The sequence below is a fragment of the Mauremys reevesii genome, linkage group 3 (genome assembly GCF_016161935.1).
Source record: "Mauremys reevesii isolate NIE-2019 linkage group 3, ASM1616193v1, whole genome shotgun sequence".
Lineage (NCBI taxonomy): Eukaryota > Metazoa > Chordata > Testudines > Geoemydidae > Mauremys > Mauremys reevesii.
The window spans coordinates 195,231,381-195,373,328 of NC_052625.1; the positions used below are offsets into that span (position 1 = coordinate 195,231,381).

General features: G+C 45.7%; 6 protein-coding genes, 1 long non-coding RNA gene and 1 other non-coding gene across 16 annotated transcripts in view; 6 read left to right on the forward strand and 2 right to left on the reverse strand.

The window, feature by feature from the left end:
* Positions 1-955: 955 nt before the first annotated feature.
* LOC120401496 (opsin-5-like) lies at positions 956-15,497 on the forward strand. Its single transcript, XM_039531578.1, has 4 exons — positions 956-1,291; positions 5,325-5,618; positions 7,941-8,272; positions 13,981-15,497. The coding sequence occupies exons 1-4, from the start codon at positions 1,219-1,221 to the stop codon at positions 14,323-14,325; spliced, it is 1,044 nt and encodes a 347-aa protein (XP_039387512.1). The 5' UTR covers positions 956-1,218; the 3' UTR covers positions 14,326-15,497.
* Positions 15,498-23,854: 8,357 nt separating this feature from the next.
* On the reverse strand, positions 23,855-59,203 carry MMUT (methylmalonyl-CoA mutase). 4 transcript variants are annotated; one of them, XM_039532011.1, is made up of 13 exons: positions 58,267-58,342; positions 57,274-57,667; positions 53,572-53,939; positions 52,017-52,174; positions 49,037-49,208; positions 45,880-46,128; positions 43,924-44,035; positions 40,782-40,897; positions 38,294-38,409; positions 27,665-27,796; positions 26,597-26,744; positions 26,308-26,475; positions 23,855-24,379 (listed from the first exon to the last, which is right to left on the reverse strand). In XM_039532011.1, the coding sequence occupies exons 2-13, from the start codon at positions 57,623-57,625 to the stop codon at positions 24,251-24,253; spliced, it is 2,220 nt and encodes a 739-aa protein (XP_039387945.1). In that variant the 5' UTR covers positions 57,626-57,667; positions 58,267-58,342; the 3' UTR covers positions 23,855-24,250. The 4 variants fall into 4 exon arrangements, with proteins under 4 accessions (XP_039387945.1, XP_039387944.1, XP_039387942.1 ...); XM_039532010.1 differs by lacking the exon at positions 58,267-58,342 and adding an exon at positions 59,064-59,203 and having other exon boundaries at positions 23,856-24,379; XM_039532008.1 differs by lacking the exon at positions 58,267-58,342 and adding an exon at positions 59,060-59,195 and having other exon boundaries at positions 23,856-24,379.
* On the forward strand, positions 58,412-72,658 carry CENPQ (centromere protein Q). 5 transcript variants are annotated; one of them, XM_039532017.1, is made up of 9 exons: positions 58,412-58,544; positions 59,709-59,855; positions 60,931-60,985; positions 62,398-62,509; positions 63,000-63,068; positions 65,447-65,576; positions 71,291-71,410; positions 71,654-71,731; positions 72,222-72,658. In XM_039532017.1, exons 2-9 carry the CDS (start codon positions 59,712-59,714, stop codon positions 72,348-72,350), a joined length of 837 nt encoding a protein of 278 aa, XP_039387951.1. In that variant the 5' UTR covers positions 58,412-58,544; positions 59,709-59,711; the 3' UTR covers positions 72,351-72,658. The 5 variants fall into 5 exon arrangements, with proteins under 5 accessions (XP_039387951.1, XP_039387948.1, XP_039387949.1 ...); XM_039532014.1 differs by lacking the exon at positions 58,412-58,544 and adding an exon at positions 58,563-58,625; XM_039532015.1 differs by lacking the exon at positions 58,412-58,544 and adding an exon at positions 59,266-59,405.
* Positions 72,659-77,363: 4,705 nt separating this feature from the next.
* On the forward strand, positions 77,364-80,665 carry LOC120401780. Its single transcript, XR_005596721.1, has 3 exons — positions 77,364-77,422; positions 77,865-78,022; positions 78,590-80,665. It is a non-coding gene; the product is annotated as an uncharacterized LOC120401780 (long non-coding RNA).
* Positions 80,666-91,886: 11,221 nt separating this feature from the next.
* On the forward strand, positions 91,887-97,987 carry GLYATL3 (glycine-N-acyltransferase like 3). The gene is made up of 5 exons (XM_039532020.1): positions 91,887-91,964; positions 93,497-93,604; positions 94,293-94,419; positions 95,564-95,690; positions 97,375-97,987. Exons 1-5 carry the CDS (start codon positions 91,887-91,889, stop codon positions 97,799-97,801), a joined length of 867 nt encoding a protein of 288 aa, XP_039387954.1. The 3' UTR covers positions 97,802-97,987.
* A 16,740-nt stretch (positions 97,988-114,727) lies between these two features.
* LOC120402479 lies at positions 114,728-114,891 on the forward strand. The gene has a single exon (XR_005597260.1). It is a non-coding gene; the product is annotated as a U1 spliceosomal RNA (small nuclear RNA).
* A 6,111-nt stretch (positions 114,892-121,002) lies between these two features.
* LOC120401775 (cytochrome P450 2K1-like) lies at positions 121,003-134,586 on the forward strand. The gene is made up of 9 exons (XM_039532012.1): positions 121,003-121,278; positions 125,637-125,799; positions 127,324-127,473; positions 128,001-128,161; positions 129,127-129,300; positions 129,409-129,550; positions 131,415-131,599; positions 133,413-133,554; positions 134,332-134,586. The coding sequence occupies exons 1-9, from the start codon at positions 121,093-121,095 to the stop codon at positions 134,517-134,519; spliced, it is 1,491 nt and encodes a 496-aa protein (XP_039387946.1). The 5' UTR covers positions 121,003-121,092; the 3' UTR covers positions 134,520-134,586.
* A 6,942-nt stretch (positions 134,587-141,528) lies between these two features.
* The window catches only part of LOC120401779 (cytochrome P450 2K1-like), a 16,359-nt gene continuing 15,939 nt past the window's right edge, over positions 141,529-141,948 (reverse strand). Inside the window, exon 5 of one of the 2 annotated variants that reach the window (XM_039532022.1) lies at positions 141,529-141,571. In XM_039532022.1, the coding sequence (XP_039387956.1) occupies positions 141,557-141,571 (15 nt within the window). In that variant the 3' untranslated portion in view covers positions 141,529-141,556. Of the gene's footprint in view, positions 141,572-141,628 lie in introns of those variants that run through there. The other variant, XM_039532021.1, reaches the window with a different exon arrangement.

Sequence of the window (141,948 nt, forward strand, 5' to 3'; positions counted from 1 at the left end):
TTCATTCTCCAATTTTACACCCACAAATACCCAGGCTCTTTTATAGCACCTCTTATTTGATGTCCATCTACCTGGCTACCCTCACATATCTGGTAGTCAGACACCTAAGAAGTGCTATAAAATGTACCTGCCAGATTGATATTTAAAATGCATGTACAAAATCAGAGGGTGCTTCTGAAAAATAAGGACCTTCATATATGAGTTACTAGGCAGGAATCCATGCTACAAGTTTCGGATCTGGAGCCAAACTTCCGCAACATTTATTCTGATTTGGGAATCTGGAGTCGAGGTGCAGACTATTCTAAAGAGGAGCCAGCTGCACAATCTGGAGCTGCTGCTAAATCCCTTGTAGTCTGAGAGTTTGGGATCTGGGATTTTAGTTTGGGCCCATCCCTAGTAATTACACACCAATCCAGAGTGACTGAGAACAGTTAGTTCTGTCCTGGATCTCTGCTGCTACAAGCACTGCACAATCCTTGAACTGTGCTCACACATTCTATAACCAGCCCCCGGAAGCCCTGCCTGCTGGAGTGGGACTGCGACCCCCATACGCTGCAGCCGTAAACATCCTGCCTATTGTAACTAGGGTGACCAGACAGCAAGTGTGAAAAATCGGGATGGGGGTGGGGGGTAATAGGAGCCTATATAAGAAAAAGACCCAAAAATTGGGACTGTCCCTATAAAATCGGGACATCTGGTCACCCTAATTGTAACAGGGCAGAGCAAAGAGAAACCTCCTCAGCCCTCTCATCTCCATGCCTCAGAAATAAAGCAATAAAAATACTCCTGCTGCATAGCGTCTATTTCCCTAGAGATGCTGTTGGATGAGCTGCAATTTCTTTTGCCCACTGCAGTGCACTGAGAGGGGATTTGCACGGAGAGGTGGCTTGACAAGCAGAGAGCAGAGCGGGAGTGGGTGGAGGGAGGCTCTGGTAGCCAGTCAGGCTGTGAGTGTGTAACCCTGGCTGTGCCGAGCTCTGACACTCCCCACGGAGGAGTGCTTTCCCCAGCAACACTCTCCTCATCTCCTGCCAGGGAGCACAAGGGAAATGGAGAGATGAGACTGCACAGGGGGGACCCTTAAATTGACTGCACCCCACCTCTCTGCCTGCACCTGCGGACAAACTCCACACAAACCATGAGGAAGAGCCTCTTCACGGTCCCGCCTAGCATTGCTGTGCCTTTGATTTAAATCTTTACCCACTTCCACAAGGGGCCATGGAGCAGCAATATCTCTCCAAACTCCACCCCACAGTGGATTACGGAGCAGGAGTGTTTCTTCTGATCATAGGTGAGTTCTCCCTCCTCAGTCACTGATGCTTGTTTAGGGAACAGGAACTGCCAGATTGAAGCAGACCCATGGTCCGTTTGGTCCAGTCTCTGCCAGTGCCCAGTACCAGAAGCTTCAGAGGAAGGTGCAAGAATAGGCAGATGGGATAATCTGCCCCTGTCTCCCACCCCCGGTCTCATCCTAGTCTCTAATAGTTAGAGATTGGCTTGAGCCCTGACGCGCAATGTTTACTATCCCTTCCAGAATTTGTTGCCCATAATTTTGAGAATTAACTTTTGCCAGCAGACGTTCTCCTCTGCAGAACCGAGATTGTAAATCACCTGCCTCCATTTCAGCATCCCGGTGCTGGAGTTCTATGGGTCACTTTGACGCTCAAAAACAGAGAGGCAGTTTTGTGGGGGTCTGTACAGGACAGCATCTTTGGTCTGATCCTAGAGTTGCTTCTTAGGAACAGCTCTGCTTTAATAGGACAAGCTTGTACAAAAGGGTGAGAGGCTTTTCAAATAGCATGTGAGTTTTTTGTATAGGCTGTTTGTATATTGTATATTGGCTATTTGTGGTTTTGAAGGTAGATTTACAATGAAGTACAGTACAGGGGTACATATATACCACGCAGAGTGTGGCTTCAGCTCAGGATCCTTATTACTTGTGGGCTTCTTGCATGCTTCCGAATAGCATCGTAGTGATCTGTTTGTTAAGGCTGGGATTTTCCAAAAAGCCTAAGGATGGAAAGCACCCAACTGTCACTGAATTTCAATAGGATTTGAGTGCTTAGCTCCATTAGGCTCCTTGGAAAATCCCAGTCTAAATTCCTAGCCGCACAATAGGTGAGAGAGGTAACTAGTTAGTCAAGGTGTATTTTGGAAATGATGCTGCGAAGTGTTATAGAGGAGGGGGAAATATGTTCCCCAGCTAGGGATCTATGGAAAACAAGGAACACTGTTTATTTTTCAGAGGTTGGACATTTCTCTGACTTCTTCCCCTACAAATACATCACTGCATCTTATTCATGAACACACTGCTACAGTCTTGCTTTTACAGCTAAAGGGAAGGCATTGTATAGCATGAGAATCTGTTGTTTCCTCTTTTCATTGCTGACGGTAGAGAGCGGGTTCACCGTAAAACTTTAGATCAACCTCGCTGCTGCAGAGCCGTACTTGCTTGAAAAGAAAACAGACCCAATTGTTTGCTCTGGGTATTTTGGACAGGCTTTAGTAATATTTTGGCAAGAAAAATGACACTAGAGTGTAGCGCAGGGGTCAGCAACCTTTCAGACATGCTGTGCCGAGTCTTCATTTATTCACTCTAATGTAAGGTTTCACGTGCCAGTCATACATTGTAACGTTTTTAGAAGGGCTCTTTCTCTAAGTCTATAATATATAACTAAACAATTGTTGTATGTAAAGTAAATAAGGTTTTTTACATGTTTAAGGAGATTCATTTAAAATTAAATTAAAATGCAGAGCCCCCCGGACTGGTGGCCAGGACCCGGGCAGTGTGAGTGCCACTGAAAATCAGCTCGCGTGCCATAGGTTGCCTATCCCTGGTGTAGCGGTTTGCTAGGTGAAAGCATCCTCCGAGAAAGAGGGGACGACATTTGGTTACTTCTGTGCGCCTCTTAGGTCGGCTAGCCTGCTTTTACAGGAATTTGCACCTTGTGGCTATTTTCATCATTTAAAACAGCCTATCCCTTAACAATAGACTCTTAGTTCAGCCTAGGATTTAACTGAGTGAGGTGCTCAGATTCTACACTCATATGGGTGGTATAAGGACCGATATAGGATCGAATACAATGTTAGTTAGCTCAGTCTAAAGCCTTGTGAAACTCCAGTCAAAACAAGGTTAGTTTGCAAGTGCTAAGCTGATCCAGTTAAAGCCTGTGCTTCCCTAACAGTTTAGCACACGTTTAGACATTTTATTAAGATGATGATATTAAAAAAACAAAAGTGAACGGTACAGAGTTTAAGCATAGAAGTTTCTGGTTATAAAGTACAATTACTTTGTCTTGGCTAGAGTTTTAAGTGTTATCTAGATAACTAACACCGCACCCTTAGCTCTTAGTCTAGCCATAGTCATAGTGCAAAGGAACAGACTCTGATGTTAAACCATTATTAGGGGCTTGGGAGAAGTATGAAGCATGCCATGTGGACATAATGGCTAGCATGCTACACGGTGTTGAGTAGCATCCAGTCCCCGGGGGGTGTTGAATGCACTCTGAAAAACCCAGGTGGCACTGAGCTTAATGACCAATCAGACCAGCTAGAGTTACCATATTTCAGGTTCCCAAAAAGAGGACACTTCTGAAGGGAGAGGAGCTAAAGGAGGTGCCTGTGGTGGGGATACTCACTGGGGGTGAGGGGTAGTGTCACTCCCTTTCACGGTGGCAGGGTGGCTGGTGCAAGCCAAGGATGCAATGACAGCCATCAGTCAGCACCTCCCTGCGGGACCCACTCCTGAGGGCTGAGAGCAACTGGGTGGGTGGGTAGGATCCGGCAGCTGTGGCTTGCAGGGGAATGGACCAATGAGGGGAGGGGAGGGCAGAGGACAGGAGGGCAGATGCAGGGGAGGGACCAATTGGGAAATGGACCAATCAGGGCTTTTTTGGAGCAGCAGATTGTCTGCTCTGCAAAAACTCGGGATATTTCCTGTTATTTTAAAAATACCACTGGAGAAAGAAAGCTCAAAAAGGAGAAGTATGGTAACCTTAACTCAGAGTCCAGTCCTGCAGCTCTGCATGTAGAGGCCTGGGAAGGTTGGGTCCTGAGGTCAGGAGAGAGAACTTTGTGATGAATTCAGCAAAGCTAATAGAGCTTCAGAAAGGAAGTTTATTCAGCAGAGATTTTCACTAAAAGAAACATTACAAAAACTGAAGAGTCTTATTAGGTGAAGGGTCAAATTCTGTTCTTTCCTCAGCAAAGTCACAGAATAAAGCAAAGGTCTGACCCCAAAATCATTGTGTTTTGAACATCACAGGCCCGATTCATTGGTATGTCTTGGCAAGGACCAGTTAAGCCAGGTTTGTGGCTGCTTTGCATTGCAAGAGCTGTGCAAATAAGCCAGACCATATCAGGGAATCTGGCCCTGTATGTTTTAAGCCAGGTGCATTTCTGTGCACTAGTTGTTTAGTTTTTAAGATCTCACACAAATCATATACAGATGGATCAGCACAGATCCTCTAGGCTAAAACAGTGCTTCTAGGTCCCACAGAAAGGTCTGGGTTTGACTCTTACCTCACCCTCACTGCTTTTACACTAGTATGATCCCACTGACTCCAACGGACTGACACCATCCTAAAGAAGAGGCGCAGCTGCAGGCAGGTCCCAGTAAGGACAGGGGGCAAAACAAAATGTCAGGTGCCTGGCTGCAGCAAAACAACGAATGCTGTGATTAATTCTGCAGCATCCTGTCACTAACAATGTCTGTTCAAGTCAGCTGCAGGGACTGACCCTGGGACCGCCTGCTCAATTGTGAGGATACATGCATTCAAGACTGTGAAGGGGTTTGATGAAAAACCCTATGTAAGAGCCAAGTATTATTATTACTACCACAGAAACTTGATGACCAGGCCTGGCAACTTACAGTAGCAGATGCAAACCTCTGTGTTGTCTAGTCACTAGAGGGAGCCAAAGAGCCACATCGTTAGCCAAATGCCTCCGAGTGTCCCAGCGCACCTTAGCTCTGTGTCTGCAGGGACGTCCTTTCAGAAAAGTTTTTGTGGGGGAGGTGGGGAAAGCACAGTCATGTCAGCATCTAGAACATTACAAGTGTTTATTTCATATCCTGCAAAGTCTGTGGGGGAGGGAGGGGTGAAAAGCGGAAAGACATAATGGAGAATATGAAAAGTCAGGGGGGAGCAAACCAAGGTTTTGGGGGAGGGCAAGTGCCCTCCTTACAAATGGCACCTCTACGTGTCTATCTTTTAGATAGGCCAGCGACTGGCACTGGTTGTCTTTCACAGCGTCAAGCACATCACTGGCATGTCAACAAATACATCGATCATTATTACTATCTACACTTGTTTCTCCCCTCTCAGGCATCCTAACGATTCTGGGGAATTCAGCAGTCCTTGCTACCGCAGTGAAGCGCTCTTCCCATCTCAAGTCACCCGAGCTGCTTATAATAAATTTAGCCGTAACGGATCTTGGAATGGCCATCAGCATGTACCCGCTGGCCATCGCCTCAGCATGGAACCATGCCTGGCTCGGAGGAGATGCATCCTGTATATATTATGCCCTGATGGGTTTCCTCTTCGGTGTCTCCAGCATGATGACCTTGTGTATGATGGCTGTGATCCGGTTCCTTGTAACCAACTCATCCACATCTAACAGTAAGTAATAAAATACAACACTGAAGAGTGTCGAGGCCGGGTCGTGGGCAGCCAGACCTAGTGGTCAGAGTTGGAGTCCACAGTCAAGAGTTGAGAGTCAGCTGGGTCAGGATACTGGGAGAGCACAAGCAGGAGACAAACTTGGGATCAGAACCATGAGTCAGTAACCAGGGTCAGGCCGGGTCAGGATACTCGGGGGGTCAGAGATGGGAGTCAAACTGGAGATCAGAGGTAAGGGGCCAACCCAGGTCGGGCTGTCAGAAAGTCAGGCTGGGGGAGACGCAGGAGGAGGAGGAGGCACCATGTACACATTCCAGGACAGGGTGGATCCCGGTTGTTCCTGTTCCTGGCTTAAATAGGGCAGGCAGGCCAATTGGCTGCTTTGGGACTTCGCCAATAGGACCCATGGGGCGGAGCTTCAAACTGTGGCTGGACTTCATAGGTCCTGGGGTCAGCAGTTGTCAGCAGGCTGCCCAGTGGAGGGCTGATGTATGGCTGCTCCTGTGGACCTGAGTCATGACAATGAGTCATCCGGGGTCCACAATAGTAGAGCACTGGGCTGTTATGTTGAGAGAGCGAGTTTCAGGTCATAGGTGGCTCCCAGTTCATCTTGCTGGCTTCTGAGGATCCTTTCCTTAGGCGCCTAATGCAGGACTGTGGATTACATTAGGCAGCTTGGTACATAAGCTAGGAACTGCAGCACCCCAGTACCTTTGTGGATATGGCCCTAAGTCTCTGTTCCTCAGTTCTCTTTATGTCAATGCAGGTGATTCCTTCCTCCCACCCTTTTTCTGTCTCGTCTATTTAGGCTGTAATTTCAGGGAAGGCAGTGTCTCTCACTAAGTACATGTACAGCACCTAGCACAACGGGGCCTCTAGGTGCTGCTGTAATACACATAATGCCACAATGATGGATTTCAGACTAGAATTTGGTGCTTACCTGTCCTGAAACTCAGACTCTTTTAAGGTTTGTCTATCGCTGTTCCTTGGTGACCTGTTAGGATCCCCACTCCTTGTGTGGGTGGAAGCTGGGCATTTCATTAAAGTGATATCTCTGAGGTCCCCTGAAGGAAGAGTGCAGTAGAAGCCACTCAGAGCTATAAGCAATTTGATAGCCCCTCTTCAGCAGGCTACTGACAGCTGTTTCCAAGTAGGCTGCGCTTCATTATCTTCAATGTGTTGTCAGCTGCTCTTAGGGGGAAATGAGTAAAGAAACCATATGGTAGAGGAGGAGATTTGGCTTCAGAACAGAAGAGACAGACAAGAGCCTCTGGGGTGGGGGGAAGCAGCGTGAATCCACCATGACATGTGACCTATTAACTAGAATGAGTTGGTTCTACAAGGCATCACTTAACAGGTAACATTACCAAAGCACCAATGAGAGACAAAGGCCTAGTTCCTGGCATTGAAAAGGTACTTTGCATTGGCCTGGATTTCCTGGCTCCAGGGAAATTGGGCTGGTCAGAACCCGCTTCCTGACTCATGCACCCCCTACCTGCAAGGAGCTGGCTGGGAGAAAGGGGCCTAACCAGACCGCTACATGCTGGCAATCCTGGCCTGCTGGCATGGCCCCTGTAGGCTGGTACGATTCTAGAGTAGAAGCCTTGCAGCTGCTCTTAGTTGTTCCAGGGACTAGATTGGCATTCGGAGTACGTCTACACTGTGATAAAAAACCTGAGGCATCACTGCAGCTGGCCCGGGTCAGCTGATTTGGGGTCACAGGGCTCTAAAATTGCAGCATAGATGTTTGGGCTCTGGCTGGAGCCTGGGCTCTGAGACGCTCCCCATGACATTGCAATGTTTAGCTCTGTGGCCTGAGCCAGGGCTCAGAGACTTGGTGCTGCGAATATTTTATCAGAGCATCGATTTCCCCGCAGTGACCCAACGATCAGGGAGCTGCAGTGATAGCTCAGCCACCTTTGCAGCACCATTCCCCGGCTGCATGGGATGGGAAAAGGCCAGTTTGAGGATCTGGCGCAGAGGGCACCTCCTTGACTTCAGCTGTGCTTGGCATGGTACAACAACATTGATACATCAGAGGGCACTGCCTGGTGGGCAGGGCCGGCTCCAGGCACCAGCTTATCAAGCAGGTGCTTGGGGCGGTAACTCCGGAGTGGGGCGGCACTTTCAGGTATTCGGCGGCAATTCAGCGGAGGGTCCCTCACTCCTGCTCGGAGCAAAGGACCTCCCGCTGAATTGCCGCAGATCGCGATCGCCCTGCTGGTGGGTCCCATGGGGCAAATCTTTTATTCCTTTAAACTAGCCCTGAAATCATGGGGTTAATGTGAGATTCATATGGACTTGCTGTTCCTTTCCTTCCAGGCAATACAATCAACAAGAAAGCCGTTCGCATTTTGATTGCGTTCATCTGGCTGTGCTCGCTGCTCTGGGCCATTCTGCCTTTGCTGGGTTGGGGTTATTATGGCCCCGAACCATTCGGCATCTCCTGCACGATAGCGTGGAGCGAATTCCACAACTCCGCCAACGGCTTCTCTTTCATCCTGAGCATGTTCATTCTGTGCACGCTCCTGCCTGCGCTGACCATCCTCACCTGTTACTTGGGCATAGCGTGGAAGGTTCACAAAGCATATCAGGAGATACAGAACTTTGACAGGATCCCTAACGCAGCTAAGCTGGAAAGGAGGCTGACACTGGTGAGTGACCTGAAGAGCCAGAACAGGTCAAAGCAAGCAGGGGCCCTGTGTGACGAGACCCTTGCAGGAACCCCTCTAGCTCCCTTCACACTCAGTGAGTGGGAATCTCTTGCCCACCTTATGTTGCACCTCTCTGAGGATCTGTGGCATTTCGCCAATCTGATCCAGCCAGACTGTTTTACGTGGGTGGCACATGAACCCCCCATTCGGGGAGGCTAGCCCCCAGCCCCGCCCCTTCTGCCTGAGGCCCCTCCCATTCCACCCCCCTTTCCTGCCAGAACCCCAAGCCTCCCACAGCAGCCAAAGGAGCCCCGCCCCAATCCCCAGCCCGCTGGCCGGCCTGAGTCCCAGCCCTCCAGCCCTAGCCACCTCAGCCCACCCGCTTGAGGCCCTGCCTGCTTCGAGGGAGAGACTGAGGGAGGATGGGAAGAGGAGCAGCATGGGCTGGACCACAGGAGAAGATTGGGACGGGGCGGAATAGGGGCCTCAGGACGGACCCATAACTTGGCTGTTTGGGAAGGTTCAGACTCCCCTGACCTACTATACCCGTCACCCATGCTGTTTTTATAAGTGACTCAGACTATCTGAGAGCTTCTGATGATTCCTTTCTGTGGCCTAAGAAGCCAGAAAGAACTGAGTGCAACTTTCCAAGCACCTAAGGACTCCTCCCCCATCAGCTCCAAACAAGCTGACAGGTGCACAGCTCGTACCTTTTATCCAGTGCTTAGAGATGTGGGAGATCCAGGTTCAACTCTCACCTCTGTCTGACACGGAGAAAGGATTTGTGCTTGGGTCTCCCACATGCCAGGAGAGTGCTGTAGGCACTGGGCTGCGAGTTAATGTATACTGCCAAAAAGCTGCTCTCCTCCAGAGGGAAGGTGGGCAAAGTGATATTTTTGCCTACTACACAAGCATATGGTGTGGGTTAACTATTGTAGCTATGCCATGTCTTGAATAGAACATATGGGTTGGATACAGAATTTGGGTGAAGTACTTTAGCTTGTGCTGTGCAGCAGGTCAGACTATGTGATCATAGTGGCCCCTTCTGGCCTTGAAATCCATGAATTCATGTTGGAAAGTGCCTTGAAAACCTCAGATGAACCCTAGCCTGGAAGGGCTGAATGTTATTTTGTAAGAATAGGGAACAAAACATTAATTTTTCCTTGATGAACAACATAAAGGACTCTCCAGTTCAAAGAACTTTTATTTCCTCAACTTCCACCTGCTGGCGCAGAGTGTAATTTGTCATTATTTTATTCCCTTCTATGCTACAGTAAACAGAAGGGCCTAGCCCAGATTCTGGGTACCCTTTGAGAAAATACATATCATAAAATAAGGAGGCTCTAGCAATTACCCTAGGATAATGCTACCCCAGAACATATGGCCAAGATTAATTTAAGGCCCAGATCCTAAAAGGCACCTAATTTCCATTGGTTGGGAGTTAGGTGCTTAAATACCTTTGAGGATCTGGGCCTAAGAGAGCTACAAGGTTAGAAGTGTCAGTGTTGCCAACTTTTGCAATTTAATTGCAAGTCTCACAGAATTTGGTGTTTTTCTTAAAGCCCCAGCTCCTGGAGTCACATGATTACCTGAGACTCAGCTTTTATTTAAAAGAAAAGTTTCTAGCCTCATGGTTGCAGAGAAAAGCTGGAAAAGGTGACCCACAAAGGCTTAAGCCATTATAAGACAAATAGAGAACCCAGAATGGTGTGGGTTTTTTTTTTTTATTTTCAAGATTGTAAAGCTGTTCTACTGATTTTAGGGGCCTGACTCTTGAATTTTGAAAACTCTAGGCTCCTACAGTTGCCAGCCTCGAGTTAATGAGCAGAGATGAGAGCTCATCACTTTTGAAAAAATCAAGCCACTTATTAGGAGCCTCAAAAAAAGCAACAAATCAGGTTCTTATTTATTTAAAATCTTGGCCAAATTTAATAAACACCACTACGCGAATCACCTCCAGAACTGCCCCGCCTTCTAACCATCCTTCAGCCTCACCCATCTCCTAAGTCCCTAGAGACCAGGGAGCCAGCTGGGTCTAGCAGCACAGCTGGATATGGAGCAATGGGAAAAGCAAATTCTAAAGGTTCAGGGCCCTAATGGGGCATATCTCATACCCTCTGCTGACTGCAGCTGTGGCAGCCTCTCCTGGGGAGAGAGGCAGTCTTCTAGCTAGTAATTATTGTATTAGAAAGAAGGAATAAAAGCATTGATGCCTAATTACTCTTCAGAGAAAGTCATTACTGTGTGATTCCACCCCATAGTTCTACAAATTTACATAATTTGTTCTCCCCATCCATTGGGCAGCAAGGGTTGTTCAGTCTCCAGTTGCATTCATTCCTTTCTGTGGCCTAAGAAGCCAGAAAGAATTGAGTGCAACTTTCCAAGCACCTAAGGACTCCTCCCCATCAGCTCCAAACAAGCTGACAGGTGCACAGCTCATACCTTTATCCAGTGCTTAGAGATGTGGGAGATCCAGGTTCAACTCTCACCTCTGTCTGACACGGAGAAAGGATTTGTGCTTGGGTCTCCCACATGCCAGGAGAGTGCTGTAGGCACTGGGCTGCGAGTTAATGTATACTGCCAAAAAGCTGCTCTCCTCCAGAGGGAAGGTGGGCAAAGTGATATTTTTGCCTACTACACAAGCATATGGTGTGGGTTAACTATTGTAGCTATGCCATGTCTTGAATAGAACATATGGGTTGGATACAGAATTTGGGTGAAGTACTTTAGCTTGTGCTGTGCAGCAGGTCAGACTATGTGATCATAGTGGCCCCTTCTGGCCTTGAAATCCATGAATTCATGTTGGAAAGTGCCTTGAAAACCTCAGATGAACCCTAGCCTGGAAGGGCTGAATGTTATTTTGTAAGAATAGGGAACAAAACATTAATTTTTCCTTGATGAACAACATAAAGGACTCTCCAGTTCAAAGAACTTTTATTTCCTCAACTTCCACCTGCTGGCGCATAGTGTAATTTGTCATTATTTTATTCCCTTGTATGCTACAGTAAACGGAAGGGCCTAGCCCAGATTCTGGGTACCCTTTGAGAAAATACATATCATAAAATAAGGAGGCTCTAGCAATTACCCTAGGATAATGCTACCCCAGAACATATGGCCAAGATTAATTTAAGGCCCAGATCCTAAAAGGCACCTAATTTCCATTGATTGGGAGTTAGGTGCTTAAATACCTTTGAGGATCTGGGCCTAAGAGAGCTACAAGGTTAGAAGTGTCAGTGTTGCCAACTTTGTCAATTTAATTGCAAGTCTCACAGAATTTGGTGTTTTTCTTAAAGCCCCAGCTCCTGGAGTCACATGATTACCTGAGACTCAGCTTTTATTTAAAAGAAAAGTTTCTAGCCTCATGGTTGCAGAGAAAAGCTGGAAAAGGTGACCCATAAAGGCTTAAGCATTATAAGACAAATAGAGAACCCAGAATGGTGCGGGTTTTTTTTTTAATTTTCAAGATTGTAAAGTTGTTCTACTGATTTTAGGGGCCTGACTCTTGAATTTTGAAAACTCTAGGCTCCTACAATTGCCAGCCTCGAGTTAATGAGCAGAGATGAGAGCTCATCACTTTTGAAAAAATCAAGCCACTTATTAGGAGCCTCAAAAAAAGCAACAAATCAGGTTCCTATTTATTTAAAATCTTGTCCAAATTTAATAAACACCACTACGCGAATCACCTCCAGAACTGCCCCGCCTTCTAACCATCCTTCAGCCTCACCCATCTCCTAAGTCCCTAGAGACCAAGGAGCCAGCTGGGTCTAGCAGCACAACTGGATATGGAGCAATGGGAAAAGCAAATTCTAAAGGTTCAGGGCCCTAATGGGGCATATCTCATACCCTCTGCTGACTGCAGCTGTGGCAGCCTCTCCTGGGGAGAGAGGCAGTCTTCTAGCTAGTAATTATTGTATTAGAAAGAAGGGATAAAAGCACTGGTGCCTAATTACTCTTCAGAGAAAGTCATTACTGTGTGATTCCACCCCATAGTTCTACAAATTTACATAATTTGTTCTCCCCATCCATTGGGCAGCAAGGGTTGTTCAGTCTCCAGTTGCATTCATTTCTTGGCCTCAGCTGAGACGGCTACCAAGGCAAACCAATTAGTGCCCTTCCAAAGTGCTAGGTTTTGTGTTGTGGACGCTTGTCAGCATTCATCAATTCAGAAAGGAGACCTAGTAGTGACGGTCACAGGGGGTTGATTTATGCTCTGATAAATGACAATGCTTTGATCATGCCCTACCGCTGGTAAGACCCAGCTGGCTCCCATCCCAGGGGTAGATGGTGCATGTTAGACACACTCATGCATTGGTGTGACTCACCGATCAGTGCATTCCCCCACCCCAGCAGGGCAGGCTCTGTTCCTTTGGTGCCCGCTGCTGACAGTCAGTCTGGCTTTGCAGGCGTCTGCTGCTTCTTGTGGCTCGGCCCTCCAGCCAGGTCAAGTTCAGTCCCCTTCTGGGGGAACAGAGTCCCACAAACAATGGTTGATGATGACCTCAGGCCAGGTCTTCAGCCCCCGACTATGAGCTCAGTGGACCTTCCATCCCTTATCTCTGGGCTTTTAATAGTCCTTACACTTTGTATCGGGGCTTTCACACCATTCTCCTTGGAGGCCAGAAGAGAAACCCAGGCCCTCCCTCCTCTCTGGGTTCCAGTTCAGGGGCCCCGTAGCAAGCAGCTAAGATTTGCTCCCTCAAGCTCCTTGCTGCTTCCCTGTACCATTTCCTGCCTTGCCCTGTCCCTCAGCCCTTTTCCCCGCTCCCTTCTGAGCTCTTCAGAGTCTGTTCAGACTCTTGTAACAAGCAACTTCTCCAAGGCCTTTCTCCCCGCAGGGCCACTTCCTGTCCTTCTATCAAGGCTCTCCACCGGGCCTTGCGCCATCCCACTCAGTATCTCTCCTGGCCTTTTGCCAAAATTCACCCAAACCTTCTCCCCTCAGGGCTGCCAGCCTCTCTTACTCCCCTGAAGCCCTTCCTCTCTATTAGCCACCCAGCTCCTTTCCCGCTGGGCCAAATCCTAAATTAGGCCTGGCCCACCCTGCAGGTGCCACTAACACACTCTTTGCCAGAGTGGTGTACACACCCCATCACAGAAGTGCAATGATTACCAGGAGGTGTCCTGCCTCAGGATCAGAGCCATGATTCATTAATGTGTTCATGTAACTACCACGGTGGACAGACATCCAGAGAGCACTTGGATCCACACTGCTTTCAACAGCATGACTACACTGCCATGAATTATGTGCCTCATGTACTATGCTGCCCGTTAGACCTACTTATACAGCCGTGCCCCTGATTTATGCTTGTATAAAAGTATCTCCAATCATGCTGAAATAGGTGTAAAACACGTTAAGGTATCATTTTGAGTGGGGTTCTGCCTTGTAGCCGTACAGTATTTTTCATGGACATGGAGAAAGGATGGTGCTGAGTAAGGCCGGTCAAAATTTTTCCATCACAGCTTTTTTTTGGGGTGGAGGTGGGATAAAAAAATGGGGTTTTGACTCAACAAAGCTGTTCATTAAAAGTGTCTTCTCTGTATGAAAAATGGAAATATTTTGAGTCAGCAGTGCCTCACGAGAGGTGTAGTTCAGGGCCCTTATGCTTCCATTCACCGCCATGGCCATACTACACCACCCGTGACGTACCAGAGCCAGGGAAGGAAAAAGCAGTGTTAGCTGAAGACTGAACACACTGTGCCTTTTTCAGATGGCTGCGCTTGTCAGCGTCGGATTCCTCAGTGCCTGGACACCCTACGCAGCCGTCAGCTTCTGGTCAATCTTTAACTCCAGCAATTCTCTACATCCTGTCATTACGCTACTGCCGTGTCTGTTTGCCAAGTCTTCAACAGCTTATAACCCTTTCATCTACTACGTCTTCAGCAAAACTTTCCGGCGTGAAATTAAGCAAATGAAGTGTTGCTGTGGCTGGCGACTTCCCTTTAACACAGAGAACTCAATCGAAAACCACATGTCGATGATGTGGATGGGTAGAGAAAACATACGTGCTTGTCCAACTGCAAAGGCGAACAACGGGGAGGCCTCAACCCAATGAGCAGCAGAGCTGGCTTTACAAACACAGCAGAAAAGCTTACTTCATCCTGTATTATAGGGAATCAGTCCAGGAGGGCCGTCATGATGTATGTTATGATAAATTGCTGTCGTAAATTGAGTGAAATGTTGTAAAGAACCATGATTTTTTTTTTAAAAGTTAAGCAGCAAGGAAAGATGTTTTGAAGGACTTTCACTTTATGAAAATTAAAATATCGGTGGATTCCCCTCTGCCCTAAACCAAACGAAACCAGCTTTAGCTTAACTACTGTGGAGGAATAAGTACGATGCTTGAAAGAGGATTTACTGGGTTTTATTTTTTTCCCTATGCTTCTGACTTTATGCTGGAGTCTCATGACTATGCCTCAAGAGAAAACAACTGATAATACTGGAAGTTGAACCTCCCACCTCAAATTAGATGCCTTTAAACAAAGAAGGAGAATATGCCACTTCCCCAGCAATAAGAAAGGACAAACATAGCAGAATCAAGAACACTCACCAGCTGGAAGAGACAGAGCTACGGGATGCAGCAACCACTTGCAAAATGGCCATTTTAGGGCTACAGTTGTTTGCCTCTCCCAAATTTAAAGGGCCAGCCACCAGAAAGGCATGTCAGGGCAAGGATCTATAAGAGGGCGGGTCTATGCTGAGGCAGCTCAGAAGGACTGAGGCAGTCTTAGAGAAAGGGTCTGCTGCTGCAGAACACAAAAAGATGTGAGCAGTGAAATAATCTTTTAGAATAAGGAAGCTTCCTCTGCCTTTCCCCAGCCCTGCTCCAGTCAGGTACGCTGTGTCTAGCTCCCTGCAGCCATGCCTATCTCCCTCTACAAACAGAGAGAGACTGTGTCTGCTCCTGGCTTCTCTGCCTTTATAGGGCCAGCTGAGTCTGTTTGGAGAGTGGCTCCAGCTGCAGTCCCTTCCCCCAATCAGCCCAGCCTAAAAGCTGCTTTCTCCAGCCACAGCCCCCTCCCAGGGCTGTTTTTAACCCTTCAGGGCAGGAGTGGGGTAAACACCCTGCTACAAACTCTTTGTTGGAAAATGCTGATCTGTCAAAACTGAGCCCATTCGTGGGAAAGGGTCAGTTTTGACAAATTTCCTGGTTCAAAAAACCCCCCCAAAAACAAACAAACAAACAAAAACTTGAACCCCCCCCCTAAGTTTTGAAATTGTTGAAAACTCCCACTTCAACATTTTCTAAATGAAAAGTTCCAGTTTTTGGTTTGAAATGACTTTTCATTCCAAAATGTCAGTTAATTTGTAGTAAAAAAAAAAAAAAAAAAGAAAGAAAGAAAGTGAAAGAAAGCTATCAAAATAAAATGTTTTGATTGAGGGCATCCATTTTTTTAATGATTTTTGGATCCTAGAGCTTGGGCTCCAGCCCAATACCAGAAGTCTACACAGCAATTTAACAGAGGAAATGTGGGGACAGGTGCATCTAGGGGATACGCTAAGGACTGGGGAGTGAAGGGAGAAGACTGGTTGGGCTAAGGAGGGAGAGGAGGGAGGCAGGATAGTTATTATGACAGCTATGGCAATTTCCTGTAATATCCTTAAAAGTCTTTATTCTATTAGTTTATATATTATTGCAGGCTGACACTGTAAGTAACCTCCCAAGGGGTGGAGATGTGATTAGATGTAAGACTGAGGAGTTCAAAAGACTATATTGAAAATGTATGGACTTTTGGGTCAATGGGTATTAAGAGGATTTCCTGGGGAATCCCTAGGGCAAGGTTAATGCAAGTTCCCACCCCTGGTTATGCAAAATCCCAGCCTTTCAAAGCTATGCACTGAGCAGGGGGTCAATGCCTGCTGATTACCTGTAACAGAAGACCAAGCTCAAAAGCCCACACTGTACAAAGAAATGGCTGATCTGCCCAGTTGGGCATTCTCATTCTGGAGCTAATACGGATGATCTTGTAACCATGAGGAAAACCCAGTTCTGGATTTGAAGGACTAAAACCTTCCAGAGCCCTAAGCTGGAATGGGTGAGACTTCTGATAAGCTTTCTAGCATGCGTGTGGGTTCTTTTATTTTTTAAATACATTTTCTCTGTAATGCTTTTATCTTAAGAATAAATGTGCTTGCTTAGAAAGAGTGATGTGGTCATTTATAATGGCAGGCGATACACTGGTCATAGCCTTCAGAGGTGCTGGCCTGTTTAGGCTGTCTGGCTTGCTGGGGATATCACACTGTAAAGCAGGGAGTTGTGCAGCCTTAAAATCACTGTTCAGGAGGGAACGACACTCAAGTCTCCACCCAACATAGGTGATCGCTGGGAGCCAGAAGCCTAAAGTGGGTGCCTTTAGTGGACCATGAAGGGGGAATACAGGTGTACTTACCCTGAAACTGTGGCACACATCATTATCTCTGAACATGGACCAAGAAAGCAATGAGCTAGGTTTTAGAGTGAAATTCACCCCTTCCTGCTCAAAGCCCGTGTAAGCAGGCCTGGAGCAGGGAACTGAAGAGTAGTGTGTATGGTGAAATTAATCTCACTAGTTCAAATAAATTGGATGCAGCAGCCAGTTACAAAACAGCCACTTGAGAAGCATAGCTGATGCTCTCTGCCAGATTTAAAGGGCCAGCCCCCAGAAATGCATGCTGGGGGGAAAAATCTCATAAACTGGCCAATGTGCAGTGAGGAAGTGCAGACAGTCCCCAGATAAAGTGCTCTGGCTGAGTTGTAGCCTTAGGTCTACTCAGGGTGTGTCAAGGTAAATGTATGCATAAGGATCAGGGCTTAAGTGACTTGGGAGGACTTGGGCTCCTAAATCACATAGGTGCTTTTGAAAATCCCACCCTCTATTTTTAAGGGGTTAGGGGAACCCTTTGCCCTAACAGGAAAGTGAAGAGCACTCAGCCGCACATATGAGTAAGTTACGGTTTACTTGAATGATCAACGTTAAAAAATATTCACAGTAACTGTGGGTGGTTAATACGATCCTATTGGGGGATAAGTAAAGGGCAGATTATAAAGCCATGATGGTCTAAATTCTTGAGAGCCATAAATAGGTGCAGGTCAATCATTTGTACGGCTGTAGCTAGAGCCTGTCAATAGCTGTAGCCAAGATGCCTGTCAAAAGCGCTCTCTGCCCAGGAGACGGTGTGAAGGATGGATGAACAAGCTCAAGGACTATTTCAAAGGTGATTTTGCAGTGTGGATGTGTTCTTCTCCCTCCCCCGTTAAACACTCCAACAACAAACTGCTCCTTGAGTGTGCTAAGCCACCATTGCAGTGTAAGGGATTTCAGTGGAGTTACACCAGGGATGAATCTGGCCCACTGTGTTTGCAGTAACTAGAACAATTAAGTCTGCGGCCCTATACAATCTACTTAGGGCCAGATTTTTATAGGTATTTAGGCACCTATAGATGCAGGCAGGCATCCAGTGAGATTTTCAGTAGCACCTAAGCAGGTTAAGTGCATAAATCCCACTGAAATCCACGGGCATTAGGTTCCTAACTTATTTAGGAAATGTTGACAGTCCCATTAAATCTGTCTAGCTGCCTGGGTAGGCACCTAAGTACATTTAAAAATCTGACCCTTTACTTCTCTGGTGCAGTTTCCCCCTCTGTAAAATGGGAATGATACTTGCTTCCCTTACCTCCCTGAGGCAGATCAATTTATTTAAGAGAAACCAGGTGGTTGAGTAGTTAGAGTAGGAGCCTGTGCTAAGGAAATCTGGGTTCCTTTTCCCACCCTCCTACCAATTCACTGTCTGACCGGAGGCACATCATTTAAACTTCCTCAGTTTCTTCCCCCTCCCTCCACCACCTGTGAGATGATGCTGATGAACACCCCACTTTGCAAAGCACTGAGACTCCATACAGGCGTAAAGTGCCATTATTAATGGTAGGAAAGCACTTTGAATGTGAGAAGTCATGTTCTTAGCCTGGAATTCTCAGTGTGCGTGTGTGTGTGGAGGGAGATTGCATGGCACCAGCGCCTAGCGCATCATGGGAGCTACTCACGCACAAATAATGAATGAAAAGTGCTGCAGGAGCAGAAGAGAGGTTGAGCATGTGGTTTAAGAGCTGGATGTGACGCAGGCTCTGGGCTCAGTTCCTAGTTCAGTCACAGACTTCCTTTGTGACCTTGGGCAAGTCACTTCACCTCTCTGTACCTCCGTTCCATATCTGCAGAACAGGAATCATCCTTTCTCCAGCTGGCTATCTGGTCTATTCAGCTTGTAACTTTTCAGTGTCCAGCATAACAGCTCTTAGCTCGAAGAATGAAATGATTCTATAGTCACTTTTTAAATAATGGAAAGGTCCTACAACTAAGAGCCAAGCTCTGCAATTTTAAGAAGTCCAAAATCGTATATTAAAGGAACAAGCTGGAAGTCAGAAGTGACATTTTCAGTTTCCTATTTCTGGTTCTAAATCAGGACATTTTCACTATTAAAATTCAAAAGCTAAATGGCTAAGAGTCAGATGATGAGACTCTGACTCACACTGGTGAACAATTTCTCACATGTTAACAGGTCTACTCCTGAAAGTAACTGCTCATCGGCTTGAATAAGTGGCTCATAATCTGAGTGTCTTACATACAGCAGTAGAGAGCTAAGGGTTACCAGGTTCAGACACATGCGCTGATCGTCAGAACCCTGGGCACAGAACCCGGGAAGCGGCGCGGGCCGAGGGATGTGCTGGCTGCCGCTTCCTGCCGTCCCCATTGGCCTGGAGCAGTGAGCCGTGGCCAGTGGGAGCCACAATCGGCCAAACCTGCGGACACGGCAGGTAAACAAACCGGCCTGGAAGGGTGCTTACCCTGGTGGGCCACGTGCCAAAGGTTGCTGATCCCTGGTCTAGAGGCAATGTTTTTGATTGGGATCAATATTGTTAACTTTATTTAAGAAGATAAAGAAAAGAATGAAGCAGTTTTTCTGAGCAGTGGTGAGATTGCATGTGCACACGCTCCATCAGACAGCCTATTCTAATTAAAGATTTCATCAGTTTCAATCCTCAAAGCAAGCAGGAGAGGCTATTGATGGGATTTGTAAATTCAGCAGGTACATCCAGGTGCAGGAGACTTCACTTTACACAAAGGACAGTGCTGTCAAGCCTCTCACAGAATAATTAAAAAAAAAAAGAGAAAGTACTAGCTCTTGTACCAAAGAGCTTGTAAGTGCCTGGTAAGATGTGACGCAGTGTGTACAGGTGTCAAACAACAGAATGAAATGGGGTGAGGTTGGACATGGGTTAGAACAATAGGATCTCTGCAACAAATGTGGGAATTGTCTGATATTTTTAGGGTACTCATCACCTTGGCATGGTTACCCTGTGGGTTCAGAAGGGTTAAAATGCTGCTCTCCTGGGGTAGAGCAGGAGACCAAAGGGTTTGTTATGTAACTGTCTGGGATTATATGAATGAGTTGTTAAGGACTGGCTGAAACTAATCCATATCAATGGAGAATCCTGAAGACAAAGTGACCCTCAATGACTGCACAATTAACACAATGGGACCCTCTGAACAAGGGAACTCAGCAGGAGGAAAATGGACCAGAACGTGACAGGAGGCTGCGAGCCCAGTTCTTATCACAGAGGGCAAGTCTACACGACTGAATTGTCGACGTACAGCCAACGCAGTAATTACTGCAGTGGTCCATGTCCACACTCTGCCCTCTGTTGGCGGTGCGCATCCTTACCGGGAGCGCCTCCACCAACTTAACTGTGTGGGAAGGGCCGTCCTTAGGGAGGTCAGGGGCCCAGAACATCAGAAACTCAGCGTCTATTTGCCAGGGGGTGCTCCCCCTGCCCTGGCCCCACCCCAGCCTCGCCTCCTCCTCTTCCTACTCCCATCCCACCTGGGGGGGAAGGGTGGTTCTGGTAGGGGGGCTCCTTGCCCCCCCATCTGCCACTCCCTTCCCCATTCACCTCACCCTGCTCACCCATGAGGTCCCCCAAAGCACGGGGCATGAGGTGGGGTATTGTGGGGCACTGATAGTTGGAGTCCCCTGTGAGCCCTGCCACCCCTTACATTTACATAACTCTAGTGTAGATCAGGCCTGAGGCACAGCAGCTCTCACCTGGGACTGACAAAGAGACAAAGCCAAGATAGATTCTACAGCAGCTTGGCATGGTGGAGCCTTGGCACTGGCCAGGATGAACCAGGTCTTCATGGGGGACTTCAAATCACTCTGACATCTGCCGGGAGAGCAATACAGCAGTGCACAGATAATCCAGGAAGTTTTTGGAGAATACTAGGGACAACTTCCTGGTGCAAGTGCTGGAGGAACCAACTAGAGGCCTTGCTCCTCTTGACCCACTGCTCACAAATAGGGAAGAAGTGGTAGGGGAAGTAGAAGTGGGTGGTACCCAGGCAGCAGTGACCATGAGATGGTTGAGTTCAGGATATTGACACAAGGAAGAAAGGAGAGCAGCAGAATACGGACCCTGGACTTCAGAAAAGCAGACTTTGACTCCCTCAGGGAACTGATGGGTAGGATTCCCTGGGAGGCTAATGTGAGGGGGAAAGGAGTCCAGGAGAGCTGGCTGTATTTTAAAGAAGCCTTATTGTGGGCAAAGGAACAAACTATCCAGATGTAGAGAAAGAATAGCAAATATGGCAGGCAACCAGCTTGGCTTAACAGAGAAATCTTCGGTGAGCTTAAACACAAAAAGGAAGCTTACAAGAAGTGGAAACTTGGATAGAAGGATGAGGGAGGAGTATAAAAATATTGCCGGAGGATGCAGGGGTGCAACCAAGAAGGCCAAAGCACAATTGGAGTTGCAGCTAGCAAGGAATGTGAAGGATAACAAGAAGGGTTTCTACAGGTATGTTAGCAACAAGAAGGTAGTCAGGGAAAGTGTGGGACCCTTGCTGAATGGGGGAGACAGCCTAGACACAGATGATGTGGAAAAAGCTGAAGTACTCAATGCTTTTTTTGCCTTGGTCTTCACAAAGGTCAGCTCCCAGACTGTTGCACTGGGCAGCACAGTATGGGGAGGTGGTAATCAGCCCTTCGTAGTGAAAGAACAGGTTAAGGACTATTTAGAAAAGCTGGACATGCACAAGTCCATGGGGCCGGATGCAATGCATCTAAGGGTGTTGAGGGAGTTGGCTGATGTGATTGCAGAGCCATTGGCCATTATCTCTGAAAACTCGTGGCGATTGGGGGAGGTCCTAGACGATTGGAAAAAGGCAAATATAGTGCCTATCTTTAAAAAAGGGAAGAAGGAGAATCTGGGGAACTACAGACCAGTCAGCCTCACTTCAGTCACTTGAAAAATCATGGAGCAGGTCCTCAAGGAATCCATTTTGAAGCACCTGGAGGAGAGGAAGGTGATCAGGAACAGTCAACATGGATTTCCAAGGGCAAGTCATGCCTGACCAACCTGATGAGGTAACTGGCTCTGTGGATATGGGGAAAGCAGTGGACGTGATATACCTTGACTTTATCAAAAGCTTTTGATAAGGTCTCCCACAGTATTCTTGCTAGCAAGTTAAAAAAGCATGGATTGAATGGACTATACGGTGGATAGAAAGCTGGCTAGATCATCAGGCTCAATGGATAGTGATCAATGGCTTGATGTCTAGTTGGCAGCCGGTATTAAGCGGAGTGCCCTAGGGATCGGTCCAGGGGGCTGGTTTTGTTCAACATCTTCATTATCTGGATGATGGGATAGATTGCACCCTCAGCAAGTTCGCAGAGGACACTAAGCTTGGGGGGAGGTAGGTATGCTAGAGGATATGGAGAGGGCCCAGAGTGACCGAGACAAATTGGAGGATTGGGCCAAAAGAAATCTGATGAGGTTCAACAAGGACAAATGCAGTGTCCTGCCCTTAGGATGGAAGAATCCCATGCACTGCTACAGGCTGGGGACTGACTGACTAAGCAGCAGCTCTGCAGGAAAGGACCTGGGGATTACAGTGGATGAAAAGCTTGCTATGAGTCAACAGTGTTACCTTGTTGCCAAGAAGGCTAACAGCATATTGGGCTGCATTAGTAGGAACATTGCCAGCAGATCAAAGGAAGTGATTATTCCCCTCTATTCGGCACTGGTGAGGCCACATCTGGACTACTGTGTCTAGTTTCCCCCCCGCCCCCGCCCCCCACTGCAGAAAGGATATGGACAAAGTGGAGAGTGTCCAGAGGAGGGCAACAAAAAGTATTAGGAGGCTGGGGCACATGACTTATGAGAAGAGGCTGAGGGAACTGGGCTTATTTAGTCTGCAGAAAAGAAGAGTGAGGGGGGATTTGATAGCAGCCTTCAACTACCTGAAGTGGGGTTCCAAAGAGGATAGAGCTAGGCTGTTCTCAGTGATGGCAGATGACAGAACAAGGAGCAATGGTCTCTAGTCACAGTGAGAGAGGTCCAGGTTGGATATTAGGAAACACTATTTCACTAGGAGGGTGGTGAAGCACTGAAATGGGTTACCTAAGAAGGTGGTGGATTCTCCATCCTTAGAGGTTTATAAGACCCGGTTTGACAAATCCCCAGCTGGGATGATTTAGTTGGAGTTGGTCCTGCTTTGAGCAGGGGGTTGGACTAGATGACCTCCTGAGGTCTCTTCCAACTCTAATCTTCTATGATTCTACAGTAGTAGTTACGAACCCAGAGTTACAACCTGACCCGTCAACCACACACCTCATTTGGAATTGGAAGTATGTGATCAGGCAGCAGCAGAGACAGAAAACCAAAACAAATATAGTACAGTACTGTGTTAGATGTAAATGACTAAAAAAACATAAAGGGGAAGTTTTAAAAAAAGATTTGACAAGGTAAGGAAACTGTTTCTGCGCTTGTTTCATTTAAGTTAAGATGCTTAAAAGCAGCATTTTCCTTCTGCGTAGTGAAGTTTTAACGCTGTATTAAGTCAACATTCATTTGTAAACTTTTAACATATTCTCAAATTAACTCCCTTCTTGCAGAGGAGACAGAAGTGAGGTTTGAGGAGAGATCTGCCTGAGGAGAAGGGGGTGGCTTCACAGGATAGAATCATAGAATATCAGGGTTGGAAGGGACCTCAGGAGGTCATCCCCTGCTCAAAGCAGGACCAATTCCCAACTAAATGATCCCAGCCAGGGCTTTGTCAAGCCTGACCTTAAAAACCTCTAAGGAAGGAGATTCCACCATCTCCCTAGGTAACCCATTCCAGTGCTTCACCACTCTCCGAGTGAAAAAGTTTTTCCTAATATCCAACCTAAACCTCCCCCACTGCAACTTGAGACCATTACTCCTTGTTCTGTTATCTGCTACCACTGAAAACAGTCTAGATAGCATGGGGAAGGCAGGGCAACACTGAAAAAAGGTACCCAGAAATGTATGGGAGAACTGAAAGGACACTGAGGCTGGCATCGGTTTGTGGAGTAGAAGGTGGAACTGGAGGCTGGAGCAGAGCTGTGCAACCCCATCTCCACTCTGGCCTCCCGAAGCACCGTGGGACTGCACTGGTTCTCTGAGGCATTTAGGTGTTTCCATGCCCCTAAAGGAGGCAGTGCAGCATCTGCTCCTTACGACATAGCCACATACTACAGTGTCTGTGTTTTCAGTTTATTTTCTTATACCGTTCCAACTAAAGGAAAATCAGACAAAGATTTGCTCCTTAGACTTTACTGCATTAACATCCAAATATACGACAAAAAAACAAACAAAAAAATACATGTAAAACAGACCAATTAGGGTAAAATCAACCAATCCCAACCTAAAATATTAGAATGGATATTTTATTTAACTAAATTCTTGAAACAATCTGAATAATTTTACTGAACTCCCTTGTACTTTTAGAGATAATTTTTATATACACAGTCAGGTGAAATATTCCTCACAGATAGAACATGACTGAGAAATTACAGCTTTCTTAGAAAGCACACAAGGCACCAAGCATTGTAACCAAAGCTATGTGGCTGGCTCTTCCTAGCTGATGACTGATCGTGTTCTGTACATGGTTATTATATGGCTGATTTTGTGGCGTGATGTTTAAGTGTTACATAGATTGCTGCCTCTTATCCAGGCACTTCTCAATATCGTCAAGCACCTGTTCAGCTGCTTTTGGAATCCGAGTCCCAGGACCAAATACACTGGAGACACCAGAGTCATAGAGGAAATCATAATCCTGTTCAGAGAGAGATTTAAATAGTTAAATACTGGAAAATGAACTATACCCTTCAGCAGGGGTTCTCTAAGTGGGGGTCGGGACCCCTCAGGGGGTCACTAGGTTCTTACATGGGGGGTCACGAGCTGTCAGCCTCCACCCCAAGCCCCACTTTGCCTCCAGCATTTATAATGGTGTTAAATATATAAAGGGTTTTTAATTTATAAGGAGGGGTTGCACTCAGAGGTTTTCTATGTGAAAGGAGTTGCCAGTACAAAAGTTTGAGACTCACTGCCTTACAGCATCTATGAGTAATTCTCCAAGGAGCACTAAGATTGAAGGCTTGCAGAAACAGGAAGCAATGGCAGAATAAAAGCTCAAACATACAAAATAAATTCTGAACAATTTCACTGTAAGGATTCTGTCAATTTAACATCAGATTCCCTGACATTTTCAAAGGGACATGGAAAGCAGCTCTGATATTCTCTCACTTTTCCATCTAAACTGGTGTGTGGTGTAGCTGTGTAAGGTTAACAGAAGCTATGTTTCACCCAAGAGCTCGCTGCATTTAATTATTATTAAATAATCATCATTAATCTTCTGCGGTAGCACCCAATCTATGTTCAGAGTTTCCCAAATGCTTGAGCACAGTCCCTACTCCAATGAGTTCACAATCTAAGAACAAAGGAGTGAGAGAAATCAGGGGAAAGAACAACAATATGTAATTTATATACTGGGCAACTTGATTCATTCCAGGCAGCATAGAAGAGGACCCTAGAACAGGAAAGAGGCTTAGAGGAGCTCAGGCAGGTTATACCAGGCATTAGAGGGCTTTGTGGCAGAAAGCATGGAAGTGATTGTGTGGAAATCTGAAAAATGGTGAACAAGCTTGGGAGCACTGGTGGAGTGGAGGGATGGCCAACACCAACCCTGCCAAGAGAGGATAAGTTGAGAGAGCCACTAAGACTATGGGTTGTGTATCTGTGTTAGTTCAGTGCCTCACACAATGGGGTCCTGGTCTCTGACCGGGGTTCCTAGGTGCTACACACAATTCAAATAATAATGTATTCTAAGGCAGGATCTGGCCTTTAATCTGCAAAGTTCTTTGCATTCCTTTGGGGAGAAAGGCACTATAAATAATAATAATAATAATAATATTATTATTATTATTATTACTCTGAAGATTCCCCTCCACTCTTGAAGTAACAGGCTGAATACATCATTCCTGCTTCTACTTGAAGTACACACAGTTTTGGAAAGAGACTCTTGCTCCTCCACCATGGCTTCTGGCTTATATATGAGTGAAGTACTGCTGCTTAGGAGAGCTAAAGAATAGACCCATCTAGTGGAAACATTTGCACTTGGCAGTACAGCAGCATCTGCTCCTACATGAATCAGTCATGGAAAATGGAAACTACCATACACAGTTCATTTAACACCTGTGTTTGGTACGTGTAATTGTGGTGAACCTTTACTTTTTCTGAGCAGAACTGAGTTGGGAGAATATATCAAATATACAGTAAGCCCAGTTGCCTGATTTACAAAGTGCAACAGCTTTCAGCGCTGAACTGAATAATTCTAATTTTTATAAATTGGGAAACAATTTAAAAGTCCATATGAGAACAACCCCATGCTGCTAGTTTTTTTCTAACGAAAGCAGCTTAATGCTTTATCCTGACAGAAGCTTTGCAAGTTAAGCCAGCACAGTTATGTATGACAACCCAGGGCTTAATTTGCATGAAAATTGACATCAGCAACCTCTTTCTGTGACTAGCATGAAACCAGAAACTGACCCTAACTGACTATTGTGTAGGAAAGGCTTCAGCATTGTAACTCCCCTATGATGTTAAGAGTGCATAGCAAATAGCCAACAAAACAGGGCAGGCTGAAACTGAGTGTTCTTATAACTGTAAGGTATATTTGTTCTGGAAACAGATACTGAGCAATACCTGAGGGGGGATGACACCTCCACACATGACAAGAATGTCAGGACGGCCAAGTGCGTTCAGCTCTTTGATGAGCTCAGGAACAAGAGTTTTATGACCTGCAGCTAATGTGCTCACACCCACACAATGCACATCAGCATCTACAGCCTGCTGGGCCACTTCACGGGGTGTCTAAAGAGAGAAATTTAACAGCAAGCAGCAATTAGTGCTAAAGTGACTGCTGAACAAGAACTGCAGGGACAAAAGCTGCATTCAAAATACATTTTAAGGGACAGGTTCAATTAAATAATACCTGGAAGAGTGGGCCTATGTCCACATCAAAGCCAATGTCTGCAAATCCTGTAGCGATAACCTTAGCTCCTCTATCATGGCCATCTTGACCCATCTTGGCAACAAGAAGACGAGGTCTGCGCCCTTCACGCTCCATGAACTTGTTTACTCTATTTTAAAAATACATTTTATTCTTCTAAGTCACTGTTATTCATTAAGAGTCTGAAAAAGACACACTACTAGTGGCAACTCCTGCACCTGAAGCTACACTAGCAACCAACTCATGGTTGGTTCATGTAGCATGCTCACCATTTTAGTATTTCACTTTGAATGGACAATGACAGGTTCCCTTTATAAAGTGCTTTGAGTAATAAAATGTTGCTTAGTTTGCAGATTTGTTTTTCAATCCCACCCCTGCTTTGCTGCTCTTAATGAAGCAAAAATCTTGTACTATTTGGGGCGCTGATGTATAAAGCATGTCTAAGTTTAAGCACGAGTAGTTTCATTGACTTCAAAAGTGCCTGAGAACCACACACACAATATAGACCTCAGTCCTAGATATTACAAGTGAAATGGCCTATAAACATGACTTTGTCCATCTATTACCACTGCAGTCTCTAAAGCCTAATGATGCTAATCCTTTTACTCTGCTCCAATTATGTTAAATGGGAATCATATTATTTCCACTAATAATGGTGTGACAGATTTAGAGCTGCTCTGTAAAAAATTATAAATACAGCTGGTTTTTAGGCTATTTGCTGCATGAATATATTGGTTTAGCTTCAGTGTGGGCTCCTTGGACAAAAACAAGCAGGAGGGGAAAGAATGGTTCAAGATAAGACATTCATCATCAATCACTTGACTGCAAGGACAACCTATAAAACCTGTTTTTTATGTTTAGTCATAAATAGAAGTTACAGCATTGTTCTGCAAATATGCTCAGAGTCCACTATTATGGAGCCGTCACAACATGCTGGCTCATTACATAGCCTGCACCATCTAGTGATTCTAGAGGATCACACATGCAACACAGATGTCTAAATTAACTATGAGGCCATTCCCTCCTTCTGAGCCAGCAGCAAACTCTCACCTATTGATAGCATGAAGAATTTCATCGCTCTCCCCAAACTCCTGGCGGTAAGCTCCGCTCACCATTCGGTCACTGGCTCTGTGCTCCCCAAACACCTTCTTCATTGCCTCGGTTATTTCTCCAACTGTACATCTAAAATACACAGAGTTAAAACGTTAGTATCATTAGGAGACTGAAATCAAAACTGTGCCGAAATCCCCAGCAACAGCCTGATAATTAGTCAGAAGAGCAAATTCAAACAAACGACTCTTTCCCTTTTTACTTTACCAATGCTGGAAATTATAATTTCATTAGCACCATACAGTAATAGAATATGCAGTAGTACTTTGGAAATACATTTCTGATCTACTGATGAGAAGACTTGACTAAGAACTGTGCATCCCAGTGACATGCAACTAGAATGGTCACAGATCAAAGCCCTTCATCAAGATAACTCAAATGCCGGGAGTATGGATTTCTTTTTATACGATCACTAATGTATTTGTGCTAGTATAGGAATTCTTGTCCTACCCAGCACCAAGAGGCTTCCTTGTAAAATAGCATCAGACTCAAATCCTAAAATAAACTGCATGAGAAATATTGAAGAACAGACACAAAAGTGGACTGGAATAAAAAAGCCTTCACTGCAGTCAGTTGCTAGTGGCCATCTGAGAAAAGAACATTCAGAGGTCTGAGTAAAATATGTTATACCTAATGTGCTCCGATTTTTTCCCTGTACTATATCTTACTTGGCTACTCTGACTTTCACCAGCTGTGTATTTTACTGTCCTATACACTTTCTCCTAGATATTGCTCAATTGAGATGTAAGCCACAAGAAGAGCTGTTCAAATATGCAACTCTCCAATGCCTTTTATTCTTTTTTTACTTTAGTCTCCAAGATTGTGCATCTTTTCCATCATACTTTCCTTCTTGTTTTTCCAAATCTTCTGATTTCTCAGTCAACAGCTGCTTTGCACCAGGACAATTCAGAAACACAGTGCTGGTACAGAACAATGCTATTGTTAGTTTTTCTTCATTATTAACAGCAACATTTATATTTGCTGCAGCATCTAAAAGCCACAATAAAGCTAGGCCCCATTGTGCTAGGTGCAGTATAAACATAATAAAGGACAGTTCTAGCCCAAGGGCTTACAATCTAGTATCTAGTGGATTCCACCTTTCTATGAGAAATTAGTTTCCCAATGCCCAAATTTATAGTACTTAACCTGTGGTGATAGGACAATACTGTGCCCAAATTATCGTGGCACAGAAACCAATAGCAAGGGATTGACAGAAGGAAACAAGCTAATTAACAAGAGAAAGAAGCTCCTCTTCAGAAGTTAAACAGCTCAGCTATAACCACTACCTCAGCAGTACTCTCTGACCCTGCTAGGACAAAGACCGAACACAGGTTTGCATAATAGTGTGAAGTAGGCAAGTGAGCAAGCTAACAATTGTGTATTTCAATAATATATTCAGTGTCATATATTAGTATGCCCTGAGATGATAAAAGATAGAGGGAAATAAGACACACACACAAAGAAATGCACACACATGACTTGTTGCAAACTTAGTCAAAGTACAAAACAGACATCAAGAACGTTTCCAAAGCACATTAATTATACATGCAAAAATAAAGACAATACCCCATTCAATTACACTTTCTTTCTGCCATCTGTGCTGTAATCTTTTCTCAATTCACCAATACATATATACCATTTGGCTGTAGTTAATCACATTTAATCCTTTGGAACTTGCACTTTTTGTACTATTACATTTAGCAATGAGGAATGCTCTTACTCAAAATTGTTTTTGTGACCTAGTTAAAGAGTAAATACCCTCGAAGTCTTAAAACAAAAAATGTCAGAGGACAATCTGGATATCACTGCTTAATAGCAGTTTAGACAGCTGTAACTTCTCGTTCATATGCTTTTACTAGGAGATAGTCAGAGATGGCCAAAGTTCTAATGGGTATTATCTGTAATCCCAGCCCTATGCCTGGTATCCAATATCACCTGAAGATGACTTTATGGTGTATTCACAGGAATCCTATAGTAAATCTCATGTAGACCTCTTGCCTCTAGCAAATCCTTGGCTATCTTTTGCTCTGTCCTTCCCACGTTACTTTTAACTCATCTGTTGTATATTTGGTAGACTTAGCCATGTGGTTATAAATGGTAACTACTGAATACCACAGGCCCAAATTCAACTCTACTGTAAACGGTCACAGGTCCTACTTTGTGGACATAAATAGGACTTGTGTAGGACCTGAGCTGGCCTTCTGGACAAAGCTAAATATCACCCTTTATTGGCCTGTCTTCACTAGACAATTACACCAAGTTGGAACAAAACCTTACCTAGCATGACACTGGCCACAACTTTGCTGTTATTATCTAGAGTGACAAATCATATTCAGCACTGTATCAGCTGGTCATGGGTAAAGCCTGGCTTCAGTAGGCAGCTAATTAATCCCAGTTAAGCATATGTTTTCATGTTAGCCAAGGTGCACGTCTTATCTTATGGATACTGCAGGCAAACCTTTCAAAAGGGCCTAAGTGACTCAGGACCTTTATGCATTTTGGACAATTTTTTCAAGTGCCTAACTGGGACTTCTGAAAGCATGTTTACCCTGAAAACAAGGCTATCCTTATTTTTGTGAATTACATAGCCTATTTATAACCCACCTAAAACTTTAAAATACACTGTAAGAAAGTCAATAGTCTAAACTGTTTCTCTTTGTGCTGTTGTAATCTAGAGGTCCACTTAACCAGGAGATTTTCAATGATCTAAAATTCAAAAAAGAATCTTACAAAAAGTGGAAACTAGGTCAAATTACAAAGGATGAATATAAACAAATAACACAAGTACGTCGGGACAAAATTAGAAAGGGCAAGGCACAAAATGAGATCAAACTAGCTAGAGCAGATGGCCCACGGGCTGCTTTCGGCCCATCAGACATTTTTATCTGGCCCTCGAGCTCCCGCCAGGGAGTTGGATCAGGGACGCTCCCCAGCCCCCGACTCACAATTCCCTTGATAAGCACCATCTTCCGGCACGCATAACCACACAGCACAGGCACGACTTCACTGCGCTGTTTCCAGGACCAAAACTCCACCTCTATGTGGCAGTCCCCCCTGCCCCACGCAGCAGTGCACCCAATCCCTTCCCAGTTTCCTATGGCCCCATCTCAAGAGCCGCGAAACCACCCAGGGGCTGGACCTGTCTCAGCTAGGGTGCCATGGTAGTGCCTGGTACAACCGCCTTGTTGTCACTGCTGACAGGCCCCCTAAGAGTCCCCGGTACTGCCCCTGTACCATCTCCTCCCCCCCCCCACTTTGGTAACATCCTTTATAGACACCCCCCCCCATGCTACACCCCATAGACTCCCCCTACCCCACTGGGCATTCATGGCCCACCATACAATTTCAATACCCAGATGTGGCCCCTCAGGCCAAAAGGTTTGCCCACCCCTGAGCTAGAGACATAAAGAGTAACAAGAAAACATTCTAGAAATACATTAGAAGCAAGAGGAAGACAAAGGACAGGGTATGCCTGTACTCGGGGGGGAAGGGAGGATGAACAACAGAAAATGTGGAAATGGCTGAGGTGTTTAATGACTACTTTGTTTTGGTTTTCATCAGGAAGGTAGGTGGTATTGGACACCTAACATAGTGAATGCCAGTGAAAATGAGGTAGGATCAGAGGCTAAAATAGGAAAAGAACAAGTTAAAAATTAGACAAGTTAGACGTCTTCAGGTCACCAGGGCCTGATGAAATGCATCCTAGAATACTGACTGAGAAGATATCTGAGCCATTAACAATTATCTTTGAAAAGTCATGGAAGACGGAAGAGATTCCAGAAGACTGGAAAATATAGTGCCCATCTATAAAAAGGGAAATAAAGAGAACCCAGGGAATTACAGATCAGTCAGCTTAACTTCTGTAACCAGAAATATAATGGAGCAAATAATTAAGCAATCAATTTGCAAACATCCTGAACATAATGAGGTGATAAGTAACAGTCAGCATGGATTTGTTAAGAAGAAATCGTGTCAAACCAACCTCAACCTGATAGCTTTGACAGGGTAAAAAGTCTTGTGGATAACGGGTGTGGAAGTAGAGAAAGAACTGCCAGGGATTTGTAGGGGATCTTACTGCATGACAGTCTCTGTTAGCAAGAGTTAGGCTAACTGTAACCCTAATAACACGAGATTTGTAGAAGCGAGGATTGTGTGAGGCAAGTGGAAACGAACTGTGTGAGAAGTTGTTTCGACCTTGTGTAGATAATATGAAATGTAGACTGGAGTCTCTTAAGTGAGAAAAACAAGATATCAGGATGACCTATGTATAAAGAAAATGCAGCTGTTGCTTATTACTGTCTGTAACAAAAGTATAAATGCTGCTGTAATTGTTTACCTGTTGAGAGACCTGTCTAGGAAAGGGAGACGCTATGTCCTAGTGCACTCTCTCCCTGCTGTAGTTGCTAAACAAAATAAAGTATCTGACTTTGCTGTACCCAAACAAATAAGTAAGAACTAAGTTTTTCTCCGACAGGGGGAAGCAGTAGACATGGTATATCTTGACTTTAGTAAAGCTTTTGATACTGTCTCACATTACCTTTTCATAAACAAACTAGGGAAATGCAACCTAGATGGAGCTACTATAAAGTGGGTGCATAACTGGTTGAAAAAACATTCCCAAAGAGTAGTTATCAGTGGTTCCCAATCATGCTGGAAGGACATAATGAGTGGGGTCCTGCAGGGATCAGTTCTGGGTCCAGTTCTGTTCAATATCTTCATCAATGATTTAGATAATGGCATAGAGAGTACACTTATAAAGTCTGTGGACGATACCAAGCTGGTAGGGGTTGCAAGTGCTTTGGAGGATAGGATTAAAATTCAAAATGATCTGTACAAACTGGAGAAATGGTCTGAAGTAAATAGGATGAAATTCAATAAGGACAAATGCAAAGGACTCCATTTAGGAAGGAACAATCAGTTGCACACATACAAAATGGGAAATGACTGCCTAGGAAGGAGTACTGCGGAAAGGGATCTGGGGGTCATAGTGGACCACAAGCTAAATGAGAGTCAAGAGTGTAACACTGTTGCAAAAGAAGTGAACATCATTCTGGGCTGTATTAGCAGGAGTGTTGTAAGCAAGACACGAGAAGTCATTCTTCCGCTCTACTCCACACTGATTAGACCTCAACTGGAGTATTGTGTCCGGTTCTGGGTGCCACATTTAAGGAAAGATGTGGACAAATTGGAGAAAGTCCATAGAAGAGCAACAAAAATGATTAAAGGTCTAGAAAACATGACCTATGAGGGAAGATTGAAAAAATTGGGTTTGTTTAGTCTGGAAAAGAGAAGACCAAGAGGGGATGTGATAGCAGTTTTCAAGTACATAAAAGGCTGTAACAAGGAGGAGGGAGAAGAATTGTTCTTCTTAAGCTCTGAGGCTAGGACAAGAAGCAATGGACTTAAATTGAAGCAAGGGAGGTTTAAGCTGGACATTAGGAAAAACTTCCCAACTGTCAGGGTGGTTAAGCACTAGAATAAATTGCCTAGGGAGGTTGTGGACTCTCCATCACTGGAGATTTTTAAGAGCAGGTTAGATAAAACACCTGTCAGGGATGGTCTAGATAATACTTAGTCCTGCCATGAGTGCAGGGGACTGGACTACATGACCTCTCGAGGTCCCTTCCATTCCAATGATTCTATAATCAAAAGAACAAGAAACATAATTCAAGCACACACTTACATGGAAGATGCACCTTGCTGTAAAATGGAGCCAGGAATCTGAAGATAAATGTTACTAGATGGATTTTCATCTAACCTCACAGCTTTCTTGAGAGGAAAGAAAGGTGTTATGCCACTAGCAACCATCGGCCAAGAGAGTGCTTTTAAAGAGAAGTGAAAACACTGATAATTTGTATTCTAAAATGCATTTAAGTCAGGCTGAAATCTACTGAGACTGTCTGGCTCTACAGATCTGGGTTCTGTTTTTTGATTGGTTGCTGACTCATCGCATGACTTTGGGCAAGTCACGTAATTTTTCAATAATGCAGTTACCTTTCAGAAACATTACATCTATTTTACGTCATCAGAGCAATAAAACTGACAGCTTGATTTTCAGAGGGCCTGAGCACCAACAGTTCTTACTGAAATTAATGAGAGAAGTCAGTATGCACCTCTTCTATATATCAGGCTGTTAATGCCTGTATAGCATTTTGCAATCCTAAAAGGTGCTATAAAACTGAAAATTACTATTAAATTAATGAACAGGTCCCTGTGTCTGATCAGGAGCAGTTATTTTCTCTGAGGCATTAGAGACAACATAAAACACAATGGAACCTCCAAGTCAATTTCCCATATGTGCTGATGGATACTATAGATTAAGTATTTGTGACAGTTTGGTAGTCCATTTGCCTCAAATTTAGGTGTGCATTTCTGATCAAACTCTGTGAGGCCAGTGGATATAAACAGAATTGTTTTTAAACAGCTGAATTTTCAAAATAAGTAAGTGAAGGAGTAAATTTCAATATGAAAGGAAGAGCTAGGATACCAGCTAATCAGGATTTCTTTCTGAATGCACTAACAGAACAATTTACCATTAGATTGTCATTCTTAAATAGCTGAATAATTGGCTTAAAGCAGAACTGAGTGTAACAGATAGAAACCTGGGCATCATGGCTTCTGAGTAAGATGCATGGAAAACTAAAGTAGATTGGTGAAATCACAAAGGAACAAGATTATTGTAAACTAGATTTGTTATATCTGGAGAAAGTGTGATTAAGGACATGTGACAGACTACATCTAGCTGGTCTGATATCAGTTCATTTAAATAACTGGTCTTGTAGATTTAATATTTAAATTGGTAAGTTTCTATATCCTGAGTCATACCATACGTAAAGGGTCTTTCTCCCTCTGTATGATAATGAAGTACTGCACAAGTTTAGCTCTGTTAGCTCCAGAAAAGAAAATATTAACCCATAGCATGTAAGAAGTTGGTGTATTCAAGAGTGACTGGAAGAAAGAATGAGCATTTACAAAGAATCTTTTCAAAGATGAGAAGGAAGATGGGGAATAATTAATTCCGTACTAAAGAGGTACATGAAGAGAAAATGGCCTCACATTTGTACATTTCAGAGTTGGAAGAGAAATGTAATCTTTTGACATTGGTCTTATCAAGTGTTGTTATCAGACCCTCAAATATAAAGCTGTTCTTTCGGAGAACAAAAGTATACACCCTGTAAACTGAATGGGGATTGACCAACATGTTGTTCTGGGACATGTTTCACACCTCTGTAGGATACAGAACTAAGCCAACCTTTGAACTGTGTAGCAGACAGATTAATTTTTTTGCTGAGCCATAGGCCTGGGCTACACTAGCCGTGTGGTTCAAACTAAGATATGCAACTTCAGCTACGCTATTCATGTAGCTGAAGTCAAAGTATCTTAGTTCGACTTACCTGGCCATCCTCATGGCGGCGAGTTGACTAACGCGGCTTCCCCGTCGACGCCGCTTACTCCTCCTGCCGAGGTAGAGTACGGGCATCGATTCGTGGATCAATTTATCGCGTCCAGACGAGACGCGATAAATCGATCCCCGATACATCGAACACTACCCGACAATCCAGCAGACAGTATAGATGTACCCATAGATAATATTTTCAATATTCTAACATATGGGTATAGCTTCTAAAGCAATATCTTTGGCTACAGTTTAAAGCAGTTTTTGTCACTACCTTTATATTATTCTTTTCTCTGTTACTGTAGTTTAGCAATAACGTCTGATTATACTTAAGAAATCTTTCCTTGGCTTTGGACTTCTACTAACTGTGTATTTACTAATACATACTTCTGAGAGAAGCGATATCTGACCTCAGAGGAGACCGATGGAAGTAACCAATGTCCTCACTATAAAGTCTGAGCAGGTTATGCTCAACCTCCAATTGTGAGGGCCTAGTTCGTAATGTGGGGAGAATCAAATGACCTGACCTCCACCAGACACTGTTATAACGAACATGGGCTCCAATCCTACAGTCAAGCGGGTGGAACCTCCACTCAGTCTTACACTGTTGAGTTAAAAACTACTGTTGTGTTAGGTTTTGTTGCTCAAACCGTATTCCTAGTAGGTCTAGTTAGTTATTTTCAAACTATTTTTAAATTTCACACTACAAATCTCAGTTTTTACAGAACTTCCCATTACTTTGTAACTAAAATCCATTTAGTTTTGTTACTCTGATTTAAATGCAATATTCAATATTCATTTTATTTTCTATCTTCACAATTTTAAATTCCCCTAAGAGTCAAATCATCCCACATCTCTGTCAAATTTAATCTGAATGTTGAAAGCTAATTTGGACAAATATGTAGGCTCACCTAAAGCCCATCCAAGAACTGAAATCCCAGAGATAATTTTCCATCAGCTGTCACTGACTATTTAAATCATTTTGTTCATTTCACAGAATCAATATGCCATGTTTATAAAGGTCAACAAGAAAATGTCAATATGCATTATTCATCCCCATTTATTGCACTAAACCCATATCAAATAACTACTGGAAAATTAGCAAAATGGAGGAAGAGGGAAGCAAAGTCATTTCAGACTCTGTTTTAGAAATTCAGGTTTCTTTGACAATAATTGCGACTGATATTTGCATCGTACTGGCCTATATTTATAACATGTTTCATTTCAACGGGTTCTAAACTGTTTAGAATCTAATCTGCTGCTTCTGCCAGGGTCAGGGGCTGGCATTTTCCTCCCTCCCCCTCTGCCCATCTCTGCAGGGGTGATCCTTTCCCTGCTGCTCCTGGGAGTGGAGGTAGCTGGGTTCTCACTTCCTCTGCATTCCAACAATCTATTGCTCTGTTAGTTTAAACGTTAAACCGGCCCTTGTGTCCAGAGGCCTCATTGGCTAATAGGAGCAGGATGTGACTCTATTGGACACTGACTGCTGTTTATTGGAAGGGTCTTGCAGTGTACCTAGTGCCTCTAGATGATCCTTAATTGCTCAAGGGTTCCTTCCATAACTTCTCAAAAGGCAGAGGACCCACACGTGAGATTTGTTAATCAAAAGTAAGGCTCTATAGTGATATGTTCACTAGTGGTACATTCATCTATTAGACGTAACATTCCAAAATATTCTTCTGCACAGGCATTAAATAGTGTCAGATTAATAAGAGATCGATAATCAACCTACTTTCCAGTAAACATCTGTCCACATTCCATACAAGTCAGTGCAGTTCTGTTCAACAGCACAGTGCTTAAGGACAAGAAAACTGTAGGTCATAACAGAGATACAGAGAACTAATTGGGGAATTATTATGATGACGACGACATTAACTCTTGTGAGGGCCAATATTACCTTCCAGTGATGTCTCCAACTCCAAGAGTGGTGATGACATGCTCCAGAGGGAGTTGGGACAAGCTCTCCTCTTTTGAAAGGAGATCTGTTGCATATGTGGTTGTTGCAGATGAAGTAGTGGTAGAATCAGAGTGAAGATGGAAGGCTAAAGATCTGCTCTAAGGATGTGGATAGGCAATTAAGTTTGGTTTGCTCATTTTTGACCCATCCACATTATTAAGAGGCATTTTCATTTTGTTGTTTTTTTGGCACTGTGACTGCATTACAAACCTCCATGAGCACATGCAGAGGACAAAAGGGACACAGTCAAAGACCAAAACTCAGTTTGAAATAGCAACTAAAGGTATGTCTACACTGCAATAAAAGACTTACAGCATGGCCGCGACAGGCCTGGGCTCATGAGACTCAGGCTGCTGGGCTATACTACTGCAGTGTAGACATTTGGGTTTGGGCTGAAGCCTGGGCTTTGAGACCCCATGAGGGGGGAGTGTTTTAGAGCCTGGGCTCCAGCCCGAGCGTGAATGTGTGCACTGCTATTTTTAGTCAGCTGACTCAGGCTGAGACTCAGTGTGGTGGGTTTTTAATCGCAGTGTAGACATAGCCTAAACCACTGTTAAGGTGGCTTAGATGATAATGGTGAATGTGTCTCAGGACTACGGAAGATGCTTTACTACTGGAGACAAAGACAGAAAGTACTTTTGACTAAAGTAGATACAAGTTTTCTACATTAGTCAGAAATGTTTTCACACCAATTTGTGGTGCAGGGAAGGAGGAAAAAACAGAGCGTGATAAGATTTTTTTTTTTCCATCCCTTTTCACATCTCAGACACTTTTCAGGCTCGCTGACCTGTGAAGCAGCAGAGCAGTACATCAAAGAAACCTATTCATAGTCTGAAACTGATAAGAACTTGAGCCGTAAACAGAATCTGTGTGAACAGCAACATTTTAGGGCAAATTTTATTCCCAATATTGTCCTTGAAAATAAATTAAACATATTTTTAAGAGACTGAAAAAGTATTTGTATTTGGCTAATACCACCAAACCACAACCAAGGGTAATGCCCATCTGGACCTCTGAAACACACACCTTCATGGTCAAGGATATTTTCCTGCATTAAAAAAATGTATCCTATTTAAAAGCTGAAAGGGTGTATCGATCTGTGACATATTAAATATGGCAACCTACGTATCCAAGAATTACTGGAAAAGTTGAAAGAAATGAAGGGAAACAGTCAACTTTTAATATCGGTTATGTTTTCCAACTTTTCTTACCCTACCTTGCACGTGCTGCTTCCACTGCCAGTGCCAATAGGTTGCCTTGACCTGTGGCAGCACATTCTGTTAGAGCAGTGAGACACTGCTGGGCTGCTGCTTCATTTCTGCTAGCTTTTACCTTAGATGAAGGAGAGAAAAATCCTCAGTTTAAGTAAGCAACTATAAGGCAATCAGGAATTCCAATATGAGCCCGGTAAGGGTCCCTGGTCGAAGATGCCTGTATTGGAATCAAATAAGAATACAGCTATCATCACTATGTTGAAGGTCGCAAGACCAGTACTTGGAAACATCTCCTGGTTCTGAAAGTATTTATTTATACAAGTAAGCCGACTCAGTAACTTTGCAACAGTATTCTTTATGTGATTTTAAATATACTGTACTATAAAAGCAGCTAGAGAATAAGGCTTTTAGTGGTGTCATCTGAAAGCGGGGATCCCAAGATGATTCAAAGCAATGATTCCTAGCTCTAATGTTAGGGGGAGATACCACAGTAATGAGGGAATGCAAGTGGGTGGAAGGCAACATGTTAAGAACATTTCTCTCTGATTCAGGTATTTCCCGGGTGCTATCACTTTTGTATTTAGGCACTGACAATACGGTTTAAAAACACCCAATGTCTTCCTAATTATCTCAGTCAGAAATGAATGCTTGCACTGTATTATAGCTTGACACTCCAGTTTTCACATACATGTTATATATCACAACATTTGCTTCTGATCCCAGCATTCCATGAAATATTGGATCCTACATCAACAAAAGCATAACAGTGTTTCTGGCACTATTCCAGGCATGAATACAATAGATAAATCTCAGAGTAGCATAATTTTCAACCCCTGATAGGTGCTGTAACATGAAAACTTCCAAGAGAAACAATAATACACTCACTTTTGATTACTCCCTTATTATGCAATAACTATAAAGGTTACCCAGCACAGATCAACAGAAGTCAGATATTTCGAAGAGGGGGACAACATATAATTAATTATGCTTTCCGCCTGCCCTTCCTCTCCTTGCCACAATACCACTTTGAGGCTACGTTAAACTTAGTTCTACATTTTCTGGATTTTTCTCCTGTTGGGGTCAGAGATTTACTGTTTATAGTTTATTTTGTAATGTTTAAGTATTAAACAAATTCTGTTAAGGCAAAAGATTTTCATAATCAGGTACATCAAGCTAGGCTCCTAAGTACATATGTAGGCACATATAAATATAGACAAAGGGAGCCTGCCTGGGTTCTCAGCATTTCTGAAAAATCTGGCTACATGTGTAGATACCTCTCTGCGGACTTAGGAGCCTAACATTAGGCACTCACTTAAGAAAATCTTGGCCAAATATTCAGAGTCACATTTTTAGGGGGATCTCCTTAGAAGCGCTTACAAAAAGTTTTCCATGGGAAGAACCTTTGTCTGACTACAATGTGAATAACTATGCAGGTGTGTGTATGTGTAAACTTATGCTCTACTAGATAAGATAGATACAAAGGAAGCTTAATGAAAAATTTGCTCTAAATGTCTAAAGAAAACAATAAAAGGAACAGAAAGTTAAAATTATAAAAAAGAGTTAAGGCTGGCACACTTTGAAAATGTTCCACAAATAAGAGTAAGAAACAAGATTAAGAAAGCATCATTAGCTTTAGAATAATATGCTGAATAGCCCAAAAAGGGAGGGTGAGAAAAATATTCAGAAATAGGAGTCTTTCCTCTGACTTCCATGGGGTTTGGATCAGGCCCATGTTATTTATTTTACTTGGTCTTTTCATTCTCACGAAGTCCAGCACATTTTCCTTAAACCTTTGTTAGTGTTTGTATTGAACTATTGTCTCAAAGCCCAATTGTGCTAGGTGCTGTATACACATCACAAAAAGTAGGTCCCCTCCCCAGAGAGCTTACAATCTAGGTAAAGCTTTGTTCAAATGCTTGATTAATAATGGATCTGGACAAACATAACCTGCTTGCACTATTTGTAGGTTTTCCCACAATTCAGTCTCAATGCACTTCACTAGTCGCCTGCAAAACATCTACTCCTCGGTGCAGAGACTACGAATTACACCAAACTGAATTTTTTCTTTTGTCATCTTGATGAATATCCAGCAGAGATCATGATCAGACTAAACTCATTTTTGTGTGTCTGAAGGAAGATATGAACCCAAGCATCCAGTGGTAAAAGGCTCAAAAATCCATTACTGTACATTGTTTCCTTCTTGCTGGAAAGAGCCATGGTTTAATTTAAATGCAGTTTATTTTTTGTTTAATCTAACTAAATGAGAACAACAACAATAAGCAAATTGCAAAGAATCTAGATTTCAGGAATCAGCCTCAGAGGAGAAATTGAAGTGCTACAGACGGTCTCTAAATTGGTGAATTCAAGAACAGTTCTGGTGCTCTTAAAAATGCATTTTTTTTTGGCAAATAGAAAACTCATGAAGAAAATTTAACACAGAACTACTTAAAATACAACAAGAATTTGCATTTTCAAAAAAGTACCACCTACCTTTTCAAGCTTCTCAATCTGCTTGGTTCGGACGGAACTGTTATCAATAGCCAAAACTTCAACTGTCTCTTCTTTTTCTAACTGGTACTTGTTTACTCCAACAATTACTTCAGAACCTGTTGATTTCCCACACAAAGGTCAAGAATTTAAACTATTTTCAAAACTGCTGAGCTTTTGGAAAGGTTACAGTATTTTATATAGCTAGATAAGTGATTGTTTGATGTTTTAAATGCAACACTGTGTTTTTTAGGCAGTCCTACCTTCCAAAGCATTTAAAACTTCTCTCTCAAGCAAGGTTTTAAATTTACACTTGTCACACTTTATTATGAAGAGATGATCAAATGTAAGAATTTGACTTTGTGTTTTTTATGCTGAAAAGTGACATGTAAAAATGGCATGTTCTTTCTCCTTAAATCTACGTGCAGTCAGAATCATATCTACTTGCTTTACTAACTATTTTTAATGACAGGGGATCGTATGTAAGACATGGGAGGTAACTGTTCCACTCTACTCAACACTGGTGAGGCCCTAGCTGGAGTACAGGGTCCAGTTTTGGGCACCACACTTTAAAAAAGGTGAGAACAAACTGGAGAGAGTCCAACAACAAAATGGAGAGCAAAATATGAGGAGGAAAGGTTGCAAGAACTGGACACGTTTAGTCTAAAAAAAGAGAAGATTGAAGGGGCACCTGGTAACTGTCTTCAGAGGTAAAGGTTGTTGTAAAGAAGACGGTAATCAATTTTTCTCCAAGTCCACTGAGGTAAGACAAGAAGCAATCTTAGTTTGCAGCAAGATTTAGGATTTAGCTATTAGGAAAATCTTTCTAACTATAAAGGACAGTTAAGCACTGAGCAGCTTAGCTGGGTTTGTGGAGATATTGGAGGTGTTTAAGAACAGATTAGACCAGGGGTGGGCAAACTACGGCCCACAAGCAGTTTTAAGCCAGCCCACGAGCTGCACCCCACTCTGGCGCTCCAGCCGGGGCGCTAGGTCGGGGCCGCATCACGCAGCTTGGCCCTGCTCTGGCGCTCCGGCCAGGAACCGCTCCTACATGTGCCAATAGGGGCTGTGCCTGTGGATGGGGGCAGCGTGCAGAGCTGCCTGGCCACGCCTCCGCATAGGAGCCAGAAAAGGGACATGCCACTGCTTCTCCCCTGCACCCCAAACCTCTCATTCCCAGCCCCACCCCACAGCCCACACCCCCAGCTGGAACCTGCACCCCTTCCTGCACCTGTGCCCCAGCCCTGATCCCCCTCCGAACCACTTGGTCCTAGCCTAGAGCACCCTCCTACACCCCAAACTCCTCATCCCCAGCCCCACCCCAGAGTCCTCACCCCCTCCCTCACCCCAACCCCAATTTTGTAAGCATTCATGGGCCCGCCATACAATTTCTATTCCCCGATGTAGCCCTCGGGCCAAAAAGTTTGCCCACCCCTGGGTTAGACAAACATGTGTCTGTCGGAGATGGTCTTGGTCTATTTAAACCTGCCTCAGTATGGGGAAATGCACTAGATGACCTCTTGAGGTCCCTTCCAGCACTACATTTCTATGATGCTATTAATTCAAATTGGTATTTGCAAGAAATGTGTGGCAATGCAAGGTCACAAGTTCACCACATCCTTCGCATGATGTTGCCAACTTCTATATCAGGGGTGGTCAAACTTACTGACCCTCTGAGCCGCACAGGACAGTCCTCAGAAGTTTGAGAGCCGAGGCACCCTCCCCCCCTGCTCCAGTCTGGTAGGTGGAATGGGGGGGGGGGAGGGGAAGGAGGGGCTCCGCAAGCCACATTTTAATGGTAAAAGAGCCGCCATGTGGCTTCGGAGCCATTTTGGCCACCCCTGTTCTATATACATCTTAAATTACTACTGAGCAGAAGTTCTCAGACTGTAGCCCACAGTGCACGTGAACACTTTCTGGGAGTCCATAAGATCATAGAATCAGACTATCAGGGTTGGAAGGGACCTCAGGAGGTCATCTAGCCCAACCCCTTGATCAAAGCAGGACTAATCCCCAACTAAATCATCCTAGCCAGGGTTTTGTCAAGCCTGACCTTAAAAATCTCTGTGGAAAGATGCTAGATTTTGCCTGCAAAAGTTGTGCACTTATGAAGACTTTGACCAATTTTAGTACATAGACACACATGATTTTTCAAAATTGGAATAAGGATGGGGGGACTGGATGGCTAAGTATGATGGGTGTGGAAACTTTCATCTCTAAATCAGAGTCCTAGTCTTTGACAAATAATATGAAGAACCTTTAACTCTTAGTCAGTTTCCTCAAAAACTACAATGTATGACCAAACAATTTAACATTCTATAAGAACGTTAAATTAAACGTTCTATTTTTAGCTGACTGGAGTTTTATAACAGGTTGTGTTTCCAAAGTCTACTAACATTACCTGCCTCACATTAACTAAAGGAATATAACCACCATTTAAAAATAAATTTATCTTGGGAGAAAAAAAAGACACAGAATTCCTGTTTGTTGTTCCTTACTACTTTGAATTAAAGAGCTCCTTTAAATGTATTTTCCAAATAAAAGAGATCATATAATAAAGCTCCTTTATTTGGTGGTTTCTGTACCTTTTCTTTTTTATATATGTATATATATTTGAAATGAGATTAAGAGGTTAGACATACACCAAAGGGCTGGATCTTCCTTCAACCCAAGTCAATGTGAGCTTGGCCATTGTTATAAGAGAACAAAAGTTGCTTAGGGCTCAGACAGAAATTTTGCCAACCACATTCATTAATGACATCTGCTGGTGGTTATATTTTTACTCAATAGCTATGATCTGAAGATACACTATTACAGAACTCAGGCAAGTTCATTGCTAATCATTGTAGGATATTCCTTCACCATGTAGTCTAAGGTTTTGTCTAATCTAGTTTTAAATATGTCAAGCAATTTGGCTTCCACCACTTCCTGTGGGAGACTATTTCACAGACTAATAGACCCTTCTCAGGAAGTTTTCACTGATATTTAACCATTATGCCTAGTCTAAGTAGTGAAAATTAATTAAATTAATTAATTAATTAAAACCCTGTTTAAAGCTCAGATCTCCAAACCAAAACATAACATTTTAAAACAGTGTATCTCTGGAATTAAGTTCTCTCTCTCCCCCACTTCCTGCCCTTACCAGAATCAATCCTGGCTTGTCTTCGGGCAGCACATTCTTCAATCCGGAGTTTGGGAATTCCCTCAGCTACAGCTTTGGCCATTCCACCCATTTCTTCAATCTCATTAATAAGCTAAGAAAGGTAACAAGAATAAATTAAGAGAATGGTTAGTAGCAAGATTCATGGAACCCACTTTTTACAATCAGTATTATCTAAATCCTTATTAGTACAATTACTTAAAAGTTTCATGCTTTACATTAAAAACCAATTTTCTATCTACCTATATTTGTATAATTTAGCGTTCTTACTTTACACACAGAAAGAAAAAACAGTGTATTGATGCATGGCCTTTTACAAAGCCAATAAGAAACAGGTTTCCTGCTCCTTCACCTCCGCTCTTGAACGGTATACAATTTGAGTCCCACATCCTGCAATTAACTCCTCTTGGGCAGACATCTGCACCTACGCAGAGTCACACTGACTTTAATGGGACTCTGTACAGATCCCATGATCCACTAATGTGGAGACAGTTGCAGAATTAAGGCCTAAAGCCTCAAACTTGCAAATGGTTAAAAATATAACTTTATTCATGTAAGTAGTCCCAATGACATCAGTAGAACTACCTATGCAAGTAAAGCTACTCATGTCCATGCTAGGATGATGGTTATTTGTATCATGTTATCTTCAAGTCCTGCTCTGCTATTGCTGCTGACTGTGCCTGGCTGCTCCTCTCCCCACAGCCACTCTGTAAACCTCCCACCTGTTACACACAGGGTGTTTAAGATGCTCTTCCACAATACACCCCACTGAGGTCTTTTGGCAGGAAGTGTGTGGGGAGGGGAAGAGATGCTGTAACCACAAACAGTTCTAATCCTTACAGTTTCAGGTAGACTGCTGTAATCTAGAGACTGCAGCCTCTTAGGTGTGCACATGGGTGGAACATCTCACCTCCATTTCCAATTGAGTTTCCCTGGGAGATGTAAGCACCCAATCAGGATCCTATTAGAGGGCACCAAAAATCAGAAGTCTGTCTGATTGATTTGTCCAGTGTGGAAATATTTTGCTTTAGAATGCGTTTAATTCCAAATATGTATTGTATTCTCCTAGGCCTTAATTTAGCAAAATCCTGTTTTAGCAGGAGTGTTATAAGCAAGGCATGAGAAGTAATTCTTCTGCTCTACTCCACGCTGATTAGGTCTTAACTGGAGTATTACGTCCAGTTCTGGGCACCACATTCCAGGAAAGATGTGGACAAATTAGAGAAGTCCAGAGAAGACTGACAAAAATGATTAAAGGTCTAGAAAACATGACCCATGAGGGAAGATTGAAAAAACTGGGTTTGTTTAGTCTGGAAAAGAGAAGGCTAAGAGAGGACGTGATAGCAGTTTTCAAGTACATAAAAGGTTGTTACAAGGAGGAGGGAGAAGAATTGTTCTTCTTAACCTCTGCGGCTAGGACAAGAAGCAATGGGCTTAAAATTGCAGCAAGAGAGGTTTAGGTTGGACATCAGGAAAAACTTCCTGACAGGGTGGTAAATCACTGGAATAAATTGCCTAGGGAGGTTGTGGAATTGCCATCCTTGGAAATTTTTAAGAGCAGGTTAGACAAACACCTGTCAGGAATGATCTAGAATGATAGAATGATAATACTTAGCCCCGCCACGAATGCAGGGGACTGGACTACATGACCTCTTGAAGTCCCTCACAGTCCTGTGATTCTATGAAACCACTTAAATACATCTGTAACTTTAGGCAGTGAGTAGTCCTACTGACTTCAATGGGACTTCTCATGTTTAAAGCTCTACTCATGTGTAGAGTGCTTTGCTGGATTTGGACTTTAATGGTAGGGAACTTAAAAATAAATGCAATACACTGTTACCTTTGAAGAATCTACTCTCATACCAAATAGCTACTTAAAAGGCATTTCTTAAAACAATCAGTGCCCCTGTAATTCAACCCCCCCACAGCACAACTGACCTTTAAAGCAGCCTCACAGACATCGTTGGTAAGGGATTCCATCAAGTAGGAACCCCCCCAGGGATCTGCCACTTTAGGAATGCCAGACTCCTCCTGTATAATAATCTGGGTATTCCGAGCAATGCGAGCACTTTTCACTGTAGGCAAACCCAAGGCTTCATCAAATGAATTTGTATGCAAAGATTGAGTACCTCCAAACACTGCTGCCATTGCTTCTATTGCAGTACGGATAACATTGTTGTAGGGATCCTAAAAAGCAAAAGGAAATCTCTGAAGCATGAAGTGGCTGCCATGTAACTGAGATGGTTATTTCATCCTCAAACAAATGCATTGAAAAAAGTGTTAGGTTTTTGGTATAATTGGATCATAAAAATTTATATTATACAAAAACCAGCCAAGTTAGAAAAAGAAAAGAGCAGTAATATGAATGAAACCAAGTTGATACATATAAGGAACCTTCTACTGAAAGATGAAGAGGAGGAGCCACAAACAAACATACCTTTATAATTTGGTTATCAGCCATTTAACTGGCCAAGTAAATAAAACAAAATCCTTCTAATCCCTTGTGGCACCTCATTATGTCTGATCATTTGTCTGACAAACCTGTTTCTGATTTCATATTTCTAGGTGGATTTACTGTTTGCATTTACACAACAGCTTTCATCCGAGGGCCTAAAAGAGCCACTGCTTTAAGTCAGTTAATAAAGCCTCTCTATTATACTTATTTTACAGAAAAATAAATGATTTGTCCAAGATCATACACCAAGAGTTGGAAAAAGAATCTAAGGAATTCCACCACCCCCTCAAGTTCTTTGCTCTACACACTATCCCTTACTGTTTTCTTTGACTGCTTTTGAACCTGTTGAAAGTTTTTAAATCTAAATATCACTTTTTCATTTTGTTTAGAGCAATAATTTAGATGGAGAATACATTTATGCATAGCACAAAAAAGGCTATGTGATTTTTTCATTTGGAAAAGTGACAGCAACAGGATTTTGAAAAGATTGTGTTGAATTAGCTGCCATAGAATGATATTAGTATGATGAATGCAAATAAAAAAATATTATATAAATAGTATAGAATTAATAAAAATAACATTTTTCAGTTCATAGTTTATCAAGCTCCACATACAGAATTCATTTAAAAATCGGGCACAACTCTACTCTTCCACAGATAATATATATACTGAGGTTATCTGAGGGTCTGGTAAGAGTGATTAGATTTAGACAAAACTACAAAAAATGAATTCCAATTTTGTACAGAAGGATTTTCCTCTCTTTAGCATATGAGACTGGAAAGACTAAACAAACAATTAAGGGAAGATGCCAAGATGCAAAGCCCAGGAGGGGGAAAAACAAAAAAAAGAGGTCACTTTAGGGGTGAAATTAGGATTAATTTATTTGCTCATTACGGCACTTATTTTTACACATCATCTGTCCCAGGAGGAAGTCTGTACATTTCTTTTACATAACAAATGTGACACATACACGGCCACATTCAGGGCAGCTGAACGTCTCTTCAGGCTCATTCATACAAGAAAGTTTAAATAGTTTAAAAAAAATAATATAGTTAAACCAGTGCAAAAAGGCTGTGTATGAATTACTTATTTTGGTTTAGCTCAAGTCAACTGGGGACAGGTTTATCTAGTATATACTGGTGCAAGTTTTGTTTAGACAAAGCCCTTATATTCTGCCCATTCACAAACATGCACATTACTGGGCAGAACAAGCTGCGGGAAGGGTTTGTAAATCTACATTCTAGTAACACTTGGCCAATGTTCAAACAATAGCTTCTATTCTATCTAACCAGTAGGGTACATCAGTCACCACTGTATGCAGTTGTCACTAGTCCAACCTGTAGCTGGAGTTGATTTAAGTTCTGAATTCATTTGAGGTGTCTCATATTTTTGCAGGACTCCATCATAGCTCAGTGGTTTGAGCATTGTCCTACTAAACCCAGGGTTGTGAGTTCAATCCTTGAGGGGGCCACTTAAGGATCTGGGGCAAAATCAGTACTTGGTCCTGCTAGTGAAGGCAGGGGGTTGGACTTGATGACCTTTCAGGGTCCTTTCCAGCTCTATGAGATAGGTATATCTCCATATATCATATACCAGCTGAATCAGCATATTTTGTTGAGGCTGCCCCTTAAATTTCTGATAAGCAAAGTATGGATATGATTATGTCAGATACAAAACATTTCCAGATGAAAGAAATCCAGATTTTTAAATGAGAAATGTTTTATTCTGATCTCTTCTAACTTAGTCACAAAGGCATCCTGGGCAGCATGTAAATGAGGAAATCAGAGCCACAAAGCTTTTAGATCTGCTAATCTGCTTGTCTCAATAAAGCATCAGACAGGAGGCATATTGTAAAAGCTGTTATCCAGACCTGTACCAACCGGAAAGCTCTATAAACCGGCATTTCTAATCTTCATAGAAAGTTCAGTTTACAGTCTGGTTGGTGTGGGGCTGGCAGGCCCCCTATCTGGCTCCGCGTGGCTCCCTGGAAGCAGCATGTCTCTGCTGCTCCTAGGCGGAGGAATGGCCACGAGGGCTTCAGAGTGCGGCAGTGGGTGTGGAAATGCGGCATGGACTCTGGGAGGGAGCTTTGGTGTGGGAGGGGGCTCAGGGAAGGGGGTTAAGGCACGGGAGAGGGTGCGGGATGCCAGACCTGGTGCGGGGGGGGAGGCGCTCACCTTGGGTAGCTCCCCTAAGCAGTGGCCTGTCCCTTTTGTTCCTAGGCAGAGACATGGCTAGGCAGCTCTGTGCACTGCCCCCGCCATGCCCCGAGTGCTGGCTCCGCAGCTCCCGTTGGCCGAGAACTGCAGCCAATGGGAGCTGTGGGGGCGGCGCCTGGGGGCAGAGGCAGAGTGCACAGCTGCCTGCTGCGCCTCCAACTAGGAACAGCAGCGACAGGTCGCTGTTTCTGGGGAGCCGCCCGAGATGAGCGCCCTCTGGATCCGGCACCCCACACCACCTCCCACACCCAAATTCCCTCCCTCTTAGTTAACTGACATTTTTCACTTTCTGGCACCCCCTATTTCCCCAGCATGCCAAATAAAAAAGCTTTTACTGTATTAGTATGCATGAATCAGTAGAACAGATTTACTCCTAAGAAGATCACATTTGTAGAAAATCATTTAAAATTCAAAATCCAACCTGCTCAGTAAGGGACCATCCTGAGGTCTGACAATGAGCTCTTAGAAGAAGAGATTTGGGGTCCTTGGGCTGAAACATTTTCTCTATTAATTGAGCCCAAAGCCGTCGCCCAGCTCTTAGCTTAGCTATTTCCATGTAGAAGTTCATACCAATTCCCCAGAAGAAAGACAGTCTGCAATAAGAGCACATGTCCAGGACTTTAATTATATAGGATAATGAGCAATATAGTTCCCAAAGTTCTCCATTATATCAAGGAGGAACAGCAGTCTCTAGGACCAGCATCTGGTCCTAGAGACTTATTACTGTTCAATTTATTCCAAAATCTCCTTTACTGACACTTCCATTTGGCACAGTTGCTCAGATTTATCACCTAAATAGAATGGATCAGGTGTGGGAATCACCCTTGCATCCTCTGCAGTGAAGACCGATGAAAAATATTCCGTTAGCTCTTTCATAATGGCCTTGTCTTCCTTAACGCTCCTTTAGCACCCCAATCGTCCAGTAGCCCCACTGATTATCTGGCAAGCTTGCTGCTTCTGTTGTACTTAAAAATTGTTTTGCTATTAATTTTTGAGTCTTTTGCCAGTTGCTCTTCAAATTCTTTTTTGGGCTGCCTAATTATACTTTTACATTTGACTTGGCAGAGTTTATGCTCCTTTCTAATTGCCTCAATAGGATCTGACTTCCTTTAAAAATTAGATGTCTTTGTCTCTAACCACCTCTTTTACTCTGTTTAGCCATGGTGGCATTTTTTTGGTCTCTTTTTTTTATTTGGGGTATACATTTACTTTGAGCCTCTATTATGGTGTTTTTAAACAATTTACAAGCAGTTTGCAGACATTTCACTCTTGGGACTCTTCCTTTTAATTCCACTTAACAAGCTTCCTCATTTGTGTGTAGTTCCCCTTTTTGAAGTTATTGTGCATGTTTCTTTGGTATTTCCCTCCCCACAAGGCTGTTAAATTTAATTACATTATGGTTGCTATTACCAAGCAATTCAGCTATATTCACCTCTTGGACAAGATCATGTGCCCCACTTATGACTAAATCAAGAATTGCCTCTCCCTTGGTAGGTTCCAAGAGTAGCTGCTCCAAGAAGCAGTCATTTATGGTGCCCAGAAATTTTCTTTCTGCATCCTGTCCGGAGGCGACAAGTTCCCAGTCAATATGATGATAGTTGAAATTCCCCACTAATACTGAGTTTTCTATTTTTGTAGCCTAATCTCCTTGAGCATTTCACAGTCACTATCTCCATCCTAGTCAATTGATCGGTAATATATTCCTACGGCTATATTATTACTCAAGCATGGAATTTCTTTCCAGAGTTTCTAAGGTATAGTTTGTTTCATTTAAGATTTTTGCTATATTTGACTCTTCTCTCTTTCACATATAGTGCCACTCCCCCAACAGCACAACCTACTATGTCACTCCTACATATTTTGTACCCTAGCATTACCGTGTCCTATTGATGATCATCGTTCCACCAAGTTTCTAGGATACTTATCAATATCCTCATCAATAATTCTTCCAGCAGGCTCCATGGTACACAGACTGAGTTACCCCAAAGTAAACTAGATAAATTGGGGCCTGGCTGACTCATGGATTGGTAATGGGATAGAAAGCTTTTTAATTACACAATATGTTGAAGATTCTAATCCACCTCCATCTATAGAGAGCAGAAGTGGTTTCCAATGGATAGCCTATGTAAAATGAATTAGTGGACTCAGTCCAGGTGCCTACTAGACAAATCTCCATGCCATAAATTACCCCTACAATCTGGTGGCTAAGGCAGGGGACTAGGAATTCACTCTCCAGGGTTCAATTCATTTCTCTATCACTTACTCATTATGTGACCTTGAGAAAAGCTCTCTGCCTCAGTTTCTCCATGTGTAACAAGATAAATAGTAATTAGCTACTTCACAGGGTGGCACAGAGACTTAATGCTTGTAAGGATTTTTAGAGAAAAGAAATTAAAAGTCTTTAAATACAATGCACTGTCATGGAAGTTTCACAAGTATCAAGGATGACTTCGTGCAACTGGCATAAAGACAGTTACCCTCTCGACCCTAAAAGTGCTCTCTTCGAATCAGGTTTGAGGCACTCTGGCAGGGCAATGAAGGGAAGTTTACACAGTTGCTGTGTCTGTCAGTGGATGAAGGTGTTAATTTTCACGAGACACCAATATGGTAACTGTCACACAAAAAGAAAACCTGTCTAAATATATACATGTGAGGACTGGAGAACTTACTTTACACAAAAGATACAGTGAGCTGAAATGTTGTAAGACCTGATCTTTGAGGTCATTCATTATGCAGGGTCTCCTATCCAAAGGTTTAAGAGTCCATCCCCCAATTCAGTGAGAGTTTAACTCCCACTAGAATTAATGGTTACAAGCACACATTGAATAAGCTTCTTCTGGGCCTTTTGCTTAACCTCAAGTGTTACATTAATTTAATATTGGATACCTGTCAGGGTACAGACTGGTTGGTCTACAGCACCATCTCTATTTGTAACTTCTCATAATTGGCAATTATGATCAGGACTTGTGATTCTGGTGTCAGTCCGACAGCATCTAGATTTGAACAAAACCCTTGGAGCCAATACAAATTATTACTACTAAAGAAAACTGATACCTAGGCATGCCTTCAGTTATGTGAATTCTCTTGTGATATTAATAGCATTTTTCAGAACATTTCAAACAGTGTTTTGTTGGTTGACAATAAGGAGGCATAAATAAAACTACAATGTGAAAAGACACCAGAGGGCTGCAATACCTGTTGATTAAACCTAAGTGTCTGTCGTACCAGATCTCACTCCTTGCCACTGCAATCTTATGCTAGTTAAGTCAGCCTGTGATATGGATATTACCTTTGTTACTAGTACAGTTTGGAATGTCAGAGTCCAAACATGAAATTAAAACCTAAAGTTTCTATTCATTTTCCAAAAGTCAGCTAAGTACTTATGAGCTTGTTTTACTTACCTGGGTGCGAATTCATCAATGGTAAGGCCAGCTTGGATTCCAGTTCTGCAGTACTCCAATCCATCAGCTATAGTATAAGCTAATTCCAATATGGCATCAGCTCCTGCCTCCTGCATATGGTATCCACTGATTGAAATGGAATTAAACTTTGGCATGTGCTGTGTAAACAAAAAAGCAATAATGCCAGGAGGGCAGAATCATGTAATTGTGCTATTAGGGCTAGATTTGCAAAGAAACGTAGGCACGATGATGCTGAGTGCTCTAACCACCATACTACAGAGTCATTCCCATCCTTGCTCTCTCTTCGGCCCTACCATTCTTTCATTATTGAGCCACAGTGGAACAGCTTCAACATTTGGCTAGGCACTCACCAGAAAGGCGGCAGATCCTGTTCAAATTCCTTTTCCCACTTGAACCAGGTGGAGGGGGGACTTGAACCAGGGGTCTGCCACATCCTAGGTAAGTACCCTAATGACTGAGCTAAACATTATGAGAGAGGTCCTACTCCCCCTCACCCCATTGCCATTTTATGTAAGCTTGTCTGTAGGGGCCCGATCTGGTAAATGAGTTCTGAGCACACTTACTGGATCGAGTCCGGAAGGCAAAATAGGTTGAGGAATGCCTTTGTTCTCCTACTTCATGACCACTCTGGGGATTACAAGTCCAGCTGACTGGCATGGAACAGCACTGGCAGAAAATAGGTACCATGGGAACATTTACTGCAAAACTAAGGTGCTTAACAAGTTTAAGTGCCTACAGGGCTCAGGAACAGCTGAGCAGGGCCTGTGTGAATCCCAGCGTGGACTGAGTCTGGGATTTAGGTAGTTGTAGTGGCAGGCTGGTGCCTAAGTCCTTTTATAAATCTAGCCCATAACGCTTAAAGACAACCCCATTCATTGTAAATTATAAATCAAAATTCTGCTGCTTTTCCTCCTTAATGTAGCCAGTTTGTTTCTACTTTTCTAATTAGTTGTTTGAGCTTTAATTATCTCCCACCACAATTACTAAAACCTCATCCTCTGGTCTCCCTGATGGTCACACTGCCCCCCTTAAATCTATCTAAAACAATACAGCCAAAACAGTCTTCCTCAGCGATCATTAAAACCACTCTCTTTCAATCCCTCCACTGGCTCCCCCTTGTCCTGCATTTCAAAAATTAAATTTTTCTTTGTATTCAAGACTCTGCAGCACTCTGACCCAGCCTTCCCTTTTCTTCTACCTTTGTCTTCTTCCATGCTGACCTCTACGCAAAAAAAACAGCCTCCCAATCCCTCCCTATTTGTCAAGCTTTTTCCTGTGCACCATGCACACCCTTCCAAAATCCAACTTCTTCCTTGCTGTCTACAGATAGTGATTAATGTCTAATTTTCCCCAAATGATCAAGATGTATTGACCCATTGATATATGATCTTATTATTGTAATCCTTGTACTTCCCATCCTGCATTGTTTGTTACTAGCTGCCATGGTATCTTGCTCTTTGTTCTGTAAAGTGTCTTGTGCACATTTGAGCACTGCATAAATAATATAACAGAAGTGAATTAAAATAAAGAATACCTTTGATGTGTACTGGAAGATGTCAGCAATGATCCTCATCGATGGTTCTGGAGGGAAAATGTATGTATTTCGGACCATGAACTCTTTGAGTATATCATTCTGGATTGTCCCAGTAAGCTTGGCTTGAGGTACCCCTTGTTCTTCCCCAGTTACGATGAATGTGGCCAAGATAGGAATTACTGCACCATTCATTGTCATGGAAACTGACATTTTTTCTAAAGGAATTCCATCAAAAAGGATCTTGGTGTCTTCCACCGTATCAATGGCAACTCCAGCCATTCCAACATCACCACGGACTCGTGGATTGTCTGAATCATAGCCACGGTGGGTTGCCAGATCAAAGGCAACTGACAATCCTTGCTGGCCAGCTAGGTTCATGAAAACAAATAGTAAAACAGGTTTGCTTTAGGAATTGTAATTAACTTTATTTTACGTAGTCGGAGTCCCAACTGATCCAATTTGTGGTGTCACAGGCTATCTTCAAACTTCTCTGGATGTCTATTAGTTTCTGTGGAATTTAAACTTTCATTCAAAAGCTTCTAACTCTTACTATGCTAAAGATAATCTTGTTTTCAATGCAGCTCTGAGTCTGTGGTCAGAGAATGAAAACATAGCTTTTAGGGCCAAATGCTGGCACCAAGTAGGGAATAAAAGGCCTGAAACACAGTGGAGCTGCCATGGTTCCACTGGGGAGCAGAAACAAGCTCTGTAGTGGTGCGCCATGTCATGTGTCTTACGTAGGAGGTCAGACTAGATGATCGCGGTGGTCTCTTCTGGCTGTAGAATTTATGAATGGGGAATTTAATGGTGTTACACAGGCAGTATCATGGAGTGGCCAGTATATAAACTGCCATTTGGATCCAGAATCTTACATTATCCACATACCAGCTACTACTAAAACCCATGAACTGTCCTAGGGGCAGTGAAGTGGGTATATGGGCACCTGCATGGCCCCACAATATGCCAATATTTTTATGGCCGACCTGGAACAACGCTCCCTCAGCTCCCGTCCACTCACGCCCCTTCTCTACCTACGCTACATTGATGACATCTTCATCATCTGGACCCATGGGAAGGAGACTCTAGAAAAATTCCACCACGATTTCAACAGCTTCCACCCCACCATCAACCTCAGCCTGGACCAATCTACACGGGAGGTCCACTTCCTAGACACCACGGTGCAAGTAAGTGATGGTCACATTAACACCACCCTATCCCGAAAACCTACCGACCGCTATGCCTACCTTCATGCCTCCAGCTTCCATCCTGGACACACCACAAGATCCATTGTCTACAGCCAAGCACTGAGGTACAACCGCATCTGCTCTAACCCCGCAGACAGAGACCAACACCTAGAAAATCTCCACCAAGCATTCTCAAAACTACAGTATCCGCATGAGGAAATAAGGAAACAGATCAACAGAGGCAGACGTGTACCCAGAAGCCTCCTACTGCAAGACAAACCCAAGAAAGAAACCAACAGGACTCCACTGGCCATCACATACAGTCCCCAGCTCAAACCCCTCCAACGCATCATCAGGGATCTACAACCCATCCTGGACAATGATCCCACACTTTCACAGGCCTTGGGTGGCAGGCCAGTCCTTGCCCACAGACAACCTGCCAACCCGAAGCATATTCTCACCAGCAACCACACATCGCACCATAGTAACTCTAACTCAGGAACCAATCCATGCAACAAACCTCGATGCCAACTCTGCCCACATATCTACACCAGCAACACCATCACAGGACCTAACCAGATCAGCCACACCATCACCGGTTCATTCACCTGCACATCCACCAATGTAATATACGCTATCATATGCCAGCAATGCCCCTCTGCTATGTACATCGGCCAAACTGCACAGTCTCTAAGGAAAAGGATAAATGGACACAAATCAGATATTAGGAATGGCAATATACAAAAACCTGTAGGAGAACACTTCAACCTCCCTGACCACACAATAGCAGATCTTAAGGTGGCCATCCTGCAGCAAAAAAACTTCAGGACCAGACTTCAAAGAGAAACTGCTGAGCTTCAGTTCATCTGCAAATTTGACACCAGCAGCTCAGGATTAAACAAAGACTGTGAATGGCTTGCCAACTACAGAACCAGTTTCTCCTCCCTTGGTTTTCACACCTCAACTGCTAGAACAGGGCCTCATCCTCCCTGATTGAACTAACCTCGTTATATCTCTAGCTTGCTTCTTGCTTGCATATATATACCTGACCCTGGAAATTTCCACTACTTGCATCCGACGAAGTGGGTATTCACCCACGAAAGCTCATGCTGCAAAACATCTGTTAGTCTATAAGGTGCCACAGGATTCTTTGCTGCTTTTTGGGTATATAACCTCTCCATGTCAAAGCACTAAGTTTGGAGGAGGATTCCTTTTCCTCCTGTATTTGCACTTTGTGTAGGAGATTCAACATTAAGTTCTCAGAGAGATATAAACTGCCCCCAATTCATCTCAGGGGAATGTTATCTATGAAGCATAATGACAGAAATTTGACAAACTGCTTTCACTGCTGATCATGTTTGCAGAAACATCCAAGAATTTTGGGATTGTTGCTAGCTTGAGAGTATCGTCACTCCACCACCATGCAGTGCAATTATACAGAGCTTTTCACTGAGTGTTTCCAAATAATTTAGCAAGATTAAACATTCTGGTTAGGTATTAATATACCCATTTAATGAAGAAAACATGACATGACAAACTCACACAGCAAGCCAATGGCAGACCCAGGAATACCAAAAACCCTGACTGAAAATTCATTTGCCAATCACTAGGTCAGACTCCCACTTAAACACTTGTATAAAAATATATTTGTAGCATTCTTGCTCTGTGATAAAACTATGGTTTGAGGACAACATTTATACCAAAAAGCCTTTCTGAAGAGCAATTTGTGAAACAAATACTCTGTATTTGGAACTTTTTAGTTAATGGGACTTTCACTATGTTTTGACTGATAAAATTATACTGCCCTTCCCCTCATACATTTTTTGGGTTGTATTGCTGGCAAGAAAACAGATGGGGTGGAATGACCCCAAGTAGCTCATTTCAGTAGTGGCTGAATTACTTCTGACATCCAGATTGTTGTAACAGTATATTATTTCATTGTATTGAAGAGATTTGTTAGGAAATTTAACACTGAAGAAATATTGGAAAACCTGCTCTCAAAAACCTGAAAATGTCATCTCTGGGAAATTGGCTTGCCTACTATGCTCTGAGCTAAGCCATCAGGTATTCCTAACATGTAAATTAGGGATGTAAAATGTTAACCGGTTAACCGGCATTAGTCTTACTGGTTAACCCATCTTAACCGTTAGCCCCCAGGCCAGCTGGCTGGATCGGTCCCAGCCCCACTAGCTGGATCCGTTAACCATTTAAACGAAATATTAATAGTTTAAACAGTTAACTTTTAAAAACAGAATTGACATCCTCAATGTAAATATATTTAAAATGCACAGTATAACATTTAAATCTAGAGTGCCAGGATGAACTAGTATTAAAAGTTTAACTAAAACTGACAAAAAAACTAGCAGGTTTTCCACAGCAAATTTGTCCCCTATATGGCTATGACACAAGGCTAAATTGTTCCACGATATCTGCACTATCCTTGCTAGGCTAAACCTGGAATACATCCAGGTTGCTGCCTTTACGCAGGCAGAGACAGAAAGGTAAATGTTTGCTTTACCCTTGATGTTGTCCTTGTAGAACTTGTTGCTCTCCTCCACTGTACTGAAACCAGCATACTGGCGGATAGTCCATGGCCTGTAAGTATACATAGTGGGATAGGGTCCCCGAGTGAAAGGTTTCACTCCTGGCAGCTCCTCAGCAATGCCTTCTGTGTCCCTTCTGGAGTACAAAGGCTTGATGGCAATTCCTTCTGGGGTGTGCCATATCAATTCCTCTGGATTCTTGCCCTTCAGCTGCTTTTTAGCCATAGCAGCCCACTCTGGATGCAGAGGTTGTCGGTGCAGGGAGCGCCACATCATCTTGGAGTGGTGTGGCCAGAGGCGCAGAAGCCCACCCTTGGCCCTCAACATGTCTTCCTGAGTGGGTCACCAACGTGAGAAGAGCTGAGGAAACTGAAAGTATATAAATAAATGCTTTGCAGTGCCATATTGTCTGTCACGGGAAGAGCTCAGATGGAGAAACTGAGTCACACAGCAGTGAAGTGGTTTCCCTAAACTCCAACCGCAGCAAGTCACGGCCAGCAATAAAGGATGGAGCCCACTCCCCTGCTTTAACCATCTGCAAAGAAACACCCAGCCTCAGAGCAACGATAAGGGGAGTAAAATGAACGTGGCATAGGAACCCGAAGAGAACTTAATTGGCCTGTTAAAACAAACGTAATCCGGGCGCTCTAGTCCTCCAACGCTCAGCTGCCCCAATTCCCGCCCTGGGTGTTACCCATCCCGAGCCCGAACCGCCCCCCGGCCCTGAAACCACCAAGATCGGGGAGCGGCGGCGGCACGGCGGCAAAGGCGCTGAGGGGGGGCGCCAGGCCTGAGGGCTGGGGCGGGTTAGCGGGCGCGGGGGTGTCCGCTGCCCGGGGGAGCCGTGGCCAAGCTGGGGAGGGGGCTCCGGGGATCCTGCCCCGTGCGGGACGGTTAAGGCGAAGGGCGCGTCTGGCCTCGCGGGCAGCCCGGGGGGGAGTGACGGGACGTCGTGGGTTGTTACACACCGGCCGGGGGCCCCCTGAGGCGCGAGGGGGGAGGGGATTTCGCGGCCGGGGCCCGCTCCCCAGTGGACATGCCCTTACCCCCCGCCCCGTCCTGGTCCTGGTGCGAGTCAGTCCCAGACAAACCCGAGTACGCAGGCGCGCGCGCCTGTGCCCTGGGAGGGACGCTGGCTTGGCCTCGGTGTGCGCATGCGCGCTGCAGCGCGGGAACGTTGTCTCTAGCGGCTCGGCGGCATTGCGCCGGGCACCTGGGCCGGCGGTGGGGTCGTTGAGGAGGACCGGTGAGTCTCGGAGGGGCCGAGACGGGCCGCGCGATGGGACTTTTCGGGGGAGGGGGGAGTCGGTCAACGCGACGGCATCAGGTAGCTATTAGGCGAGAAGGGGCGTTCAGGTGGCCAAGACTACATCTCCCGGCATGCAATGCGCCCACCTCAGTTAGCGTGCTATGACCAGGGGTGGCAATGCATGCTGGGAGATGTAGTCTCTCGTATAACTTTAGGGAGTCCCTCCAGTCACAGACAGTATGGTTATGGCCCTACCTCTCAGCCCACCCAAAGGGGGCCCCAGTCACTCAGATTAGTCCAGGCGATCTCAGACTTTTCACATAGCAAGCCTCTGAGTGCGACCCCCCTTATACATAAATATATACAAAAGCGTTTTTAAACACCATTATAAATGCTGGAGGCAAAGCCGGGTTTGGGGTGGAGGCTGACAGCTCGCGACCCCCCATGTAATAACCTCGTGACCCCTTGAGGGGTCCCGACCCCCAGTTTGAGAACCCCTGGATTAGTCCTACCTACTAGCACAGTCCCTTATGTCATGACAGTCACTGCAGGAGACCCAGCACAGCAATCTTCTCCCATGCCGTGACTATCCACCACTGTAAGAACATCGTTTCCATATGTCATGACAGTAGCTGCTGCGAAAAAGTGCAATGACATTGATCTCTGTGAAGTCATGAGAGTCCCCCCTGCAAGGATCTAATTGTCCATGATGTCACGACAATCACTGCCACAAGGCTCAGCATAATGACATTGCCTCGTGTGTCATGACAGTTGCTGCCAGAAGCCATGGCAAAGTTGCATCATCCCCTGTGTCACAGTAGGAGCTGCGTAGGAGAAGTGGTGTGAGGAGGATGTAATGTAAATAGTCCCTGTAGCAGGCATGACATTGATGTTTATGATCATATAACAAACAAATGGGTCTGGGTCTGGGGAGTAATCGGGGGCAAGGGTGTGTGTGGGTGCGTGTAGAATATCCCATGGCTTCTCTATCAGGAAGCAAGTGGAGACATTTACTAAGGGAGCAAAGCACTCAAATACACAAAAGGTTATGCTATATTCAACACAGCCTTCATGTTCAATAGCTGTATGTGTTTTTCACTTCTTTATGGATTATACATCTCTGTCTCTGTTGACTCTGCTTCTCTCCCCACTGCTTTAAAGGTCATGAAACATCACCGTGCTCATCCCCCTAAGGCATGGAAGTCTGTCAGAGAAGGAGCTGCACAAAAGAAGAGCAAGTCACAGCAGCACCCAGAATCTTCCAGCAAAAAAGCAGATGGAGGACAAAAACTGGGACAAGAGAAAGAGGTGATTAAATTTCAGACTAATCAGCCCAAAGAAATAAAATTATTGAAGTGGGAAGAGAGACTATGTCATCCTTTTACTAATGTGTGTGGGGAGGAGAGCTTTTCTTTGAATATTTGCTTAACTTGAGCAAATATCCAATGTTCAAGATGGGCACCCCTTCCCTCTGTAACACACAGACTGGCTGGAAAAGACATGAGAAAATCCTCAGGGCCTGTAGAGAAATAGATATCTGAATTTTATGTGATGGGTCAGGATGGGGCAGTGTAGTCCCATAGTTTAATGAAACAGAACTGGCTATTCATCTATTAAAGGGATGTATTATAGAACTGATTAGTGACTACATGATCAGAGCAATAAAATCTTAGCTCAGTCATTCCTTGGAGAAGGTGAATCACTTCTGGCTCATGGTCTGCAGGGCACGAGATTGACACGGACAGCTTTCTATCTGAAAGATGCTCCTTGTCACAACCAGCCTTATGAGCAGCATGGTCCCATGCTGTTGAAAAGAGATTAGGAGAAATAAACCCATACATTTTCTCATCCGCAGACTTGCTTCTGTAATGTGAGAGCTTAAGAGGTCTGGTTATGAGTTGTTTCCTCCTGTTTAAGACTGAAAGAAGCCTGCAGAACTTGTGTAAGATGTGCTCTTATTTGAGAATGTGTGCTGGATGACCATGGCTGCACAAGGCAGAAAACAAGCCTTTACTACAGGAGAGGCAACCAATGGCAAAAGGCCATTGTCATATATTCAAATGGTTTCTCAGCCCTTACTACAAAGTGGGTCCTTGGAAGCAAGTGGATGGTTCCATGCACCAGAAAACATTTACAGGCAGTCCTCAGATTTACGACACAATTGGTTCCTGAAAATTGCATCGCAAGTCGAAACGTAACTCGGAATCGCAATCCACTCCATTGTGGGACTGAGTGTTATAAAGTCTAAACCAATTGTCGTAAGTCACATCAGAGTGTCAATTCAGAAGCATCATAAGTGCCATTCGTCGTAAGTCAAACGTCATAAATGTGTACAGGTATTCCTCGACTTTCTTTCTCTGGTGTAAATTTTCCTTTTTACTAGGTCACACAGCCAGCCAAGAAGAGAGAGAAGCGACAGAGGGAGCAGTCCCCTGAAGGTACAAATTTCCTTATTTTCTCCACATCTGTATCCCATCAGTATTTTAGTGCTTCACCCATAAATCCATATTCTGAAGCAACACTGAGAACAGGAAATAACTCATAAATTTTATCAAAATATGATTGCAAATAGGCCTCAATTTTTTTCTGTGCATGACAAAAAAAATAAATTATCCTCTGTATAATCTTAGCCAAGATGCATTTCTATGTCTTATTAAAATACATGATTTTACCTTCAAATAGTATGTTTCTTTTCTACTGAGTGCTTGTGGTGGGGTCTGTGTGTGTCTATCAGAACCACAAGGGTCCTCATTTTAACTTGCTCCTGATCCCTTGATGGCTACTGGATTATTGTGTACATGGTGCTTGATATACAGATAAGTAGACACGGTCCCTGCCCTCCAGAGTAGGGCTCCATGTCTGTCACAGAGGTCGTGGAAGTCACTGATTCCATGACTTTCTGTGACCTCCATGACTTCTGCAGGTGCCAGTGTGGCTGGCCCCGGGGCCAACCACACCAGCCACTGCTGGAGCAGCTCTGGGGACAGCCACACCAGCCACTGCTGGAGCAGCCCTGGCCCCCGGGCAGGTGGCTAGCCGGAGCATCCACGGTCCATGGCCCCCGGCAGCTGGAGCCGCTGGCCCCAGGCACCTCCCCAGCAGCATTTCCCCTCCCCTCCCAATATTTAATCACTAGTATTTTTAGTATAAGTCATGGACAGGTCACGGGCTGTGAATTTTTGTTTATTTCGTGTGACTTGTCCATGACTTTTACTAAAAATACCCGTGATTAAATCGTAGCCTTACTCATGAGTTTACCATCTAAATGGGATAGTAATCCCTTTAGAACCTTTAAAACTGCTCCTTCTGCAGAAGTCACTGCTAGGTGACAGAAAACATTCCCTTCTCGAATACAACATGCCATCTCTGCAGCACTTCCAACCTCTTCTGCATCCATCCGTTTAGAAATCAGGGCTGGAAATCGAACTTGAGTCAGTCATATAGCAGTGCCTAATGTCACTAGCTCAAGTGTCACTGAAGAGGGGGATGTTTTATGGACCAGTAGCCAAAATGGCTTCTCATGGGTTTACTTCTCAATCCTTTCACCAGTTTTATCAATTATGTTGGGAGGAAATCACAATACAATGGCAGCTTCTTAGAGCAGGGACCACGTATCTTGTGTGTGTTTTACATCACCAAACATACTGTCAGTGCTTTACAAATAACTGCTACTGACAGTGTGGACAGGTCTGAGATGCTATTTCTTTGGGGCAGAAAATCTGCTCTTGAGCTTAGTCATTTGGGGGTCAGAGAAGTAACTGATTTACCATAAAGTTTTCTATCCAAGTCCAATAGGTCACATCTTGACTGTTTCTCCTTCTCTCTCTCTTTTTGGTACCAACAACAACAGGTTCTTGGAGCACAAAAAAGGTGAAGTTGGCCCCTGGCAAAACAGCAGCCTGGCAGCCACTCCCAGACAGCAGCATCAATCACCTGGGAGGCATGATGGATTCAGTAATATTGCAAGTATCAAGCACCACCACATCCCATACCTCAGCCAAGGCTTCAGACACATAAGACCAAGAATCTCATTCTATTTCCTCAAGTAATTAGGATGCTTAATGTAATAGCTAGTAAAAAAAATCATTCTGAAAGTGTCCGAGCAACTAATCAGTTATTGAGGATTCTAAACATTGTAGCACATGACATCAGGTCCATCTGGCACTGGAACTCTTCATTTGGAAAGCATGAGATGAGATTTGGAAGGCGTTCTCAGCCTGGGGTAGAAAGAGGCCTTGACATTTAATAGATAATGGAAAAATAAAGACATACCCAGGTAAATTGACAGCATGACTGGCTGCATTTGCAGTTCAGCAATATTATTTCATGAAAGCTCTGCCAGACAGTCATGTCTTGTGTGACATTGCTGATCATATAATCCCATTCCAGGAAGTTCCTTCTACTTATAGGTTCTGTGGTAAAAATTAACAGTTTACCTTTTCCTTCTTCTAGATCCATTCTGAGTAAATCAGTACAAGAAAAAGATGACATTCAAAAGCACCTCAACCTCCTGAAGGAAAGGTAATGAGTGGTATGGCGAAGAGACCCAAGGGCTCTCAGTGACTTTGTAACATATTTCTAGAAATGTTCCTTCACTTCTCGGAGCTGTCATCTTTAGGAAATCTATCAGAGGGAAGCTGCTGTATGATCAGGAAAGGGAAACCTCAAGAGCATAGATTTGTTCAAAGTGGCAGAGCCTCCCTTTAACCACCTTATAGAGGCAACAGGCACTCAGGCAGCATTCCTGAGAGCTGCTGGAATGAACTGTATGCTCTAGAAGCAGCAAAGAGTCTTGTGGCACCTTATAGACTAACAGACGTTTTGGAGCATGAGCTTTCGTGGGTGAATACCCACTTCGTCGGATGCATGTAGTGGAAATTTCCAGGGGCAGGTATATAGAAGCAAGCAAGAAGCAGGCTTGCTTGCTTCTATATACCTGCCCCTGGAAATTTCCACTACATGCATCCGACGAAGTGGGTATTCACCCACGAAAGCTCATGCTCCAAAACGTCTGTTAGTCTATAAGGTGCCACAAGACTCTTTGCTGCTTTTACAGATCCAGACTAACACTCTGATACTTGTATGCTCTAGAACTGTATTAGAAAGTGAGATATTGAATTTGGCAATTTAGAGCCACTATCATTTTGTGACATCAGCTCAGGTTGTTAAGAACTGTGATCATTAATGGCATTTGTGGAGAAGGGTAATCTCATGTGTTGGGCATAAGGTGCAGCCTTTTTGTACTTCATTGCTCAGGTAACCAGTTATACTGTGAAAAAAATTGTCTTCCTTTGAAGTGACGATTACTAGCTACTGCCAGAGGCCAATACCAACTTGAGACAACGTGACCTGATTTCTGGAGGTGCTTAGTGCGTGCAGCTCTGATTAACTTCAGGGGGAGTTGTGGGAGCTCAGCATTTCTGAACATCAGACCAAGTTATTTCACACTGGACATCCAAAAATCAAGGCATCTCCAAAATTAATGTCCACTTTTGAAAACAGCCATAAAGCTCTTGCTCCGACATGTATCTATATAGTATTTTTAACAAAGACACAGGACGCTGTATAAAGTTACTCAAATGAAAGGGTCCAAATTGGGAAACGGAAAGTGCTGCCCATAAGCACTTAGTTAGTTTTATTTTAAATGGTGAAACAATCAGAACAGCACAGAGAGTACTTAGAAGTAAGTTTCATATCCAGGAGCATAGCCACAACATAACCCTAGGTCATAGTACCTTTATATTATATCAAGAACAATTAAAAAGGATACTGATTCTGACGTCCAGTAACTAACGGGGGTTATAATGTTGGTCTTAAATCCAAGGCTATTTAGTTGTTTTTATGTAAGCAAATACTACAACAGGTTCAAGTTGTATTTACTGAGAGCCAATGTAAATATTTTACGATGGAAATAATTTATTGACATAGGTCAGTGCTTGTAAGAATATGGGTTATAGCACTGGGTATGAATTCCATCCTGAACTTTTATAATTAGACATTACTGCAGCAAAGACTTGTAATAATCCAGTCTTAAAAAGATAAGGACATTTATGAGCAATTCTAGCTCCTCCTCTCTCTTCCCCCTCTCTCCCCTCAAAAAAGAGTCTTGGCTTTAGTAGATGGTAAAAAGATGACTGAGCAAAGATAGAAAGCATTAGCAAAACTAAAGGATGAACCATTACGAATACTTGTTTTAAGCATCAGAATCCTCAGCGAAAAATCAAATAACGCATCATAACTGATCTTCTGTGGTTTAAATAATTAGAGCCCTACGCAGATACACAAATTTGCATCCACATCCGATCAGCATCTGCAATAATTAATTTGTATCCGATCTGCACTCCACCTTTTATATGTATCCGCATCAGCACCCTATCTTACTGTTAGAGCCCTGCATGGATACAAAAATGTTGATCAGCATCCGATCTGCAAAGATGGTACCACAACTGCATCTGCGGATATAAAGCAGATATCCGTGGATTTGCAGGGCTCTATAAATAATAACACTAAGCACTTCCACAGCACTTCACAAAACTTAATTAATCTTAACAAAAACCTGAGAATAGTACTAACTTACTTAACCTTACAGTTACCAAACTGAGCCAGAGGGATTAAGTGAAACCACAGCAGACAACATGGTCATAGCCAAGATAAGACCTCTGGAGTTGCTCACTCCTAGTTCTGTGCTCAGGCATCTAAACCACACCACTCTTGAAAGAGAATTTCAGCCCACTCTCCCTTCATTCTTTAACACTCTGGGCCTTTTACTTCAGTGAGAGCAGCTCTGGGAGTATATGGTGAACATGCCTTCTCCCTATGCAGGTCTTTAGTGGGTCACCTTGTTTTTTCAGTAACAAACAGGTAATGCTGTTTGTTTGTTTTTTTTAAATAAAATCAAGGCTTCTAAGACATTACAAGACCCTGAAGGTGCCTATTGGGAAGCTAAGCAACCTGAAAAATGTGCTGAGTCTTAAGGTGGCAGAGAAACAGAATCTCTCATCCAATGAAGAGGCTATGGCCCTACTGCAGGTAAGGGAGACATGGGGGCAAAGGGGCTATGGGATAGGAATAAAGAATATAAATCCTTGTTCTGCTCCTCAGTAGATTCTAACCTTTCAATGGAAGGGATGGGAGGGGAACTTCAGGTGTTCATGTTCTCTCATTCCTGAGCTTCACTTCACACTACTGCATTGAAGGATCCCAATTGTGCACTGGAGAGACTACCGTCTCCTGGGATGAGGAAGAAATTCAGTCCAGGTTCACTCAATCCTGGTCTTATTCACCTCTTTTATCAGGCACTTCATTTAAAAAAAAAAATTCTGATGTGCATCACAGTACAAAGGGGAACAAAGACAATCCGGGGAATTATAGACCGGTCAGCCTAACTTCAGTACTTGCAAAGCAGTAGCGTAGCTAGTGGGGTGCAGGGGAAGCAACTGCTTCCCCTCAGCACATTTAAAAAAGCCACACTTTAGGCGGGGTTACCATGGCGCCAGGGGTGGGGCCCACACTCCGCTCTGAAGCTTGGCCTGCTTCCCCCAGCTTGCTGCATACCCTGTCCCCGTTGATCAGCTGTGTCTCCCAACAGGAGGGAGACAGCTGATCCCGTGGCAGGGATGGGAGGGGAAGAACTGAGCTCCAGCAAGCTGGGATCCTGCAGGCAGGCTTTGCTGGCTTCCCCTAGTGTGCTGCATAAACCCTGCCCCCTCCCTACCTCGGTGAATAGCTGTCTCCCAGCAGGAGGGAGATAGACAGCTAATCAGTGAGGGGAGGGGGAAAGAACTGAGCTCCAGCAAGCTGGGCTCCTGGGGAGGAGGAGAGGCTGGGGCCTTGGGAAGAAGGGGGTTGGTCGGGGCATGCCCCTATAGGGGGCAGGGGCACCCACCCACCGGTCAACTGTTTATGGGGCCCGTGGGGGCCCATGAGCTATCAGCTGTTCAGCAGGGGCAGTAGGGTAGCTAGCTAGGGAAGTGCAAGTGCTCTCTGTTTAGCTGGTTTTTGGCCACCAGCCAATCAGTGAGGAGAACTGCTCCTGGAGCAAGGGGCTGAGCAGCTGAGAGACCCCATCTCCTCCTCCTACCTGCTTCTTGTGGCACTGTGGCAGGTGTGCTTTCTCGGGCTCTGCAACAGCAGCTCCTAACCTCTCACCCAACTAAAGGCAGCCAGTGGTAGCAACTGGTAAGTGTATTTCAAAGGGGGTCTTTCTTATGGTGAGAGTGGCTTGGGGGTGGGACTGGAAACCCTCCAGGTGTCTGTGAGAGCCGGCACCTGGCTGCTGGTGGGATGGCCATCTGCATTGTGGGGGGCAGGGGGCTCAGCCAGAGGCATCTCCAAAAACATCCCCTGCACCTGGGCAGCTGGACCAAGACAGGCATTGGTGGGAGGGGAGGCGCGTCTCCTGCCTCTCAGAGACAGTGGCCATGTAGTGTGCTTGGTTCCCCCTCCCTGGCATCTGGGTGACTGCCTCTTACGGGGTGAGGGGTGGAAGGGAAGAGGCAGTGGGGAAGGGATAGGGATGGGGGGGTAGGAGAGGAAAACTGAGACTATCAGTGGAAATCTTCATAGCAGTACAATCTCTGCCTTGGGGGTGTGGATGGAATTGTCTCCCAAGGGAAGGCTGGAACGAACTATCTGCTGTTGTAGTATGTGTTTAGTTTAGTCCATGTGCTCTGGCAAACACAAGTCCAGGCACCATGCTGGGGGGCAGGGAGAGGTAGCCTGATTTTCCCTCTCCTTTTAGGAGACAATTCAGGTTTCCCCTAAGGGAAGGGCTTGTGATCATGTTGGGAGGAGGGAGAGGCATTGCTGAGTCCCAGAGTTGAGTAATTCTCTGAAGATGGTGGTCATTAAGTTACTAATTGTCATTCACTTGCTGCACACAATGGCTGGTGATGGTTGTTTAACATCCACCTGGCGATTTGGTCAATGCCTTGTTTCTTGGGAGTTGCCTTCTGTAACTTCTCTAATTTCATCCCACTCTCTTGTGAGTACAAATTCTGGTTCTAAGGACCTGGTGCCTGGATCCTATATTGCCTTGCATTGGGATTTGGAATTAGTGTCCTGACATGCAACTCCTCCTGTTGTGCCAGTGTAGATCCTGCTGTTAGTACAACTATTTGCAGGTGCCCTTGTGTTTAGCTGAAACTTTGGACTTGGGATGGACTCAGAGACTGAGAGCTAAACTGACATTACTATCCTGCTGTGTGGATCCCAGTGTGCTTACACTGAATTTTTGGCATGCACGTGGCTATATTTATCTCATTGTGCTGATAGTGCTACTTCCTTGATGTGATGACATTATGCCAAGGAGAATCATGAAAATAGTGTCCTGGTGTGATGGTGGTCACTCTGTGCTGTTCATGTGAATCTTGCATTTTTGTATGCTGGGTTGGTGTAGCCCTGTTGTTCCCAGGAAATTAGAGCCACAAGGTGGGTGTGGTAATATCTTTTATTGGAGCAACTTTTGTTGGTGAGAGAGAGAGAAGTTTTGGAGCTTTCATGGAGTTCTTTCTTCTTCCTGAAGAAGAGTTCTTTGAAAGCTCAAAAGCTTGTCTCTCTCACCAACAGAAGCTGATCCAATAAATATATATTACCTCACCCACCTTGATATATATTATTCCCCTCCCCACATATTACCTCACCCAGCTTTCCAGGAGTGAGTTTTCATAATGACATGGGAAGTGCGCTGACTGGTCCTGACTTCTCTGTATCAGCCCCTCTAGCTTGCACTGCAGCCCAGTACATGGGGGCTGGGTGCCTGCAGCACTGAGACTGCGAGATCAGGGACTCACAGACCCAGCTGGGAGGGGAAGGGCACCTCCTCCTCGGCCTCTCTCTCTTGCTGCCTCATGATGCACAGAGCCAGCGTGGCTAGGTGCTGCATTGGAGAGTCTCCCAGTGCAGCCCCCCACCCCCTCTGCCGCATGCGAACCCCCAACAGACCCTGCCCACCTCTGTCTGATTGTCTCTTATGCAGGGGACTGTGCCTCTCCTCTCCCCCCCCCCGCTCCTGTGTGCTGCCTGCTTCCAGGGAGCACAGATTGGAGAGCAGCCCCCTCAGGAGAGATGAGAGGGGCTGTCCCACCGGGTGCGTGCGCAGCCCATCGGAGCACTGCTTTGTCCTGTTATATCCGAATTCGTGTTATATCGGGTCGCGTTATATCGAGGTAGAGGTGTAAATTGATATGTCGGGTGGTGCCTCTTTTTATGTGTTCGCTCCCCCTGATGTTAGAACCTGGCTAACCACTGTGTGTTGTATAGTGTTGCCCCTCTCCCCATGAAACTCCATAGTGGTAGTGAGTAAGATAGCACCAATGACCACTATGACTCTCAAACTGGTGACCTTAAAATCTGCCCCTGCTTCCTCTTTGTTTCTTAGACGAAGTGGTAAAATGGCTGTGAATTATCATTTCATATTCTAATGCTTCAGGGAACAATCTGTATCTAATGGGACACTTCCACAGATAAGCAAATCAGTACCTTTAGCCCATCTGCCACAGAGCAGGAAGGAGGCAGGGCTCTGTGCTTGATGGAAAGTTAGTCAGGAAGTGCTGTCTAAGGTCACCTATCATGAAGAATCATTATGTTCAGTTTTAAATCAAAATCCCACCAAACTTGCTGGCAGACAAGGAAGTACTGAAGATGCTGAAACAATATTTTGTTATCATAGAATCATAGAATTCAAGATCAGAAGGGACCATTATGATCATCTAGTTTGACCTCCTGCAAGATGCAGGCCACATAAGCCGATCCACCCACTCCTTAAGCAAGCGACCCCTGCCCCATGCTTCGGAGGAAGGCGAAAAACCTTATCCACAAGTCTTGATTCTATTGGATTTCTGCCTCCGCTGTTCCTGCCTGCAGGTAGCAGGGAACAAGAGGCATCCTTTCTTATTTTGTGGAAGAAATCCACTAGGACATGTTCTGGGAAGGACAAAGACAAGAGAATGGACAGTGAAGAAAAATTACAATGTAAGTAGGTGCCAGTCCGTGCCTGTGCCTCTCACACTTCATCTGCTTCAAACTTCCCCTTTCCAAGGTTTTGTTCTTATGGTTTACTTAAGTGGCAACATCAAAACATAACCCTGAGCTAGCTATTCAGAAAGATTTTCCCCCTTTGAGTTTCTTTCTGAGGCAGAAATAACCTCCTTCTGAATTGGAGATAATAGGAGCCACCTGGTCTGTCTGTCATTGAGTCAGCAAAAGAACTCAACATCTCTGCGTAGAACCTGACATTCTATTACACAAATATTATTTAAAATATCATTTTCAACTTCTCAGAGCATTTGTCTTCCTCTCTGGTTCCCCTGGAAGAGTTCATGTAGATGCTTTCATCATGGTATTTTAACAGGAGCTTATCTGGCTTATTTGGCTCATCCAGTCAAGCTGTTTCTAACAGAAGAGCATCTGTGGGGCTGGGAGAAGGTGGGACTGGAGTCTTAATTCCATGCTTGAACTGAATCCAAGTGAAAAGAGGTTAGCTGGGGCTCGTCCCTCGCTGGGGCAGCAGGGAGCCACACTGCCTCACTAGACACTGTTGATGTCCTGGAGGGAATTAGTCTGGCCATGGGAGTCTCCTTCGGCGGCCCTTGCGGCAACTGAAATAAGCACAATACATCCAGGCCCTGGGTCAGGGCAGGGCAACAGTGAGTCAGCGCTCAGGCCCTCAGGCAGGGGCTGAGCAATAGTAACAAAAACAGTAGCAATAAGCCCAAGCCTTGGGTCAGGAGGGGGCAACAATGAGTCTGGAGCTCAGGCAGGGGCTGAGTAATAGCAATGCAAACAGTAGCCATAAGCCCAGGCTCTGGGTCAGGGTGGGGCAACAATGTGTCAGGGACTCAGGCCCTCAGGCAGGGCTGAGCAGTAGCAATGCAAACAGTAGCAATGAGCCCAGGCCTCCAAGGGACCTGGGAGAGGGGGAGACGGCCACCCGCGAGTTGGGTGGCCAAGGGATGCAGGCCCTCCCACTCCACTGCGTCCCAGCCTGGGGCCCTAGCAGCAGCAGACGACCCAGTGCTTTGTCAGTGGGGATCCTGACCGCAACACACTGACATGAGCTCTGGCAGTGTTGCAGACAGACTAGGTTCAGCTGCCCCTGGGCTACTTCCAGCCCTCCCCCACCCCCTCTAGTGGTACCTGGGTCACGGTGGTGTCCTCTGGGGTGTCCACCACCATGGGTTCCTCGGGGTAGTTGGCGAGAGGCAGATCCGGCAACTCCTCCGGGTAGCGGGCGTGGGGCAGGTCAGGCCAGTCCTTGGGTGCACCTAGGACCACAGGGGCGTCCCAGTCATGGGCCAGTCTGGAGGCAGCTGGCCTCCCCGGTGGCTGTCTCTCCAGTGAGTTCTGAGGTCGAGCCTTTGTACTTCCAGGGCGCCGCCTGACCCTCTGAGGGGCGGGCTTAGAGCTCCCTAGCTCCACCCACTCCGGTGTCCGGAAGGGTTCGTCCCTCTCCAGGGTGGCGCAGAGCCACACGGCCTTACTACACCAAGCTTCTTGTTCATAGACAGAGATCAATGGCCATGTCATAATAGAGCTGTTTCATTTCTTCATACAAATGCTGTCAGGTGATAGACGAGACTTCAGTCCTTTAATTCTATTGATTTCTTGTTCTTTGGTTCTTTCTTGAGCATCTGTGTTTGTCAGGAAAGTTAAAGATGGAACAGTTTGGGTGGGACTCTACCACAATGTTTTGCATATAAACCATTTTTAAATGTATTTATTCTGTTCTTTTCATTTTAACCCAGGAAGAAATAACCACAGCTGTGCAGACAGCTGAGAACACAGACGAGAATATTCAGAGCCTGCAGGACAAAATCCAGACTCTCAGGAACTGGTTGGAGGAAGCTGAGGACAAGGCTAAGAAGGTATCTTATAACAAGATTTGCTGCATTGATCCCAGGAGGGCATATTTCTGGAACCAACCAGTACATGATCTCTCAGCAGAGGGCCTTGTGTAGGAGAGACACACCTGGCATTAGGTGTGTGCATTTTCAAGGATTTCTAAACATCAGGATTTCTGTTTTTCAGGACTAAGAAATTAGGAGGATGGTGGCCGTAAATAATCTGTTTGCACCTGTGATCACATTTCATTTTTCTTGCTTCTCTAGCTGTTCCAGAAAAATGGGACAGGGGTCCTCAGTCTTCCAGAACTCCCAAAGCACAGCCTGACAGCACCCATTCTGCAGGTGAGCAGGGACAGGGCACCATGTTTTCAGAGACCTTCCAGACAATTAGGAGGAGACGACAGAAACCACACTGCCCTTTCTAGCAGGAACTGTCCGCATTTCCCCTCTCCTGGGCAGAGCAATGTGTTTGTGTTTGAACAGTCTGTAAAATACTCTGAATAAGAACTGTCTGCCTATCCCTGATCGCAGAGAGAAGTTTATTAAATGGTCCCTTGTGAGATATTTCCATCCAAGTGTTAAGGATCACTATCCTCATTTCACCTTGTTGACAGCTGGGACTGCACTGGAAATAAAGTCTTATTGGATGGAATTTCTCCTGGACTCTTAATGGCTTGTCTACACATAGCAGCAATGCGCACTGGGAGCCGGGGGGTAATGTCTGAATCTCACTCCCGTAGTGTGCTGTGTTGCTCCCTGTAAACATGCCTTAAGTGAAATGGATATATCTTATATTTCTATCACCCATTCTCCATTTTTCTTCCGTCTGCAGGAGGAGATTCTGAAAATCCAAGACCAGAAAGGTATTCTGAAGGACCTAAGCACTATCCAGCACTCAGCTGAGATGAAGAACATGTTGACCCTCCTTGAACAGGCCTATGAGAAGGTGGACTCCCTTTGAGGAATCCATACACGAAGTTATGCTGAGGCAGGCTTTATTTCATGGTCCAGCAGGTGTTTGATCCCGCGACAATGTTTTTTGCTTCTAAAGACTTGCCTTCTGCAATCACCAAGTGTCTATTAGTCAATCGTTTATTAGCCAGATATTGGCACAATATATTGATTGTTGCCCAGTGGGACATTAGTGACATGCTGCTTTTTCACTGGCGTAAAGACCAGACATATAGAACCTAGCTCATCCACATAAGGGCCGCTTTTAAATAGTGTATATATTATCTATTAATAAACTGGGTTATGGCTGATATTTTCCATTTTAAAACTTTTTTTGTGGTTCAGAGAACTGACTGACAAGCAGCAGATTCCACTAGCTCTAATATTGCATTGAAAGGTCTGGATTTCTTTTCTTTTCTTTTGGAAAACTAGGATTGTTTCATTATATTACGCCTGTCATGTCAGAGATATGAATATAGTCCCTCTATGGACTCAACATTCACTCTAAAGAGAAAATTAAATCCTATTTGAAGTTGAATGATGTAATAGATATTTTATTTAAAGAATAGTTGCTAAGCCACAATAAGTACCCCCTTTTCAAGCAAAATTAGGTCTGTCTTTAAATGTAAATCAAAACACCTCTGTGGGAACCTGAAGTTAAAAGATCAACATTTCATTTGATCAGCTGGACAGTATTCTTTACACTCTTAGTCCACTGCGTAACAAAGGCACTTGCATCTGGTTCAAGTAGTGTGTTAGGTTTATGCTGGGAGATGGGCAGGGATAAGAAAAGCTTATGGTGCAAATCTCAGAGTTCTGTACTAACCTCTTATTTCATTAATTCCCAGGAAATCTTTAGTTTTGGAAAAAGAAAACAAACTAAAATGTGCATTTCCTCCCAGGCTCTGACCTCTCTTGCATGCATTTGTCAATAATAGATTCTCTCCATTGTTTCATTAAAAGATCTGGTTATGACTGTCAAGATATACCCCCCCCAAATCTGAACTCTGGGGTACAGATATGGGGACTCATGAAAGACCCTCCTAAGCTTATCTTCTACCAGCTTAAGTTAAAATTCTTCCAAGGCACAGTCTTCTGCCTTGTACAGATATTGCTGCCACCACCAAGTGATTTTCACAACTATTCAGGGAAGGGTCACTTGGAATCCCTATCCCTCCAAAATATCCCCCCAAGCCTCTTCACCCCCTTTCTTGGGGAGGCTTGAGAATAAAATACCAACCAGTTGCCTTAGCAATGGGAGCACAGACCAACCCCTTGTCTAAGGACTTTAGAATCAAAGGATTTCTTTAAAAAAAAAAAGAAAAGGTAAATTTTATTTAAAAAGGTAGAAACACATCTGAAAACTCAGGCTTTAGGGATTAAACACCAAAAATAATTTTCTTGGGGTTCATCTTAAAGGTTACAAGCAAAACAAAAGCACCTGGGGTTAGCACAGGGGAATCCACAAACCAAAACAACCAAAAAGTTTCCTAATTGCATCTGTCTTAACTTTTCCTGTACTAACATATCTGGGGTTCCAAATGAGGAGTTTCTAGGTATGATGCTGATGAGTTCCCATACCTGGCTTAAAGATTACAGCTTGCTGCCTTCCCCTCTCTCCAGCCGGGAGACAAAAACAAATCCCCACACCCAGCAGATTTTCCAATTTGAAAGGGTACCATCTCCCTATTGGTTCCCCTGGTCAGGTATCAACTCAGGTTAAGCTTAACCCTTTGCAGTTAAGGCAATTAGGGTATAGCTGCTAAGGAGGATTCTATAGCTACTGACTGGCTGTGTGTCCATAAAAGGGAGCTATTTCCCCCCTCCCCCCCCCAATTTATCACAATGACAAAGTGCTTCTACTGAATTAGCACCTGGAAAACAGAGTTCACTTGATACTGAACACTGTCATGGAACCACTTGTCCACCTGTCTACAGGCTACTGGTCTCTTTAATAAGGAAAATAGGGATAATTAACTCACATCTATGAGCCATGGGGGATTGAAAGTCTGCATATAGTTGTTCTATGCGTGGGACCCGAAAATCCAGTGTAGGGGAAACACTTTCTTCTCTGGGTGGATCAAATTAAGATTTTTTTAAAAAACTGATCTGGTTCAGAAGGTTTTGTCAGCAGCAGAAATGAGCACTGTGACTGGATGTCTGCGTTACACTGGCTCTGATGGGGTTAAAACTCACCCTGGAGGACTGCAATGCCTCTGGAGGGTGAGGCACTCTGGTGGGGCAGCTTATACTCCACCCTGGTCCCAAGGCCCGCCGGGTATATCAGTTGGTGGCTCCTTCACGGGGCTGTGAGCATGGGCATGTTCTTGGCACGGTTCACCCCCATGCTGGACACCTGTGCCTTCTGCGGCGTGAGGGAGACCCTGGCGCACGTATACCTGGAGTGCGCCAGGTTGCAGCCCCTATTCCAGCTCCTCCAGAACCTCCTGCTGAGGTTCTGGCTGCACTTCTCCTCACACTTGTTCATCTTTGCACATCCTATTGTGGCCCCACTAAGTCATGAGACCTCCTTGTCAACCTCCTGGTACTAGCCAAAGTAGCCATTTACACCACCGGGAAGAGAATGGTGGATGAGGGGGTGCTCTGTGACTGTGGGGCCTACTTCCACTCCTCCCTGGTCTCATGCATCTGGGCAGAGTTCCTCTGGACTGGCTCCTTTGACACCTTCAAGGAGCAGTGGGTGCTGTCCGGGGTTCTCTGTTCAGTATCTCCATCCGGTTCCCTTCATTTAGCCCTGTGACCTCACTCCCGTCCCTGTTATATCTTTAGTTGTCCCCTGTACTTAATTGAGATCCCGGACCTTGTGGATCCTCTCCTTAGGCTGGAGGAGGTCCTTTAGTAGTGGGTGGGCTCTGCCTGCCCATCTCCCGGGTTTCCAACAGACTGGAGGGCTGCAAGGAAACAGCCAATAGGGCAGTGGCTACAGCCAATTACGATGGCGGCTGGACCAGCCAGTCAGGGCCCAGCCAGCCCATATAAAAAGAAGCTGCAGGCCAGAACCAGTCAGTCTACTGCAGGAAGTCTAAGGGAGAGGATCAGCTTTCTAGAAGGCTTCAGAGACTAGCACGGTGACTAGGGCTGCTGGGATTTGCAGGCCTGAGGCCTTGGGAAGAAGGTGAAGGAGCCAAAGGTGCTGGGGCTGCAGGGAAGTGGCCCAAGGAATTGAGACAGATTGGTGGAAAAAGAAAGGAGGGGCAGTGGGAAGCTGTTGTTTAGAGTCCCTCAGCAGGGACTGAGAGTAGTGGGCGGGCCAGGATCTCCCCCTCTCCCACTCGCCGCTGAAGAAGCTGCCAGGCTATGGACTGCCGAGCTGCTGCGAGGCGTGGCTAGACTGTTGCAGAAGGAGTCCCACCCCGGAAGGGGGGAAACCTGGATTGTGACACGGCTGGAGGGCTGTGCCACAAAGCAGAGGCAGTGAGACTGGAACTGCAGTGGGACTGCAGGTGGAGACAAGGACGGGAGAGCCACCACCAGCCAAGGGCACACCTGCTGACCAGAGCTAATTCCCAAAATGGCCAGCAGGAGGCACCAGTGTGGTGAGTGACCCTGTGACAAGCACTTATTGAAATAATCAGGATCCCAGCATAACTCTCCCCACTTCATAAGTTTGGCTATGTTTTTCCTTATCCTTCTTGGCTGATGACAAACGAAGGTTTTGGGGTTTTTTTTATTGATGTTAAACATTCATTGGATCAGCGGCTGGAATCTGACTTGCTCATCTCCAAGGTGAGTGCCGTAACTACTGGTCTTTAGAGTCATTTTTGTGGTCTCTGGCCCAAATTGAAATGGCTTCAACAGGAGAGACTGAGACAGACCAACCCCAAAATAACCAATGTTTATGGAAGGGGGTCAGGTGGCTACTATCACCACTGTGTTTTTGTCCCCAGAAGCTTTTACAGCTATTCTGAAGGAAAATGGGCCCTCTTCCCCCAGGAATGCCTTGTAAATATGATTTAATCAAAATCACTAAAGAAATGTAAGGGGTTTCTACTAGAACTTAACTTGACTGCCTCTGATTCTACAAGATGGGAATGTAATTTGGGTACAGTTACATAAAAATGATAGCAGTGCAAGGAGTGTTAGGCAAAAGAGAATTTGTGGGGGTGTAATTATGTAAGACTTTAAGAACGTAAACCAACACTCATGGCTTGTAAAATCCTGTTTGTGAATTGCTTTTGTTTTTGTTCTTAAATAAAGAAGAAACTGCTGCTAAAACTCCATTTGAATCTCATTCAAAGTTTCAACACTGACAGATCCTTGTGCCAGATATAGCTAGTGTGATGTGGCTTTGGTATTTAGCATTTAACCCTTTGGGTACCTTTCATATTTGTATGGGTTTTATTGTTTGTTTTTAATAGTGTTTAATATCTTTTTAAATAGGAACCAGAGAATGTGACCCTGGCTGGGGCAGCTAGAATTGGGAGAATGGGAAGAGATTCTGGATCCTTTTTTGGTAATAAATAGCAGCTAAGAACTGTAGAAGGGGAACAAAAAGTAAAGACAATGTATCTCTGAAGCAAAAGCAGGGGTGAAATGTACAAAAAAGCAATGTCAGCAACACTGAGCCTTGAGGTGGCTCTGAGTAATCAAACTCGCAATGTTAAACCGTGTGATTAATGCTAGTGAGTAATCCTGTAATAATGGATAATGTGTATGATTTTAGGGGGGAAATTTTAAGCAAGCTAGAAATGGTAATTGAAAGCAAATCTCATGTCAAAGGTTTCATGGTAATACTGCCTCTCCACTATTACCTGTGAAAAACCTTAAAGCTTGGCACAGCAGAAAAACCATTACAAACCTAGTCTGTTGTACAAGAGAGGGAACTGAGGTACACCACCTCGTGAATGAACAGTGGGATAATTCACTAGCCTGCCTATAGGCCAAAACAAGGAAAGTATGGAGGTAATTCTTCTGTTTTTCTGCAGTCAGCAAGATTTGTGAAAGGAAGGGGTATCTTTAAGCAATAATCTATCCCCACCCAGGGTGCTGGGACACATTTCTTTTGTTTTTCAGACACTCTACAGGCAAGCTGGTGCCAATGGAAGAACAACCCAGAACACTGTGAGTCTACTAGTGTGATTGAAAATTGAGTTGTGTGTTTTGTCTTGTTGTTGTTCTGTTATTTTGGTGAATCTTGTACAAGGAGGGCTAACGCATAATAGCAGCAAAGGTCAACGCATGGTACGACCTGCCTGGAGAGCATGATCTACCCACGGCGGGAAGATCAAGTGATTTCTGGATTTCAGGAGAACACCATCTATTCCCAGCTCCTAAATGGGAGGGGCTTATCTAGTCCTTGACTGATTGGGGCCCAGCTTGCTGCTATAGGAAAATGGAGAGTGAAAATGGGTTCATTGCATGCAAATAAAAGGCACAAAATAGGGATTAAGAATGGGGATGGATAAATTATGTTGCATGCATCTTACAGGTGGACCCACGAAGGGAAACCAAGGACTTCCTGGCCTGGGATGAAACAATTGTTGCTGTTACTGTAACCCTACAGGTATTATGGATGCCAAGATGGGAAAATCCTGATCTAAGCTGGCCGCAGCCTGGAGCCAAAATACTTCCTGACAGGCGAACATGTGGGAGCAGGTGCAACTGGTGCTTTTCAGTGTGTCCTTTCAGTCCATTACATGGGTGGTACACCCCCACAGAATGGTAGGTGGACCGGGTGCACCCCCAACTGCAGCACATACATGGAAGGGTTGATGCAACAATTTAATTGGTGGGTGAGGGGACACACATGGAATTGTTGACGGAAAAGGAATTTGTGCGCAGCAGGAACCACAGGGTTAGATGTACGGAATCTGGGGGACAGTTGGTTAACCAAGCAATTGATAAGCTAAGATGTGAAATTGCAGCAGCAAATCCATGAACTACTGGCACAAGAGCTGTCTGAAATTGCAATGGGGTGGAAGAGGGCAGCAGAGGTGAACCTGCGGCTAACTCAATGGACAGGAAACCTTGTGACATGGGTAAGGGGTGGCTTCAAAAGGCTAACTTGGGCAGGGGAGGTGGTGTGTATGGGAATGCAAAATGCTCAACTGTGGGGCTAGCACTTTGTAATAGTGTGGTATCTTGAAATGGGACAGAAACTAAGGTGGTCCCAATAAGTCCTATGGGAATAATGAGACTGGGAAGAGCTTGCTGGGAACCACTGGGGATAGATGGGGAGGATGGAATGGTGTAAATTGGACAATAATTCAGTTAAGTAATTGTCCATAGAAAATATCTGGATGTGCCCCTCCCCGATGGCCATGGAGGAGCAGACCCAATGGCCTGTTGCAAGGAGTGGACAATTGGGTGTAATGTATTGGCTATTTACATGCTGCCATCGGGACTTTGGTGCACAAATGGATCTGTGGAACTCATTGCTGTGGACAATCTAAGCAGTGCATACTACCTGCTTCCATACCAAGTGGTCGAGCTGGTTTGGACAATACCCCATTTCTCTGTGGACATTCAATGGACTCATGATATAGACAAAGGCAAGCAAAACCTGCAGGAGCAGCTCGATGCAACTGCCACCAATTGGACACATTACAAATATATTCTCCAGAACGGTGTTAAAAGGATCTTACCCCTCTGAAAAGAGGGAAAAGCAGTGTTTCTGGTAGTGGCCCAGATGTTGGACTATATTACAATGATCAGGGCTGACCATATTACCGTGGCTATTGGCTTATTGTTAAGTGTGCTAATTTACAATGTATACTGTGGTGGTGAAGGGGGGCACAGACCCACAAGGTACAACCACTAATTGTCACATAAGTAATGTAAACAGTCCTCCGCCAAAGTGTAACAGATAACTTGGACCCAGCCTTCTCGGGCCCATTACTAGGGGGAGTCTGATACACTCATTGGATTATACGTGCAGTATGTCCATATGAGGGAAGGTGCAGGGCACCATACTGCTTAGGGAGCAGTGGGGCAACTGGAGCACCGGCACATTCCATCCTGATACCTGGCCCTATCGGGAAATATGCTGCCATATGTCCTATGCTTTTCCTGGGATACCGGGGCAGGAGAGTCCCAAAAGAAAATAAAGGGGTGGAGTGCTAGTATATAGGTCTGTTTGTTAGCCTGGGCTAGAATTTTGAGTTATACTCTTATACTAAAGTGTGTAAATAAGGGACAAAGACACTATGATGTTACTTCTGCCTCGTCAGTTGGATTTGTTAGTACAATGGGAACAGATATGAGCCGTTAAAATGTTACTTGAGAGCCCACTTTAAGATTGCCTCAACCCCTATCTCAAGGCAAAGTCAAGCAACCAGTGGGGAGATGCCAAGGGGCTTGGGTGGGGGTGGTATAAAAGACCAAACAAATGCCCATCCCTGACCAGAGCACCACCTCGCTCTTTACCCCTCCCAAGGGGTACAAAAGGGGTAGAAGACCCCAGTCCAAAAATGGAACATGACCCTATGTTGTAAGGGGTGGGACTAGGAGCATGCACTGCAGGTATATTTGGGCCTGCTAAGAAGGATGAGGTGGGAAGGGGGACATGGGGTAAATGCTCTGCAGGGTTGGAGCTGAGACAGAACACTGCAAAACAAACTCTGCTGGTGCGTAGAGCTATGGATATGCTTGTTTGGAACTAACCCCCATAAACATTGGATTGTCTGCACTCTGGACTTCTGGTCGTCTGCTTTCTGTCTGTGTGACAAGAACCAGAAGAGAGGGTGAAGGGAAAGCCCTCTAACAGGCAATCTCTGTACACCCGAGACCTCTTCCTGCACATGCACGCCCATGGGGAGCGTTCCTTTCTCTAACAGATACACCCTTCTACGCTCTTTTGCCTAGTGCTATTGGCTGAGTCAGGCCCCAATAAAGAGGTGATAAAGTACAGAGTAGCACTTAGTGGAAGAGAAGATCAAGAGGTTTAAAGGGCTGGAATTCTGTCTCTCCACATCGCTTTTCTTTCATTGCTCAGCTGGATCAGTTTCCTCTGTGTAGGAGAATGTCTCTCAGTTTAGTTCCTGTTGTTCATTCCTACAGGATATGAAGATTGACAGAACTGTTTGAAACATGTCTATTCCATTAATGTTCAGGCTATGCAAATTTTGGACAAAGCAGATGATTAAATGATAACACGGCAAGATTGAATGTCTCCTTGCGAAAGTATGGGGCCTCAGGCTGGTGCCTTACATTCTTTTACCTGCCTCTTAAAGCTTCTTTTTCACCTTGCCTTGCGAGCCCCTCCCATCTGAAGGTGTGATTCTCTTTGTTTTCTTTCCCTGCTCTTCAGTAAGAAGGAATAATCTATTTAGAACATTCCACGGTCAAACTGGTTACTTCTGTCATTCTCCACATTGAAGGGACCACTGCTACCTCTTAGCACTAAGCTGATAATTGGAACCTTGAATGACAAGCTGCAATATTGACAGCAGGGCATCAGTATAGGTGTATTTCATGGCATATATCTACACAAAATTGTCCTTCTATAGAGGGAGATGCATCTCAGTACAGAGGCAGTTTCATCCTAAAGATGGGGACATGATGAAGAATGGACACTAAGCCCCTATAAAGAAAGATGCACAGCTACACTCAGCACCATACACAGACAGGGACATGTACAAAGAAGACAAGAAAGAAAACGGTTAGATTTTAATGGTTTATTTTGAATGTGAAGGTTTTAATGCTGTGGAAAGATGCTGGATCAACAGCTCTGGATAGTGGTAGATGCCTTTTGGCTATTTATCTAGAGGACACGTGAGGCAGTGTAAGATTCCCCAAACTGGTTTGTTAATATGCCTCAACACTGACCTGAAGAGGCAGACTACCTTTACATGCAAGAGCATAGGTCAGTGCTGTAGCTCAGTGGTTCTCAAGCAGGGGTATGTGTACTTCTGGGGCTACTCAGAGGTCTTCCAGGGGTACATCAACTCAGCTAGATATTTGCCTAATTATACAATACACTACATAAAAAGCAGTAGTGAAGTCAGTACAAACTAAAATTTCATAAACTACTATTTGTTTATACTGTTCTGTATACTATACATTGAAATGTAAGTACAGTATTTATATTCCAATTGGTTTATTTTATTACATTAAAATGACAAAGTAAGCGTTGTGTCAGTAATAGTGTGCTGTGACGCTTTTGTATGTGTATGTCTGATTTTGTAAGTTTTTAAGTGAGGTGAAACTTGGGGGTACACATGTAGGGATATTAAAGAAGGTTTATATTAGACATGGTTTATATGAAAAATGATTTATTGTTAGAAATGATTTATTGTTAAATGATACTTTATAACTGAAGGTTTATATTAGAAGTAAATGTGATTCCCAACATTTAGCCTCTAACCTGCAAGCCACCAGCTGTGTCTGTGTGAAGCCTGCTCAAAGAAATACTTTGTATAACATTTGTTAAACATTAATTAACTCTAAGTAAGCCAAAACAGTAGCTGTTATAGTATATAGATAGAGACCCCCACCCTCTGTAAGTTTTCATCTTACTTTATTTTTAATTGTTAAAAGACAGGGAGTCTCACATAAATTGGTAACATCCCAAAAGGTAAAGAGGCAGTGAAATAGATGTGATTAAGATAGAGAATGTATGTGAATGAGTGCCTAGTTTAAATAATGAATGAATGGTTAGGGAGTTACCAGCCTGAAGAATTCAGTGTCGGCTGAAAAAGGTGTCAAGTGGAATCAACCAGATGACCCCCTGAGGGCAAACTGGAATCCACCCCACCACACCTCAAAGGAAGGAAAAACAAACATCTGATAACATGTAGCCAGCCACCTGCTGATTGATTTAGCAACAGCAGAATGAAGCAACTCTCATGGACTGACATAGGAATAAATTCCTATAAAACTGGACTCTGAAGACTGAGGACTTTGAGTCTATGGTTCTGCTGCTTTGAGTCTATGGTTCTGCTGTCAGGTGCATCTGACACAGACTCGGCTCCATCCTCATGACCAAGAGACCTGTCTGGTAACTATAACATCTATACAGAACCTGAATGAATGATTGTGTGAATGAATATATATATATATATATATATATATATATATATATATATATATATATATATATATAGTGTGTGTGTGTATAAGGAATAAGTAGTGATAGAAATAAGTAGTAAAACAACGTTGTTTGCTTTTATCTTTTGCTTTACTATTATATTTACAATAAATGTGGCATCTTTGCCTTATCCCTCTTAATAAGATCCTGCTCGTTTTTATTATATTGGTATAACACACAAGACAAATCAGACTCTTGAAGGGGGTACAGTAGCCTGAAAAGGTTGAGAGCCACGGCTGTAGCTCATTTGGCCCTTGGCTTCTCTTCTGAGAACTCCAACAAGAGGGCCACTTAGTGCCAAATGTGGATTGGTTTTTGTTAGGTGCACCCCTGCTGACAGGGAATTGGACAGAGAAGTGTTTGAATTTTAAACCAGGGTTGGGAGGGAATGTCATGTTACAAAAGGCAAGAGACTGGGACAAATTCCTCATTGGCCAGTCCATTGAAATAACTAAAGCCCCACAGGAAGTAGGATTTGACCCGTTATATTTAGAATAACAGCTCCTGAGCTAAGTGATGTAAGACCCACTGGAGTAGCTCCTATAGGGAAATCAGCTAAATATGACCATGGGTTGATGGATACTAGTAAAACCAAAAAGCATCAGAAAAAATGTGTGTTCTAGTTCAGGGGTCAGCAACCTTCCAGAAGTGGTGTGCCGAGTCTTCATTTATTCCCTCTAATTTAAGGATTCACATGCCAGTAACATTTTAATGTTTTTAGAAGGTCTCTTTCTATAAGTCTATAATATATAACTAAACTATTGTTGTATGTAAAGTAAATAAGGTTTTTAAAATGTTTAAGAAGCTTCATTTAAAATTAAATTAAAATGCAGAGCCTCTCCCCCCGCCCCTCCAGACTGGTGGCCAGGACCTGGGCAGTGTGAGTGCCACTGAAAATCAGCTCACGTGCCATCTTTGGCACATCTGCCATAGGTTGCCTACCCCTGTTCTAGTTATTGCCCGTAGCAAATTAAGTAGACTAACAACTGCTCTAATAACAATGTGAATCCTTCACACAAGATAACGGCTAGGGTAGACCAGATAGCAAGTGTGAAAAATAAGGACAGGCAGTGGGGCGTAATTAGTGACTATATAAGAAAAAGCCCTAAATATCAGGACTGTCCCTTTAAAATTGGGACATCTGGTCACCCTAAACAGGGCCATCAAGGAACTATAGCAAAAGCGAAAATCTGGGCAGTGAATAGGGCAACCAGACAGCAGGGCCCCCCGGGGGAGGGGCAAGTGGGGCAATTTGCACCAGGCTCTGGGCCCCGCAGGGGCCCCATGAGCCCTGGCCTGGCGATGGTCTGGGTCTTTGGCAGCATTTTGGCGGTGGGGGGCCCTTCAGTCACTCTGCGTCTCTGGCAGCACTGAAGGGCCCCCCACCGCCAAAATGCTGCTGAAGACCCAGACTGCTGCCAGGTGAATACAAGCGCCGCAGCTCCCCTGCTTTGCCTCAGGCCCCCTGAAAAATTGGAACAGGGTGGGGGATAATAGGAAGCTATATAACAAAAATACCCACAAATTGGGACTGTCCCTATCAAATTGGGACATCTGGCCACCCTAGCAGTGAAGCATGAAAATGTATCTTCCTGAGAGGAACTTCATTAGCAACATAGACTAATTAGTCTGTTCTATCAAAGCAAAGCCATTGAGAACAATACCTCTATTACTTAAATGTACACAAGCAAACTAGAAGGCAGGTAGCTTGTTTCAATCACTGGGCTTTAAGGGACTTAGCTCCAGCAAGGCTCTCAGAAAGGGTTGAGAGATTCCTAGATGTACAATAATATTTCACTCAATCTCTTTTGAACATTTCACTGACCTTTTTGTCACCATTAGCATCAGCTCTTCAAAAGCAGGTTATGTGAAATGAGCCTGTGGTTTCAATCCAGTTCCTAGGGGATTCATGTCACAGAATCTGTCATCTTAAATTAGCCCCTTTGGTAGCCTTAGCAGGCCACATGCAGTGCATTGGGTGTGTTTTCCTCTGCCGTATGGAATGTTGGTCTGCTCAGCTAAAGAAGCTCCTCCTTCAGCCCAAGTAGTGTGGGTGTGTGGGCTTTTGGAGGAGATTGGCCTGAGTTTACTGTCCGTACCATGAAGTCCTGAATGGCCACAGTATGTTGTGCTGTGAAAACCTATCACTGATCCAAGGCCAAAGATTGACTGTGTGTACAGCCTGAACTGCCCTCTTGGCCTGAGATGTGCAGCCCTCCATATTGGGGAAAAATGCATTGTCAGGGTGGTTGTAGGGATATTAAAGAAGGTTTATATTAGACATGGTTTATATGAAAAATGATTTATTGTTAATTGATACTTTATAACTGAAGGTTTATGTTAGAAGTAAATGTGATTCCCAAGATTTAGCCTCTAACCTGCAAGCCACCAGCTGTGTCTGTGTGAAGCCTGCTCAAAGAAATACTTTGTATAAAACTTGTTAAAAGTCAATTGACTCTAAGTGCCTGTTCTATAAATTGGTAACACCCCAAAAGGTAAAGAGACAGTGAAATAGATGTGATTAAGATAGAGAATGTATGCGAATGAGTGCCTAGTTTAAATAATGAATGAATGGTTAGGGAGTTACCAGCCTGAAGAATTCAGTGTTGGCCGAAGAAGGTGTCAAGTGGGACCAACCAGATGACCCCCCGGAGGGCAAAATGTAATCCACCACACCTCAAAAGCATTAAAAACAAACATCTGATAACATGGAGCCAGCCACCTCCTGATTGATTTAGCAACAGCAGAATGAAGCAACTCTCATGGACTGACATAGGAATAAATTCCTATAAAACTGGACTCTGAAAACTGAGGACTTTGAGTCTATGGTTCTGCTGCCAGCCTCCAGGAGCATCAGGTGCATCTGACACAGACTCGGCTCCATCCTCATGACCAAGATACCTGGCCAGTAACTTGGCATGAGCAACGTCTAGGCTGGTAACTATAACATCTATACGGAACCTGAATGAATGATTGTGTAAATGAATATATATGTGTGTGTGTGTGTGTATGTGTGTGTGTAAGGAATAAGTAGTGATAGAAATAAGTAGTAAAATAACGTTGTTTGCTTTTGTCTTTTGCTTTACTATTATATTTACAATAAATGTGGCATCTTTGCCTTATCCCTCTTAATAAGATCCTGCTGGTTTTTATTATATTGGTATAACATGGTGTGGAGACACCTACACTGCAGCTGTTGTACCTGTTCCATGGATAACAGAAAGCTCCTCTTTACAGGGCTGTTAATTTATGGTACTTGTATACCCCCACTATTATAGTATGTAAGTACCTCAGTCTTTTCTGTGTTTATCCTCCAAATACCCCTGTGAGATAGAACAGGGCTATTATCCCCATTTTACAGATGGGGAACTGAGGCACACAGAGACTAAGAGCTTCTCTACACTTAAAGTGCTACAGCATCAAGTGTGGACACTACCTGCTCCTATGGGAGAGGTTCTCCTGTCAGTAAAGGGAATCCACCTCCCTGAGAGGCAGTAACTAGGTTCAATGGAAGAATTCTTCCATCCAACTAGTGCTGTCTACGCCAGAGGTTAGTTTGGTTTAACGATGTCAGTCAGGGGTGTGGATTTTTCACAGCCCTGAACAACGTAGCTGGGTCAACCAAACTTTTTAGTGTAGACCAGATGTAAGTGACTTGCCCAAGGTCACGCAGGAAGTCTGTGGTGGAACAGGTAATTAAAAACTGGTCTTTCCGAAATCCCAGGTTTATGACCTAACCACTGCAAGATCTCTCCTCTCTTGACCCAAATTGAGCACTAAATCCATTTTATTGAAAAATATTCCAATCCCACAATGATTTTCATATAAAAACTGGTGATTTCCTCTGAGCTTCTGGCAGTCAGCGGCTAGGGACACCTAGAACATAGGGTTTCATCCCTGCCCATCTCGGCTAATAGCCACTGATGGACCTGTCTGCCATGAACTTATCTAATTATTTTTTGAACCTTGTTATAGTTTTAGATTTCACAACATGCCTGGCAATGAGTTCCACGAGTTGACTGTACATTGTATGAAGAAGTACGTCCTTGAGTTTGTTTTAAACCTGTTGCCTATTAATTTCATTGGGTGACTCCTGGTTCTTGTGTTATATAAAGGAGTAAATAACACTTCCTCATTTACTTTATTCGCACCATTTATGATGTATAGATCTCAGTCATATCCCCCATTAGTCATCTCTTTTCCAAGCTGACAAGTCCCAGTTTTATTAATCTCTCCTTATATGTGGGGTCTGAATGAATGCTTCCCTGACAGCTAGCTGGGAGGGGGAGAGACTTTGGGTGTGTTTATGTAAATACAGTTTGCTCCTGCTCTGCTTAGATAGCCAACAGATGGAACAGTGATCAACAAAGTAATCAACTTTGGCTTGTGTTGGGTTACAAATCACTTTAGTAGTGAACACAGGGATAGTGAAATGCTGTTACCAATGTTGTAATTATTGTAGGAATACAGGGAAACAGGACTGTGCTGAACCTGTCCCAAATGAAGGGGGTCACCTTCAGCTGGAAGTACCTTGTAAGCCAGGGACCCTGTGAAAGTGAGAGTGGGTGGGGCTAGGTATAGGTATTCCAGCCAGGAGATTGTGGAGTCTCCCTAGACTGGTTTGACTTGTTCCCCCCCCACTGCTCAAAGAAAACACTAACAAGGCTTTATTAGGAGTCTCTTTTGCTATTTTAAATGCTCACTCAGAACTGAAATCAATTGTGGGACTTTGTTTCTACCCAGACTGCTAAAAAAGAATCACTGAGGGCTGAAATCACATGAGGGGGCAGTGTCTCTGCCTAGCCTGCAAATGACTGATAGTCACCTGGTGAACGAGTGGCTGGGGAGGTAGAGAGGCACAGGGAGCAGCCAAGCAGGGTGGCTGGCGGAGAGAGGCAGCGAGCAGCCAAGAGTGGCTGGTGGAGAGAGGCGGCGGGTGAGTGCCTGAACAGCGGAGCAAGTAAGGTGCCTCCTTACCTCCACCCAGGGTGAGAGGTGAACTCTGCAGATGCACCTCTGAACTCTGGGTCTGCACTGACCAAGGACAGCAACTGTGAGTGGGGTTCAGAGAAGGGATGGGTATATTAAAGAGACTTTTGGGTTGCTGGACTTAGGAACCTCAGGGGAAAAGGACACTGCCCAAATTACTTGCGGGTGGGTCTTTTGCTCATGGTTTATGTTTATGAACCTTGTTTGCTGTGTTTTCCCAATTTAATGCCGAGTTACTTCCCTCCTTTTATTAAAAGTTTCTTTTCTAAACTCAGACTCTGTGCTTGCGAGTGGGGAAGTATTGCCTCTCAGAGGCGCCCAGGGGTAGTGTGTAATTTTCCCAGGCTACTGGATATTGAGACAGTTCTGTGTTATATCGGTGGAAAGGAATCCCTAGATATTGAACCCGGCCCTGGTTCATTTTTGTTGCCCTTCTATGAACTTTTTTTTGTTTGTTTTTTTTTGAGATGGGGGCAACCAGAACGTCACACAGTATTCAAGCTGTGGCCGTCCCATGAATTTATAGAGTGGCATTATGATATTTTTCTTATTATTTATCCTTTCCTAATGGCTCTTAATAGTTTTGAGTGCCACTGCACATTGAGTGGATGTTTTCAGAGAACTATCCACAGTGACTCCAAGATCTCTTCTTGAATGATAACACCTAATGTAGATCCCATCATTTGTGTGTATGGTTTGGCTTATGTTTTCCAATGTGCATTACTTTGCATTTCTCAACATTGAATTTTATCTGCCAGTTTGCTGCCCAGTCAGCCAGTTTTGTGAGATCCCTTTGTAACTCTTCAGTCTGCTTTGGATTTAACTATTGTGGGTAATTTTGTATCATCTGAAAATTTTGCCACTTCACTGTTTACCCCTTTTCCAGATCATTTATAAATGTGTTGATCAGCAGTGGACCCAGTACAGATCCCTAAGGGACACCATTATTCACCTCTCTCCATTCTGGAAACAGACCATTCATCTGTACCCTTTGTTTCCTGTCTTTTAACCAGTTACTGATCCATGAAAGGACCTTCCCTCTTATCCCCTGACTGCGTACTTTGCTTAAGAGCCTTTGGTGAGAGACCTTGTCAAAGGCTTTGTGAAAGTTCAGGTACACTATATCCACTGGATCACCCTTGTCCACACATTTGTTGATCCCCCTCAAAGAATTCTAATACAGTGGCAAGGCATGATTATAAAAAACGTGTTGACGCTTCCCCAACACATCGTGTTCATGTGTGTCTGATAATTCTATTCTTTACTGTAGTTTCAACAAATTAGCCTGATACTGAAGTGAGGCTTACTGGCCTGTAATTGTCGGGATCGCCTCTAGAGCCTTTTTAAAAAATCAGTGTCTGTGACGTTATTGACTGAACTGTGACTGTATAGATCATTGTTGCAACCAGAGTCTTATAGTTGCACCAGGTCTTGTACAGAGGAGGCCAAGTGGGGTGTCTATGGAAAGGTTGTAGTTTGCTGGTTATGATTATGTTGTCTGTATGTGTGTATCATCTTTGTATCATCTTTGTATTTGAAGTTATGAATATTGGCTATATACTTGTATCTCAATGTGTTTGATTCTAAGGAGCCTCAGTGAAGTATTTGGTCAGCTTGTTGAGAAAGGACTATTCGCAGTAAGTGCTCAATCAAGAAACACTTAACTGACAATGGACTTTGGGAGATGACAATCCACATCTGAGCTTTCCTGGGAACGTTCAAACTAACCTGTAAACAATGGCGTTGGCCTACAAAAAGCTGAATCATTCATAGACAAGTGACTTGCCCAGCTGGCTACAAACGCCATCTTGTTGCTGTGACTTTGCACAGAAGAACAAAGGGGTTTCTGCCCACAAGAGAGACTATAAAAGGCCCTGAGCCTCTCCATTTTTTCTTCAGCTGGCTTAAGAGATGGCCCCTCCACCTCAAAGAAATGCCTAAAAGAAACCGGAACAAAGGATAGTAACTATGGGGGTGTGAGTGATTGCTGGACCCAGACTAGGAAGGAGTCCAGTCTGTGAAAGAAGTTTATTGGAAATCTCTGAGGGTGAGATTTCATCTGTAATCAGTTTCTTAAAAGTATTAGGCTTAGGGGTGCATATTTTGCTTTATTTTACTTGGTGACTTGCTTTGTCCTGTCTGTTGTTACTTGGAATCACTTAAATCCTACTTGTTATACTTAATAAAATCACTTTTGTTTGTTTATTAATCCAGAGTAAGTAAGTAATACCTGGGGGAGCAAACAGCTGTGCATATCTCTCTATCAGTGATATAGAAGGTGGACAATTTATCAGTTTACCCTGTATAAGCTTTATAAAGAGTAAAACGGATTTATTTGGGGTTTGGAGCCCATTGAGAACTGGGTGTCTAGGTGCTAGAGACAGGAGCACTTCCTAAGTTGTTTTCAGTTAAGTCTGCAGCTTTGGGGCACAAGGTTTGAGCCAGACACACCAGTCTGCTCCACAAGGCAGGGTTCTGGAGGCCCAGACTGGCAGAGAAAACTGGGCTCAGAGGTAGGGTACGTCCATACTACCCGCCCGGGTCGGCGGGTAGCGATCGACTTCTCGGAGTTCGATATATCGCATCTCATCTAGACGCGATATATCGAACTCCGAACGCGCTCCTGTCGACTCCGGAACTCCACCACCGCGAACGGCGGTGGCGGAGTCGACCGGGGAGCCGCGGACTTTGATCCCGCGGCGTCTGGATGGGTAAGTAGTTTGAACTAAGGTAGTTCGAGTTCAGCTACGCTATTCGCATAGCTGAACTTGCGTACCTTAGTTCGACCCCCCCCCAGTGTAGACCAGGCCGTAGTCTCAGCACATTAGATGACAGTCCCGGGGGGGGTCTCTGTGACCCAACCCATCACAGTGGCATAGTCGAGCAGGATCTGTGCACAGCTGATTGCTTTGAGACACTGGTAGTGATTTTAAGTGAGTTTTAAGTGTGGTGGCTGGAGAACAGACAAAGTGGTTACTGGTTTGTTGTTTTCTGTTTATTTTGGGTAATGGAAATTAGCATAAGAAAGCAGGAAAATGACTATCAGAGAGGTAGCTACAAAACTAGAGCTGGCCAGACTGAAAGCAGAAGAGAAGGCAAAGGATGGCAGTTTCAAATGAAGCTCAAAGAAGCAGAGGCATCCGGGGAGGAAGCTGCTCACAAAAGAGCCATGGAAACCCAGAGGTTAGCCCTGGAATTAAAAGACAAAGAGATCGAAGCCCAGAGGCTAGCACAGCAAGATGCTCAGCAGGAGAAGGAAAGAGAGAAGTGGCTAGCCCTGGAGTTAAAAGACAGAGAAATATAGGCCCAGACTGAGGCCCAGAAGCATGAACTGACTGTTAGGCCTGGTCTACACTAGGAGGTTATGTCGAATTTAGCAGCGTTAAATCGAATTAACCTTGCACCCGTCCACACAATGAAGCCTTTTTTGTCGATATAAAGGGCTCTTAAAATCGATTTCTGTACTCCTCCCCGACGAGGGAGTAGCGCTAAATTCGACATGGCCATGTCAAATTAGGGTAGGTGTGGATGGAATTCGACGGTAATAGCTCCGGGAGCTATCCCACAGTGCACCACTCTGTTGACGCTCTGGACAGCAGTCCGAGTTCGGATGCTCTGACCAGCCAAACAGGAAAAGCCCCAGGAAAATTTGAATTCCTGTTCCTGTCTGGCCAGTGTGTGTCCAGACTAACACGGCTACCCCTCTGATACTTGACAAATTGCATAGTTGCACAATGTTTGGCTGAATTTCTGATAGCTGCAGATGTAAGTCATTTTCCAAGTTTAAATATTTCTGTGCTTAATTTTCACAGAAATCATTGCTGAAAACCCAGACAGAGATAACTTGAAGTGAATGGAAGCAGCACTTTCATAGCTTCATCACTGAGTTCTTCATACTCTTCTTTAACAGAAATCTAGAATTCCTGGTATTTTAGATATGAAACTTGGTCTTCAGCATGGTGATCACTTGACAATTCTATGAGATTTTGTTAAGCCATACTTAATATTGGAATGGTGTTAACTGTTATCAAGAATGGGTTATCAAGAATCCAATAGGTATCGGGAGATCATGTTAAACACCAGGAAAATATCCATAATAATGGGAATACAATCCAGACAAATGAGTAGTGATTTGGTCTTTAGTAGCATTTTGATCCCTTTCTCTCTGTTCTTTTTAAAAGTCTGACAACACTACAGACCTCTCAGCATCTCCTTTTCAATGGGGTATGTCCAAAGACAAAGCTTCTTTATGACTCCCCAGTTTTTCCCTTTCATATCTAGTATATTTGTATTATTATCTTGAAGTGCTGGATTTAGTGCATTCAATTTGCCATATATGCCCACCGGATACCTGAAAACAAATGACACATTGACACCCCCGAGCCCCAGCAGAAGCGTCAGGGCTGAAGTCCCAAGCCTGGGCACTCCCCTCACATATGTCTTATCCATATGTACCCTTATATATGTCTATATGTTCCCACCCAGGCCATTGCTAGATGCTTTGGGAAGATGCTGGTGCTGAAATGTTCCATGAAACTGCAGATGCTGAAGAAAATGTTAATGCAAAACTTCCCTGAATCACGCAAGGTAATAGATCTGATCTGTTCTTTTCTGTGCTGTCTCCTTCGGGGAATCAGAATGTTGGGCAAGATGGAAGCAGAGCGGGTGGGCAGGGAGAGAGAAGCTTCTTTGCTACTACAACTGACTATCAAGGAACCTGTATCTGATAACAGTGGGTTTACCAATATGACAGTGTAAAACCCACTGGTCAGTGTGTGTCTAATCCATCTCCCTCTGTGTCTGATCAACAGAGGACACAGATTTGTTGGAGAGCCTGATTCTTTAGCTCCAGCTCTTGAGATTTGTGCTTTTAGCTCTGGGAGTCAATGGTTCAGTCTCATATGTGTCAGCCAAGGTGGCAGGCATCACAATAGCAAGCCTCAAAATGGTCTCTCTGGTTCTTAATGTTAACCCTGCAACATTAACTATGATGTATGGTATAGGCTAGCTATACCTTGCAGCTAATTAGCAGGATCTTGGATCCTTATCCGGTATCTATCACCTGGGGGGGTAGAAGGGAAAGATAGTGTACTTCCCTATCCCGTGATGCAAATGGATAAAGAAGAGAAAAGAATAAAGTAAACAGATGACAGCTGTTATTTAAAACAGAAACAGTGAGATGTGGGTTGACGGTTTGGGTTTAAAACCCAGGCCCAACCAAATAGATACCCTGGCAATAAACAAATAAAACTAAAACAAAATATCCCAGGTACTGCACCGTTTCCATGTGTCAATAGACAGTAGATGGTACAACACTGTTGTCACGGCCAACTGATGGACCCTGGGTCTCATCCGCTTTTTAGTGGGAGATCAACAGGATCTATGGATGCTAAAGAGAGGCCTGCCTCTGTGATCACCCAAGGGTGAGTGATCAACAGGACTTGTGTACCTTTCTCTGAAAAATGTGGGGTTCAGAGATTGGTAGCACAGTCACAGTTCTTAACGCTGATGTCTTCAGATGCTGATCTTCTGGTCCATGTAGCCATAAAAATACAATGGTACCGTGGCTGCCTCTAGGATGGACAGCAGCACGGCAGGGGGTGCTCAGAGTTTATATAGGCACAAGCGCGCCAAAGTTTTGAGGTAAAACTGGCAACTCACCTGCTGGAACCTGTTTGAACCAGATCTGGGCTGACCGTTACCTGCCTTTTCTGTCAGAGTTACAAAGGGTGCAAAAACTTTAGCAAGAAGCTAAATAAAGGTGGAGTTGAGCTGTTAAGTAGGCTCACCATTTTGAATTTCAGACTCTATATCCACTAGATGAAGGAGGGATAGCTCAGTGGTTTGAGCATTGGCCTGCTAAACCCAGGGTTGTGAGTTCAATCCTTGAGGGGGCCACTTAGGGAGCTGGGGCAAAATCAGTACTTGGTCCTGCTAGTGAAGGCAAGGGGCTGGACTCAATGATGTTTCAAGGTCTGCTCTAGGAGATAGGATATCTCCATTATTTTTTTTTAAATACCTTAACCAAATGTAAAGGCGTGAAGTACAACTTATTTTAAATCACAAAACAATTTATAATCTCTATTTCATATACAAAAACATGTTACATTATCTGGCAGGTTTATGGAGCAGTGCTGAACATCAACAGAGGCAATCCCTTCAGGATGGAAGTGGTAGTGGATTCGTGGCCGGATTTCAAAGTTGTCATTACCAGGCGGCTGGTGAAGGTAGATCAAAACATTTTTAATCTGAGCTCCAGAAGAGCAAATAGACTGTGGATCCTGTTGTGATTGAATCCTTTCCTTTAGCTTCTCAGGTAGTGTCAACATGGAGTGAGAAGGGAGTAGCAAAGCTTGCACTCTCTAACACCCTGCAGAGTAGGTGACTTGCCTGATTCCTGGGAACCCACCTGTTCCTTATTAGTGGCAACTGCAGGTGTAAATGTATCAGGCCAAATTCATCCCCAGTGGAAGCCAACACAATACCTGTTGACTTCAACAAGAATCACTCTTGCTTATGCAGTGCTGGTTTGGGCCAATCACTACAAGAGAAAGGGTCTAGAAGCAGCTGGGGGAAAAGGATCTCAGAATATTAAAATGGCCAAAAGCTTCAGAAAACTGCTGCTAGGCCCAGGTTACTCTTTGCTTAGTGACTGCCTTGGAAAGATGAGGGTCCACCTCCATCGCAGCTGTTAGTTACTGTGGGGTTGTGGGGAGTAAGGAATAGATTCTATTCTGATGCCTGGTGTTGAGATACACTGTGGAAAGTGACAAAGAAGAATATCCTAATCTGGGAACTCCTGCAGATCCAGCGATTCCTTGGATCTCTGGCCATGGATCTCCGTGAGCTTTGGTTTCCAAGACACAGGAAAAAGGAAGGAATTTTTCTTAACTATTCCATGCCTTTTCTACCCAGGATGAGATGGATGACCTTGACCATTACACCAATGCCTATGCAGTTTTCTACAAGGACCTACAGGCTTACCAGGAGCTACTGGCCAACACAGATACCATCAACTGGGAACAGATCTTTCAGATACAAGGTAAAGTCCAACTTTATCAAACAGTCTACCTGGGTGGTATAAAACATTATGAGGGGGAATAGACCCTGCCATTGTATATTGGCTAAAGATTTCTTATAATAACATGAAATGCAGAATTCAGGAAAGAGGTGGCAGTTGGACACAGCCCTCCTGGCTTTTGAATTTCACCCATGCTGTGTCATTCTTCATCATTGGGTCAAGTTCTGCTCTCAGTTATAGCGGTCCAATTTCTTTGCTGCAGTAAGTGTATTTTTATTTCAGTTTGCAGGCAAGGATCCCTAGAGAACATCCAGCTCATTAACATGACAGCTGATCATAGACAGCTGGTTAATCTAGTAGAAGGGGAATAGTTGGAAACTGAAGATAGATCAGGGATTAGCAACCTTTGGCATGCGGCTCACCAGGGTAAGCACCCTGGCAGGCTGGGACGGTTTGTTTACCTGCTGCGTCCGCAGGTTCGGCCGATCGCGGCTCCCATTTGCTGCCGTTTGCTGCTCCAGGCAAATGGGGGCTGTGGGAAGCCACGGCCAGCACATCCCTCGGCCCACGCCGCTTCCCACAGCCCCCATCGGCCTGGGATGGGAAACCGCAGCCAGTGGGAGCCGCAATTGGCTGAACCTGCGGACGTGGCAGGTAAACAAACTGGCCCGGCTTGCCAGGGGGCTTACCCTGTTGAGCCGTGTGTCAAAGATTGCCGATCCCTCAGCTAGATAAATTCAGACTAGGAAGAAGGTGCACATTTTTAAGAGTGAGGGTAATTAACCCCTGGAACAAGTTACCTAGAAATATAGTAGATTCTTCACCACTTGAAATCCTTAAATCAAGACTAGATGTCTTTTTAAAAGATGTGCTCTCTCTCTAACAGAAGTTACAGGCTTGATGTAGAAATTACTGGGTGAGGTTCTCAGGCCTGTGTAGTAGGAGGTCAGAGTAGATGATCATAATGGCTCCTTCTGGCTTTAACATCTATGAAATTGTGGAGACTGTATTGAATGGGGAAGAAAGAAACATGCAGTAACGCTGAGGGTTTTGAAAATTTCAGATGTGCAAACAGCTCCATAGTGAATCCAAGCTTTGTTCTTTTTATTTATTTCCATGTGCATTTTGTTTTTAAATGAGTCACTATTTATCTATGTCTACACAGGGCTCCAGGATGGATTATATGAAACATCCAACACTGTTGCTAGGTCTAAACAAGTCGATGTGAAACTATCCTCGTTCCAGATGTTTATCATCCCACAGCCTGACATGCTGCCAGATGTCACAACTCAGTATGTCCAATCACATCCTTCCTATTTTCCATAAATATGATAACACTTAGCTCAGATCTAGCACTTTTCATTAGCAGATCTTAAAGCGGGACTATCAAACTCAATTTACCTTAGGGCCAGTGCCAGTCCTCAAATCCTCCCACTGGGCCAATAATGTCACTGAAGATGGTGTTCAGAAAAGAAAACGTCACTTTGTTGATGTTTGGTCTCAGTGACTGAGCACCTTCAGGATTGCAGCAAGCTGTGCATCAGATAGTTGTGTTTGGTATTTTGACTTGTTTATATTCGTTGTGGAAAAAAATGGTGCTGCTTCCATGGCTGACTCTGCCTGGCAACTAGTGATGTCCCTCTCCCCCAGCCAATGGGAGCTGTGAGGGGTGGCACCTGTAGCAGACATTGCTGGCAGCATACCTGCATGTGTCTCTCCTCTGCAGGCTGCAGTGGGGAGATTCTTGGGCTGCAGATGGCCCATGGGCTGTGACTTTGAGACCCCTGTCTTAAAGAGCTTTACATTGTGGAAACTGAGGCAGAGAGAAGTGGAGTGACTTGACCAAGGATCCTCAGCAGGCCAATGACAGAGCTGGGACTAGAACCCAGCTCTCCTCAGTCCTAGTAAAATTCTCTATCTACTAGGCCACACTGAAATAATAGCCAGACTGGTAGGTCATTGGGACAAACTCTGGCTGACTGAGGAAGAGCCTGAGAGTGAGGAGGCAACTACAGGAAGTGAGAGGCACTGTATATATTTTTAAGGGTCTTAATTTTTAAGGAAAGGCAGAGACCTTGAGGTGTGTTGGTAACCATGATTTATTTTTCACTCTCCAAATCATGTCCTCAACTCCCTCTAAAGGATCGTGGGTGGTGCAGTCCAACAAGTATTTCTTGTACTAGGAACTGCTACAGTTAAAACCATTTAAAACATCATGTGCACATATTACTACAGGGGTGGGCAAACTTTTTGGCCCGAAACTGTATGGAGGGCTGGGTAGGGAAGGCTGTGCCTCCCCAAACAGCCTGCCCCCCTGCCCCCTATCCGCCCTCTCCCACATCCCGCTTCCTGACTGTCCCCCTCAGAACCACTGACCCATCCAACCCCACCCTGCTCCCTGTCCCCTGACTTCCCCCTGGGACCCTCTGCCCCTTATCCAACCCCCCCGCACCCTACCCTCTTACCATGCCACTCAGAGCACCGGGACTGGGAGCCGCACCGCCCGGAGCCAGCCTCGGTGCTGCACAGTCTAGAGCACGGGGCAGGCTGGCGGCTCTCGCAGTCCAGCAGGAGCTCACTGGCCTGCCGCCCAGAGTGCTGGCAGCATGGCGAGCTGAGGCTGCAGGGCAGGGGGGACAGCAGGGGAGAGGGCAGGGGCTAGCCTCCCCGGCCGGGAGTGCAAAGGCCGGGCAGGACGGTCCCATTGGCCAGATGTGGGCTGCAGTTTGCCCACCTCTGTATTATGAGTTTACTCCCGGGACTCAGACATAACTCATCCCTGGGCACCTGGCAGATAAGGGCTAGACCTCACAACTAGACTTGCCATACAGCAGTGGCACTAATCCTCAAATCTCTCACCTGGCCTAGCAATCTTTTGTTCCCTTTTCTGAAGTGGAACAGGAAAGCCATTGAATGGGGAAAGATGGCTTAGGGATGAAGTATTCTGCCTAATGCATTTCCTATACCTTCTCCCAGGATGGACCCTGCACTGAGACTGGCTTACCTTGATGTCTCTCATGCCAGCCTGCTGAATGAAACCTGGTCGCGGGGAGGCAACGAGCAATGCCAGAGGTACATTGCCAACCTCGTTTGCTGCTTCCCCAGCATCTGTGTGCTAGATGACAACAGGCACCCTGTCTCCTGGAGTCTGACAGATCAGTTTGCCACCATGATTCACACTTATACCCTTCCTGAGCACCGCAGGAAAGGTTATAACCATCTTGTTGCCACCACGTTAGCTAAGAAGTTACATAGCCAGGGCTTTCCAGTTCAGGGTAATGTCCTGGAGGAGAACATGCCAGCTATAACATTGTTCAAAAGCATGAACTCTCAACTTCTGCCCTGCCGATTTTTCAGACTCATCCACACTCCTTTCCGGTTTTTAGCCAGCACTGACCTATAGTCCAAGCACCGGTATAAGTTATTGATCTCCCGAGTATTCACTTACCTCCTCCACTGTAACTAGGTGAAATATTACAGCCTATGCTATATGGGAAATCATACTAGATGATCATAATGATCCCTCTTCTGGCTTTAAAAAAAATCTCTGAATCTAATATATCCTAGTAACTGTTCACAGCATCTCAGTTCAGCAAATCAAAGAAAGATAGGAAAAGATTTAAGTCTAGCATTTGGTTATTGCAACTGTAACTAAGGTGACCAGACAGCAAGTGTGAAAAATTGGGACGGGGTGGGGGGTAATAGGAGCCTATAAAAGAAAAAGACCCAAAAATCGGGACTGTCCCTATAAAATCGGGACATCTGGTCACCCTATCTGTAACTGACATCTCCACTGGATTCCCTCTTATTAAAAGGACAATTCCGTTAGTTTAGCGAACTGTCTTGTATATTCAGAGAGACAAAGATAGGCAAGCTTATATCTTTTATCGGACCAACCCACAGTTACTGGACAAACCAAACCTCTGACCCCTCATGGCCTCTTCAAGTGCACCCATCTAGATCTCAGGCCTTGGGCTGTCTCTTGGGGTGGAATCACATGATTCTCCCCCTCTCAGACGAGGCCCCGGCTTGCAGTCCCCTGTGTATCAACCATGGTCACCTCAGCAGACATGTCCAGACCCTACAGTTCTGTTCCCTCTGGGGAAATGACAGTGGTAATCAGCAACCAAACAGCCTCCTTCAAGCAAAGTATTATTTAGAACAAAAGCATTTCAGAGAAAAGTGGTCTTTAGTAATAAGGCACACTACACGCCTCTCTAGCTCACCAGGTGGTTAACAGTCTTACTACAGACTCCACGTGGAACTTCCTCTAGTGGTTTTGCAGAAGAGTCTCTGTGTGTCAGCATCTCTCCTCCCTGTCAGAGCTCTATGATATTCTCTGGACAGACCTGGAGACTTACTCCCCTTCCCAGGGATCAAGGCACTATGGATATGCCTGCACTGCACTTAAGAGGCGTGACTGCATCTCCTGTAGACATGCCCGAGTTAGCTTCAATCTAGCTAGATCAAAGGTAGCTCGACTAACAATAGCAGGATAGTCACAGAAGCCAGGGGGTGGGGCCCAGGGGGGCGGAGACCGGGTACATACAGGAACAGCTCATGTGGTCTGCTGCTATGCATTGGCCAAACTGGACAGTGTCTACGCAGAAGAATAAATGGACACAAATCTGACATCAGGAATCATAACATTCAAAAACCAGTAGAACACTTCAACCTCTCTGGTCACTCAGCAACAGATTTAAAGGTGGCAGTTTTGCAACAGAAAAACTTCAAAAACAGACTCCAACGAGAACCTGCTGAACTTGAATTAATATGCAAATTAGATACCATCAATTTAGGTTTGAATAGAGACTGGGCATGACTGAGCCATTACACATTGAATCTATTTCTCCATGTTAAGTATCCGCACACCTTCTTGTCAAACTGTCTGAAATGGGCCATCTTGATTATCACTACAAAAGTTCTTTCAATTAATTAGCCTCTTAGGGTATGTCTACACTACAAGACTATTTCGAATCAACTTAAGTCGAATTTGTGGAATCGACCTTATGAAGTCGAATTTATGTATCCACACTAAAAACACTAATTCGACTGTGTGAGTCCACAGTAACGGGGCCAGCGTCGAATTTGGAAGCGGTGCACTGTGGGAAGCTATCCCACAGTTCCCGCACTCCCCGCTGCCCATTGGAATTCTGGGATTTCCCCCCAATGCATGCTGGGGGGAAAAATATGTCGAGGGTGGTTTTGGGTAACTGTCATCATTGAACCGTCAATCACGCCCTCCCTCCCTCCCCGAAAGCGCCTGCGGGCAATCTGTTCGTGCACTTTTCTGCTCAGTGACAGCACGGGCGCCACAGCACTGCGAGCACGGAGCCCACGGCAGTTATGGCCGTTGTCAACTCCTCGCACTTTATCGTCCACCTCTTCCACAGTCAGCTGCTGAGAAATCGGGCTACTTTTCAATGGTGCTGCGAGCACTGGTGGACCATGGGGGACGTTTTACCAACATCAACGTCGGGTGGCCGGACAACGTTCATGACGCGTGTGTTTTCAGGAACTCTCGTCTGTTTAGATGTCTGCAGGAAGGTAGTTTCTTCCCAGACCACAAAATAACTCTTGGGGATGTGCAGCTGCCTATAGTGATCCTCGGGGACCCAGCCTACCCGCTAATGCCCTGCCTCGTGAAGCCCTATGCAGGCACCTTGCACAGCGACAAGGAACTCTTCAAGTACCAGCGAGCAGCGTGACCTGTGACTGTTCAGTTTCTTTACAGAGAAGCTGAACCTGCCCCTGTTTCTTTACCAAGTTACTGTTGAAGAAACTGCATCTGCAGTTACATACCCCGTCCACCCCGCTTCCCCCACTTCCAACACACGTTTAAAAATAAAATACATGTTCCACTGTAACTTTACAAAGGTTTCTTTATTGATGACTTTGCATTAAAGGGTTGAAACTGGGACGCAGACTGTGCTGGGTAGGGTGTGCGGTGATGTAAAGACCACCTCTAAACTCGAGGAATGACAGGCTCCTGCTCCCAGAGCAGTCTGCAGTGCCGGACTGGTTGTTTCAACGGAGCCTGCCATCCCTCCTTTTTGGGACTCTGTGTGCGGGGGCTATGTGGCCTTGTGGCGGGGGAGGACGGATACTGACCAGGGTGCCTACTGACTGCACTGTGTGTGTGACCTGCTGCTGATCCTGCCCCCGTCTCTGTACCCTGCTAAAGGTGACTGTCCTATGCAATACCCTACCCCCTTCCCCACCCACCCCTTCAAACGCAGTGTTGTGTAAAAAAGCATGACGGAAACAGTAATGAACAGCAAAGTATTTTTAATAATTAACCAGACAGCCAGGGGATGAAACTGGGATTGGGGCTAGGGTGAGTCAGGAAGGGAAGGAATTCTCAAAAAATTAGGGTATGAGAGCTTTTGGGTACTTGAGCACTCTGCTGGGGTGCAGTGACAGTTTTCACGGCCCCTGGCACCACTCCTTCTGGTTACTTTGGGTGACAGGAGGTATGGGACTTTGTGGCGGGGGAGGGCGGTTGCAGATACACTGCGGGGGGGCTCTGTCCTCCTGGCTGCGGTCCTGCAGAACATGCACAAGGCGCCGGAGCATGTCCGTTTGCTCCCTCATTAGTCCAAGCAGCGTTTGAGTCGCCTGCTTGTCTTCCTCACGCCACCTCTCCTCCCGTTTGCTGTGTGAGCACTGGTACAGAGAGAGGGTCTCCCTCCACTGGCTCTGCTGGTCCGCCTCGGCTCGGGAGCAGCCCATAAGTTCAGCGAACATCTCATCCTGTGTCTTTTTCTTTCGCTGCCTAATCTTTGCCAGCCTCTGTGAGGGGGATGCTGTGGCAGGTCTGGAGACAGTCGAAGCTGTGTGATGGGAAAGAGGGAGTGAATTCCTTGCAAAGATATATTTCTGCGAACAATGAACACAGTCTAGTCTGTGTCTGTGAACAACACCATGCACAGCACCTATCTCATCCGCACTCCTGCAGCAGGCAATCCGGAAAGCATAAACTCTGCCCCTGTTCTACCCCATCGCAGTGTCCCCCGACCCTTGCACTTCTGGGTTGAGATCCCAGTGCCTGATGCAAATTTCATTGTCGCGGGTGGTTCTGGGTAAATGTAGTCAGTCATTCCTTCCTCCGGGAAAGCAATGCCAGACAATCATTTTGAGCCCGTTTTCCCTGGATTGCCCTGGCATATGCCATAGCGTGGCAACCATGGAGCCTGTTTTGCCTTTTGTCACTGTCACCGTATGTGTACTAGATGCCGCGGACAGAGGCGATTCAGCAGCGCTACACAGCAGTATTCATTTGCTTTTGCATGACAGCAGAGATGGTTATTAGCCATATTGCACCATCAACCATTCTAATGTAAATTGGCAAAGTGATGACACGTAGCTGTCCTATTGCACTACACCTTCTGCTGCTGTCATAAGTGCCCCTGGCTGAGATTGGCCAGAGGCACAAAGGACAAAACTGGGAATGATTCCCTGAGTCAATCCCTTCTTTATGGTATCTAAAAATAGAAACAGTCCTGCCTAGAATATGGGGCAACTGTACTAGGGTTTTAGTGTATCAGAGAATTACAGAGCACAGCCGCCCTGTGTCAGATCCCACAGGAATGATGAGCTGCGTGCCATTCACAGGGGGTGCCCCTGCAACAACCCCACCTGTTGCTTCCCTCCTCCCCCAGCCTTCCTGGGCTACCATTGTAGTGTCCCCCCATTTGTATGCTGAAGTAATAAGGAATGCAGGAATAAGAAACAGTGACTTGTTAGGAAAATGAAATGAGGGTAAGGCAGCCTCCAGCTGCTATGATAGTTCAGGTATTACAAAATCTTTTCTTTACACATGAAGGGCGGGGGCTGATGGAGCTCATCCCCCTGTTGCTATGATGAAGACAGTTAGCAGGCCATCTACTTATGGGCTGATGATGAGAACAGGTAGCAGTCCTATTGCACTACAGCATTTACCGCAAGACTGATGATGAGAACGGGTACCAGTCATTTTGCACCATCAGTCACCCATGAGACGGGGGAGGGGGGGCAAGGATGCTACCGTAGCGTGCCGCAGCATCGCGTCTACCAGCAGCATTCAGTACACATAGGGTGACATTTACAAGAGTCAAGAGACGATTTCTTTCCCTTTTCCTTCTGGGGGTGGGGGGCGGCTGTACATTGACGAGCTATGTCCTGAACCACCGCGGACCCTGTGTTTGACCCTAGAAGCATTTGGAGGTCAGCCAAGAATGCAAATGATTTTCGGACACAGCGGGAACTGTGGGATAGCTTGCGTCCTCAGCCCCCCCCCCTCCTTCCCTCCATGAGCGTCCATTTGATTCTTTGGCTTCCCGTTACGCTTGTCACGCAGCAGCGTGCTGACTCTCTGCTACGCCGTCTGTCCGGAGATTTTTTTTAAATACTTTGGACCGGGCGTAACATTACGGTAATTTTCCTAATTAGATGCAGGAGTCGCCGAGCGAGATCGCCCTGAGGAGGGTCACTGAAGGAGATAGAGAGCGCATGCTGTGTGAAAGCCAGCACAAACCAGGGGCCTATGCAGCCGTGCTCGGGGAGGCAATGCTCCCTGAGTACCTCTGAAAGCCTGGCACGGAAAGGTGTGCTACCACGGAGCACCCAATAAGGCAGCTCTCCCCAGGAACCTCCTGCGGAGGCTTTTCGATTACCTCCAGGAGAGCTTCGTGGAGATCGCCCAGGAGGATTTCTGATTTATCCCCTATATATAGAGACCTCCTTTTCACATACTTCAGATTCCTGTTATATTAAGAATAAAAGTTTACATGTTTAAAGCACTTACCGAGTGATCCTTCCCCTGATTCAGGGTCCGGGTTAACGGCTGGGGAGGGTTGGTAGGGGCTCTCCGTGAGGGTGATGAAGAGATCCTGGCTGTCAGGGAAACCAGCGTTGTAAGCGCTGTTGCCTGCCTCGTCCTCCACAAACCCTTCCTCATCTTCCCCGTCCGCGAACATCGCTGAGGAACTGGCCGTCGACACTGTCCCATCGTCAGAGTCCGTGGTCACTGGTGGGGCAGTGGTGGCAGGCTCCATAGTGTCCGTTTGCCGCTTTGATTTTTTGGTAGCCTTGTCTGGGATCCTTGATTTTCACGCGGTGCTGCGTTGCATCCCGGCTGTATCCTCTGTCTCTCATGGCTTTGGAGACCTTCTTGTAGGTCTTTGCATTCCGTTTTTTGGAGCGCAGCTCAAAGCCTGAACTCCTCGCCCCACACACTGATCAGATCCAAGAGTTCCCGGTCAGTCTATGCTGGGGCCTCTTTCTATTCAGAGATTACATGAACTCCTCTGCTGGAGAGCTCTGCATTGCTGCCGGTGCTGCTGAGCTCGCCCCGATGCCCAACCACGAAATGAGATTCTAACTGTCCAGACAGGAAAAGGAATTCAAATTTTCCCGAGACTTTTCCTGTGTGGCTGGTCAGAGCATCCAAGCTCGGATTGCTGTCCAGAGCATCAACAGAGTGGTGCAGTGTGGGATAGCTCCCGGAGCTACTAAGTTCGATTTGCATCCACACCTAGCCTAATTCGACATAGCCATGTCGAATTTAGTGCTACTCCCCTCGTCGGGGTGGAGTACCGAATTCGAACTAAAGATCCCTCTATGTCGAATTAAATGGCTTCCTGGTGTGGACGGGTGCACGGTTAATTCGAATTAACGCTGCTAAATTCGAATTAAAGTCCTAGTGTAGACCAGGCCTTAGAGTTGGTAGGGCAACTCCCACCTTTTCATGGTCTCTGTATGTGTATATATATCTCCTCACTATATGTTCCATTCTATGCATCTGAAGAAGTGGGCTGTAGCCCACGAAAGCTTATGCTCAAATACGTTTGTTAGTCTCTAAGGTGCCACAAGTACTCCTGTTCTTTCTACACTGCTATTGTTACTCAAGCTAGCCTTCGCCTAGAAAGATCAAGGATAACTCTGGTATGTCTACATGTGCTGCAATCACACCTCCTAACTGCAGTGTAGCAATGCCCTTTAATCTGGTAAATCTCTCTCTGGCAAAACAATGTTTACAACTCAGAGGCATAGGAGCCAGGATCCTTGAAGCTTACACTTGGCCCATTGCCTTTCAAGGGTATGCCTAGGGGCAGGGCTACACTTGCAGATGTAGAGCGCTGTGAATTAAATCAGCCTTTTTCAGAGCGCAGTAGGGAAAGCACTGCAGTCTGTCCACACTGACAGCTTCAAGAGAACTGGCGTGGCCACATTTGTGGCACTTGCAGCGGCATTGGGAGCGGTGCATTATGGGCAGCTATCCTAGCATGCAAGTGACTGCAACATACTTTTCAAATGGGGGTGGGGTGGGGTGGAGTGTGTTGTGTGTGGGGGGGAGAGAGTGGGTTTTTGAGGTGCTGAGTGTGCGTCAGAATGCTGTCTTGTAAGTTCAGACCCCCTGCCACCCACCTCTCTCTCACTCACTCGAAGCAAACAGTAAATGTTTGCTTTTTCTCAGAGCTGATAAGCAGCCAGCTTCTCCGAAATGAAGCTTTGAAAGGGCATTTCCACATTCCTGCAGCCAATTTCACAACGATGACAAGAGTGGCCACTTGACTTAAAGGGATTATGGGATGCTTCCGGAGGCTGATCACAGCGCAGTAACGCAACCCCTTGTTCACACTGGAGCCACGGCACTCCAGCAGGGGTGCAGCAAATGTTATTCCACTCGCCGAGGTGGAGTACCAGTAGCACTGTAGCTGCGGAGTCAGAGCGCTCTACTTGCCTTGCCAGTGTGGATGGGGAGTGAGCTAGGGTGCTCAGGGCTGCTTTATTGCGCTGTAACTTGCAAGTGTAGCCAAGGCCTAAGTGTTCTTATCTGGGAAGCCAGCATATTGCTTTGCTATTTGTTCTTCCCACAGCCACTATTGCATTCAAACATTATGGTGTATAGTAAACATTCCACTACCCCAACATAAATTATACAGTCTCTCAATAACTAGGTTATATCACTATTTATAGATTGACACGTAGCAGTTCCATGACTGTCATGCTCGTCATTTCAAACCAGCTAATGATCAAGCAATGAATGGCACTGTTTCCTTTGTTAATAAAGCCCACGGGGATGTTCACAGTACCTAGGAATGTAAACTCATGTGATGGGCCTACAACAGATCAACAAATTTAGCAACAACACACTGGGAAAATTGAGTGGTATATTAAACACAATGCTTATGTTAGCAGCCTCCCTTTGCGTATTTGGGACACATCTGATTTAACTACATCCCCAAAGAGACATCAGAGATAAAAATTGCTGAATGTTAATCAAAAGAGCAGTTCTCAGATGCTGCAAAGATCTCTCTCCTGTAATGCAAAAGAAATGGCTTGTGGTTCTTTCAGATGTTGTTACATTCAAGTGAATTCTCATCTGCAATAAGTTAACATTGGTCCTTCGTTAAAAGACATTTTGTCTGAGCACAATGCCAGCATGAATACAAAGATAATTTTGAGATGTCACCTCCATTTGGTCACTGAGCATATTGTGTGCTGGAAGTCTGTGCTGTATTGTCCAATTTAGGGCCTGATCTCAAGTACTTTCTCTTGAAGGTAATGAGTGGTTCTGCATGGTGTCATTAAAAAAAACAAAAACCTCATTGCACTTTCTGCAGGAGAAGAGATTTGTCCTTGTGTATTTCCCCAAAGTTTCCCCTCTTCCCACAATGGTGCTGTCTTCTGTATACTAGCTGCCACCCTCCACCCCAAAGATGTCACGTTTCAGTTTGTAAAATGCTTTGGGAGCGTTGTAATAATTGGGCCTACAGATTTACCTTACTTGTGAGCCTGACTGTGGAAAAGTGGATACAAGTTTGTAGTGACACAATAACCTTGTCACAAGGTCTACTCACTGTTGGGGCACCATCTCTTTCCCTCTCTGGGGAGTAGCTCTTTCCAGGGCTGATGCTCCCTTCTGCTGCTTGCTTCACACCCTGCTACCCCTCTCTCTCCCAGTCCATGTGACTGCAAGTGCTTCTTTGTGACTTGGTCCCTGTGCATCTTTCCCTGTTCTGGGGTAGCAAAGTCTTTTCTAACAAATGCGCTGAGGCAGCCTTCCCCTTCACTGCCCAGCTGGTGCCACTTCCCCACTGCCTGGCCCACCCACTACTCCAGATTCTCAACCAAGGACCCTCTAATCAGCAGCCAAAGTCTGCACTCTTCTGAAACTTAATGCCTTGCCTTGCCTTGCCTTTCCTTCTGGCTCTTCCACGTCTCTGGGCTCACCAGCCTCATAACTCCCTCCTCCTAGGGAGTAACTCCAAGCTATTTTAATTTTATAGCCTTCAAACACACCTCCCAGGAAGTGACTGCAGCCTACTTCCCCACCACCCCCTTCTACCAGGGGCTTCCTGCCTTTATAAACCCAGCCTAACTCCTCTCTCCTCAGCTAGGCTCCCTCAGTCAGTCAGGGGATTCCTTAAACCACCTGGTTCCCCTCAGGTGTGGCGTGGCTGGTTAATTGGCCCCCTTAGCCTGCATTAACCCCTTCAGGAAAAGTGTGGGGTGAACACCCATCACAACCTATACCAATAAATGGTGATGGGAAAAGGTGCAATAGGGAGACAGAAAGACTGAATTAGTCCAAACGAAGAGGTGTAGGGATATAACTCAAAGACTGTGTTAAGATCATGCCTGGTAAACAAGCATGGGACCAGAATCAATGAACCAAAATTGATGTGTTGGCAATTAGGCCTAATTGGTGGACAAAATAACGAGGGGATGGGCTATTCCACACACCACGCCCTTTTGGAGTTCTTAAAAAAAGTAAAGACACGGCGGGGGGGAGAGATGGACAGAGGAGTATGCTTCTTGACTGAAAGACAAGAGAAAGAGAAGGAATGAGCTTCACCATCATAGCTGCCTCCCCAACCATCTCCTGGGACTCCAGCATCTAGCTCAGGCCTGCACAACTCATAAAGCGGCGAGGGCCATATTACTCCAAAGAAAACAGCTGAGGGCCGAAACCCCCCGGCCCCGCCGACCCCCCCAGCCCCGCGGAAACAACCCCCCTCCACCCACCAACTCACCGCTTGCCTCCTCACCCCCCCCCCGCCAAGTATAAAGCCTTGCTGCCACTGCCCGCCCGGCTCGTCATCCCCCCATGAAATAAGGGGAGGGGAAAAGGGGGACAATTTGAAGGGATTTTCTGGGGCTATGAACTAAGGGGAGGGGAAAGGGGGGTGGTGTGAAGGGATTGGATGTGACTGTCCAACACACAAACACAGGGGCCGCAGGGAGCCCGGGGGTAGGGGGGCACTGTGATAGGGGCTGGGGAAGGTCCCTGGACCAGGGAAGGGGCCAGCAGTTGGGGCAGGGCAGGTGCAACACACACACACACATACACACACACACGATTTCCTGGCTGCCCACAGACAGTTCAACCCCCATCACTATAGAGGCCGCCCTGGGACCAACCAGTGGAGTAGCTGCCCCGCCCCCAACTGAAGGGAGGGCTTGGGGGGGGTCTCGGCCCAGGACACCCCCCCCACCCGAGCTGTGGCTCGAGCCCAGGCCGGGCGCCCCTCCCCTCGCTCGGCACTTACTGGCTCTGCCTCATGCCCAGCTCTTCCCGCCTCAGCGGGCCCCAGAAGTGATGCACCCGCTGTACGCCAGGCGGGGGGAGTGGGAGTTGGAGACACGTGCGCTTCTGGCCGTTAGGGCGGTTGGAGCGCGGCGCGCGCGGGCATGTGAGGCAGGGGGCAAACCCAGCAGCCCCACCCCGCCGCTTGCCCACGGTTCGCACAGTGAGCCCACGCAGACCGCATGCGGCCCAGAGGCCGCATGTTGTGCAGGCCTGATCTAGCCTGACACCCTTGTGCCTTCTTTGTCCTAATCCTGGGAAATGTCCTGACCAGACCAAGCCAGAAAGCAGGATCCCGATGATACCTCTGGCTAAATTCCAAACATCACCTGAGATATGAGTCCTTGTTTCCCTGGGGCCAATGTGTCCTACACCTTCCCTATTGTATTTCTCCTCTCCCCCTGCCCCCTTTTCCTTCTGTCTAATAACAATCTGGCTTAGTCAGCCAAGACTGTATATTTTACACTGCTGTAAGCTATGACCAGAAAGAGACTGCTAAAAGCAATGCCTTAAACAGCCCAGTATGGATACAAGTTTGCCAGGTCTCTCACAGGCTGATAAGACCATTTGCTGAGTTTGTGTTTCACCAGCAACAAGATTGCAAGTGGGAGTCAGCACCAGAGACAGAAGCTGCATTTTCTCTCCTTGCTGTTCTTTTCTTCCCCTTTTTGTGTGTATGTCTCGTTTTGTCATCTCAGAAATGGGGTTGGACTTTAATAAGAGCAACGACAGCTCCAGCCCATCTCAACTGATTTCTTCTCTTTTCCTCCAAAAAGTAGCTATTACCATCTGCAATACCATTTAACTGACTATCAGAGATGACGTGTGTGTGTATGTGTGCAGGAAGGGGATTCTTTATAAATACTCCCTCCAGCTAAAGGAACGGGGAACAAAGGATATTTCTGTATTAGAACCATAAAGTGTATGTGTATAACAAGTCTGAGGCCAAGAGAGACAAGGGGTAAGATTGAATTCCCCACAGCTTAAACTCCAAGATATTGGTAACAGAACAGGCCTCTTGATTTTTCATTTTTGTGTCTCTCCCTGTCTGTGAGAAACATGCAAGGCCAAACTGCTAATTGTGTTAACACATCCTAAGACAGAAAGTCTGTTCTCAAAGAGTGATAAGGCTTTGCAAAAACAACTGTAATTGTAACCCTTCTGCCCCTCTGAGTTGGCAGCAACAAGGGCCGGGTTCAGTATCCAGGGGTTCCGTTTCAATAACACAATGCAAAACCGGCTCGAGCCCCCACCCAGTGACCTGGGACAATTACCTACCACCCCCCCCCGGGCGCCTCCAGGAGGCAATACTTCCCCACTCGCAAGCACGAAGTCTGAGTGTAGCAAAATCCTTTTAATAAAGGAGGAACAAACCAGAAGCAAAACCCCCCTCCAAGTACATTTGGCACTGTCCTTAGGGTCTTAAGTCCAATCACCCCAAAGTCCAACAACCCAAAAGTCTCAGTCTCTGGTCAGTGCCACCCCAGAGTTCAAAAGTTTATCTGCAGAGTTCCCTCCCCCCCCCCAGGTGGAAACGGGGGGAGGGGTCACACACACAGGGTGCTAAGGGACACCTTACGTGGGCCAGGGCCGACTGCCCCGCTTCTCCGTGGAGTTCTGCTGCAGCCTTCACCAGGACTGGCTCCACACCACCAGCTGTGCCGCTCCTTCAGCAGACCCGTGAACCACGTCAGCCATCCCCGCAAACCGCTCCACACTGCTCACTGTTCCATGGGCTGCTCCAACGTGCTGCAGACTGCTCCACTCTGCCAGCTGCTTGGTGATAGATCTTCAGGCTCTCCTACTACTTAACACAGCACTCAGTGATTTCCGCTCAGTAAGCTTAGTTCTTTTAGTGACTTCAGCTCTTAGTGATTTCAACTTGTAGTAGGAGAGCCCCAGTGCCACATGGCCCAATGTGAATTCAGGTCAGCAACCTCTAGATAGACTCCTAAAGGATTCAAAATTAGCTCTGCTCTTTAACAGTGGAGAGAGGAGGAAGTGCAATTGGTGTTCCAGGCCCTCAAAAGGGGCCCATACCATCAGGTACACACCCCAGTCCCCACCCTCTCTCCCTTCACTGGGTTTTGGAACCCATGTCCCTTGGCTAGCAAGTACTATTTAATGTAGGTTGAGTCATTTTTGTCATAAAGCAGTCTCATAGTTCCTCATTCACATAATTAAGGTAACAGCCCCTTTTTTTCCTTCCTGCCCCAATAACAAAGAAATTGGGGATTCCACAGTGTGAAAATAACCATCCCATGCTGCTGTGTGTTATGCTAAGTGGAGTGGGTTTTCCAATGCAAATGCACATTCCTAAAATTCCTTTGCCCACTCCTCATAATGTACCACCAGATGTCAGGGTAGATCTCATCCTGACTCTGCTTACATAATTGTTCTTTAAAACAGAACACAGCTTCCCACTCTTCCTTGCTTCACGAGCAACCTTGAGGCTGGTAACTATAACAACTCTGCAGAACTTGTATGAATGAGTGTGTATGAATAAGGAACGGTAGTGAAATAATATTGAATTGCATATCCTGATTTCTCGCTCTTTCTCTGTATTTACAATAAACCTGGCATATTGTCTTATACCTCTTATAAGATCCTGTTGGTATTATTTTATTAGTGTAACACACAGAGCATTCAGTCTGCTGTCAGTTTCATGATAGAACATCTTTAGTTCTCTTAAGTTAAAGAGAAAAGGCAATAGTCAAAAAAATCCTCTCTTCTCATTCAAATCTGCTTATGTGTTCATGTGTCTCTATAGGGTTGTGCTAGCCCCAGTGAGGAGAATGGTCTTCTACTTTATCCAGAGCTATCAGAGTAACTCCTTTAGCTGCAGTTAGATGGGCTAGTACTTTTGATGCTGAAGCCCCCAGGTTCAATCCCTACTGATCACCATGGTGTTTATGTGCATGAGGTCATGTGATTTCTGGTCTGGAGGAATTTAAATAATCCACGGTTATTCTGTTTTAACTGGTGAATTTGAAGGTCCAGGTAATTAAAGTACCTCTTAAAAAACCTTACTTTAGGAATAACATGGCCATTAAGTCTGACATCCTCAGTAGTCTCATGAGGCAAGCTCATTGGCAGGATATTAGCAAACCTCTGAATTTCATGGATGACTGCGTCCGTATACGGCATTTGTGTCCGATGTTCATAACAAAGCTGGGCAGATCCTATAACTCTTTCGATCTCTTCATGGACTTTTTCTGAACAATTAAAAGAGAGTGAAAGCAGGTGCTCAGATACTATGGTGGTGGGAGTGATTTAGTCCGAGGGAAAACTGCAGGGCCCTCTCTGAGTCCAGCAGCCTCAATAAAGATTTCCCTTTACTTTCATGACAGCCGAGGGATGACATCATGCCAGAGGTTTTGCATTTGAACTTGGGTGAGGACTGTGGTGTCTGTATGTGTGTGGACACAGTTTGTACAAAAGCACACTCAGGACATACAGAGTAGAGAAAGAAAAGTGATGAATAGTCAAAAGGGTTCAGAAATTTTACTCTGAATGGCTGGGTATTTCAGCATAAGCAAAAGGCCCCAGCAGAGTGTGGGGGAAGTTGTTTCCATCCCAGCTGTGAACAGATTACTCCCCAGGCTTTGCAAATTCTCATTTTTGAAATGGGAATTGGGATTAGATTTTTCCTGCAAGTACAGAACTCTCAGTTAATGTTTAAAGAATATTGGCAATCAGGGAAAATCTGCCTTAACTGCCCTCCACCCTTTCCCACCCTGTCAGTACCTCCTGCTGCCTGATGAGAAAGGCATCAATGAAACTTCTCTGGTCATTGGGATCTAATTGCTTCAGGTGTTCGATGAAAGTCTGCTGAGTAAAGGAGTACAGTTCTTCCAGATTATTAAAGACTGTCTTGTGATTTCCTGGTAGGAACCCAAGGGCAGGAAACATATTGAACAGCTAAAGGAAGGGAATAGCACAGTTAGCCAAAGGGAATGCAGATTATAATGGTTAATGAATCACTCATGATCAACATGTGACTTTACAGTAATATGTATTGGGATGATAAACATGCCTTGTAAATAATGGGGCCAGTTTATATACACCTTCCACATGCAGAACTCCCATTACACTTTCACCTGGCAAATAATCTTCCTCCCTGACAAGACTTGCTTTAACCAAAGTAATATCTGCTGCGGCGTTCCTCCATGCCATACACCTTATTCCATTAACTTCTGCGCTGCTAATAAACTCTGTATTATGCACCCCCAGCACCTCACTGAACACACCAAGGACCTGACCCGTGTTTCTGGGGCTCCCAGCTCTGTCCTGTGGGCAATCGCTGAGCGGGGCCCAGTGTGTGATGAATTTGTGGGGCCTCAGCTGGTCATCACTGATATTTTCATACATCTGCACAGCTGCTTCCTCGCTGTGTTGGTGTCCAACACCCCCCTCCCCGCCGCTGTCCTGTTCACAACGTGGCCTGCCTCTGATGCCAGCCTCCCCATCCCCCCACCTGGTGAGCTGCTCGCCCCCCCCCTCGCTTTTGCCCCATGCAGGATTCTGGAACTAGGCAGAGGGCTAGAACCCAGCCCAGCTGCTCTGCCCTAACCACAGGGCCCCGCACCTCTCCCAAAGCTGGGGCTAGAACCCCCTGCTCTAACCACAGGGCCCCCACATGCCCCCAGAGCTTGCTAGAACCCAGGTGTCCTGATGCTTCCTCTGCTAGCCCCCTCCCCTCATCTAAAAGAGACTAGCCCCTCACTATTTGGTCCGGCCCCGCGAGCGACGCCAGGCACCAGCCTTGTTATGTTTTTTTAAACAAGCCCCTTTGTATTTGCTGCCCCACAATGAGCTCCCCATAAACATCCCAGAATGCTACCATGGTGGCCCCTTTGGGTGCCACTCCAGGCACGAGCGGCTCCGCCGACCCCATGTGGCAGGGTCATAGGAGAAGTGAAGAGTCTGCTCCGGAGGGAGGTGTGGTGATGACATTCAGTAACACAAAGAACCTCTGCACTCCAGGGCTGCCCCTGAGAGAGGTGCCAACTTTCTGTTTTCTCTGGGGTGCTCGAACCATGCTCCCCTCAGCTCTGATAGTCCCCCTCAATCCTGACCCGCAGCCCCTGCTAGCCCAGCCCTGGGCTCCCCTCAGCTCTGAGTCCCCCATCAGTACTGACCAGCAGCCCCTGCTAGCCCAGCCCTGGGCTCCCCCCAGCTCTGATAGTCCCCCCTCAATCCTGACCCGCAGCCCCTGCTAGCCCAGCCCTGGGCTCCCCTCAGCTCTGACAGTGCCCCTCACTCCCGACCCACAGCCCTTGCTTTCCCAGCCCTGGGCTCCCCTCCACTCTGACAGTGCCCCTCAATACTGACCCACAGCCCCCTGCTAGCCTGGCCCTAACTCGTGACCTGCAGCCCCTCCTGTTCTCATCAGAGCCCTGTTTTTCTGATGTGCCTGCATGTGGCTCAGGAGGGGTCCCCCCACCCCTGCTCCCATCTCCAAGCCTGGGTGTTGCCCATCCTCAGCCCCCCCACCCCACCCCGCTGAGCCCTTTACTCCCAGTGACTCTGGAGTCCAAAGGCCACGAGGAGTGGGGTGCAGGGCCCCTGTTCATGCCCACTGCCCAGCCTGGTTGGGGTAGGGGGCAGAGGTTATTCCAGCAGCTGCCTCCTTATCTCTCTGGCAGGGGCGAGGGCGGGAGGGAGAAACCAGAGCCAGTCCCTTTATGGCACCATAGAAACCAGGCTGGGGCTGGCGCTGGGGCTGGGTCTAGCATGAGGCAGAGCTGGGCAGGGTGGGGGAAACCTGCTGCCCCCGGCACCTGCCCCCAAACCCCCTGCCCGGGTTCTGACTCCCAGTGGGATGATGCCTGGGGACAAGGGGAGCTCCCCCCACCCCAACCCCACACCAGTCGGGATTCCTTGGGCCCAGGGAGGAGCCAGCTGCTGCTCTGCCGGGGATTAGCCGTGCCTGGCACCAGGGAGGGGCCAGCTGGTGCTCGGAGCCCTGCCCTCGCTCGTTCCCCCTGGAGCCAGCTCAGGCCTGGGAGGGGCTGTCCACACACACAGACTGGGGGTGCCGGGAGCTGGGGGAGCTGAGTTGGAGAGTGACCTCTCCCTAGTGCGGGGGCTCCAACGCAGCCTGTCCTCCTGCGGGGGGTGGGGCGGTAGAGAGTGATGGGTGCTGCCCCTGGGGGGGGGGTCAAACCTGTGGCCCCCCCAGCAGTTGTAACCCCTTGGGTGCCAGGCTTGTCCAGGCTGCAGGGCATGTTCCTGTAGGGCGGGGAGTGGGGACAGCACTGGGGTCTGGGTCACGCCCCCAGGTGACCCCCAAATGCTGTTGGGGGCTGAGGAGCTGCCCCGCCCCCATGACTGTGCCAGAGGGGGGCAAGGTTCCCCGGCTGCGCTGAGATCTCCCCGCCACCCTGGCTCGACCCTCCCCCCCCGGGTTAGTCCCCCATAGCGCTGAAGAGCCGGGCTCGGCCAGGGGAGAGCACCTGGCCCGGGCACACAGGGGGTGGGGCCCGACCGGAGGGGCAGAGCCCCGTGAGCAGGTATTCAGATCTGTGTGCGAGCAGAGCATTGTGGGAGCAAAGGCAGGCTGCCCAGCAGGGCCCGAATTTGGCAGAGAGAGCTCGGCGTGGAGAAGGAAGGAGCCCCGGGGGCCGCGGCGAGGCAGCTCTCGTCAGTGGGGGCCAGTGTGGGTGAGGCCGGCAGTCGGGGCGCGGCGGGCCGCACCGTGGTTTATAGGTGTGGGGCGAGTGAGGGCGGGAGGTGGCTGGGCGGTAGGAGCTCATACTTACCTGGCAGGGGAGAGACCATGATCATGAAGGTGGTTTTCTTAGGGTGAGGTTCATCTATTGCACTGTGGGTGTGCTGACCCCTGCAATTTCCCCGAATGCGGGAGACTTGACTGCATAATTTGTGGTAGTGGGGGACTGTGTTTGTGCTCTTCCCTAGCGATTGGTTAATAACAGACAAATCAGTGTTGGAGGGGGGTGTTTGTAGCATTCTACCTACTGTGCTTTAGGCTTCGCTGCTCTTTTTGCTGTAGGTTTGTGGCTTTTTGCCTCTTTTACGTTGCTACTTTCTTTTTCACATTTCCCGGGGGGGTTGGCTCCTGTGCTCTCTTTTCCTCTCACTATAGCTGCGTTTCTGTCTCTCTGTGTCCTTTACTGCCTGCATCCCTTTAAGCCTCGTCTCTTCCTCTTGGGCTCTTCTTTCCCAAAGGTCTTTTCAAAACCTGCCTTTCATCTGCTCTCTGGCAAATATTCTCTCTCTTGGGACCAACCATCTTGCTGGGACAGACGCTAGGCTAGGCTGGCACCACCCTGGGGTGGCGGAGGTTTTTCCATGGCTTTAGGCCCTCCAGCTCCCCAAATGCCATTTGCTGCACTGGATCCACTAACTGCTGGAGGGGGGGTAGGGGCCCCTTCCCCCCAACACATCCAACTGAGGGGCTGCCCCAACCTGCTCAAGTGCTCAGCTCCACCAGGTAGGCACGCTCAGTGATAGCACATGCAGCCCCCGCGGGGCTCCTGCCTCTCTTCCCAGGCCTGGTGGGACATTCATTCTCTCCTGCCTTGGGGCCGGGGTGGGTGTGTGGTGAACACCTCGCCCCAGCTCTCAGGGCCAAGCACCCCAAACTCATTGCATGGCCAGGCCCAGCACCAGGCTCAGGCTGAGACAGACGGTGCCCTTTGCCAGCAGGAAATGACCCTGCGTGTGCCCCCTGCCACCAAAGAGTGGCGGGAAAGAAGCCCTGGCATCTCCCCCCCCCCTCCCAGCTCTGCACGGGGGCCTGCTCTTTAATGAGTTTAAAGGTCAAGTCCTTCAGAGATAACAGTAATAGCATTTGCACACAAGGTGGCAGCACTGGGATCTGGTTTGCCTGTGTGTTTGGCATAACTGGATTAGCATTTGCTGGTTTATTTTTTACATTTGGACACTCTAGTTTGATGTGTCCAGGTGTACCACACAAATAACGTACACTTGTCTTCCCTTACAGTATGAGTTTTTCTATTCTGGGCTTCCAGGAGCTTTTTTTTTTATCATCAGAGTTGTGGTTAGATTTATTTTTAAACCCTTCCTTCCTTTTCAACTGGGGTGAATAGTGATTATTCTTTCCCAAGTGGTTTATTTCTTTCATCACTTCGATTCTGCAAAAATTCATCTGCAATTTCAGCAGCGTGAAAAACAGAACTGGGCTTTTTATCTGGAGCTCCAGGCCCTTTAAATGCTGGTCCCAGCCCACTCGCCAAAGCTCCGGGAGGGATTTAAAGGGCTCCTCTGGGCTCCCTGCCATGGCGGGGAGCTCAGAGGAGCCCTTTAAATGTCAGCCCCATCCCGGACGCCGGAGCTGCAGGCCAGGGCCGGTGCCGGGATTTAAAGGGCTCCTCCGAGTTCCTGCCGCCCGGCCTGGCTGCCACTAATTTTGCCAGCATATGCTGTGTCTCCACTACAGAGCTTTGCAGGTATAGTTACACTGGTATAGCTGTATCAGCAAAGCCGTTGTGGTGTAGACTAACCCTTACTCATGTGTAGCCTCAGCCCTCTCTCTGCACTCTCCCTGGTCTGCACTGGCCTTTGCCTGCCTTTGCCTGACTCTCGCTGCCGTGCACTGGCCTTTGCCTTTGGTTTGGTCCATGCTTTTTTAGGACCCCATCCTAGCCGCAGTTACACCAATGGGCAACCCCATTGACTCCAATGACGTTAGCAAGGTTGCACGGGTGTAACTGGGACTAGAGTCTTGTATTGTCTGTTACATTGTACAGCCTCAGAGAACCCTCCGTGCCTAGCCCAGAACTTGGCCATTTGCAATATCACACATTACTGTGCAATGAAGAGGCAAAGTTCACCGGAGAGGGAGCTGAAACAGCATAGACTGCTGCAGAACACACGGTCAAATGTCCCCTGCACCGAAATCCCCTGGATGTTGCTATCTCCACAGATGCTGACCCTGCATCTTCAGCTGTTATTACCCCGTAGTTGGCGATTTCCAACTCGGTGGCAGGGTCATAGGAGAAGTGAGGAGTCTGCTCCAGAGGGAGGTGTGGCGATGACATTCAGTAACAAAAAGAACCTCTTCACTCCCAGGACTGCCCCTGAGAGAGGCGCCAACTTTCTGTTTTCTCTGGGGTGCTCGAACCAGGCTCCGCCCCAGGCTCTGTCTCCACTCCACGCCTTTCCCCACACTCCACCCCCTGCCCTGACTCTTCCCGCCGCTGCCCCACCTCTTCCCGCCCCATACTGCACTCTCCCCCAAGCACGCCCCGCTCTTGCTCCGCCTCCTCCCCCAAGAGCCTCCTGCACGCTGCTGAACAGCTGATCCCCAATGGACGGGAGTAGCTTGGAGGGAGAGGAAGGAGCTGATCGGCAGGGCCGCCGGTGGGTGGGGCTCCTGGCCTCTCTCCATCTCCCACACAAGCGCCTTCTGTGCACCCACCCGCACTCTTCTTTGTCAGGGACCCCCTGTAACTCCTCACAACCTCCCCCAGGCTAGAGGTTCTGTGTATCTCAGTTCCCCCTCCTCCCATACCACGGTCCCCCATTCTCTCCTCCTGCCACAGTGGCTCTGTGCACACCCCATCTCCTAATTCCCTCCATTCCCCTCCCTGGCCGGGGGTCCGTGTGCCCCTCTTCACCCATACCAGCTTCTCCTAATCTCTCTACAACAGAGGTTGTGTGTCTCCCATGCCCCACTCCCCCCTGTCCAGAGTCTTCCACTCTCTCCCCAGGGCAAAGGGTCTGTGTGCACCCCCACTCTCATCTATGCCCCCTATTCTTTCCTTTTCCATACTATGAATACTGTGTACCCCATTCCCAAATCCCCCTATTCCCACCTTCCCCTCATGCCAGGGACCTTGTGTGCCCCCCTTCCCCGATTCCAGGGTCCCGCATTCTCCACCCCCATGGCAAGGGCTCTGTGTGTGCCCTGATTCCCCCCTTTACCACCCATATTCCCCATTCCCCCTCCCTCCCTACCAGGGTTCCCTAATCTGCCTCCCGCCAGAGGTGCCGTGTTCCCCATGCCCCCTGTGATGATTTGTGGGGTTCCCAGCAATGTGAGTCATCTTATTACTCTCCCCCCACCTCCCGGGAGAGAGAGACTTGTCTGTGCTTAACTGGGTGCCAGCTCCCTGAGCCCTGCTTTCTGTTAGCTACCCAAGCACTCTCCGCTGGGCTATGCAGCCCTCCCTTTGCCTTGCAGGTTACCAGTAGGTGCACCCCAGTCCTTTGCCGTGTTCCCGTGTGGTGTTCAGCTCCTTAGCCACTGAATACCAGATCTGCTGTCCCCAACTGGCCAGCGTAGACACCAGCTTGTTTGATTCAACTCATGGTCAGCACTTAACACCACTGCAAGCATAGACGAACTGTGCCTGCTGGCAGCGGGGGCGGGGGGGCACAACCCAGGAACAGCTCATATCATGCCTCCCCTCTGCCCCCCAGGCAGCCCTCCCTCTTATGGAAAGCAGCCCCCACCCTTCCTGTGAGAAAGCAGTGGCTGCTCAGTGCATCTCCCAACTTCCTTTGCCTCTCCACAGAGTTAAAGCAGCCCCTCTGAGCAGCTCCCAACTGTTCCTCCTGCCTCTACCTCTCCCTCCCTGGCGCAGCTCCCTGGCTCAGCTACTCTGAAGGGAGGGGGCCTGGCTGCATCATGTGACCGAGCAATCCGGGGGTGGGGGGCGGCGCATGGCCCGTGCTGCACCCACGCACATTGCCTCTGGCAGCAAGTATAACATGCTTTCTAAAGGCTTAACTTAACTTAACTTAACTTAACTTGCCAGGCTAACCTCCAATCTAAGTAAGTTTATCTCACCCCAAATATCCTTGGCAGCATTTCAATCAAGCCTGGTTGTGATCCAGTTTTCAGCCTAGATGGGTGATGAGAGACACATTGTGAAGGACACAATGCTTAATTTACATTTCAACAGGGAGACCAGTGAATAACTATCCCAGAAAATCTGTTTGTCAACCCTGCCTTTAAAAGATATTTTGAGAATGCCCATTCAGAAAGTTGCACTGGTTTAGCTAAATCAGTGCAACATCACACCTTTAGTGAAATGAGTGTAAGGTTGTGTTAAGCAGATCCACATAGCTGTATTCCAGCACACTCATTTTTTTGGTGCAAATGATTTATTTCAATGGAGCTGTGCCCACATACACCAACAGAGGGTCTGACCCCAGATATTATCCTTCAACATCCTGCATGACTCCACCCTAGTTTTCATCTTGTTTGTTGTTGCATCCCCTATCTCTGATCTGCCAAGAATGCCGTGTTGCCCTCCCATTTGGTTTTTTCTCCACTTCCCACCTTGTTGCCTTCTTCCATGCTTCCCACTTTGTATGGGGCCTTTGACCAAACCTCAAGCGCACGAATGGTGGAATAAACATTTGTGCAGTATCTAGACTAGCATTTACAAGTGAGTTGGTTAATTTCAGTTAATTGGTGTCAAAGTTAGACTCAGGACTCACAGTTTGTCAGACCACTCTGTTTTATTAGCACAGCGCTCTGCTAATAACACCCAGATAATGTGAGCACCATGCAAGACACAAACTATCTTATTTATACAGATAAAAGGGTGAGAACTTAACAAGGTAACAAAGGGAGCAGAATCAGATAAGTTTACCTGGGCTAGGCATGCATATCTTATTTCCTTACTAACTATTACCCATCTTCTGTTAATGTTTCGCCATTAGCACCATTGTTTATGCCTAATGTTTCTTTTCCTGGCACCTGTATTTCAACATTTCTTATTTCTGCTTAAAGGTACATACAACATTTCTTTAATCCATTCTTATTTTTACAATATAATTCATTCTACTTTCACACTGGCAATCAAAACATTTGAGTTAAAACAGGACCACAGATTCTCAACTACACAAGCCCATAAGCCTTATTTAGGGATCTCACAATTAAATCACTGTTAGTTTCCATTTTGTCATGCATAGGATCCTTATCGAAGAGTCACAGTTACATGGTTTTTTTTAGCCTCTAGTTTATTTGAACCATCATTAGTTCTCATTTGAATTTGTCTAGATCTGGCTTCTAGCCAGGGGTACTTGTTATGCCTTTCTTGTGTAGATTAACATTTCTCCAACCCTTGAATAATTTTTGTGGCTTCTTTCTACACCCTCTCCAATTTTGCACCATCCTTTTAAAAACGTTCTCTGTTCTCTTTTCCCTGCTGCTCCCAGCCTTCCAGCTCAGTGACTGTGGCCACTTTGCAGAGGAAGGATGCACAAAAGGGTGAATAGGATGAAGAGGAAGGGGCAGAGTGTGTGTGTGTGTGGGGGGGAAGAGCACCACTCACCCCTACAAGGATGAAACAGGCTGATGCCTCCACCAATATTAAATCCACACCCAAATGCTTTTAAAGCTGAAGTTTCTGACTGTATGCAAATTATTTTCCAATATGCAAATTAGCCAATTTTTCTTAAATCGTTAATGGGACACAAGTATCAGAGGGGTAGCCGTGTTAGTCTGGTTCTGTAGAAGCAGCAAAGAATCCTGTGGCACCTTATAGACTAACAGACGTATTGGAGCATGAGCTTTCGTGGGTGAATACCCACTTCGTCGGATGCAAGCAGACTTGTGTCTGCTTAATGGGACACAAGTTCCTTAAGTTTTTTTCTTAGCTGGTGGCAACTCTAGAGCAAGGATCATTTCTCATCCAAACTGAGAGTGTGGTCACAACATCATCCCACATATCTCGCCACTCCCTGTGGTCATTATCTTTCATCAAGGGTGATGTGTGGGCAGTTCCTGTGGCCATGAGTGATAGTCAAGTGGAAGTGAGGTGACATATGACCAGGTTTGCATGAGACATGCCATGACAAATGTTCTGGTGTTCTGCTCAAGCCCCAATTTCACTAGAACCAGGATAACCCCAGTAAACCAGGATGTCCAGCCATTCCATCCCCAGTACTTTTCAAAGGAAGAGGCTGCAGATAATGTTTTCATAATGAATGATTTTTCACTGGCAATAATGGGGTTAAACTAGGTGTCACAGGATAGGGAGCGGACATAAAACATGTTGTGGACAGACATTTTAAACAAAGCTGATCACTCAGTTGGTGGAGACAGCTGGATTAGGCTGCATGTTTACCATACATTTTGTTTGGAAAATTCCTCTCTAGTTTGATATCAATCCCCAAAAATGACACTGGCAGATCCAGTTGTCATACTGCTGCTATTTGTGGTAACTTTTGTTTCTATTCTCACTGTGAAAAGGGGCTGGAATAAGAGAGCCTGCCTGAATTTCCCCCCAGGACCACGACCTGTACCCATCCTTGGAAATCTACACCAGCTGAACCTGAAGAGACCTTACCGAACTTTGCTCGAGGTAACACTTTCAAATGCGATGGACTGAGCAGGCATTGTTGCAAATGGCAGATGGAACAATGCAAGCTAGGCAAAATGCAGGAGTCCCCATTTTTAGAAGCAGTGCACACTGCGAGGGGAAACTCTTAATGCAGACAAAGCGAGGGTCGCACAGCTTAAGAGCAGGGCCGGTGCAAGGATGTTTCGCGCCCTAGGCAAAACTTCCACCTTCTGCCCTCCCCTGGCCCCGAGCCCCTACCCTGAACCCCCCCACCCCACCCCGCGGCAGCTCCCCCCCTCTGCCCTGAGGCGCACCCCTGAGGCAGCTCCCCACCCCCACCCTCTGCCCTGAGGCACCCCGCCCGCCCCAGCTCACCCCTGCTCCTCCTCCACCCCGAGCACGCCATGGCTGCTTCACTTCTTCTGCCTCCCAGGCTTGCGGCACCTAAGCTGATTGGCGCCGCAAGCCTGGGAGGCGGGAGAAGTGAAGCAGCTCACCCCTGCTCCACCACCCCGCCTTACTTGATGCAGGCAGCCCTCCCCGCACTCCCCTGCCCCAGCTCCCTCCGCCTAAATACCGGCAGCGACCGGGGTGGCCGAAGATCCGGCCGCCACGGTCGCTACCGAAGAAAATGCTGCCCCCCCCCAAATCCTAGCACCCTAGGCGACCCTGCTTAAGAGTTAGCTAGTCAGTGAGGGACTGATCACTGACTTACCATTGACTTCAGCCTATCTGGGATCGGGCCCTTCGGTCTGGAATTGTATGCATGTTTATCTAGAACTTTGATCTGTGCTGGACTTCACTCAACATATCTTAAAGCAGCGCTGCCAAGCCTGTCGCAGGTCACTGAGAGAATGGGACAGGAACGTTCATTAATGATAATAATTAACAATACTTGCAGTATGGGGTGGGGGTGGGGGTGGACATTGAGGAACCATGCAGGAGGTGCACTTATCCTGCCTGCCATGGAGCCCTGCCCCATGTAAGCCCCCTGCCTGCAGCAGAAGCAGGTGGGCCTGGCAGGCGATGAGCACCCCCAGGGTCCTGCCTCACACAGAGGTGCTGTGTAAATGCCCAGGGGGGGAAAGACTAATCCAGTGTTTGATTTGTATGTGTGTTTATCAGGCCTATCGAGAACTTTGATCTCTGCTGGGCTTCACTTAACATATCTTAAAGCAGCACTGCCAAGCCTGTCACAGATCACTGAGAGAATGGGACAGAACCGTTCATTAGGGATGATAATTAAAAATACTTGCAGTACAGGCCAAACCCACGGTGGTGGTGGACGTGAAGGGACCATGCTGATGGTGCATTTATCCTGCCTGCCATGGAGCCCTGCCCCATGGGACCCCCTGCCTGCAGCAGGAGCAGGTGGGGCATGGCTGGGGATAAGCCCCTCTGGGGTCCTCCTGCCTCACGCAGAGGTGCTGTGTAAGTTCCCTATGGCCGTGTGGGCACTTTCAGCCACTGAGCTGAAGTGGTCTCTGAAGAGTCACTCCATGCCCTGTGGGGAAAGACTAACCCAGTGTTTCTCAAGCAGCCACGAGGGGGTTTTCCTGTGGCCATGACAGCCTCCTAGGTGGTGATGGGGGAGGGGGAGACGGCAAAGCATTGGCACAGCCCTGGAGATGGTGGTGGGAGGGGGACAACGCTGCAGGAGGAAGGTGAGTTCTCTTCTCTATCTATGGGGGTTTTAGCCCTGGGGTGGTTGGGAGGTGAGCTCCAGCAGCAGGACTTGGGGAGCCTGGCTGTGCAAAGCGGGGCTCCAGCCATGGTGCTTCAGGTGCCAACTCCCAGCTTCTGTTCCCATCTCTGGGCTCTGGCCGCTGGCACCAACTCCAGCCCTGGGTTCCAACCCCAAACCGTGGTGGTGGCTGCTGGTCTGGGCACCAATCCCTAGATGCACATTCCAACCCCCAGCCCTGGCCGCTGACCCCGGGTGCAGATCCCTGGCCCCGGCTGTGTGTCAGCAGGCACTGACCCTGGGCTCCAGCAGACGCTGGCCCTAGGCACCGATCCCCAGCCTCAGTTGCATGGCAGCGAGTGCTGGTTTCGGCATAGTGGTGGCGGGCACTGAACCCCAGCTCCGGCCATGTGGCACCCAGCTCCAGCACCCAGCTCTGGGCTCTGGCTGCATCACAGTGGGCACTGGCCTTTGACTCCAGCCTCTGGCCCCAGCTGTGCAGCTCTTGCCAAAGGTCCTGGTTCTGGCCATGAGCACCGATCCCTGGGCCCGGCTGTGCAGCTCCTGCTCCCTGGTCTGGGAAATGCCCCAGCCCTAGCCATGCAATTCCTGCCGGGCACTGACCCCATGCCGCATTGCAGTGGGTGCCAGTGTTCATTCCCTCTGAAGCATCTGGCACTGACCACTCTGCTGCAGCCATGCAGCTGCAGGGCTCACCACCCACCTTCCTCGCCCCTGACCCTACTGCCTTCCTGGCCCTGCATTCATCCCTCCATCATCCCAGGCCCCTGCTGCTTCCTCCAGCCCACATCCAACCCACTGTGGCCCCCTGCTGACAAATGGAAACGAGTTCAAGAAAGAGCAACAGAAATGACTAGAGGTCTGGAAAACACATCATAAAAGGCGAGACCAAGGAAGGTTGGTCTGTTCCACCAAGGGAAAGTTAAGAGGTGACTTGATAGTTTAGGAGGTAGGTATCTGACAATAGGGGGTCCCTGAAGCTAGCTGACAAAGGCATAATGAGATCCAGTAGCTGGAAGACCAAAAGTATAACTGGCTTCAAAAAAGAATTAGATAAGTTCATGGAGGATAGGTCCATCCGTGGCTATTAGCCAAGATGGTCAGGGATGCAATCCCATGGTCTGGGTGTTCCAAAATCTCCAACTGTCAGAATCTGGGACTGGATGACCAGGGCAGGATCACTCAAAATAGCCCGGGAATGTTCATTCCCTCTGAAGCATTTGGCACTGGCCACTGTTAGAAGACAGGACACTGGGCTAGCTGGAGTATTGGTCTGTCCCAGTATGGCCATTCTTCTGAGACCGCCCCTGTGCTGAAGAGCTTATATTAGATGGACTGATACGGTCACATCTCATCACTTGCCTTTTGCTGTATCCCATTCCCCATCCTTCATCTCTTCATTGTCTATTTGAGCCTTATCCTCCAGCAGGATCTGCTAGCACAGACCCCTATGCCTGTGCAGTCATGCGGAGGCCAATGGTATGTAGATTTTATGCCCCTTGGAGCAAGGCCCATCGTTATGTTCTGTGTTTGTACAACATCTGGCACAATGGAGTCCCGGTCTCTGACTGGGGCTCCTAGATGGCATGGTAACACTGATGATAAATAATAATAATGAAAGTCCATGTAGACAGAAGGCTCTGCACAAGTAGCTTTCAAAGCAAGATTGGAGCCATAGATTGTCAGCTATTTGGGGAGAGCACTGTGTATTCTTATTTGTCTGCATAACACGGAGCATATATTTGGTGCTATTAATAAAATCAACAATCACAAGCCCATCTACAGAAAAAACACTGATTCACTTTGACCTTGAAATAAATTTACATGGTGAGAACTATGCTCAGTAAAGTTGGTCAAAAATAATTTATTGTTCAATCTTTGATTAAAACAAAAACAAAATAGTGTTTAATGAAATCCTGAAAAATGTCAATAAAAATCATTTTTGTCAAATTTGTGTGTGTGAAAAGGAAATAAGTTCCTGTTCAGCTCTAACGTTCAGTATATTCTGCTAACTGATATTATGTAGCCCATTATTTCTTCTGTAATTGCTGTATGCAGGTAGAAGTGGATATAGGTAATCCTTTACAGAATTCCAAGGGAGCCAAGCAGTGTCATTTGTAGAGCCTGTTGTTTTTTTTTAAACAGGGTTACAAAACTAATGAATTTACATGGTAAGTTTGTTATAGACATTAGTGCAAAGCCTGGTCCCATGTTTCAATAAGTAGGACTTGGAGACTTGTCTTCAATTCCCTACTCTGCCAAAGACTTCCTGTGTGACCTTGGGCAAGTCACTCTGTGCCTCAGTTCCCTGCCTGTAAAATGGACTGATAGCACCTTCCTACCTCACAGGGGGCTGTGAGGGTACATTAAAGATTGTTTCAGTGGGCATTGGACACACTCTATGTACTCAGCATTCTTAAGCTCTATGGCCACATTGTAGCAAAACTGAAACCCTTACAATGGTTTTTCCAAACAAAATAAAGAGCAGCAGGAGAGCAGCAGTGTGTCTAACTGTCTCTTGTCCAGATGCTGAACCTGGCACTTGCTCAGTCAGCGATATTTGCAGGCAGAAGAAAAAGACTTGTATATTTTAAAATCAAATTGAAACCCAACAGTTGCTATAACAGTAGCATGGAAACATATAATGTTTTTTTCGCCCGTCCCTATATTTAAGCTCTCTGAGAAATATGGCCCAGTCTTCAGCATTCATATGGGACCCAAGAATATGGTGGTGCTGTCGGGATACAAGATGGTGAAGGAGGCTCTTGTGAACCAGGCAGATGCGTTTGCAGAAAGGCCCAGAATCCCAATATTTGAAAAATTTGCAAGAGGAAATGGTGAGATTTCTTTTCTCTTACCAGATGACAAGACTGTTTTATGCTCTGACCACTGGAAATATTCTTCTTTTGTCAGGGATCTGTTCTGCAGGGCTGAGAAATCGGAATAGTTTGGGGAGCATACATTATTACTTGTATACTTCCATGCGGCAGTTTTGTTGCTGCCAAAGATAAGACCAAGACACTGGGGACTGGATACAAAAATGTTACAGGAGATATACAAAGGGGCATTATTAAACGGATGGAGTAAGTCCCTCCCTGTCTTTGGGTGAAAGATAGAGACACAGTCAATGTAATGTCAGGTAACAAAACCAAATCTGAGGGGAAAATAAAGGAGATGGAAGACTTGGCAAACATCTCATACTCTTTGGAAACATCAGTGTGGAAACACTGCACAAAACCCAGGCAAGTTATAACAGTTCCAATAAAACTCAAAGGAAAAGAAATGAGGTGTGCCCACTACTGCCTACCGGCACTGCAGAATGTGTACGCTAAACAAACGTACTTTCTTTTTCAATAACCCCAGAGGCAACACAGTGCCTGAGCTTTGTAGAGTTGCATGACCCGACGGGTTTGCAGGAACACAGCAATTTTCTCTGACTAACCAGCTGAGGCTGCTGCCTTTAAATCTCCTATGATAACTCCCCATTCAAGGCTTCCTCTTTGAATTCACCTCCCTTGTCCTGGCTTTCCCAGCATCCTCCCAGATCCTGCTTTCTCTTCTTAACAGGCCAGCTCCTGCTCCAAGCTTCCCTGATAACCCTGCACTGATCACACCACCTCTAAGCTTCACCCAATATCTTCCTTGGTGGCTGAGTACCCTCCTCACTCCCCCCTCCTTCCTATGTGGCCCCAAAAACTCCCTACTTGCAGCTGCCATCCTCACTTGCCACCATCTTAGGTGTTGCAAACAGAATGCAACAACGCCTAACTCTTAGTCACCTATAAAATCACAAGAACAGCACTGCAATCCACAAAGCCTGAGTCAGGCATGTCAGGTCCCTATACAATGAATGAGAAGGACAAGGCACCTAACAATTGATTCACCAAAAACCAGCATGCTAGGGAGGGAACTGCCTAAATAGGCCAATGGGAGATGCTGATGTGAGGGGTGTGTTCTAAGCCCTGTCCCCTCACTGAGATAGGTTCCTAAGTGTGGGTGGCAGGAAGGCATGTAGCTCTGCTAACAATCCACAAGCAGAAACCCCTCTCCTGGAGTCAGGCAGCTTAGGCGTGTAACTCAGTGTTAGGTAAAAACAACGAGGTGTCCTTGTGGCACCTTCGAGACTAACAAATGTATTTGGGCATAATCAAGTTACTTTTTGTGCATGATTAATAACTACTTGCTGCAGACTGCTCTGAAAATGTAACCTTTGGCATTTGGGAGGCTGAGCGTTATGGAAGTTTATGTTTAGTTGAGGCTGGCTGCTCATATTCGAACTAAGGAATGATATTGTCCCTATTAAAATACATTTACCTGGAGGTTTGTTTTGTTTTTTTGTGGGGGGTTCTCTTGCATTTCAGGTATTATTTTTGCTCATGGTGAAAACTGGAAAGTGATGAGAAGATTCACTCTCACGACCTTACGGGATTTTGGTATGGGCAGGAGGACCATTGAGAACAAAATCCTGGAAGAATGTGATTATCTGATAAAGGATTTTGAATCCCACAAAGGTAAGCACGTGTTGAGCTTAGTAGTGTAACACTGGTAATCATTCAAAGTCCTTAACCACATCTGGACCTGTGAAGCCCCCTTTCTCCCACCCTCACGGAGTCATCTCATTTGGAAATTAACTCAGTCATGACTCTTTTGCCTTTGATTCCAACTAATCAGAACTTAGGGGAGGAGCCTGAACCAACTGGAGCACAGTGGTGGCTGTGTGAAGGGGCGGGAGGGGAAGATGCTGGGGGGATTAGCCTAATAATAATGAGCCAGTTCCTCACTGAGGCAAATCTCAGACTGACTCACAGGGAAGTTTGACCTGAGGATCTGACATAAGGGAAAGGTGTAATGAGCCCTCCTTCTCTGCACACCAGCAGGACCTCTGCTTAAAGGAACCCAGAGATTGCTCCCACCTATTGCCCAAGGCATGCAAGTCATCCCAAAGGGGGAAGAGGAGGTTTGTTATTTCAGTGGTTTCCAGTACGAAACCCGTTGGATACCAACAAAATGATGAATGTTGCCATTTAATGCTTTTCAGGAAGCTCCTTTGACACCATGAAAGTGATGAATGCTGCCGTTTCCAATGTCATTGTGTCGATAATGCTCGGACACAGGTTTGATTATGAGGATCCAAAGTTTCTCAGGCTTATCCATTTAATTAATGAAAGTGTCCAGCTTTCTGGGAGTCCCACGGTTACGGTAATATTAGTTAGTCTGCTTTATTCCATATTCATTTTTGGGATTTCAAAATATTTCCAAAAGAGAGATCCTAATCGCAGATTAGCCAATAACACGGTCATTAGAACACTCAACTTGGGTGTGGGAGAATCAGGCAAAGCAGACATTTGAACCTGTGTCTCTCATATCCTGCATGAATGCCCGAAACACCGGGCTATTGGCTATTCTGGGGAATTGTTTGTCGTCCCCCCCATCCCCTTGAGACTTGGCAAAAAATTCCAACCTGGAATTTGAAACCTTTCCTGTTGAAAATGTCATCAAAACAACATGCATCTTTGAAACATTCTAGTTTCAGTGAACTGGGATTTTTCTGATTAAACCATTTCATCTAAAACTTTCTGAGCAGCTCTAATGTCTCTAAAGGAAGCAGCGCCAGATGCTCCAGAGGAACAAGCAAAAAACCCTTATGACGAGCAATGGTGGAATAACTTGCCTACAGTGAATAACCTGTCCATGGAAAACTCTGCCCATAATCCTCACCACCATCAGTTAGTTGACTGGCTTGTGCCCTAAGCATGAGACACAGCTGCTAAATGGCCAGTGACCGGCCTACGCAAGCTCTCCCACCATTGCTATCGTCAGCGCAACAGCACCAGTGGCAGCGACAGCATAAAGTGTTAGCGTAAAAAGGTTATAGACACACCCCAGGAGTCTAGCTGGCTTAACCATCTGAATGTAAAATTATAGTTGTTGCTCTACATCTACAACAGCCATATGAAGAAGAAGAAGAGTTCCAAGAGTTGTTTCATTGACCTCAGTGGGAGTTCTGCGTGTGGAAGGCTTATAGAAACGGGCCCTATTATTTACAAGGCCATGTTTATCATCTCAATACATATTACTGTAAAGCCACATATTGATCATGAGTGATTCGTTAACCATTATAATCTGCATTCCCTTTGGCTAACTGTGCTATTCCCTTCCTTTAGCTGTTCAATATGTTTCCTGCCCTTGGGTTCCTACCAGGAAATCACAAGACAATCTTTAATAATATGGAAGAACTGTACTCCTTTATTCAGCAGACTTTCATCGAACACCTGAAGCAATTAGATCCCAATGACCAGAGAAGTTTCATTGATGCCTTTCTCATCAGGCAGCAGCAGGTACCGACGGGCTAGGGAAGAGGGAAGAGGGGTGTGTGTGTGTGTGATGCAGATTTTCCCTGATTGCCAATATTCTTTAAACATTCACTGGGAGTTTTGTACTTGCAGGAAAAATCTAATCCCAATACCCATTTCAAAAATGAGAATTTGCAAAGCCTTGTGAGTAATCTGTTCACAGCTGGGACGGAAACAACTTCCACCACACTCCGCTGGGGCCTTTTGCTTATGATGAAATACCCAGCCATTCAGAGTAAGATTTCTGAACCCTTTTGACTACTTATCACTTATTTTGCTCTACTCTATATGTACTGAGTGTGCTTTTGGACAAGCTATGTCCACGTCTTGCCGGCAAGTTAAAGAAGTATGGGTTGGATGAATGAACTACAAGGTGGATAGAAAGCTGGCTAGATCGTCAGGCTCAACGGGTAGTGATCAACGGCTCCTTGTCTAGTTGGCAGCTGGTTTCAAGCAGAGTGCCCCAAGGGTCGGTCCTGGGACTGGTTTTGTTCAGTATCTTCATTAATGATCTGGAGGATGGCATGAATTGCACCCTCAGCAAGTTTGCAGATGACACTAAACTGGGAGGAGTGGTAGATAGGCTGGAGGGTAGGGATAGGATACAGAGGGACCTAAACAACTTATAGGATTGGGCCAAAAGAAACCTAATTAGGTTCAAAAAGGACAAGTGCAGAGTCCTGCACTTAGGATGGAAGAATCCCATTCACTGTTACAGACTAGGGACTGAATAGCTAGAAAGCAGTTCTGCAGAAAACGACATGGGGGTTACAGTGGACGAGAAGCTGGATATGAGTTGACAGTGTGCCCTTGTTGCCAGGAAGGCTAATGGCATTTTGGGCTGTATAAGTAGGGGCATTGCCAGCAGATTGAGGGACATGATCATTCGACATTGGTGAGGCCTCATCTGGAGTACTGTGTCCAGTTTTGGGCCCCACACTACAAGAAGGAGGTGGAAAAATTGGAAAGAGTCCAGTGGAGGGCAACAAAAATGATTAGGGGGCTGGAGCACATGACTTATGAGGAAAGGTTGAGGGAACTGGGATTGTTTAATCTGCGGAGAGAAGAATGAGGGGGGATTTGATAGCTGCTTTCAACTACCTGAAAGGGGGTTCCAAAGAGGATGGGTCTAGACTGTTCTCAGTGGTAGCAGATGACAGAACAAGGAGTAATGGTCTCAAGTGGCAGTAGGGGAGGTTTAGGTTGGATATTAGGAAAAACGTTTTCACTAGGAGGGTGGTGAAGCACTGGAATGGGTTACCTAGGGAGGTGGTGGAATCTCCTTCCTTAGAGGTTTTTAAGGTCAGGCTTGACAAAGCCCTGGCTGGGTTGATTTAGTAGGGAATTGGTCCTGCTCTGAGCAGGGGGTTGGACTAGATGACCTCCTGAGATCCCTTCCAACCCTGATATTCTATGATTCTATGATTCACACACATACAGACACCGCAGTCCTCGCCCATGTTCAAATACAAGACCTCTGGCATGATATCATCCCTCACAGTAGGGAGAAAACAGACTCGGCTGTCATGAAAGTAAAGGGAATTCTTTATTGAGGCTGCTGGACTCAGAGAGGGCCCCGCAGTTTTCCCTCGGACTAAATCACTCTTTGCTGCCTAATGTCCCCACACAGGGTCTCCCTAAATCCTGGACTGCAGTAAGGATGGAAGGGACCACAGTGTATTGTAAACCTCAAGAGCCTGATCATAGCAGATGTGGAGCACACTCAACTCTCATTAATCAGTGGAATCTGAGGATGTTTAGCACCTCACAGGATCGACCCCTAAAAGCAAAAGCCCTGCCCTTTGCACTGAGACAGTACCTTCTCTGCACTCAATAGGTTACTACTATTCACAGCTAGAAGAGGCATGCTTACCTCTGCTCCAAAATTACCCATCTGAGCCTTCTTCCATTTCAGCCTTGGTAACTAAGGTTGTCAGCAGCAGCATTTTAGAAACAAGATGTTTGTGTCCTAAAGGGTGTGGATTATATTGTTTAGCGGGTGTCAGTTGTATGTTTTCTTCTCTGTGTCTAGTTTCTCATAGGGGTTCCCACCACCATAGTATCTGAGCACCTGCTTTCACTCTCTTTTAATTGTTCAGAAAAAGTCCATGAAGAGATCGAAAGAGTTATAGGATCTGCCCAGCTTCGTTATGAACATCGGACACAAATGCCGTATACGGACGCAGTCATCCATGAAATTCAGAGGTTTGCTAATATCCTGCCAATGAGCTTGCCTCATGAGACTACTGAGGATGTCAGACTTAATGGCCATGTTATTCCTAAAGTAAGTTTTTTTTAAGAGGTACTTTAATTACCAGGAACTTCAAACTCACCAATTAAAACAGAATAACAATGGATTATTTAAATTCTTCCAGACCAGAAATCACATGACCTCATGCACATAAACACCATGGTGATCAGTAGGGATTGAACCTGGGGGCTTCAGCTTCAAAAGTACTAGCCCATCTAACTGCAGCTGAAGGAGTTACTCTGATAGCTCTGGATAAAGTAGAAGGCCGTTCTCCTCACTGGGGCTAGCACAACTCTAGAGAGACACACGTGAGAAGGAAGGATATTTTTTGAATATTTCCTTTTCTCTTTAACTTAAGAGAACTAAAGATGTTCTATCATGAAACTGACAGCAGACTGAATTCTCTGTGAGCACTTTGGCTTCACATGTGGTGATGAGTTCACTGAAGCCAAGTCCTTCTCACACAACAGCCTCCTCCCCAACACAGTCAGTTCTGGCTCATAGGGCAGGAAGACAGACACTCCTGGTAGCATTCTTGACTTAATCTGGACAACTCCCATCCACAGACTAATCAAACTTTAAACTTCTTAGCAGCTGAGCTCAGACAAGACAAACCACAAAGTAACACATGCAGAGGTATCTGCAGTGCTCTGGTTCAAACCTGTGACATGCTTATGGGAAAGAGGGCAGGGGGATGATGTCCTGAGAGTTTGTCAACTATGACGACATGAAATATTATGGTACCCACCATGGTAGGGTGGGAAGTGGAAAGAGCCTTAGCTCTGGGCACCCCCGGAGGGGAGATATCTGCAGGATACTGGTCCTCGGTCAGATCCTCTGCTGGTGCAAATGAAGTGAGCAGAGCTCAGGGGTGAAAGTAACTTACAGGACTTACCGGTACTGCCGGAGTCCTGAGGGGGGCGTGGCCTCATCCAGAAGAGGCGTGGCCTCAACTGGAAGAGGCGGTGCCTCTCAAGATTTAAAGGCCCTGGGGCACTGGCTATGGCTGGGAGCCCCAGGGCCTTTAAATCAACCCGGGGCTCCCAGCTGCAGAGGTGGCTGGGAGCCCCTGGGGCTGAGCTCCGGGCCCTTTAAATCCCAGCCCCAGCCCAGCCGCCGGAGCCACGGGTGGGATTGAAAGGGCTCTGGGCTGCTCGCAGCTGCGGGAGCTCTGAGCCCTTTAAATCCGGCCCAGAGCCCTTTAAATCCCCACTGTGGAAGCCGGTGCGGTCCGGCACAGCGTACTGGCTCTTGCTGGTATGCCGTACCAGACCATACCGTACCGTACCGGCTTACTTTCACTTCTGGCAGAGCTATGCCAGTTTACACCAGCTGATCATAGAATCATAGAATATCAGGGTTGGAAGGGACCTCAGGAGGGCATCTAGTCAACCCCCTGCTCAAAGCAGGACCAACCCCAACTAAATCATCCCAGTCAGGGCTTTGTCAAGCCTGACCTTAAAAACCGCAATGAAACCTGATGATCTGGCCTGTTATCTTTCTGAATGAAGCTCACAGTTTGTGGTCAATTTGATATTTTTATTAGAGCTGGTAGAAAAATGCAATTTTTTAATTATTTATTTTAAGGATTTTATTTTTAATTGAGGGTTGGTTTTTTTTTTCCTCTCCCCATTTCATAGAAATTTCCAGGAAATAACAGAGAAGCTGTTTCTCAGTTTAAAATAATTTTTCGTTAAAATTTTCTATTTTCAAAAACAGTTGTTAGTAAAAGTGTTGGTTTGGGGAAAATTTTGCCAAAAATGGAATTTGCCATTTTTGTTGTTGAAATCAAAGTTCAACTGAAAAGTTTTGAATCTTCTAATTTTTATTTTGTGATGATTTTTAGGGTACTTATATCATCCCCTTACTGGCCTCTGTGTTGTATGACAAGACTCAGTGGGAGAAGCCTGAAGAATTCTATCCTCAGCATTTCCTCAGCACAGATGGAAAGTTTGTGAAGAATGAGGCATTCATGCCTTTTTCAGCAGGTAACTTCCCTTCAAGGACAGCAGAGTTTGCCTTCGCCTTGTATCTTCCCCCTTCTAAAGCATCATGTTGGATCTCAGTGTGCATTCAAGGAAGGACTGGGCAAAACTCTCTCAATGCTGCTCCGCAGCTGGCTAGACAGATACACTCCTTGTCTCTGTGGGTTGAGTTTGCTACTTACATTGCACTTCTAAGCCCTGCTGAGTAAGAGACATGAAAGGACTAAGCATGAAAATCACATTGTTTCCAGAAATGAACCAAAATCCAGAACCAGACACTCTGAAATCTTAGAGGCTGTGGACTCTGGACCCTGAGCCAAAGGAGAGCAGGAGATGGCTCTTGCCAAAACCCATCATTGCCAATCCTTGAGCAAGTGAAAATGACCCTTAGAGACAATACAGCGTGCTCCCTTCCGGCCTTTAGGCTGTTCAGGAGGTTCTGTCTGTCCCCTTGCATATGGGCACTAGCTTGCCTGGATGACCTTATGGTCTGGTGTACTGAACAAGGTACTAGGAATGGGGAACTTTTGATTTCTAGTCCTTCCTTTGCCCGTTACATCCAGTGTGACCTCAAAGAGGTCACTTAGCCACTTTATACCATAGTTTCCCATCTGTAAAATGGAGGTGATAACACTTATTTTCTAAGACTGGTGTTGTGAGGATGAATTAGCTAATAATTGCTAAGCACTTATCTACAACTCTTTCCTAGAGTTAAAACTCAAATCTGTTGTGTTGCTGCTAATTTTGAAATCCTTCCATCCCTGGTTAATTTCATTACAGGTCGGAGGATCTGTGCAGGCGAGACTCTTGCCAAAATGGAGCTCTTCCTCTTCTTTACAAGCCTCCTGCAGAGGTTCACTTTCCATCCTCCTCCTGGAGTTACCAGCTCAGACCTGGACCTCACCCCGGCAGTTGGGTTTACCACACCCCCAATGCCCCATAAGATCTGTGCTGTGCCATGCAGATAAACTACAGCTTCTCGGGAAAGTCACACAAACTCAACCTCACTTCATCCTACTGCTTATCCTTCCCAGATACAGCCAGCTATGTGTGACCTATCTTTATTTGCAGTATCTATGGATATCTTAACAGTATTATACTATATGCTTTGGGAACCACTGTAACCTGCTAATTTCTACCAGAAAACAATAAAACATATATAACTCTTGCAATGTTGTGAAAGATCCATTTCCAACCCTGAGTACATGGCCAAACCAGCAATCATCATTGCCCAGAGCTGTAGTTATGATTCAGCCATTTTTAAATATTTCACCCCAGTCCCAAGTGTAACTGGGCATCTTGCCCATAGGCTGGAGTGCCTGGGCCCAAGACAACCCTGATTACAAGATGAGCCCCGCCAAAGAGGAATCAGGTGATTCTAATATAAAGGCAGCAAGACATTGTTGTGGTGCCTGTTGTACTTTGTCTGGAAGCCAGCTGGGGCTGGTGGAAGGAGCTGCTCTGAGGAGCAAGTTGGGCTTCTGCAGAGCCCTAGCCAGATAAAGCCTGTGACTAGCTGTTAAAGAAGGGAAGACGAACTGAACAACTGTGTGTATGTTTGAGTTGTATTTTTTTGGCAGACTGTTGCCAGCCTGAGGAGAACTAGTGAAGAGTCAATTAAAGCCCTGTGTTTAGAAGGTCACCGGGGAGTGTGTGTTTTTAAAGGGGCCGGGATGAAGGGGAAATAGAGGCAGGGTAGCTACATAGGCAGCCCTAGCCATGAGGGGGCTCTTGGGAGGCAGTAAACAGCCACATGCTGCAGCAAGATCCAATAATCATGTATTACATTTATAGAGGAGCTTTCATCTATTGTATCAATTTAGAGAGATTATATGGGCCTTAAGAGTCACTTGCTCCAATCACTCTCCAATATTATATGGTGTTAAATACAGTTTGGCATTTGTTATACAGAGGCCTCACCCCGTTTAGTACCATGGCGCAAACACTCTTTTAAACCTTTTATTAAAGATAAGGAAAAACCATTCATACGTTACAATTCAAATGCTTTAAGTAAGGTTTATTTTCACAATATCCTTTGTTCCCTTTTCCTTTAGCTGGAGGCAGTATTTGTAAAGAGCCCCTTTCCTGTACGTGTTGTGACAAAGTTCCTCCTCTACCTTGCTGGGTCCTGTGTTTATTGGCGGATTTTCTCACCTCAGTGATCTTCCCCTCTGGTGGAACCCACAGTCTGAGTCAACTCCTCCTGTGTCTGATCAGGAGTTGGGAGGTTTGGGGGGAACCCGGGCCCGCCCTCTACTCCAGGTTCCAGCCCAGGGCCCTGTGGATTGCAGCTGTCTATAGTGCCTCCTGTAACAGCTGCATGACAGCTACAGCTCCCTGGGCTGCTTCCCCATGGCCTCCTCCAAACACCTTCTTTATCCTCACCACAGGACCTTCCTCCTGGTGTCTGATAATGCTTGTAGTCCTCAGTCCTCCAGCTGCTACACCCTCTCACTCTCAGCTCCTTGCACCTCTTGCTCCCAGCTCCTCACATGTGCATCTCACTGACTAACTGGGAGGCTTTTAACTAGTTCCATCCAGCCTTTGATTGGCTTCAGGTGGCCCAATCAATGTAGCTCTCTCCACTGCCTTCTAGAAAGATCTTAATTGGCTCCAGGTGTCTTGATTAACCTGGAGCAACTGCCATTTGGTTACCATGGTACCAGGGATTTGTTTAGCCTGGGGCTAACATACCTGTTCCTCACTACTTTACTGTAGCCATCTGGCCTTGCCCCATTACAGTGTGTACACACACACACACCCTTTTCTGAGATAGTCAATTAAATGGCATTGCAGATGGTAATGACTATTTTTGGGTGGGAAAGAGAAGAAATCAGTTGAGATGGGCTGGAGCTGTCGTTGCTCTTATTAAAGTCCAATCCCATTTTAGAGATGACAAAACAAGACACACACACAAAAAGGGGAAGAAAGGAACAGCAAGGAGAGAAAATGCAGCAAGGAGAGACATCTGGTGCTGACTCTCACTTGCAACCTTCCTGCTGGAGAAACACAAACTTGGCAAATGATCTTATCAGCCAGTGAGAGATGTTTAGGGCATTACTTTTAGCGGTCCCTTTCTGGTCATAGCTTACAGCAGTGTTGTAAAATATACAGTCTTGGCTGACTAGGCCAGACTGTTATTAGACAGAAGGAAAAGGGGGCAGAGGAAGAGGAAAAATACATTAGGGAAGGTGTAGAACACAGTGGCCCCAGGGAAACAAATCTCAAGTGATGTTTGAAATTTAGCCAGAGGTGTCATTGGGATCCTGCTTTCTGGCTTGGTCTGGTCAAAACATCTCCCAGGATTAGGGCAAAGAAGGCACAAGGGTGTCAGGCTAGATGCTGGACTCCCAGAAGAAGGTTGGGGTGGTAGCTATGATAGTGAAATTCATTCCCTCTCTTTCTCTTGTCTTTCAGTCAAGCAGCGTACTCCTCTGTCCATATTTTCCCCCAATGTCTTTACTTTTTTTAAGAACTCCAAAAGGTCATGGTGTGTGGAATAGCCCATCCCCTCATTATTTTGTCCACCAATTAGGCCTAATTGCCAACACATCAATTTTGGTTCATTGATTTCTGGTCCCATGCTTGTTTACCAGGCATGATCCTAACACAGTCTTTGAGTTATATCCCTAGGCCTCTCTGTTTGGACTAATTCAGTCTGTCTCCCTATTGCACCTTTTCCCATGGGTGTTCACCCCCACACTTTTCCTGAAGGGGTTAATGCAGGCTAAGAAGGGGGCCAATTAACCAGCCAAGCCACACCTGAGGGTAACCAGGTGGTTTAAGGAAGCCCCTGACTGACTGAGGGAGCCTAGCTGAGGAGGGAGGAGCTAGGCTGGGTTTATAAAGGCAGGAAGCCCCTAGTAGAAGGGGTAGCAGGGAAGTGGCACCAGCTGGGCAGTGAATGGGAAGGCTGCCTCAGCTCATTTGTTAGAAAAGATTTTGCTACCCCAGAACAGGGAAAGATGCACAGGGACCTAGGAAGAGGCCCAAGTCACATGGACTGGGAGAGAGAAGGGTAGCAGGGTGTGAAGCAAGCAGCAGATGGGAGCATCAGCCCTGGAAAGAGCTACTCCCCAGAGAAGCCTGGAGAAGGTTCCCCAACAGCAAGTGGACCCTGTGACAAGGTTATTGTATCACTATAAACTTGTCCACAGCAAGTAGCTATTAATTGTGCATAAAGAGTAATTCTATACTAAGGGCTGCTTTGCTTTCAGCTTCACTTGGTCCTGCATTGAGTTATGTGGCTAGGTAAGACAAGCTTGTACTTCATCCTGCCTCAGTGCAGGCGCTGGACTAGATGATCTCGAGGTTCCTTTCAGCCTTACATTTCTATGGTTCTATAAGATCTTATGGGGGGGATTCACAAAAGTACATAGGGACCTAAATCCCAGACAGGTTTAGGCTCCTAACTACTACATTTAGGCTCCACTGAGATCCTGATAAACCCCTGTAAGTGCCTAAATTTTCAGGGTAAACATTCCTGAGGCTCCTATGTTTCTGCCTCTTTCTGGGCATCCGGACACCTATCTCCTGCCTAAGCCCCAGTGCAATCCATGACCTGGGGTGTTCACCTGCCTATCTCACATTTCAAGCCCAATAGAGGAGGCAGAGGTGGTGGTACCCACTTTATAACTTTCAGCCCAGTAGTTAGAGCACTCACCAGTTTCAGTCCCCACTGGAGGCAGAGAAGAGATCTGAAGAGGGGTCTGCTGAAAAGAGTGCGCTCACCCTCCAGCTATGCGATAGTCTCCTTCAACCTCTCCTGTTGAAGCTGTTCCACTTTGAATAAATAATTAGTCACTGCAGCAGGGGGAGTGGCCCCTGGGTCTCCCAGGTGAGTGCCCTGACCACCAGGCTAAGAGACATTCATTCTCTCCTCTGCGGCACAAAGACTCCTCTCCAAAGTGGAACAACTTCAGCAGGAGAGACTGAGAGCCCTACTTCAGCATATCCCATCGCTCAGCACTCGCCTGAGAGGCGGGAGATGCCCAGGGCCAGTGCAAGGATATTTTGCGCCCTAGACGAAACTTCCACCTTGCGCGCCTCCCCCCACCCCAGCATCGCTTATTAAAAACTTTAAAAAATGAATACTGCATAACGTGGCATTGTTCATTAGAATTAATACATGTTTGGCTTGAAAATTTATTCATTTAATTATTTAGTCTACATATTTAATGAAAATAAATGAATAACCGGACAGTGTTGACATTGTTATTGTTTTCACTTTGCACAACATAGCATGGATCTTAAAATAAATCACATACATTATACACAATACACTGTCACAGAGTAACACATTATAATTTAGAATTTATTTTTCCGCGCTTTCAGTTTAGCAAATTTAGAAACAAGTTCCTCCAAGTCAATGCTGTGAGCAATGTCATGTTCTGTTGACAAGGTAGATAGCCCAACAAGTGTTTGTTACAACATTGATGTTCGCATGTATGTTTTTATCAACTTGAGCTTTGAGAAGCTTTGCTCACCACTGGCCACAGAAACTGGGACAGTCAAGAGGATGCGAAGAGCAATAACTGTGTTGGGGACACTATCTGTCAGCTTATTTGTGCATATGAAGTTCAATACATCTTGCGGCGATGCACTCTTTTGGACTCATCTTGCAATAGCTTGCAATTCATTGCACAAGTCAAAGGTATCAATATCATTGGATTCACAATGTTGCAAAGCTTGCTCCAGATTCAAGCAATGTTCCATAATTTGCTTTGGTGTTGTATTTTGCAAACTGTAAACATCATACAGGAAGCCAAATACTGAACTAATTTGCTGCATCAATGTGAATCTTTCTTCAACTGAATGTATTGCTGTGTCGATGACTGCAAAATAAAAGTTCACTTTGAATTTTTCTTTCGGATTATAAATAAGTTCATCATCTGCTTCATATGTGCACTGCTTCCTCTTTTTTCTAATATGGATTGGATCTGGTTCAAAAAGTGCCAGTACATCCAACTCCTCCGCAAGTTCACCTGCACCTACCAATGTTTTCTCAAAGTCTGCATCACTTCTGCAGTTTCTTCAAGTTGATTAATGGTGTCCCTTCTGTCGAATTCTTTCGCCTGAAGTTGTTTGCTAGTCATGTTGATCTCAAACAATATGTCATACCACACAACAAGAGAAACAAGAAACTTGAAACTAGAAATGGCTTTTGCAAGATCCTTTGCATCAACTCGTGACGTTTTGCCAGATGATCCTGTCAGAGTAGCGTCATCATAGATCTCTATCAGAGCATCATAGATGTCACCAAGCTGATAGCAAAGAGGTTTCAAGGCATCAATTCGACTTTCCCGTCTTGTTTCACTCAATGGTTTAACTGTGAGATTAGATACGTGGTGTGTTAGAACTTCCCAGCGACGTGTAGAAGCTGAGAAATACACATAAACACGTTGAACTAAATCAAAGAAGGCAGTTGCCTGCAAGCCACACTTTGCAGCATCATTGACAACCAAATTCAATGAATGTGCATTGCAAGGAACGAAAAAGGCTCATGGATTAATGTCCACAATTCTTCGCTGGACACCATTTTCTTTCCCTTTCATATTTCTCCCATTATCATACCCTTGACCATGCAAGTTTTCTATAGACAGTGACATCTCTTCTAACTGGTGAAGAATAGTTTCTGACATACCAGTTCCAGTTGTCTCCATAAGTGACACAAATCCCAAGAGAAGTGTTCCTTTATGAATACTGATTTAGTCTCATTCTCTGTCTCTGAAGTAGGCCTATTCACAAACTGAATGATTATGGTCATTTGTTTGACATGGCTTGCATCTGGTGTACAATCTAGAATGATGGAAAAGTATTTTGCAGCATGAGCAGATGCTAGGATTTTTTGTTTGATGGCATTGGATCAGGATGACTTTTCCTTAAATAAGCTCATTCTGTATGTTTTTCCCTAGGTAATGTACATGCATCTCCTTGTCCTTAATCCTGCGAAGATGCTCATCCATAAGCGGGTCAAACAAAGCTAGATATTCGACAAATTTGAGGAAGTTCCCGTTACCAGAAGTGTGCAGTTTTTGTTGTGTTCTCCGAAAGGCCAGGTTTTGCATACCAAGAACTCTGACCACAACAATCAGATTTTTTAGTATTTACTTCCAATACTTTTCTTCTTGCTTAATGAAGCACAAATGTTCTTCATCAATTGTTCTCTTGTATTTAAATCACAGTTCAAGTTCCTTCCATGTTTGAACATTCGTCAAATGTTGACTGCTTTTCTCGTGCCCTGAAAGAATTCAGACATGTTTTTCCAGACCCTTGAGCCTTTTCCAGAAAGAGATGATGCTCCAATAGTATTACTGGCAAACAACTTCCGGCAGAAGCAAAAGACAGAATCATTTGATGTGGAATACTGCAGCCACTGACGGTGCACTTCTCTATTAACAAGCCTATGTTTGTAATGAATTGTCAAGAATATTCTTTGCTTACTATCTTTGGGAAAATCGAACTGCTGAACTTGTTCCGGACCATGTTCCACCAAAATTTGTTGGACTTGATCATCGCATTTGGCCCAAGTAGCAGGATCACTAAAGCTCAAATTCAAACAAGTGACATTTTCGCTTTCAGGTTCTTCCAAGTTTTGATCCTCGTGTGTCTCATTTGATTCATCTTCAGTATTCAGATTATGTTCTTCAAACTCTTCTTTAACTTGTGAAACTGTCATCCCCTCCTCCATCTCTGCTTGCTCCTTTGGCATTGGACTACCTTCATCTCTGGCCAATGGACATAGATACTTCAGAAATGAACCTTCTTGCTTTCTTTCTTCTTTTTGCTGTTCAGCCTTCCGCTTACAAAATTGTGCCCCAAACAATTTTTCTCTATCTGCCATGAGGCTGCATCAACTGAAAACAAAAAAAATAAAAATGTTATTCCTATCAGTTCTTTTTCTTGTTCATTATTAAAAGTAAAGGATAGAGAATACATGTCACTTACCAACTATGAGTCACTCTTTGAATTTCATCAGCTGTTTGATGTAAAGATTGATTAAGAGTCAGGATGACTTTTCCTTAAAATTAAGCAATGTTGATTGTAAACAGAAATACATCCTTTTTGGTCACCTATACGTCCTTCCTTCATTCTTTCATATCAGGACAGAGGAGCTAGTACTGTAATAATGTACCTACCAAAACAGCAGTCTGTACAATTATCGATTCACAATCAAAGGACTTTGCTGGCTTTCTAAATGGCAGGAGTCGGAGAGCAATTCTTTGGGAGCGTGATTCTTATCCTCTCCCTATAGTCTGCGATCTAATCAAAGGACCTCCCTAATCGCTGGCTGTCTAAATGGCTGAAGAGCAATTCATTGGGAGCGTGGTTCTTATCTATGTCCTCCCTACGGTCTGCGATCTGCAGCCTGCATCTTGATTGCTATCTGCTCCTATT

Excerpts from the sequence above, each read along its gene's own strand:
- LOC120401496 (XM_039531578.1), top strand. The coding sequence starts at position 1,219 with ATGGAGCAGCAATATCTCTCCAAACTCCACCCCACAGTGGATTACGGA. Across the intron at positions 1,292-5,324 it reads AGTGTTTCTTCTGATCATAG|GCATCCTAACGATTCTGGGG; the intron begins GTGAGTTCTCCC and ends CTCCCCTCTCAG. Across the intron at positions 8,273-13,980 it reads TGGAAAGGAGGCTGACACTG|ATGGCTGCGCTTGTCAGCGT; the intron begins GTGAGTGACCTG and ends TGCCTTTTTCAG.
- MMUT (XM_039532011.1), bottom strand. The coding sequence starts at position 57,625 with ATGTTGAGGGCCAAGGGTGGGCTTCTGCGCCTCTGGCCACACCACTCC. Across the intron at positions 49,209-52,016 it reads ATTGATGAATTCGCACCCAG|ACTGTCTTTCTTCTGGGGAA; the intron begins GTAAGTAAAACA and ends CTCTTATTGCAG. Across the intron at positions 46,129-49,036 it reads GATGGTCCCTTACTGAGCAG|GATCCCTACAACAATGTTAT; the intron begins GTTGGATTTTGA and ends TTTGCTTTTTAG.
- CENPQ (XM_039532014.1), top strand. The coding sequence starts at position 58,578 with ATGGGACTTTTCGGGGGAGGGGGGAGTCGGTCAACGCGACGGCATCAG. Across the intron at positions 58,626-59,708 it reads GGTCAACGCGACGGCATCAG|GTCATGAAACATCACCGTGC; the intron begins GTAGCTATTAGG and ends ACTGCTTTAAAG. Across the intron at positions 71,732-72,221 it reads TGACAGCACCCATTCTGCAG|GAGGAGATTCTGAAAATCCA; the intron begins GTGAGCAGGGAC and ends TTCCGTCTGCAG.
- GLYATL3 (XM_039532020.1), top strand. The coding sequence starts at position 91,887 with ATGCTGGTGCTGAAATGTTCCATGAAACTGCAGATGCTGAAGAAAATG. Across the intron at positions 91,965-93,496 it reads ACTTCCCTGAATCACGCAAG|GTTTATGGAGCAGTGCTGAA; the intron begins GTAATAGATCTG and ends ATTATCTGGCAG. Across the intron at positions 93,605-94,292 it reads TTACCAGGCGGCTGGTGAAG|GATGAGATGGATGACCTTGA; the intron begins GTAGATCAAAAC and ends TTTTCTACCCAG.
- LOC120401775 (XM_039532012.1), top strand. The coding sequence starts at position 121,093 with ATGACACTGGCAGATCCAGTTGTCATACTGCTGCTATTTGTGGTAACT. Across the intron at positions 127,474-128,000 it reads GGATTTTGAATCCCACAAAG|GAAGCTCCTTTGACACCATG; the intron begins GTAAGCACGTGT and ends AATGCTTTTCAG. Across the intron at positions 129,301-129,408 it reads TTCTCATCAGGCAGCAGCAG|GAAAAATCTAATCCCAATAC; the intron begins GTACCGACGGGC and ends TTGTACTTGCAG.